General features: G+C 39.0%; 1 protein-coding gene across 1 annotated transcript; it reads right to left on the reverse strand.

Annotated features, from left to right (window-relative positions):
- Positions 1-50,308: 50,308 nt before the first annotated feature.
- Otc (ornithine transcarbamylase) lies at positions 50,309-114,439 on the reverse strand. Its single transcript, XM_021153928.3, has 10 exons — positions 114,213-114,439; positions 101,114-101,252; positions 99,325-99,406; positions 89,535-89,622; positions 70,163-70,316; positions 67,513-67,635; positions 62,089-62,142; positions 61,851-62,000; positions 58,341-58,478; positions 50,309-51,127 (listed from the first exon to the last, which is right to left on the reverse strand). Exons 1-10 carry the CDS (start codon positions 114,287-114,289, stop codon positions 51,068-51,070), a joined length of 1,065 nt encoding a protein of 354 aa, XP_021009587.1. The 5' UTR covers positions 114,290-114,439; the 3' UTR covers positions 50,309-51,067.
- Positions 114,440-144,179: the final 29,740 nt, after the last annotated feature.

Below are 144,179 nucleotides of genomic sequence, written 5' to 3' on the forward strand. Positions count from 1 at the left end.
GTGAAATAGAAATAATCATTCAAAGTCTCTCAACCAAGAAAAGCCCAGGGCCAGATGGTATTAAGGCAGAATCCTATCAGACTTTCAAAGAAGCAATACTGCTTAAATTATTCTACAAAATAAACACCAAAGGAACATTGCGAAATTTGTTTTTATGAGATAACAGATACCCTCATATCCAAACCAAATAAAACCCCAAGAAAGATAATTACATATCAATCTCCATTATGAACACAGGTGCAAAAATTCCCAGTAAAATACTTGAAAACTGAATCCAAGAACATATCAAAAAGATCGTCTACCATGATCAAGTAGGCTTCATCTTGGTGATGCAGGGATGATTCAACATATTCAATACCATATAAAAAATCTGAATGACAAAAGCACATGATCTTCTCATTAGATGCAGAAAAGGCCTTTGACAATATCAAACACCCCTTCATGATATTCCTGGAGAGATTAGGGATTCAAAAGTCATACTTTAACATAATAAAGGCACTTTACAGAAAGTCCATAGCCAACATAAACTTAAATGGAGAGAAACACAAAGCAACTCCACTAAAATAAGGAACACAAAAATGAAGTCTTAACTGGAGCAATATCAAAGAGATAAAAATTGGAAGGAAGAAATCAAAGTATTTTTATTTGAAGATGATATTATAGTATACATAAGTGATCCACGAATTTCCACCAGGAGATCCTACAGCTGATAAATACTTTCAGCAAAGTAGCTGGATATAAGATTAACTATAAAAAAATTAGTAGCATTCCTATATACAAAGGATATATGGACTGATTAAGAAATCAGAGAAACAACACCTTTCAAAATAACCTCAAATAATATAAACTATTTTGGGATAACTAACTATACAAGTAAAAGACTTGTATGATAAAACTTTAAGTCATTGAAGAAGATATCAGAAAATGGAAAGATCTCCCATCCTCATGGACCTGTAGGAGTAATATAGTAAAATTGATTATCCTACTCCAGCAAATTTGCAATCCCCATCAAAATTTCAAGAAAATTCAAAATTGCAATCCCGGTCAAAATATCAAGACAATTCTTCACAGATCTTGAAAAGACAATGTTCATCTTATATAGAAACACAGAAAACCCAGGGTAGCTAAAGCATCCTGAACAATGGAAGAAATGTGGGAGGTATCATTACTCCCAATTTCAAGCTGCACTACAAAACTATAGTAATAAAAACAGCATGGTATTGGAACCAAACATACACTGATCAATGGAATTGAATTGAACACTCAGACATAAATTCACACACCTATAGGCACCATACATACACACATATCCAATAAATGGTGATAGTCAAACTGGATGTCTGCATGTAGAAGAATCCAAATATATCTATACTTATCACCCTGTACCAAATTCCACTCCAAATGGATCAAAAACCTCAATGTAATACCAGATATTTAAATATACAGGACAAAGGAGGAGTAGCCTTGAACACATTGAGACAGGAGAAGACTTCCTGAAGATGACACCATTAGCGCAGATACTAAGATCAACAATTACTAAATGGAACCTGATGAATCTGAAAAGCTTCTACAAGGCAAAGAACACGGTAATTCAAAGTGGCAGCCTACAGAATGGGAAAAGATTTTTACCAACTCCCTGTCTGAAAAAGGGACAATATCCAAAATATACCAAGAACTCAAAATACTAAATAGTAGAAAGAAAAAAAAAAGCCAAGCTCAACATCTCTGGTTATCAGGGAAACACAAATTAAAATCAATTTGTGATTTCATCCTACACCTTTCAGAATGACTAAGATAATACAACAAGTGGCAGCTCATCTGACAAGGATATGGAGTCATCAGAACACTTACTCATTTCTGGTAGGAATGTAAAATTGTACAGTCCCTATGGAAATCAGTGTGGAAGATCCTCAGGAAAGTGTGAATTGATCTACCTCATGATCCAACTATTCTACTCTCAGGCATATTCTCGAAGGTCTCTTCATCCTACCACAGAGACACTTGTTCAGCCATATTCATTGCTGCTCTCTTCATAATAGCCAGAAATTCAAAAGAACCTGTATGTTCCTCAAAAGAAGAATGGATAAAGAAATGTGGTAATTTACACAATGGAGTAAACTATTCAGCTCTTAAAAGTGGGATCATGAGATTAACAGGTAAATGGATAGAATTAGAAAAAAATCATCCTGAGTGAAGTTCCTAGACCCGTAAAGAGAAATGTATAATATATTCACTTACATGTGACTACTAACTATCAATTCAATTGTAACCAACCTACAATATGTAGAATCTGAGAGGTTATATATTGAGGAAGGGACTAGGAGAGACAAATAGGGGAGAGAGATAGATCCTATTAGGAAATGGAAATAGGATAGTTATGGATGGATAAATACAGAGGGCTGGAATGGGAAGATTAAGTAGGAAGAAAGAGAAAAGAGAGGGACAAGGTAGTGAATATGGGAAAGATAGCAGAAGCTTCCAAAATGCATACATATATGAGGGTGAACTAAAGAAAATTGCCAAAACAATAGGGCAGGGCAAAGCCTCAACTGGCCACCTACTGTTCTGAAATGAAGTTTCCAGTACCAGGCTGGGGTTATATCTAACTAAGCTGTTGATGAAAGGATTACCATGGGAATCATCAAATAACCCAGGCTATTGTTGAGACTATAGGCTGTTCTCTACACACTGACAGCAAGGACTATTGCTGATTGCAATACCTATACAACTCATTGAATATGGAGACGTCAAGCTGGTGCCTATATAGAGCCTTGACCCCTACTTTCTAGCATCTTTGGTACGGAAGGTACTGCTTGCTACAGAGACAGAGAGAGAGAGAGAGAGAGAGAGAGAGAGAGAGAGAGAGAGAGAGAGAGAGAGAGAGAGAGAGAGAGAGAGGTGGGAGGAGAGGGAGACAGAGAGAGAGACAGAGAGAGAGAGAGAGAAAGAGAGAGAGAGAGAGAGAGAGAGAGAGAGAGAGAGAGAGAGAGAGAGAGAGAGAGAGAGAGAGAGAGATGTAAACACAGCTACAAATCCTTTGATCAACACTGGTGTCTTACTTTCAAGATATGCTAGTGCAATGGTAGCAAAAAGCTTGAGGGAGTAACCAACCAATATCTGATTTAGTTTAAGGCCTACTACAGGAGTTGCAACCCATCCGGACACTGTTTGGGTGACCAAGAACATGAGACTACATAGCCCAGGGAGCTAGAGTAAAACATGATATTGCTCTAAAAATATCTTAGCAATAATGATCTATAATGACATTCTGCTATGCTCATAGATCAGTGCATTGCTCAGTCATCATCAGTGACACTTCCTCCTTTAACAGATGGGATTTGAAAGCTATCATCCTGAATGAGGTAACCCAATTACAAAAGAACACACATGATATGTACTCACTGATGAGTAGATATTAGCCTAGAAGTTCAAAATACCCAAGATAAAATTCACAAACAACATGAAACTCAAGAATAAGAAAGACCAAAGTGTGGATACTTCGATCCTTCTTTAAAGGGGAACAAAATACCCATGGAAGGAGTTACAGAGACAGAGTGTGGTGCAGAGACTGAAGGAAAGACCATCCAGAGACCGCCCTACCTGGGGATACATTCCATATACAATCACCAAACCCAGACACTATTGTGGATGCCAACAAGAGCTTGCTGACAGGAGCCTGATATGGCTGTCTCCTGAGAGGCTCTGCCAGTGCCTGACAGAAGTGGAGGCTCACAGTCATCCATTGGATTGAGCACATGGTCCAAATGAAGGAGCTAGAGAAAGGACCTAAGGAGCTAAAGGGATTTGCAGTCCCATAGGAGGAAAAACAATATGAACTAACCAGTACCCCCAGAGCTCCTAGGGACTAAACCACCAACCAGTGACTACACATGGTGGGACTCATGGCTCTAGCTGCATATGTAGCAGAGGATAGCCTAATCGGTCATCAATGGGAGAAGAGGCCCTTGGTCCTGTGAAGGCTCTTTGCCCCAGTGTAGGGGAATGCCAGGGCCAGGAAGCAGGAGTGGGTGAGTTGGTGAAAAGGGGGAGTGGGAGGGGGTAGAGGGTTTCTCAGAGGGGAAAGCAAGAAAGAGGATAACATTTGAAATATAGGGAAAATATCTAATTAAAAAAAAAAGAAATGCACTGTAAAAAAAAAAAATAAAACAATCAGATGGGAACAAATACAGACACCCATAGCTAGACATTGTGCAGAGTGAAAAACCCGGGAATACTCAGTCCTAAATGGGTTTGGGAAGCCCACAGAAGAGGAAACCTAAAGAGTATAGGAGCCAGAGGGTATGGAGGAAACCATGTAAATAGGCCATCAACATGATCAAAGCTCGTATGAACTCACAGAGGCTGAGGCAGCATGCGCGGAGCCTTCATTGGTCTGCACCAGGTCCTTTGTGTATATCTTAATGTTTCTAGTTCAGTGATTTTGGGGGGGGACTCCTGAGTGTGTGTGCTAATAGGTCCCTGACTTTTGTACCTTCTCTTGGGCCCTTTCTTTTCATCTAATTCTGATGTGTTAGTTTCTGTTTAATCTTATTATTATTACCCCTTAGAAGCCTGAGCATTTTCTAATGATAAACAGAAGTGGATCAGATGGGCGGGGAGGTGAAGTAGAGATACCTGAGAAGGAATAGAGGAAGCAGAAACCATAATCATGATAAATTATGTGAAAAAATCTAATCTTAATAAGAGGAAAAAAGTAGAACTAACTTATATCTTCTACAGTTGCATCTATTACAGTTTCATAAACATTTTGCATTATATGTTGAGAACAGAGCTCAATATACCTTATCCTCATCTTGATTATTCCTAAAAGAATAGCAAACAAACAAAATGACAACTTCTGGTTAGCCTTCCAAATTAGAGTGAGTACATGCACAAAGTATTGATTGTTTGGGATGAGTACACCTTAGCATCATCCATTAACAGCTCTAATTAGGGGAGCCATCAATGAATGCAAAGCAGGCCTTGGGCTGACAATAGACATGACAGAAAGCAGTCAGGATCTACTAATTACCTAATCATTAATGGACATTTGGAAATTGAAGGGCATTATGACTCCCATAAAAACAGTGAAATTTCAAAGGAAAATACTACATGCTTATTATAATAGAAATTTTAAAAGATAAGTACATATAAACAGAATATAATCATCTCAGCAAATACCCCGACCAACACACACTACTAATATTTTGTTAAATATTTTTCTAGAAAAATTGTCATGTGCTTCGATATGGTTTTTGTGTATGGGTTTAGCCTGTGTTTCTTTGTGTGTGACACATGCATGTCCGATGCCTGCAGAGGTCAGAAGAGGGTATCAAATATCCTGAAACTGCAGTTATAGACACTGTGATCTATTGTGTGGGTGCTCAGAATCGAACACTCCTCCTCTGCAAGAACAAGTCCTCTTAACTGCTGAACTACTTCTCCAGTCCTAGTCAGGCACTTAAAAAATCCCAACTTATCATGGTTTGAGTATACCATATACTTTATATTTCAAGTACTTTTCAGTATTCACAATATTTTTTTCACTTGCTTCCATTTTATAGGTTACAAAAAAAAAAAAATGAGCTACTGTCTAGCTGGAGATACTCACCTGGAGTGATCATCCTCAAAAACACAATGGAGAGAGGTTTGTGGATCCTACTGAAAAGCAGCTAAAAACAATCAGTTACCACTAGTCTTAGGGAACCTCACCAATATTGATGAGGAAGAGCGTATTTCAAGTCATAGTGTAGCATGCTCATTTCACTCTATTGTTAAAGCAGTGGTATGTTCATTTTGGTTTCCTTCTGCATGGCTCTTCTTTGGAGTTGTCTTTGTAGTGTTTCTTCTAATTGCTAAGCAGGACTGCCACCTAGCTTCAGTTGTCTAAGCTTTCAGAATGTTAGATAATGAGTAGTCAAGATGGAGGTGCTGTCACATTCCCTTATCAGTTGCTTTTACCACAGAGTAAGGAATCTCTTTCATTTGGAAAGTTAGGGTTCAGGTTTGGTTATATTATCATTAGAGGCAATAAAGTCACTGTTTCTCCTTGTGTGGTCCAAAGACACGTAATGAACAGAAACCTTGGCAATGAGAAGGATGAAGCAAAGAAGAGTGTGTCATGGTTCTTGGTTAAGGGTAATGAGGGCACGCTGCTTCTTCCAGGAGATTGACTCTAAGTTGTGCACATCGTTCACAATGTCAGATTCCTTGTGATAGAAATAGTTGTTTTAGTGGCCATCAATCAATAGTTCTTAACATGCTTGTACATTAGAATTTTCTGAGAAGCTTTTAAACTACATCAATTACTAGCTCTCATCTCCAGAGATGTTGATCTAATTGTTCCAAGATGCTCTTTGGGCATTGGGTATTTATAAGCTTCTCAGTGATTCCCATGAACACTCACAATCAAAGCACATGTAGGAATAACTAGAAATCAGACGCCTCATTGAAATGTAAATCTATAATTTAAAACATGCAAGATGCCATATTGAACAGAGCTTCAAACTCTGGGAAAGAAGAAATGTAGTGCTTTAGTACTGTTGCCTTACAGCTAGGATGACTATATGGTTGAGCATCCAAATAAGGACACATTATATAGTGAAATGAAGCTATTAGCACTTCATTTAGAACTGTATTCTCTCTAGCTCCTTCATTGGGGACCTTGCGCTAGGTCCAGTGGGTGACTGTGAGCATCCACTTCTGTATTTGTCAGGCACTGGCAGACCCTCTCAGAAGACAGCTATATCAGGGTCCTGTCAGCAAGTTCTTGTTGGCATCCACACTAATGTCTGGGTTTCGTGGTTCTTTATGGAATGGATCCCCAGGTGGGGCAGTCTCTGGATGGTCCTTCCTTCAGTCTCTGCTCTGAACTTTGTCTCTGTAATTCCCTCCTTCTAAGAAGGATTGAAGTATCCACGCTTTGGTTTTCCTTCTTCTTGAGTTTCATGTATTTTGCAAATTGTATCTTGGGTATTCTGAGTTCCTGGGCTAACTTACTTATAAGTGAGTGCATATCATGTGTGTTCTTTTGTGATTGGGTTACCTCACTCAGAATGATATCTTCCAGATCCATTGACTTGTGTAAGAATTTCATAAAGAGTAAGTACCCAAGGAGCTGAAGGGATTTGCAGCCCTATAGGAGGAACAACAGTATGAACTAACCAGTACTCCCAGAGCTCCCTGGGAATAAACAACCAATCAAAGAAAACACATGGAGGGACTCATGGCTCTAGCTGCATATGTAGCAGAGGGTGGCCTAGTTAGTCATCAATCGGAGGGGAAGGCCTTGGTCTTGTGAAGGTTCTACTATAGGGGAATGCCAGGGCCAGAAAGCAGGAGTGGGTGGGTTGGGGATCAGGGGGAGGGGGAAGGGGATAGGGGATTTTCAGAGAAGAAATTAGGAAAGGGGATAACATTTGAAATGTAAATAAAGAAAATATCTAATTAAAAAAAAAAAAGAACTGTGTTCTCCTCTCCTCTTGATCTCAGTAACTGCTCAAAATTAAACTATGATGATTTAATACTTTCCTGATTTGGAAGAGTTTTAAATCTCTTTTAAAAAGCGTATGCTGTCAACCTATCAACTTTGGCAACAATTTTTGGAAGCTTAGTTTTAAGAGTTTAAAAATTCTTTCTCTCAATATTTTAAACGCACTGTTCTTTTACCATTCTCTTCCAATAGATGGGAAATGGAACCTGTGTATATGGACATTAAAATAATTTAACCACTATTGGATACTCCCTAGGACCAGACCTTCAGCCAAAATTTAATGAAAGATAAGTTAGAAACTATTTGTTCTAATTAAGTTTTGAGATTCTATGTAAATTTTACATAGAAACTGGGTCCATTTTCCATTAACAAAGATAATTAAATGTTAATGGGACTTAAGACAATCATGAATTCATAGTCTTAATTAATTACCTTTATTGATCAGCTTTGTTCTTCTGGCTAAGTGAAATCTTAGTGAAGGCTGACCAAAGAAGTAGAAAATGCATTGTAGATAGGAGTCATTGTTATATTACAGAAATTGTAGTTTAAAAGTATTTTTAAAGTATGTTCATGCATACCTGTGTGTGTGTGTGTGTGTGTGTGTGTGTGTGTGTGTGTGTGTGTGTGTTTGGAGATTTGGTTTCTTTTTCACCTTGTGGATGCTAGGGATTGAACTCAGGTTGACAGGCTTGGAGACAAACTCTCATTCTGAGTCATCTCACAGGCTGAAAGTCTCACATAGAAATCTCACCTCACCTCTAAACCACATCTAAATCTCACATCTCACAGTCAAAACTATCAATGCACTTCCAGAAGTTTTCTTCCTAGTTGAGTGAGACTAATATAACCTGCTGTCTACCTGGTACCATGGGATGATTTAATCCAAAGACAATCATTATGATAAGCCTTTATTTCTGCCAATGAAAAATTACATAACTAATGTTGTTTAGTAATATACAATAAAATCATTCCTAAAACTTTTCTAAAAGTTCAAGAAGTCAAGAAAGAAAATATATGGTAGAAATGTAGCTGCTGAGTTAAAGAATATTATAAGCAGAATTTCACTCTCTGTAAATATAATTTTTAAAGATTTATTTATTTTTATGTACATTGATATTTTACCTGCATGCATGTCTGTGAGAGTGTGCTAGATTCTCTGGAACTGGAATTACAGGCAGGTGTGAGCTGCCATGTGGGTGCTGAGAATTGAACCCAGTTCTCTGAAAGAGTAATCAATGCTTTGAACCATTGAGCCATCTCTTCAGGCCCCACATTTACAACTTTTAATAAAGCCAAGTGAAGTGGCTTAAAGGAGAATGGCCTCCCATCAGTTCATATGTTTGCAAACTTACCCCTCAGTTGATGAAATGTTTGGAATGATGAGATGGTATGGCTTTGAGTAGGAGTGCCCTTACTGGAGGTGATATGTCACTGAGAGTGAGCTTTGAGGTTTCCAAAGCCCATGCCTGGTCCAGTCTTTCTCTGCCTGCTGCTTATACATCAAATGAAAGGCTCTTAGCTATTGCTCCTCTGCCATGCCTGTCTACTTTGCACCATGATGGTAATGGATTAACCCTCTAACATTGTAAGCAAGTCCCCCAGTTAAATGCTTTCTTCTATAAGTTGCCTTGGTCATGGTATCTCTTCCCAACAACAGAACAGTAAGGAAGACACCAAGCTAACAGAGTTCACCCCCACTGCCCGGTCAGCTTCTGCTCTTGAGCTGTCCAGGTACTGTTGGAAGCCAAGAGTGGAAAGAGTGAAGCTTAACAGAGCAGTCAAGAAATAGCTGTCTCCAAGACGAAAGAGCTCTCTTTAATTAGGTGTAACAAGGACTATATAAACCTTGGGGAGTTGGTAGGGACATTTTGGATGAGCATATATTATTGGCTGGTGCCGAGGTGGTGGGAATGTTTTATTTACATGAAGAGGAATTCTAGGTGCTTTTTGGACATGTCCTTATATAGAGAGAAGTTAAACCTGTAATTTGGCCACCAGGATGTGCAACTACCTTAAGGGTGGCAGAGGTGGTGGTGGTACAGGCTACCTGCTCGGGGACATTCAGGCCTCCAGCAATGTGGGAAGAATCCTACTCTTACCTGTCTCAGGATGAGATTTTCTGAATTTGTATATGTCTCGACCTCACTTTTGTGTGTGACTGGCTCCCCAAGTTGCACAGCTTCTCAGCCCCATACAAGCCCTCCTGAACATTTCTTCTTATAGACCAATAGTTAATAAATGGACAAATAAATTCAAAAGGTGACCAAATCTTTATTATGAGTAAAAGATGCTAGGTACAAAAGACCACTTTAAAATTCTACTTTTGTAATATTTGAGGAAAAACAGGTCTAATATATAGAAACAGAGAGCAGATTATTTGTTGCCTGTGCCTGAAAGTGGAAAAGACAAACAAAAATGGACTACAAGAAAAACCCTTTGGGCTTTGGAAATACTTTGTATTTATGTAGTGATGTTTCCAAGCATTTTTTATACATCTGTCAAAACAAACCAAAATATGCATTAAAAATAGTTGTCTCTTTGGGGTCAATAAGATGGTATAACATATAGCTGCTTACCACAAAGCTGGATAACATGAGTTCAATACCTAGGTCCCTCAAGTTATGACAAAATTGATTCTTGGAAGATGTCCTCTGACCTACACATATGTACAGTAGTGCATGTCTCCATGCTAGGTCAACACAGAGAAACCCTGTCTCAAAAAATGCATTTAAAAAGAAATAAATATGTCAAAAAATAAGAATAAGATATATATCTGCATTTATAAACAGCATGTAAATCTAGTTCATTTACATGTTTTACTTTCAAACAGGCAGCCATTAATTCTTGAGAATAATGAAGTATCACATTGAAATGGTCCTGTGTGTTATAGACCAGTTGGTCTGCATTATATCTTGGACATGACTCTAGCTCCTGAATTGGTAAATTCTAAAAACGAATGCTACCTCTATGTGTACTCCTTTCTTCAGCTTCTCATCTGACTTAATATTATTTAACCTTTATTTATTTATTTATCTATCTATCTATCTATTTATTTATTTATTTATTTATTTTTGCTATTTTTTAAATGTTTGGATTGTTTCTAGTACAAGGTAAGTAAATGAAATAAACTTCTTTGAGCTTCCTTTTGCTACAGTAAAGGGGATGTGAATTTACCTCAGCACCTTTACACATATTATGGCAGTTTTACACATATACATAAAAATGCTGACCACTAAGAGACTTGGAAATTCAGTGGAACTGATTTCAGAAGGCATTTCATTACTATGGTGAGTAAAATAAATGAATTTTTTTTTATTCTATAACCCTTTTCCTGAAATAAAATTCAGCCAAATACATGTTACCAGTGGATACCTTTTATATGAGAAACCAGACCAAAAATGATTCTAGACAAATATATAGAAAAAGTATACTGTGGATTTAGGTATTGTCTGTCATTGTTATTGATGGAAACTGAGATTATAAAGTCCCCAAATACAGAAGTATTTAGGAATATTCAAAATAAACTTTTCTTTCCTGGAATCAAAACTGTCTCATGATATTGATGAACTATGTTATTCAACAAAGATTTGCCATTGGGAAATGTGCCCAAAGAAATGAAAATAAGTGAAATTATAAATAGGAAGTCAATGAAATCAACCTAGGACAAAACCCTATTAAGTACTTTCACATTTTCTATATGTAGTATTTCAAAAACAGAAATGAGTCCCTGTGATGTTACAATAAGGATGAGAATGCACAACTGAGTTAGGGTGCTGATGGTCTACATGTGGCTATCATGTGACTGTGGACTCACCAACCTGCAAATGAAAGTTAAATTAAGACAGTACCAAGTACAAAACTTGTTCAGAAATTTCAACACTATTATAAAAATACATACAAAGTAGAACAACAATTGTAAATTGTAACCTTTCTACCATTTAGAATATTTTTGCTATAAATTAAATATCCTTTCATTTAAAGTATTTTTCATTACCATAAATATATTTTGTCTAGTAAATTAATTTTCTTTCCTTCATCATGAGTGCTCACAAGGAAATAATATATAAACATATTTTGTAAGCTGAATGAAGTGACAAACTAGGACTAAATTAGAAATATTGTGGATTAGCAGCAAAGCCTGGCTGTCTAGATTATCTCTACCCTTAACTCTTTCTCCTCCAAATATGGCCCACAGATAGACTGGAAGTATAAGCATCACCTATAAACTATACATGCAAATAGATTCCATGCCATGATTTTGGATACAGAATTTGAAAATTCTCAGGATATCTGGGTACAACATGGTTTGAGGAAGTCCATTCTAAATGACTAATCAAACCAGACCTAACTAAACACCAGGTAGACTGCCTACAGAACTTCTTTTCTCTCTGTTTCCCCAGACCCAATTTCCCAGTCTGGTCCCTGTTGCTACAATAGTGCACCATCTGCAGCCAGAAACCTGCTGTGATCCTTTCTTCTCGGAGATTATCTCCCATGTGACCTTCTCTGCCAACTTTCCTTCCCCCAAAGCATCCCAATATCCTAGACTCCAATACCAGCAAGCATTACCTGAGAACACAGCAGCTGAGCAGTCCAGGAAAACAGGCAACACACAGACATCACACTCTCCTAACATCCAGAAGAAACAGAAACCAAGGAGCAAAACACCTATTCAACAAAGACAAATCCAGAAATGAGCACCTAGGCATGTCCAGGAAAACACAAATAGAGTGTAAGAAAATAAATAAAATTGCAATTGACCTGAAATTGAAATAGAATCAATAAAGAAAATCCCAAATGAAGGTATTCTGGAAATGAAAAATTCAGGAATTTGAACGGGAAGTACAGAGGCAAGCTTCATGAACAAAATACCAGAGATGGAGGACAGAATCTCTGGGATTAAAATATGATTGAAGAGTTGGATACATAGGTCAAAGAAAATGGGAAATCTAAAACCCCCGACACAAAACATCCAGGAAATCTGGAAATCAAATGGCAGTTCTGAAAATTGGAAATTGATCAACCTCAAGACCTAGCTATATTACTCTTGGGCATATACCCAAAGGATACTCCATTTTAGCACAAGGAAACTTTCTCAATCTTGTTTATTGTAGCTTTGTTCATAATAGCCAGAAACTGGAAACAACTTAGATGTTCCTCAACAGAAGAATGAATAAAGAAAATGTGGTGCAATTTCACAATGAAATATTACTCAACTGTTAAAAAATCACATTGTTGATTTGTTCCAGTCAGGACCACCCCTGCCATCTTTCTTCTGAGCCCAGCAGAGGCCACTAAGGGCGCTAGAGAGCTCTCCATGCCTCAGGACCTTGGGATCACTGGTGAGTGGAGCGCAACATTAGCTCCAAAGAATTACAGAGGGTCTTGTGCCAGCAGGAACAGGGACAAAGGAACCCTGCCCAACCAGAGGCTAGGATCCATTTAGGTCAGGGCCAGCCCCGCCATCTTCTGCATGAACCCGGCTGAGGGAGTCTAGGGCACCAGAGGACTCTCCATGCCACAGGACCCCTAGCATACCCAGAACCTCCTGATCACCTGAGAGCACGTGGGTGATAGAAGCAACAGAGCTTCTTGGTCAGGGTCGCGTTGGGCATTCATCCTCAGCCAGGAGGCATAGCAGAGACCCAGACCCCTGGGCATATTCCTTGCCAGAGGAGAGTCGGCCTACAGGGAGAGTTCTGACCCCAGAACTCAGGAGGTGGATCAGAGCTCCAGACTGCTGGACACCTGCCCTACAAGAGGAGAGCTTGCCTGCAGAGAGTGCTCTGACCAATGAAACTCAGGAGAAAGTTGGACTCCCAGGAGTGCTAACAGTGGCTAAAAGAATCACAGGAGGATCAAGCTCCAACCAGAGTCAACTTGAACATTAACACCAGAGATTTCCAGATGGTGAAAGGCAAACATAAGAATCTTACTAACAGCAACTTAGAACACTGGGAATCATCAGAACCCAGTATGCCCACCACAACAAGTCCTGGATACCCCAATGCACGTGAAAAGCAAGACATGGATTAAAATCATATCTTATGATGGTGGTAGAAGATCTTAAGAGGGACATTAATAACTCACTTAAAGAAATACAGGAGAACACTGCTAAACAGGTAGAAGCACTTAAAGAGGAAGCACAAAAATCCCTCAAGGAATTACAGGAGAACACTGCTAAAGAAGTAGAAGCTCTTAAAGAGGAAACACAAAAATCCTTCAGAGAAATTATAGGAGAACACTGCTAAACAGGTAGAAGTCCTTAAAGAACTACAGGCAAACACTGCTAAACAGGTAGAAGAAACACAAAAACCCTTAAAGAATTACAGGAAAACACAACCAAACAGGCAATGGAGTTGAACAAAACCATCCAAGATCTAAAAATGGAAGTAGAAACAATGAAGAAAACCCAAAAAGAGACAACTCTGGAGATAGAAACCCTAGGAAAGAAATCTGAAACCATAGATACGAGCATCAGCAACAGAATACAAGAGATGGAAGAAAGAATTTCAGGTGCAGAAGATTCCATAGGGAACATGGACACAACAATCAAAGAAAATGAAAAATGCAAAAAGATCCTAACTCAAAACATCCAGGAAATACAGGACACAATGAGAAGACCAAACCTACGGATAATAGGAGTAGATGAGAATGAAGATTTTCAACTCAAAGGACCAGCAAACATCTTCAACAAATTATTGAAAAAAACTTCTCTAACCTAAAGAAAGAGATGCCCATGAACATACAAGAAGCCTACAGAACTCCAAATAGACTGGACCAGAAAAGAAATCCCTCCCAACACATAATAATCAGAACAACAAATGCACTAAATAAAGATAGAATATTAAAAGAAGTAAGGGAGAAAGGTCAAGTAACATATAAAGGCAGGTCTATCAGAATTACACCAGACTTCACCAGAGACTATGAAAGCCAGAAGATCCTGGACAGATGTTATACAGACGCTAAGAGAACACAAATGCCAGCCCAGGCTACTATACCCAGCAAAACTCTCAATTACCATAGATGGAAAAAACAAAGTATTCCAAGACAAAACCAAATTCACACAAATCTTTCCATGAATCCAGCCCTTCAAAGGATAATAATAGAAAAAATTACAAGGACAGAAACCACGACCTAGAAAAAACAAGAAAGTAATCCTTCAACTAACCATCCAGAGGAAAAAAGACAGCATTTTCAACAAATGGTGCTGGCACAACTGGTAGTCATCATGTAGAAGAATGCTAATTGATCCATTCCTATCTCCTTTTACTAAGGTCAAATCTAAGTGGATCAAGGAACTCCACATAAAACCAGAGACAGTGAAATTTATAGAGGAGAAAGTAGGGAAAAGCCTCGAAGATATGGGCACAGGGGGAAAATTCCTGAATAGAATAGCAATGGCTTGTGCTGTAAGATCAAGAATTGACAAATGGGACCTCATAAAATTGCAAAGCTTCTACAAGGCAAAAGACACCACACCGTCAATAAGACAAATAGGCCACCAACAGATTGGGAAAGTATCTTTACCTATCCTAAATCAGATAGGGGAGTAATATCCAATATATACAAAGAGCTCAAGAAGCTGAACTCCAGAAATTCAAATAACCCCATTAAAAATGGGGTACAGAGCTAAACAAAGAATTCTCAACTGAGTTATACCAAAGACCTGAGAAGCACTTGAAAAAATGTTCAATACCCTTAATCATCAGGGAAACTCAAATAAAAACAACCCTGAGATTCCACCTCACACCAGTCAGAATGGCTAGGATCAAAAATTCAGGTGACAGCAGATGCTGGTGAGGATGGGAGAAAGAGAAACACTCCTCCATTGCTAGTGGGATTGCAAGCTGGTACAACCACTCTGGAAATTAGTCTGGCAGCTCCTCAGCAAACTGAACATAATACTACAGCTAGATCCAGCAATACCTCTCCTGGGCATATACCCAGAAGATGTTCCAACTGGTAATAAGGACACATGCTCCACTATGTTCATAGCAGCCCTATTTATAATAGCCAGAAGCTGGAAACAATCCAGATGTCCCTCAACAGAGGAATGGATACAGAAAATGTGGTTCATTTACACAATGGAGTACTACTCAACTATTAAAAACAATGAATTTTTGAAATTCTTGGGCAAATCGATGTATCTGGAGAATATCATCCTTAGTGAGGTAACCCAATCACAAAAGAAGTCATTAGATATGCAGTCACTGATAAATGGCTATTAGCCCAGAAACCTAGAATACCCAAGATACAACTTCCAAAACACAAGATAATCAAGAAGAAAGACCAATGGGTGGATATTTCATTCCTCCCTAGAATACGGAATAAAATATCCATGGAAGGAATTGCAGAGATAAAGTTTGTAGCTAAGACGAAAGGATTGACCAACCAGAGACTGCCCCACCTTGGGGTCCATCCCATAGTCAGCCACCAAACACAGACACTATTGCATATGCCAGCAATAATTTGCTGAAGGGTCCCTTATATAGCTGTCTCCTCTGAGGCTTTGCCAGTGCCTGGCAAATACAGAAGTGGATGCTCACAGTCATCTATAGGATTGAACACTGGGCCCCCAATATAGGAGCTACAGAAAGTACCCAAGAGCTGAAGGGGTCTGCAACCCTATAGGTGAAACAACAATATGAACTAATCAGTATCCCCAGAGCTCATGTCTCTAGCTGCATACGTAGCAGAAGATGGCCTATTCGGCCATCATTGGCAAGAAAGGCCCCTTGGTCTTGCAAACTTTTTATGCCCCAGTACAGGGGAACACAAGGGCCAAGAAGTGGGAGTGAGTGGGTAGGGGAGCAGGGCAGGGGGAGGGTATAGGAGACTTTTGGGATAGCATTTGAAATGTAAATGAAGAAAATATCTAATTCAAAAATATATGGGAAAAATCACACTTTGAAGCAAGACCCATCCAAACTCACAGAGGCTTGAGCAGCAAGCAGTAGGCCTACACAGGTCTACACCAGCTCCTCTTTGTATATATTGTAGATTGAGCTTAGGGTTTTTAAGGGACTCCTGACTGAGAATGAGTAGATCTCTGACTCTTGTGCCTGCTCTTGGGAGTCTCTTCCTACTGTTGAGTTGCAATGTCCAACTTCAATATGATAGGTTTCACTTCATGTTATTGTATTTTATTTTGTCATGTTTGGTTGTTGTCACTTTGAAGCCTGCTTTTTTTCTAGTGAGAGAAATAAAGGGAGCAAATCCAGAGGGGAGAGAATGTGGGGAGGAACTGAGAAGCGTAGAGGGAATGAAAGCTACAATCAGGTTATAGCGAATGAGAAAAGAATCAATTTTCAATAAAAAATGGATCTTACTGATGCTTTACAAGGAAGCACCTAGGGCAAGGTTCAGCTCCCAAGCTACTTTTCCACATGCTATAAAAGACAAGCAGAGCAAGGCAGTAGCTCAGAACAAAGCACAGCCTTATCTACACAGTGGGAAATGAATTTCTGACAAATGTCTAGTATCTGATTTCTTTTCTTGTATTCTATATTTCTGAACATGAATTTTAAGTACTAAGAGAACAAATGGTGACTAGAGAGATGTCTCAGAGGTGAAAGTCCTGGCTACTCTTGCAGAGGACACAGGTTTGATTCCCAGAACCTACATGGCTGCTCACAGCCATTTCTTGTCAGTTGCATGGGATCTGACACCCTCTTCTGGGCTTCATGGGGACCAGGCACACATGCTCTTCACAGATATACATGTAGACAAAATGCTCATACATATAAAATAAACATTTTTAGTTAAGTACAAGGAAATAGACTGAGAAAAATCACTTAGCTAACCATCTTGTTGGACTCTTGCAGCTCCTTGGAGCTGCCTGAATCAAGAGCACATCACAAAGAATGAGATCCTAAGTGTAGTGTGTAAAGGCTGAAGAATTAGCATACAGAGTTATCAAGTTGGGATAATGAAATGTTGGATGCCACCCCCAAAATACACTTGAAAATGTCTAAAGTTGACCTATAATTCATCTTAACACTAAAATGTCCACCCCTGAGGTGAGACTGAAAATGTTAGTGAGGCTTACAATGTGTGAAGTTGTATGTAAAAGTACATATAATAGAGAATTCACAAGAAAGCCCCTGAAATGCAAATGAGCCTGTAAGCCCACTGGTATAAAAACCTCACCAGTTGCACAGCATGGCCCTTTGAGATATTCAACTCTCTCTTAGCTCCATCTACCTTACCCCCCTGAAGCTTATACTTCCTAAATCAAACATCTGTGCTTCTACTGCTATTGTACATCTCTGCTCAATTTCTTTTTTTTTTTTAAGATTTATTTATTTATTATATGTAAGTACACTGTAGCTGTCTTGAGACACTCCAGAAGAGGGCGCCAGATCTCATTACGGATGGTTGTGAGCCACCATGTGGTTGCTGGGATTTGAACTCTGGACCTTTGGAAGAGCAGTCGGGTGCTCTTACCCACTGAGCCATCTCACCAGCCCCCTCAATTTCTTGTTCTAGACACAAAGACCTGTAATCCTTTGGGAGGGACCTTCTGGGTCCTGATGTCTATTGGTATCACTCCAATGAATGAAAACACAAAAGATCAATCTTGAAAGTCTATGAGTGCCAATGTGCTTTGCCAATAAGTTTTTACCTCTAGGTTAAGGTTCTATTCTTTTTCTTGTTTTTCATTCTGCTATTTTGAGCTATACCTCTGGCCTGTCTCTGATCATCTCAGGGTTACAATACTTCCAAGGAAGGCCACCAGGGATACAGATGTTTGCTCTCATTAGCAGGAAAACAAAGCTCTGTTTGTTCCTCTCGTTACTGTCAGGGGAACTCTGGTTTAATTCCAACACAAGTCTGGGTGTTGATTTCACACAGAGGGATTACCTGGCACGTCTGTGAAATTTCAAAAGCGGTCTCAGAGGAGCCATCTGACTCAACACCGTGTGACTAGGGAAAACCCGAGTATACATAATACACTGGAATTTTCTTTTAGCATGTGATTAGCAAACAGTTGTGAAGGCAAATCAAGTAAATAAAATACCAATGACATCTTCTTATTTATCTGGAATAGAGTATTGGTTCTGAAGTCATCCCTAATAATGCCCCTTGTGTGCATTACTAACCTCCCACTACATGGAAGGTCACTCATGGAAGTGGATGCTGCCAGTGTTCTGTCCATAATTCCAATTCCTTTATCATTTTTATACTTCTTAGTTCCCTGCAGGCTTGTATTCCCAATAGGCTGCATCTGTGTCTCTTAATTGGGTTGTTATTGGTGAAGAGCCAGATGTACAGCTTTTGTGTTGTCACCAATGCTTCTAGGAGTTCCCTTAATGTTTTAGAGATTCCAACTCAGGCAAACCCAAGATGTGTGGCTTGCATCATGAAAGAAAATAATATCAGGATTAGCCAGGACAAAGAAGCATTAGAGATGTACTAAAAATTAATAAAGGGGCTAGAGAGATGTCTCAGCAATCAAGAGTGCTTCCTGCTCTTCCCAAGGACCTGAGTTCAGTTTCCAGGACCCATGCCAGGAGGATCCAAGGGACCTGGTGCCCTCTCCTGACCTCTATGGGCACTTTCACACTTCTCTCTGTGTCTTTGTCTCTCTCTGTGTGTGTCTCTGTATGTCTCAGTGTCTCTCTCTCTCTCTCTGTGTCTCGGTGTCTGTCTGTCTGTCTCTCCTCCCCCTCTCAGCATAAGCATTGGCTTCCCAAGAGAGAGAGAGAGTTGTGATTATGTATCTTAGCATTAGTCGTGCATACCCAGGCCTTTAAGATAAATCTCAAAGGGTTGCTAAGAATCTCTGCATGCCTCCCCACTCAGGAGATGTCTTTGATTTGTGAAATTTCAAAGTGATAAGATAAAATCAGGGACTACTAAGGTTTCACAAGGGGGTTTCAGTGAAATTCCCAGGAAAGAGTAAGCTTCAGTCCTACTGACTAGCATTTATGGTACTGAAAGGTACTGTGCTTACTATTGGAGGAGAAAACTGAGCATCAATATTCTCCAGCTGCAAATCTTGTGTCTACAACAGCAACCTGCTTGCAAATACTAGTACTGTTAGCACAAACATTATTGGAGTAACTAATCACTCTTTGATTGGATTTAAGGTCCATTCCATGAGATAGAACCTGTATTTGACATTACTAAAATAGCCCAAAACTTGAAACTAGATGTGTCATAGGCCCTATGGGAAAATCTAATACTATTAGTCTGCTAAATGAATGTAGCAATAAAATGACTTCCAATGACATATTGCTAGCAATTATAGATCATGCCTCACTCACCATCATCAGAAAAGCTTCTTGTAGCAGATGGCAATTAGTGAAGCGACCCACAACTTGGCTATGTGCAGTGAAAGACCTTAACACACTCAGCGGTACATGGGATGTCATCATCAAACCCATCCCCTTAAGTCCTCATAGATTTATGTGGAAGAGAAAGTGAGAAGATAGTAAAAGCCAGAAATAGTGGACCACACTAAGAAAATAGAATCTTCTAGACACAAAGGGGATGACACACATGCGAACTCACAGCGACAGTGGCATTATGTGACACCTGCACAAATTCAAGGCAGACAAAATTTTAGTATGGAAATGGGAAAGTGGGCACCAAGTCCCACCACTAATCCAGAGGCTGTTTGCAACTGATAGCTGCTAGGAGAGGGAAAATCAGTTTTCTTTAATGGGGTCTATCAACCACACTCTAGGGAAAACCTCATGCTCAGGAGTAGTTGATTGACACAAAACTAACTCCATGGTGTTTTATTGTTGTTGCTGGTGGTGGTAGTGGTGGTGGTGGTGGTGGTGGTGGTGGTGGTGGTGGTGGTGGTGGGGTGTGTGTATGCATTTTTTTGGCCTTTTTTTTTTGGTTGGGTGTTTTTTGTTCGTTTGTTTTTTAGAGATTTTTTTTTAAGAGAAAAAGCACATAAGAAAACCAGGTAGGCTGACTGCAGATCTTCTCTTCTCCCTCTGTTTCCTTACATTCAATCCCCTTGTCGCATCTCCAGCTCTGCAGCAGAACACCTGTGGTAGCCTTCTGGGATGTAGGGCTGTTCTCATCTCCTGTGACTCCCATGGATCTTCTTCGTCTAATCTCCCTCTTCCTACTCATTGTTTTCACCCAGCCCCTCAACCCTAGCACTGGGAATGCAGCAGCTGAGCAGGCCAAGGAAAGCAGGTAAGCCAATTGAAGACCATTAGTACTCCCCTGTCTTCTCCAAATCCAATCCTCTAGTTTCATCCCTATCTCAGCAACAGAATGCCTGCTGCAGCCTTCCTTCTCCCTCTGCCCACATCTCCTGTGGACCGCACAGACTTTCCTCTCGACTGGCTTATTGCTTTATACTGGCCTCCAACTCCAGTAGGCACTCCCCATTAACTCACAGATCACTTCTGCCAAGAAAGCAGGCAGGCTGCCTATAAATCTTCCCTTCTCCCATTTCTCTAGATACAACACTCTCCTCCAGTCTCTTTACCTAGCGCCAAAGCTGGGGTGGCTGGGGTGACCTCTCTTTGCTGTCTCCACGTATTCCAAGGAGGGGAAACAAGCAGGTACCAGTAGAACACTCTGCTCTCCTCCTCCTGAGAACTTGTGGAGACCTCTAGATCATTCCTATTTCTAAATGTCAGCTCCTAATACCCAGAAACACGTTGAAGAAAATATTAAAAAACAAAAAACAAAAAAAAAAACCAAAAAACAAAAACCCTCCTGGTACAAAACATTCAAGAAGTCTGTGACACCATGAAATGAACAAACCTAAGAATAATAGGTATAGAGGAAAGAGAAGCAGCCTAGCTCAAAGGCCTAGAAAATGTTTTCAACAATATCATAGAAGAAAAATGTCCTAACCTAAAGAAAGAGATGCCTATTAAGGTACAAGACCCATACAGAGTATCAAATAGATTGGACCAGAAAACAAAGTCCCCTTGGCATATAATATCAAAACAATAAATATACAGAACAAAGAAACAATATTAAAAGCAACAAGGTAAAAAGACCAAGTATCCAACTCCACATTTGATAGAGAGCTAGTATCCAAAAATGTATAAAGAAGTCAGGAAAATAGGTATTAAAAAAAACACCAAATAATCCAATTAAAAATGGGTTATATATATAAAAGAGGAATCTAAGTGGCTGGGAAATGCAAATCAAAACTGCATTGAGATTCCATCTTACACTTGTCAGAATGGCTAAGGTCTACACAAGTGATAGCTCATATTCTGGGAAGGATGTGAAGCCAGGAGAACACTCTTCCGTTGCTGGTGGGAGTGAAAATTCAGACAACCACTATGGAAATGAATATGACATTTCACCAGAAGGTGGGAATCAATATAGCTCAAAATCCATCTATACCATTCTTCAATATGTAGCAAAGGACTCTTAATCTTACCACAAGGACACTTGATAAATCATGTTCACTGCTGCTCTCTTCATAATAGCCAGAAACTAGAAACAACCTAGATGTCCCTCAACAAAGGAATAGATAAAGAATATGTGATACATTTCCACAATGAAGTATTACTCAGTTGTTTAAAAAAATGACATCATGAAATGTGCATGCAAATGGAGAGAACTAGATAAAATTGCTCCAAGTGAGGTTACTTAGAATCAGAAAGATATAGTATTACTCACTTATTTGCACATGTTTGCTACTGAATAAATAATAACCAACTTACAATTTGTACACCCAGAGAGTTTAGGCATAGAATAAGGGACTAGAGAGGAAACACATGGATTTCCTTGGGAAGGGGAAGTAGAATAGATTTTATGGGTTCACTGGGGGTGGGCGGGAAGGAAGCAGAAGTGTCATGTAAGTATGGAGAGGATAGATGTGATTCAGGAAGGAACTGTGGGAAAGACAACTCCAATTGGGGGTCATTTGAGGAATGATATGTGCAGTGGAAAATACCTAAAATATTTGAAGGCATTCCTAGTGAGGTCTCTAAACAATGGGGTATATTGAGTCGCAGCTGGCTATCTCTTGTCATCAAATGAAGTCTCTGGTACCTGGACTAGGTTACATTCAATTGAGTTATTGACCAAGGGAGTCCTATGGAAATCTCCAAACAACCCAGATTGCTGCCATGATGATAGGTTGTTCTCCATAAACTGGCAATGATGCTCCATTGCTGCAGACATCACCCACACAACCAACTGAACAATAAAAAGTCAAGTTGGTGCCTACATGAAGCCTTCATCCCTACATTCTAATGCTTTGGTGCAGGAAGGTATTCTGCAGGCTACTGAAGGAAAATATGGACAGCATCCCAGTCACAGAACCTTTTACCTACATTTTGTTTCACCTGTAAGATATGCTAGGGAAACGGTGGCACAAAGGTTGTGGGAGTAGGCAACAAGTGTCTGATTCGATTTAAGATGCTCTCCACAAGACAAAACCCATACTTGACAATGCTTGGGTAACCAATAATCTAAGACTAGATAGGTCTAAAAGTTACCAATGAAATGACTCCTCCTGACATTCTTCTATACTTAGAGATGAGTTAGTGCTTTACTCAGCGTCCTCAGAGATGCTTTATCCTACAGCCCATGGGTATAGATACGGAGACCCATAGCCAGACTTTATGCAGAGAAAGATATTGGAACACACTTCTCTAAATGGGATGTCTCCATCAAGTTCCTACCTTCAAAGTTCAGAGAAACCCACAGACAAGGAAGCAGAAAGAGTGTAAGAGCCAGAGAGGATGGAGGACACAAAGAGAACAACATCCTCTGAGTCAACTGAGCAAAGCACATGTGAATTCACAGAGACTGAAGCAACTTGCATGGTCCATGGAAGGGATTACACCAGGTCCTCTGCATATATATTATAGGTGTCAGTTGAGTGTTTTCTCAGGATTCCCAGTTCATTGTGTGAGCATTTGGGTCTCTGTTTCTTGTGCCTCCTCTTGGGTCACTTTTCCTTCTGTGAGGTTGTCTTGTCTAGCCTTGAGGTGCTGATTTTCAATTTATCTCTTCATATTTTATTTTGTCATGCTTGATTATCTCTTAGAAGCTTGCTTTTTATCTAATAAGTAACAGAAAGGGGGTAGATCCAGAAGGAGGAGGGGGTAGGGAGGAACTGGAGATGTAGAGGGAGAGTAAACATAGTCATGTTTTATGGTATGAGAAAATAATCTATGTTCAATAAAAGAAAAATTAAAAAGAGAAAGAACATGAATTTGAGAGAGCAAGAAGGTGGGGTAGGATCCTGGAGAACTTGGGGTAGGAGAAAGAATACAGTTCAAAATATATTGCAAGAAAAATTTCAAAGCAATTTTAAAATGTATTTAAAATGTTAAGTAAATGTCAGTTGGGAACAGTGGCTCATTGTTCATTTTGAAGAACTAGGAAGGCTAAGGTAGAATAACTACAGCAAATTAAAGACCAGTATGGGATATGTAGCTCCAGGTCAACCAAGGCTACACTATAAGACTCCACTTCAAAATAAAAGAAAGAAAAATAGAGGAAAAGAAAGAAAGAAAGCAATACTGAGATACTATACAAGGGCAAAACTTCCAAGGCTTGACAACATACTATTCTGGTGAAGTTTTGTGGAAATAGGCATTTCTAGAGCCATTGAAAGTATAATTTATTTGAAAATTTTCTTTTTATTTGAGAAGTTTCTTTAAAAAATCAAATATACATTTATGGTTTTATGATATAATATTCTTTCATAGGAATTTATCAAAGTTGATGATGGAATTTACCAAATGATACATTTTACTGTTAGAAATAGCTAAGGACTTGTAGTGAGAATTTCAGTTTCTTAAAAAATGCAGAAATATTATTAGAACATGTGTTTTTTGTTTGAGTCCCAGATGTGGGATATGGGGCTGCTTCAGACTGTTCACAGCAGCTATGCTTTATCTTGTGCTTTAGCAGGGTTGTGATGTTGCCAGTTGAGGATAATTTCTGTGAGGATGTGACATTTGGAATTCAGGGCAATTTTCAGGGGTTATATAAATGCTATGGCCCCAATAAGGGATGCTGGCCAGTTGGTGGTTGGATGCTGTTGCTTGCAGTTTTTGAAGCCGTCCTACATAGAAAGACAACAAGAAAAAAATTAGGTATCCTGATGGTGAAGATTAACTTACTCCAAAGAACTTGACTCCCCTAATTGGCAGAAAATAGTCTAACTATATTGTTGTCCCCTTTCCTACCTCTGACTTTATTCAGGGATTTCTTTTTCTCTCTCACTCCTCTATCCTTCTTTTCCTCCTACTTAGTGTTATGGGGTTGAAAGGGTGGAAGAAGAGGGGTGGAGAAGGATGAAAGAACAAAGAACCCACAAAGTAGCAGAAATCTCTCTCTCTCTCTCTCACTCTCTCTCTCTCTCTCTCTCTCTCTCTCTCTCTCTATATATATATATATATATATATATATATATATATATATATATATATATATATGTTATATGTCTACATTTTGCCATAGAACTTCAGCTCGGATAATTTATAAAAAACAAAATAAGAGATACTTGATACCTTTGATAAAAGAAAGGGTTTGGGACAAAGACACACACATGTATTTGTTTTTCCTTTCCAGTAACATACAATAGAGGAAATTAAAATTTTTCATTATTTATAGGAGGCAGGTAGAATTATATTGGAAGGAACAATGAAAGCTAGAATTCTCTGAATCTAGCTTGTTTTATAGCTTTGACTTTGACTCCTTCAGCTATTTTAGACAAAAAATTAGACTAAGAAACAAAACAACCAATGAAATTTAAAACAATGGAAATGACAAATGTAATTATAGTCAGGTTGGTGGAATAAGTTTTAGAGACTTTGAAATGATACTTTGATCTTTCTTAGAAGGGGGAACAAAATACCTATGGAAGGAGTTACTGAGACAAAGTGGAGCAGAGACTGAAGGAATAACCATCTAGAGACTGTCCCACATGGGGATCTATCCCATATGCAATCCCCAAACCCAGACATTATTGTGGATGCCAACAAGTGCTTGTTGACAGGAGCCTGATATAGCAGTCTCCTGAGAGGCTTTGCCAGTGCCTGACTAATACAGAAGTGGAGGCTCACAGCCATCCATTGGACTGAGCACAGGATCTCCAATGAAGGAGCTAGAGAAAGTACCCAAGGAGCTGAAGGGGTTTGCAGCCCCATAGGAGGAACAAAAATATGAACTAACCAGTACCCCTAGAATTCCCAGGGACTAAACCACCAACTAAAAAGTACACATGGTGGGACTCATGGCTCCAGCTGCATATGTAGCAGAGGACAGCCTAGTCGGTCATCAATGGGAGGAGAGGTCCTTCGTCCTGTGAAGGTTCTATGCCCCAGTGTAGGGAAATGCCAGGGCCAGGAAGCAGGTGTGGGTGGGTTGGTGAGCAGGGGGAAAGGGGGACTGGATAGGAGTTTTCAGAGGGAAAACCAGGAAAGGGGATAACATTTGAAATATAAATAAAATATCTAATAAAAAAGAGACTTTGAAAAGTATTCCTTCCAAATCACCTTATATTCTTTGAGACATACAGTCTAAAATCCAAATAAATACATGATCAATATTACAGTATATATAATAGCTTCATTTTAATAGTAGTATTGCTATTTTTGAAACTTGATATCTAAAATAAGACTATATTACATAATACATATGTCATTAGGAATCTTTTAACTTAAGTTTGTCTTGGAACTGTCTGTATATAGTCAAGATTATTTGTAATTTTTAAAATATACAGACTTCCAAATTCTTTTCACTGAAAAAATATAGGATCAATGAAAACCCAGTAGGAATGAGAATCTCCAATGCTCCAATTACAATCTCTAAATAGTAGTTGCCATAAAATGAATCCAGACTTCTCAGAGTATTGTTTGGTTTTAAGATTGGTATTTTAAGTTAAGCCTAATGAGTAAAGTGAATCTGAGGCATTACGTTGTTCTGGAGAGCAAAGAATCTATCAAAGTCTTTCTGGATCATGATGAAATGGCAATAGCATGAAGGGACTACTCTTGGTTGTGTAGGCCAATCTGAGCATCAAAGGAAGTAATAGAGCATTCCAGATACATAAATGTGTATGAATTTGTAAGTTCTGAAATGGAAAGAGCCTCTTTGATGGATTCTGGAGTATCAATACTAATCTGAAAATTGATAAATATAACCAATCAAACATTTATGCTATTTTTTATACAAGCTATGCTTTTGGAAGCTGTATAATTTGTGAACAACATACAGTCAGAATCATCATACATTGTCAAAATCATTAGTCACATCAGACAATAACTTAACCCCGTGTCTTTAGTAAAGTCATGTCATAGAACAAAACAATATGAAATTGTCAAATGAGATAGATGTAAGATCGTTTAATAAAAAGATTGCTTACCAAATAAAATACTAATACTACTTTTCCCATTGCTATGACAAAATACACAGCAGAAACCATGTGAGAAAGGAAGCATTTATTTCAGTGATTTAAGTCTATTATGGTAGAGAAGGCAAATAACGGCTGGAATTGCTCAGTCCGTTTTTGGGAGCATGAGATGACTGGTCATACTGTAATAGACAGAATGCAACAAGACTGAATCAGACAAGTATAACCTTAAAGAACTTAGTAGCTCTTAGTAACTCTCCTCTGACAGCTAGACCCTAGATCTCAAAAGGTCCAAAACTGCACCAGATAGCACCACATACTAGGGAACAAGTATTAGAACATATACATTTGTAGGGGAACATTTCGAATTCAAGGAAAACCTACAAGGAATAATGAAGCATCTTTACATTCTGATGATTTAGTTTCGGTAACTTAAAACCTAAATGATAGAAAGGAAGAGCTAAATTACTAGGACCTAGACAGAGAGAGTTACAACTCTAAGAGGGCACTACCTAATAGGGGCAGTGCCATTTTGTAGAGAAATGTAACCGAGGAAGGACAAAAAGGGAATGAAATGATGCAAAATTGAGTGAGAAGAGAAGCTTGGGAGAGGGAGGGGACCCCGGATATCTGATCTCATTTTTATCTAATAAAATTCAGATAAAATCAGTATCTATCTGATTTTTCTTCTGAGAAAGCCAAGAAGTTTCAGATGTCACTAAAAGGCTCAAATGGATCTTGGAGGCAATAGATGTTTTTCAAAATGCATCTTGTCAAAGACTATATAAATTGGGCTCAAATAATATAATCCTGAAGACAGCTCAATCAAGGATGTCAAAAACATTAAATAAAATGAATTTACCTATGGTCATTATGACATCTAACCCCTGAACCCTCTTATTTCTAACCCTAAACAATGTCCCTCGTAAATCTATTTAACAACTTTGTGTACAAAGAAAAAAATCTTTAACTTAACCTTGTAATCAACTATCCTCTGTGGGCAATAATTGAAGATGTAACTTGAAAACTATCAGAATCCTGTTTATACCCATTGTAAAGACAGTTGGGTACAACTTTATCTTAAATCATGATCAACTAAGTATGCACTGTTTTCTTTTGAGGGTGGCCACCTTTCTTTTTTTAATAAAATCCAAAATCTACATCATATTGGTTTATCCCAAAATTCTTTTCTTCATCAAGACCACGAATCCCAGTTCTGCCTGAATGGAGATTCCCCTAAGGAGAAAGGAACTCCTTAGACTATTGTGGAGGCCAGGCCAACACACAGAGTGGTACTGTGCCTCTGCCTGTATCATAATCAGTGCTAACACAGAATGCAAGCAACTAGAGGGGTAAATGCTCTTTGCTATCTTCCTATTTACTCATATGTACATATCTACCAATGGGCAAGCAGGAGTTATAGCCCATTTAGTTCAAGCCTGCCTGTTTAATAAGCATAAAGGAAAGAAGCTTGGCACTCAATTCTTCCTGCATGTTAAAGACAAATGGGCAGGACTGAAAAAATAGTGCATGGTTGCTGAGCCATCAAACATGTAATTGGAATGTTTAATGTCTGGTGTTCAGTTTCTAACACAAAATGAGAGAAGGAAAGGAAAGACAAGCACTATGAAATAGATTAGTATCCCAATCAAGCCCATCAACATCCTCAAAATGAAGGCTACAGTGACCTAATTTTTGAATCGAATCAACAGCAGGCAGACTGAAATACCTGCAGTGAGATTAAGGAGATGCTGAGAATTCTGAGCTCTAGGGACTCCAGAGAAAGATAAAAACCTCTGAAAAACTCTTTCTTGTTCTCAAACACCCAGGCTTCGTTTCCTTCCCATCATTAATGGTCCCTCATCTTCACCAGCATTCTGCTTTTCCATGTTTCCTAATCGCAAGCCACATTTTAAGGAGCACATCTTTAGATAATACCCACTCCAAGGAAGCTATTGCCATGGTAGTACATGAATTGGTGACTATGAACCTAGTGACGAATCTTAACATAGTGTAGAATGCAGGATGTAGGCTAACACAAAAGCGAGTTCACAGTGTTATGGGATAGATGTGAGTTTGGAGGGAGTACAGTGAAGTTTCCAGGATCTTGTGTCCTAAGACAAATACCATATTGGGGACACAAGTTTGGAAGTAAAATCAGAGATGGTTTTTAAAGGATGGAAAATTATACCTGGGAGTGAGAATGCATAGCGAGCAGGGAAAAGACACGAGTCACAAAGCTCATGACTACATGATATTTATCTATCACTCCTACTTGGACATTGTGGTTTGTTTGCTTGTTTTCTGAATATGCTCTATCTGTTGCACACAGCTTGGCAGAGAGAGATTTCCAGTCTTTCTCTGCAAATTGGTTTCTTTTACATGTCAACTTTGATGTTGCTTTCTCCAGTCCCTGTTCTGATGCCACAATAGAACATGAACCGATTTTCCCCAAACCTCTCCTACTTATCTAGAATGGCATATGCAACCCACACAATGTCAAATGACTTATTTCATGCATGTGGACTATTAGAAAAGATTTTTTTCTTTAATAAAGAAAATATATACTCAAATCAATTTTCTGCTATTTGTTTTGCAAGGTGTTTTGTAAAATTTAAAAAGAAACAAAAAGCTTAGCTTTTTGTTCTGGATTCTAAGCAGAAGTGAAGCCTTTTTACAAAAGCACAGAAATGAATTAAAGGCATGTTCTGACAGCTCTGTGAAGCAGTCAGGTAATGGTAGCAAGATTTGGGGTAAAGGAGGCTTGTGGTCCCCAGTGCTTGGGCAGCAGGCAAAGGAGGATGGTAACTTCAAGGCAGGCCTGAGATACATAGTGAGAACTTGTCTCAACAAAAACTAACCAAGAAAGAAGTAAAAAGAAACTGAAGACAGTTTCTAATTGATATCATCATGAACAAATTTTGATGAATTTTGGAAATCCTCCAACTCAATTACTGCTGAGCTGGGGTTGACCAAGGAGAAACAGAGCCTATTGTTATTCCCATGTCAAATAACATTGTTTTGGGGAAAAAAAGAAAACCATCACTCAATGTAATAAGCAGCCAAAGCACTTAGAAACAAGTTTTAAGCATATCAATATGCAATATGGCAAGCAGCTAGGAGCCAGATCATATTGGGATGGAGCCTAGCTTCTTGAAATTTGACAGTTTCTGGCTACTCCCCTCAAGATTTCCTTTCAAATGGGCTCTCCTATTATTGTCCTCTTTCTGTCCCTCAAGAAGAGACTTCTGAAGACAGATTGCTTTGAGAGCATCAGAAGAAAATTGTGAAATAAAGCATTTGGACAAGAGTCCCACAGAACCATAAATTGTAGTAAGCCAATTGTTGTCATTAAGGCATTTTTGGAAAGGAACACCTGTTGGGACTTGCTTGATTGTAGGATAGAGGTTTATGCGTGAAGAATAAAAAAAATGAAGTTAAAGAGGATTATTCGGGACGACATGTTTTCTTTCATGGACTGAAATTTATCATGCAATTCACCTATTGAAGTTCTAGGAAATGTGTTCCTGGAAAGACAATGCCATGTGATGAATTAACAATAGTTTATTACTTTTTTAAAAACTAGTAATATAAACTAGTGATACTCAGCCTGTCTCTATCAAATTATTCACTGCTTAAAGTATTTTCTACACCAGAGCTTCTACTACATCTTCTTTTAAGAATGATGAAAGATTTGGTGCATCATAGACTAACTCTTTATTTTGGGTCATTGTAACATTGACTCACTTAAAACTTGGATAGTGACATGGTATAAGTTTTACAAATGGCTGAATTTGGTGCTAAAGATTACATGCTTGATATAGGGTCACTTGGTGGAATTGAATCTACAGATTAATTATTTTTTTTATCCCAAACAGAATGACCACAGAATTGTGGTCACTGGAGAAGACAGCTATGGGCACAAAAATGAAGACAGTTCCCAGCAGTGCACTTTTCACCACAAGCCTCTTTATCGCCAAATCCTGCAACCAATACCCGCATGCTTCCCATATGTGTCATGGCATTTAGTCATTTCTGTGCTTTCATGAAAATGCTTCACTTCTGCTTAGACTCCAGATCCAGCCTCAGCTTCTTCCCACATCTGATCCTGAAAAAAATCCATACAGTCAGCTACAAAAAGAACCTGTGTTGTCATCTGGATGGTCTGGGCCACTGAAATACCATAAAGTAAGATTTTTATTCCACTTTTAAAATATGTCTGTGCATGTTTGCATATGTTCACAGATATATGTAGGTGTTTGTATATGTGGGCTCAAAGACAACCTCAGGGATGTCATCCATGTTCACTAGGACAGCATATTGCATTTGCCTTGAGCCCAGCAATTGTGGTAAACTGGCCAGCAGAGTGCCAGAAATTCTCCTGTCTCTGCCTCCCCAGCTCAGCTCTGCCTCACAAGCTCACACTATTACACTCAACATTGTAACATGAATCCTAAGGATCAAATTTTGGTCCTTACAGTTTCAAGGAGAGTACTTTATGGACTGATTTAAACCCATCCTGAAACTACTTAATTGTTTTGAGGTGTAAAAACCCAGAGCAAAATGGGATGGGACAAGGAGAGAATATGAATTTTGCTTGACACTACTTATATTTTATTATGCTCTAAAATCTTGGGATTATTTCTAATAATGTATACATGAATAATTAGGTCAAGGAGGAGCTCTCTGAATTAGTTTTGTCATTAATACAAGAGAAGGGAGTTGCCATCCTCCAAAATCCTCTCCCATGGGGAAGATATCTATTATATATATTAGGTAGCTACTGTGCCCTCTCTTCCAGCAGAACACAATTAATGTCATAGAAAATATTCAAGACTGGCTGGGGAAAGATATATATATATATATATATATATATCAAACTTTTTAAACCCTGAAATGTATGTATTTAATTTTCCCTAGAAATGGTTTATAACCATCTTGCCTTGTTATTGCCTTTTTCAGCATGGAGAAAGTGTGTGCCTTTGTGTTTGCAGTACATTTTACTTTCTATGAGTGACTGATAACACTACAGGCTTAGATGATAGTGGAAGAATTTTTAGTTCTCTAATGTATTCTTTTAATAAGTTAATTTGAAGCAGACTGTTTCACCAGCTTAATTGCTTCTATGACATTTTAAACCAGTGCCAATTGTTTAGACAATAAGGCTGAGTCTGTTGGAAGGGTGACTTCCCTGGTCAAAGTGAAGAGAATTTCTTTTGAGGGGGGAGAGGTAATCTTACTCTCAACATTCGCTCATTTTTTTCAGATGCTGTAGTAAAGTGTTAGGGGGTCTAACAATAGGTATCTGCATTTTGGTCAAGAACTCTTTCATGGTCTCTTTCCAGTTCTTGCAACGCAGCAATGCAAACTTGGCATGCAGCAGATGGGCAATTATCGGTTTTCTCTTTAGTTATAGACATGTAAGTATGTACTGCAATATATGTTGTTTCAGATCCTCTGAGATCGGATTGACTACACGACAGATTAATTTAAAGAAAGCCCCTTGAGGGAAATGGAGGTAGGGGTAGATGGGATTTGAGTGAACCCCTATGAATCATAGACCAGATCTTCCTCCATGGCCAAATTTAGAAAGAGATTAGTGAGATGAATAACAAGCCATGGCACTAGATTGAACTTGGGGCTGCAGTTGCTACCTATTTTCTTCTCAGCTGCTAGTTCTTCCAATTTTCTATCAGCCTGAACCCCCTCATCCATACAGGTCTGACTGGCTTTATCATGTAGTTTGACCTGAGAAGTCTATCACCCTGGAGTGAATGAAGCCTTTGACAATCATCCTCTCTAAGGTTAGTGCCACTATACTTGCCCACTCATAGTTATCATTAGGCAAAGGAGTACTGAGAACCAACCAAGTAGCAATTGATGCAGAAGAATTTAGTCCTAGTATATGAGAACTGGCCACAAGGTGTTCTAAATTTAATGAGGCAAAAAGATACAAATTGCAAAGTTCCATTCAATTCTGACTCACAAAGAAAAATGTAATGTAGGTAACAGCAAGACCAGTGATTGGATCACTGAAATCCAGATCATAAGAAGAAGACTTATACAGTGATTAGTGGTTAGGATAAATATAACTTTAAGCTGAGCTGAGATGTACCTGGTTTAATTCAAGGTGAAGAAAAACAACAACAACAACAACAACAACAAAACCAAAAAAACATTAGGTACATTCCTGGTGCTGACCGTGGCACATCTGGTCATAAACATATACCACTGGCATGTTGTTATTTGTAGTATTCAGTAAAACTATGTAAATGAAACAGAACAGGGATACTCAGAGGTAGTCATAGTGATTAAAACTTAAGATCGCTGCAACCAGGTATAACTAGATACAAAACACAATAGTCACCCATTGCCATTGGATAAAGTCAGCCACTCTCTCTTGCAAATAAGTTTTTTTTAATTAGGTAATTTCCTCAATTACATTTCCAATGCTATCCAAAAAGTCCCCAATACACTCCCCCCCAGTCCCCCACCCACCCACCCCCACCCCTTGGCCCTGGCATTCCCCTGTACTGGGGCATATAAAGTTGGCAAGTCCAATAGGCCTCTCTTTCCAGTGATGGCCTACTAGGCCATCTTTTGATACAAATGCAGCTAGAGACAAGAGCTCTGGGGTACTGGTTAGTTCATAATAATGATCCACCTATGGGGTTGCAGTTCCCTTTAGCTCCTTGGGTACTTTCTCTAGCTCCTCCATTGGGGGCCCTGTGATCCATCCAATAGCTGACTGTGAGCATCCACTTCTGTGTTTGCTAGGCCCCGGCATTGTCTCACAAGAGACAGCTATATCTGGGTCCTTTCAGCAAAATCTTGCTAGTGTATGCAATGGTGTCAGCGTTTGGAAGCTGATTATGGGATGGATAAGTTTTGATCCACAGTTGGTGAACTGTTTGGGAAGAATTATCTTAAAAACCCATGCCTAGTTAGCTCTCTCTCTCTCTCTCTCTCTCTCTCTCTCTCTCTCTCTCTCTCTCTCTCTCTCTCTCATGAATTATATGTAACCTCTTAGCTACCTATTCAGCATCATGCCTTCCTGTCTGTTATCATCACACACCCTGCTGTGAGGATCATAGACTAGCCATCTACAACTGTAAACAACCCCTTCCCCAATTTAATGCCTTTTATCATAAGTTGCTTTGGTCATAGTATTTTGTCACAGCAATAGAAAACTAAGGCAGTAATTGAAGCTTGCTACTTTTATAAAAAATGTCTCAAAAGAACTAAAAGAGTGTGACTATAACTATCAAGGAGTCGCCCATAAGCTGTCTCATAATCTAAGGACCTCCCTCACATTAGTTTCAACATTCCAAGGTTTTTGCTACCTCCCGACATTACCACCTTAAGAATCAAACCTTTAATCACAGTGGACCATAAGTATATACTTAGACCACACACAAAACATAGCACTTGGGCAGCTCTTATTTTACATGGGAATCCTTGCTTATAAACTGGACCTTCCATTATACTTTTGTTTTCTTTAGGTTTTTGCCCTTTTGGGTAAGAATTGGCCAGTTTTAAGTGAGACTAACTGAGCTGTGATTGGTTAGTAGATATGTGCTGGCAGAGCTTCTACAATTCAGATAGTTTGATCCTGCTACAGAACTCAAGCTGTGATGTGGATTCATTTTATTGACTATATATTAAGACATTCTTAGAGTTTTCTAAATGTACAGGACTTGGAAAGGGCCATTGGAAGTGGTCCTGAAACTGAAAGTTAGTTTTCTGGCCAAAGCTGAAGTAATACATGGATAAAAATAGCCATTTCAAGGGCCAAAGTAGTGGTCAGAACTAGAAAATAGAATACATCATGTTTTTATTACCAAGAACAACTTCCCACTCATAGTTTACATATAATTTTCTTCCAGTGGCATTTAGAGGAATATTCATTTAATTATGAAATAAGTTTGGACTTTTGTCAGGTCAATGAAACAGAGATGTTCAAATAAATAATGTAATGTTATTGAGCTTTTACTGATGGAAGGAGGAAGGTAGGGAAGCCACTAGTCAGAATACCAAAAAAGCAATATTTGTTTGATGCATTTAAGTGGAAGTCAAATTTAAGGACAATAAACCTGAACAGACTAGTGTCTTCGTAATCATCTCCTTTAGCTGCTACCAAAATGTCTTGATTTGGCTATCAGGCTCTATTTCTTTTTTTTCCCAATTTTTTTCATTTTCATTTACATTTCAAATGCTATCCCGAAAGTCCCCTATACCCTCCCCCTGCCCTGCTCCTCTATCCACCCATTTCCACTTCTTGGCCCTGGCATTCCCCTGTACTGGGGCATATAGAGTTTGCATGACCAAGGGGCCTCTCTTCCCAGTGATGGCCAACTAGGCCATCCTCTGCTACATATGCAGCTAGAGACACGAGCTCTGGGGGGTACTGGTTAGTTCATAATGTTGTTCCACCTATAGGGTTGCAGACCCCTTCAGCTCCTTGGGAACTTTCTCTAGCTCCTCCATTGGAGGCCCCGTGTTCTATCCAATAGATGACTGTGAGCATCCACTTCTGTATTTGCCAGGCACTGGCATAGCCTCACATGAGATAGCTATATCCAGGGCCCTGTCAGCAAAATCTTGATGGCATATGCAATAATGTCTGGGTTTGGTGGCTGATTATGGGATGGACCCCTGGGTGGGGTAGTCTCTGGATGGTCCATCCTTTTGTCTCAGCTCCAAACTTTGTCTCTGTAACTCCTTCCATGGGTATTTTGTTCCCCATTCTAAGAAGGAACAAAGTATCCACCCTTTGGTCTTCCTTCTTCTTGAGTTTCATGCAATTTGCAAAACACATGAAACTCAAGCTCTATTTCTAATGTCAAAAATAATTTTAAAATGAGCAGACAACTAATAAAAATTGCTTTACTTGTGCTAGAGAAGTAGCATAAAGGATCCTGCATCATGCTTAAGCTCTTTCCATTCCTGGGAAGCAAGAACCCAGGTTCATTCATTTCTTCCTTCATTCCTTCTTTTTTTCTTTTTCTTTTTCTTTTTCTTTTTTATCTTCTCTTTTGGCTTGTCAAAGTTGAGTACATTTCATGGACTAAGTTACACCAGTTAAATGGAAAAGAAATCAATGCAATCATACATGTAGCAGATGTATGAATAATTGCTAGATTTTATAATAGGCAATGACATAATTTTATGACATATTGACTCAGGGTACTACTGATAAACAGGTGCTATTAATGACCTATAATTGCACTGAGAATAAAAACCACACTTCTTCCAATAGCCTCAAAGGTCATCCTGGGGGAAGCCCTACCCAACTTCCCAGAATGTGTCTATGTTCATTTCTTTCTTTGTCACTGCACTTTCACTACCAAGCCCTCTCAGATCCTTGACGACTCAGAGCCCCCTTTCCACCCCACAGCAATCCCATCATTCGTTTTTCCAGCTGGACCTCTCTTCCTCTGCAGTCTGCACTTAATTATATAAGAATCAGATATTAAATACTTTAATTTCTTTTACTGCCCTTAGTTAAAGAAATGTAATTTTTACAATTATTTTTAATGAAAACCCTTAAGGGGAGATAATCTTATTAGCACACGTACTTTTTAGGATTAATTTGAAGTATCATTCTGGTTGTTAACCTTAGCAACACAATGAAGTAAAATTTGCAGAACATTTGGATTCTACTGAACATGTAAAAAGATACTGTGAGAAAGATATTCTGTTAGGGCAAAAGTTTTTAAACATGTACAATCTGTCCCATTTGTTTCTTTAAGTGTCTGCAAGCACATTTAAATCTTTTGCATATTTTAGATATCTGGTCAGATTATTTTTGAGGTTATAATATAATTATATAATTTCTCCCTTCCCTTTACTCCTTCTAAACCCTCCCATATGCCCCCAAGCCCTATTTAAAATTCATGGCCTCCTTTGTATTAACTGTTGTTACTTGAACATACCTACATATATTTGTATATATACATATGTATACACATATGTATTTATATATTTTTTCAAAATACAACCTCCTCCATCGGTATAATGTTAATTTATGCGTGTTTTTAGCCCTGGTCATTTGGTATTGGATCCAATTGGTATGTCTGTCCAATTATAAAGAGATATTCTATGAAAAGTCTTTGAAAATCTTCTATAACTATCTATGCTCTAAACTTATATTTTCTAAAGGAACTTGAAGCTGTTAATTTCTGTAATAAAATAGTTTTGTAATGGGAAATAGAATGCAGAGCTCAGAGCTGCTTTTTTTTTTTTTTTTTTTTACTTATGTTTAATTCCCAGCACCCACATGGCAGCTCAAAACCATCTGTAACTCCAGTTCTAGAGGATCCAATACCCTCTTTTGGCCTTCATGTAAACCAGGCATGCACACATGGCACACAGACATACATTCAGGCAAAACACCCGTACACATAAAATAAAACGATGGAATGGGCTCGCTTAGTGACTGGGTGAACTTGCTAGTGCTACAGATGGGCCTTCACAGAATGGCATCACTGCCAACAAATCTCAGCCAAAGCCAAGGGTCAGCCTGTCTTCCCTATTGAATAAAAAATGAATCCAGACTACCTTTAAGGTCACCTTCTTTGAGAGGTCTGCACTGGGTACTATACTTCAAGTAGGACTTCTAAATTTTTGTCAATCATTTTGTAAAGCCACAGAAGGCCAGACTCCCTCTCCTCTATACTCTTCACTTAGCTCTCTAAGATCTCACCGCCCACTGAAATCTGAGACCTACTGATCCAAATGTGTACTTTTGCTAATATCCCTTCCTTTTTCTATGACATTTGTTTCCCACACAGCTCTCGTCACAACTTCTGTTTACACATGGCTGTCAGTCTCAGCATCTAGGCCAGGCAACATGAAAACCAGGAACAGATCTTTCCTGCCAATTACTTTCATCCCAGACCTCAACACAATGCCTGGCACAAACCTAGGGCAAAAATCTTACACTAGTAAGATTTTCTTTGTAAGAGTGAGTCATACACTTCTGTTATTCAGGAGGATGTTTTTAGAAAACCCAAGCCAGTTGTTATAGCTTAATCAAGAGTGAGCATTCCCGAGCTTTTCTCCTTTGGCTTTTTTTTTTTTTCATCCCTGAGGGCACTATGAAACCATGATTCACAAAAAGTAGTCTCTGGACATGGAATGATAGGAATGGAATGGTGGGTAAAATTCTTGACATTTGGAAAACCAAGAGCTATTGTATTCTTTCTAATCACACAAAGACACTTTGATAAAAAAGCCAGGTTTACTTTAAAAGGTCTTTGATTAAGTGGTAAAAAGTATTAGTATCAAATTTCAATCTGTGAATACACCTCTCTTTTATATTCTCTGTTTTGAAATTTTGAGTGAGCATTAGACCTTGTACTGAATAATAAAATATTATGGTAAACTTATATTTAAAAGGACATTTGTACAGCTCTTTGAATTATGCATTGAGCAAATCATTGTTTTTAAAAAGTGGCATACTCATTTTATTGGAAAATGCTAACTATGGTTATTCAGATCTGGAAATCTGCAAGATATCTTCCTGCTAAAACAAAGGAGGAAGGAAGGCTGCCAGCTCCAAGAAATCAACTGATTACTGTCAAAGACAAAACTTGAGTATTTAAAAGAAGTTTCAAATTCTATAAATTTGTATTAGCTTCCAATACTTAAAGGGGTTGTTTTTCCTGGTGGGCCCATTTGTTACTATCCTACTCAAAATCTTTGTCATGATATATGTGTGTGTTCACAGTTTATAATTCTTTAAAATAACTTAAGTATTAGAAAATTTCAGACAAATAAAAGGTGAATAACATTTACTTAGCATATGTTCTGGACCATATACTAATACACACATTAATTCATTTAATCTTCCTGATAACCCTGTGAAATGAGATGGACATTATTATTTGCGTTTTGTGTATAATAAGAGCATAACGAAAGATGAAACACAGGCCTCAATGATGTCAAAGACTGAGCAATATAAGAGACTTATGCTGTGTCGACCATTTTACATTTGTACTTCATGGCCATGGGGATGAAAACAGCTTCCATAAATGTTCAGATTTACATCAGACCAGTGATCTTCTGAGGGTTGTACCTGGGAATTTTTTAGAAGTGGAATCAGGCTTCACAGGTGCTCCCTGAAACTGAAGCGACAGTCATGGAACCTGCAGGGTTCCTCTGCACATACATTATGGTTGTAGACTTAGTGTTCTTTTATGGGACTGATGACAATGGAAGTTAGGGTGTCAATCTTTTGTCTGCTCTTAGGAGCCCTTTCCTACTACTGAATTTCCTCATCCAGCCTTGATATGAGGTTTTGTGCCTAGACTTATTGTAATTGTTATGCCATGTTCAGTTGATATCCCTGGGGTGGGGGGGGGGCTGCTCTTTTACTGAGGTTAAACAGAGGAGAAGTGAATTTTGAGGAGAGGGGAGATATATTGAGGGAACTGGGAAGAATGGAGGGAAGGGAGGCTGTGTTTGGGATATATGGCACGAGAGAAAAATATACAATAAAAAAGAAGAAACAAAGACTTTCAGGCCTCACTCTAGACTAGTAGAATCAGAGGCTTCAGTATGGCATTCGGTAAAGTATGTTGTCAAGGCCTAGAGGATTCTGCTGCACCGTCAGTTGGAAGAAGTACTAAAGTATGCCAGCATTATCTCATAAAGCCAAAGCAAAGGGCAGAACCACCAAACAGTTGAAAGAATTATGTAGCTATAGAAACATAAATCATCAAGGTAAATACATCACAACTATACTCAATAAAATCCTTGCAAACTGACACCAAGAACACATCAAAACGATCACCCATCATGACCAAGTAGGCTTCATCCCAGGGATGGTTTAATATACAGAAATCCATCAACATAATCCACTATATAAACAAACTCAAAGACAAAAACCACATGATCATCTCGTTAGATGCTGAGAAAGCATTTGACAAAATCCAACACCTATTAATGCTAAAAGTTTTGGAAAGATCAGGAATTCAAGGCCCATACCTAAACATAATAAAAGAAATATACAGCAAACCAGTAGCCAACATCAAAATAAATGGAGAGAAACTCGAAGCAATCCCACTCAAATCAGGGACTAGACAAGGCTGCCCACTTTCTTCCTACCTATTCAATATAGTACTTGAAGTTCTAGCCAGAGCAATTCGACAACAAAAGGACATCAAGGGGATACAAATTGGAAAGGAAGAAGTTAAAATATCACTATTTGCAATGATATGATAGTATATGTAAGTGACCCCAAAAATTCCACCAGAGAACTCCTAAACCTGATAAACAGCTTCAGTGCAGTAGCTGGATATAAAATTAACTCAAATAAATCAATGACCTTTCTCTACACAAAGGATAAATGGGATGAGAAAGAAATTAGGGAAACAACACCTTTCACAATAGTCACAAATAATATAAAATACCTTGGTGTGACTCTAACTAAGGAAGTAAAAGATCTGTATGATAAGAACTTCAAGTCTCTGAAGAAAGAAATTGAAGATCTCAGAAGATGGCAAAGATCTCCCATGCTCAAGGATTGGCAGGATTAATATAGTCAAAATGGCTATCCTGCCGAAAGCAATCTACAGATTCAATGCAATCTACAATTCAATGCAATCAAAATTCCAACTCATTTCTTCACTAAGATAGAAAGGGCAATTTGCAAATTTATCTGGAAAAATAAAAAACCTAGGATAGCAAAAACTATTCTCAACAATAAAAGAACCTCTGGTGGAATCACCATGCCTGACATTAAGTTGTACTACAGAGCAATTGTGATAAAAACTGCATGGTACTGGTACAGTGACAAACAGGTAGATCAATGGAATAGAATTGAAGACCCAGAAATGAATCCACACACCTATGGTCACTTGATCTTTGACAAAGGAGCTAAAGTCATCCAGTGGAAAAAAGACAGCATTTTCAACAAATGGTGCTGGTACAACTGGCAATTATCATGTAGAAAAATGCGAATTGATCCATTCTTATCTCCTTGTACAAACCTCAAGTCTAAGTGAATCAAAGACCTCCACATAAGACCACAGACACTGAAATTAATAGAGGAGAAAGTAGGACAAACCCTCAAAGATATGGGCACAGGGGGGAAATTCCTAAATAGAACAGCAATGGCTTGTGCTGTAAAATCAAGAATTGACAAATGGGACCTCATAAAATTGCAAAGCTTCTGTAAGGCAAATGACACTGTCAACAAGACAAAAAGGCCACCAACAGATTGGGAAAGAATTTTTACCAATCCTAAATCTGATAGGGGACTAATATTCAATATATGCAAAGAGCTCAAGAAGCTGGACTCCAGAAATTCAAATAACCCCATTAAAAATGGGGCTCAGAGCTAAACAAAGAATTCTCACCTGAGGAATACCGAATGGCTGAGAGGCACCTGAAAAAATGTTCAGCATCCTTAATCATCAAGGAAATGCAAATCAAAGCAACCTTGACAGTCCTCCTCACACCAGTCAGAATGGCTAAGACCAAAAATTCAGGTGACAGCAGTGCTGGCAAGGATGTGTAGAAAGAAGAACACTCCTTCATTTCTGGCGGGTTTGCAAGCTTGTACAACCACTCTGGAAGTCAGTCTGGAGGTTCCTCAGAAAATTGGACAAAATACTACTGGAAGATACAGCAATACCTCTCCTGGGCATATACCCAAAAGTTCCAACTGGTAATAAGAACACATGGTCCACTATGTTCATAGCAGCCTTATTTATAATAGCCAGAAGCTGAAAAGAACCCAGATGTCCCTCAACAGAAGAATGGATACAGAAAATGTGGTACATTTACTCAATGGAGTACTACTCAGCTATTAAAAACAATGGATTTATGAAATTCTTGGACAAATGGATATATCTGGAGGATATCATCCTTAGTGAGGTAACCCAATCACAAAAGAAGTCATTAGATATGAACTCACTGATAAATGAATATTAGCCCAGAAACATAGAACACCCAAGATACAATCTGTAAAACACAAGAAAATCAAGAAAAGGGAAGACCAATGGGTCGATACTTCATTCCTCCTTAGCATAGGGAACAAAATACCCATGAAAGGAGTTACAGCAACAAAGTTTGGAGCTAAGACGAAAGGATGGACTATCCAGAGTCTACCCCACCTGGGGATCCATCCCATAATTAGCCACCAAACCCAGACACTATTGCATATGCCAGAAAGATTTTGTTGAAGGGACCCTGTTATAGCTGTCTTGTATGAGGCTATGCCAGTGCCTGGCAAATATAGAAGTGGATGCTCACAGTCATCTATAGGATGGTGCACAGGGCTGCCAATGGAGGAGCTAGAGAAAGCACCCATAGAGCTGAAGGGGTCTGCAACTGTATAGGTAGAACAACAATATGAACTAACCAGTACCCCCAGAGCTTCTGTCTCTAGCTGCATGTGTAGCAGAAGATGGCCTAGTCTGTCATCATTGGAAGGAAAGGCCCCTTGGTATTACAAACTTTATATGCCCCAGTACAGGGGAATGCGAGGGCCAAGAAGCGAGAGTGGGTGGGTAGGGGAGCAGAGTGGAGGGAGGGTATAGTGAACTTTCAGGATAGCATTTGAAATGTATATAAAGAAAATATCTAATAATAAGTAAATATAAAGAAAAAATATATCACAACTACTGTGTCACTTAGCTTATGTCTGCAGCTATGCACTGAAGTAGCCTGGGCTCAGTTCTGTTCCATCTAGGTGATACATTTTCTATTATGAATTTGAACATGTGAGAAGAAAATATTTGGTATTACTAATATTTGGAACACCAATGTATGGTCACTATTCATCTAACTGCCTCTTGTTACTTCTTTGATGCCAGAAGGATGAGTAACATGGTACCTTCCACCTCCCAAAATATCTTACTTAAGGACATCTTTGATCCAATTCCCTGGAAGCAGAGTCCGGGATGGAAATTCTGATGTAAGTCATTTATTGAGGAAGCATTCTCAAAAAAGGGAAACAGATTAGAGCAGTGAGAAGAAGCTAAATATATTGGTTGCAGGATGGCAGTGAATGTGACTTCCTGGCTAAGAGTGTTCTCTGAATACTCATAACAGTATTTTAGAGAAATGGGCAGTGGAGAGCCATTATTAGAAAACCATAATAACTGGGGGTGGGCAAGGTGAGTAGATAAATCCAGACAAAGAAATGCAGATGGAATACCACCAGCAATTACTACATGGATGTTTTTGTGACTCTTCATAGTTTTAGATGCCAGTAACTATCATGGATGGCCTTACGTGGTACTCTCCTCCTATCTAGCCTTTGACCCCACAGAGCCATAACAATAGACCAGCTAGTTTCCTATTCTCAGCCACATCTTTAGATAAATAAAGCCAAATGGCTATATCCTAAACAGTTTATAAAGAAGTGCTTAGTCCAATAATTACCCTTCTCAGTTGGATATATATTAATTTTAGAAACACTGTTGTTATTTCATATTTCCCTGTAAAATGAAGCTATAGACCGAATTATGTTAAATCCTGTTCCATTTTTAAAATTCATTTGCCTAATGGTTTTGTTCAGAAAACAGTTGTTGCATAAAAGCATGGATTAGAAACTAAATCTGGCTTTAGTGACAAAAATCAAGTATTAATAAGCCAGAAACATTTGAGCCAATGACAACAGAAAATGAGGCAAGACATTGAAACGACTATTGAATTATGTCTGTGGGTTTTGTCTTCACGTGAAAAGTGATATTGAAAACTTCCTGATATAAATTACTGATGGCTGATCTACTTGCCAGGGTATACCAGACCTCTATGTGATTCAGAATAAGTCACCTATCCAGGTGTATGGAATACTGGAAAATGTTCCCACTTAGGGGAGAAATTCCAACAACAACAAAGGGCACTTCTGGAGAAAAGACCTGGAAAGGTGAAATGGAAGGATTTGCTCACTGATGTGCTGAGCAGGTCTCAATGTCGACTTGAAGATTTTAGTTGTTATTTTTGCACAGAATCTAGCTTGCACAGCCCCACGTGATCTTTCTGCTTGTAGGATCCCCATCACTGTCACTTGACTGACTTTTCATTCCTCAGGATGATCCCTTTATATTAGTCAAAAGATCCTAATCCTAAAGAACTGCTGAGTCAGGCCATGTTTCAAGGTATGGGTTAAAGAATTCATCAGTGACAACTTCTAAGACAAAAGGGTCCTGAAGGAATGTGGCCTGCATAGTTTGACAATACACATTCACCACTCTTATTTACCATGTAAATAAGACCAGCTAGTTTCCTATTCTATGACACAAGGAATGACACAAGGAATCCCTGGCATGTTAATTAAGGTTCAAGGGTTGTGTTATTATAGTTTGAATATGAAATGTCCCTACATGGGCTCATGTATATGAAAAGTTGGTACCTAATATGTGGCCTGTTTTGGGATAAAGGAGGGGTCACTGGTGATAGGTCTATGAGGATTATAGCCTGCTTGATGCTCCCTGAGACTCCCGTTCCCTAAACTGTCAAGATGTGAACTAACTTAAAACTCTTGACACTGTGACTTAGCTCTGTGCTTTGTCTTCCAGCTTTACCTCCAGGAAGTGAGCCAAAATACACCCTTATTTTAAGTTGTTTTTGCCAGGTATTTTGTCACAGTGATGTAGGAAAGAGCTAAAACACATGCAAGTAGAACATGGTGTCAGTAGTTGATCTTCTGGGAAACTCTTTTTACCCCAGAATTTTATAGTAGCCAAATCATTAGAACTACCAGAGGTTGGATAGCCCAGAGACCTCAGCTAACCAAACCTAATGGGCCAAAAAAAGTCAATGGAATACTACTCAGATATTAAAAACAATTACTTCATGAAATTTGCAGGAAAATGGATGGATCGAGAAAATATCAGCCTTAGTGAGGTAACTCAGTCACAAAAGAACACACATGGTACGTATTCACTGATAAGTGGATATTAGGCAAAGAACGTGGTATACCCACAATACAACTCACAGACCACATGAAGCTCAAGAGGAAGGAAGACCAAAGAGTGGATGCTTCAGTCCTACTTAGAAGGGAGAACAAAATAATCAAGAGAAGTAGAGGGTGAGAGGGACTTGGGAGGAAGAGAGAGGGGAGGGGAAATAGAAGGGAAAAATCAGGTATGGGAAAAGATGGAGATGTCCGAGGGTCAGGAAATTGAACAGACGTGTGTATCAATGGGGAACTGAGGGTAGCAACCAGAAAGTCCCAGTTGCCAGGAAAGCAAGAGCCTCCCAAGACCCCACGGGGATGACATTAGCTGAAATACCACACAAAGGGGAAGGAGAACCTATGTGCCCCTGTTGAGGGATGGGGCCACCCACCTATCTCTAAAATTTTAAGCCAGAATTGCTCCTGTCTAAAGGAAATACATCGACAAAGAGTTGAGCAGAGACTGAAGGAATGACCATCCAGAGACTGCCCCACCTGGGGATCCATCCCATATACAATCACCAAACCCAGATACTATTGCAGATTCCAAGAAGTGCTTGATGACAGGAGCCTGATATGGCTGTCTCCTGAGAGACTCTGCCAGCTCCTGATCAATATAGATGCAGATGCTTGCAGCCAACTATCAGACTGAGCACAGGGACCCCAATGGAGGAGTTAGGAGAAAGACTTAAGGAGCTAAAGGGACCTCATCTGGCATAAATGGGAGGGAGATCTTAGGTCCTGTGAAGGCTTGATGCTCTAATGTAAAGGAATGCTAAGGCAGTGAGGTAGGAGTAGGTAGGTGGGTGTGGGAGCACCCTCATAGAAGCAGGGGAAGGGGGAAAGGGATAGGAGGTTTGCAGGGGGGAATCCAGGAAAGGGGATAACATTTGAAATGTAAATAAATAAAACATCCAATTAAATTTTAAAAAGTCAATGATTACTAATGCTATTTGTCTTAGTTAGGGTTTTATTGCTGGGAACAGACAACATGACAAAGGCAACTCATAAGAACATTTTATTGGAGCCGGCTAACAGGTTCAGAGGTTCCTTCCATTATCATCAAGGCAGAGCACCGCAGTGTTCAGGCTGATATGGTGCAGGAGGAGCTAAGAGTTCTACATCTTATTCCAAAGGCAAAAAGGAGAAGACTGCCTCCCATGTGATTAGGAGGATGGTCTCCTTGCCCACCCCCACAGTGACACACTTCCTTCAACAAGATTATACCTACTCCAACAAGGCCACACCTCAAATAGTGTCGCTCCCTGGGCTAAGCATAGTAGAACCATCACAATATTCTGCTATCTTCATTGGGTGGAGCCTAGCCCAGTGGTCATCAGAGAGATTTCATCCAGCAACTGATGGGAGCAGATGCATAGATCCACAACCAAACATTAGGTGGATCTCAGGGAACTATACAGAAGGAGAGGAAGGGGTGTAGGAGCCAGAGGGGTTGAGGACACCACAAGAATACAGCCCACCAAAAAACCCTAAAAAAACAAACAACAACAACAACAAAGCCGGGCAGTGGTGGCATACACCTTTAATCCCAGCACTTGGGAGGCAGAGGCAGGTGGATTTCTGAGTTCAAGGCCATCCTGGTCTACAGAGTGAGTTCCAGGACAGCCAAGGCTACACAGAGAAACCCTGTTTCGAAAAACAAACAAACACCCCCCAAAATAAAAACAAACAAACAAACAAAAAACCCAAAAGAATACAGCCCACAGAATGAACTAAGCAGGGCTCCTAGAGCCTTACAGAGACTGAAGTGGCAATCACAGACCCTGTATGGATCTGTGCTAGGTCCTCTGCATATATGGTATGGCCGTGTAGCTTGGTGTACTTGTGGTACTCCTAACAGTGGGAGTCCCCAAAAGAGTCTGACTCTTTTGCCTGCCTTTGGGACCCTTTTACTCCTAGTGGGTAGCCTCGTCCAGCCTGGATATATGTTCCTAATCTCATTGTAACTTGTTATGCCATGTTCCATTGATACCCCTCGGAAGCCTGCTCTTTTCTGAAGGGCAACAGATGATGAGTGGATCTGGGAGAGAGAGGAAGAGGGGAGGAGACTGATTGGAGTAGAGAGAGGTTAAACTATGGTGAGGATGTAAAGCATGAGATAACATGTATATGAAATATCTGACATTAAATTGTTTTTCTGGGAGTTACTAAAATTTAATCACCAAAAAATCCAAAATCCTACTGAGGATTCTTTCTCAATATAGAAATCATTGCAGCACAATTATGTGTGGTTTTCTATTCCCAATGCCACAGTGGAAAGAGCCTAGAAGAAATAATTCTTTGGCTAGTTTTATTAATTAAATGGATAGGATTTCTTATATATGTCAGGACCCAAGGGTCACTGTTCAAGTTTTGTTAATCTTTGGAGTTGAAGTAGTTATATAAAGGGGAAGACAAGGAGGAAAATGTAAAAAGAAGATAAAAATAGAATTGATAAAATTTAATGTTGAACTGTCTTCCTTCACTGTTTTATTTTAAACTTTTAAAGAAAAATGTTAGTTTTCTTTAAAAGTTTTCAGATCTAACAATTTCCTTCCAGTTTTGTTTGAAATGGAAATTAAATCATGTGGAACAGAAAGTTAGATAATTTTGAAGAAAAACTGACTACATTTTTAACTAAAAACATTTACAAGTTATATCTGGTTGAGGAAGAATCCTAAACCATAAATTTGGTTCAGAAAAAGTATATTATCCCATCACCATTGGAGATCATGTGGTACTTGGATTAATATGACTTTGTGTATATGCTCATGTGTGGGTATGAAATCCAAATGTCAACATCTGATTTCTTCCTCAGTTATTCTCTACATTATGTTTTAGGATTAGTGGACATACTAAACCTGGTGCTCCCCCACTGGCTAGACTGACTGTCCAATGAACTCTGGGTATCAGCCTATTTCCATGCCCCATGCCACATTAGGGTTACAGGTACAAACCACACCTAGCTTTTCAAACATGGAACCTTGGGATCAGAACTTTGTGTGTAAGGCACTTTACCAACTTAGCAATTAGCCTGGCCCCACTACTTTTAAAATAGTAGTGTGAAGGTGAGCTTTCATAGACCATATAGCACCTGCTGGTTGAATTGTTCCAATATTCCTTGCTAAAAGAAGATATTCCAGTAAACTTCATCCCCTTTGTCTCTTAAGTGCTTCCAATAAACTTCAATTGATATGAAGGCCACTTTTGACATTTATAGGAAGGTCTGATGTTTTTCATGATATTACAGAATATTGTTTTATTGTATCTTCATTGTATATCTTTTTTATTTATTTATTTATTTATTTATTTATTTATTTTTTAATTAGGTATTTTCTTCATTTATATTTCCAATGCTATCCCAAAAGCCCCTATACCCTCCCCACCCCCACTCCCCTACACACCCACTCCCACTTCTTGACCCTGGCGTTCCCCTGTACTGAGGCATATAAAGTTTGCAAGACCAATGGGTCTCTCTTTCCAGTGATGGCCGACTAGGCCATCTTCTGATACATATGCAGCTAGAGACACGAGCTCTGGGAGGTACTGGTTAGTTCATATTGTTGTTCCACCTATAGGGTTGCAGACCCCTTTAGCTCCTTGGGTACTTTCTCTAGCTCCTCCATTGGGGGCCCTGTGATCCATCCAATAGCTGACTGTGAGCATCCACTTCTGTGTTTGCTAGGCCCCTGCATAGCCTCACAAGAGACAGGTATATCTGGGTCCTTTCAGCAAAGTCTTGCTGGTATATGAAATGGTGTCAGCGTTTGGAGGCTGATTATGGGATGGATTCCTGGGTGCAGCAGTCTCTAGATGGTCCATCCTTTCGTCTCAGCTTCAAACTTTGTCTCTGTAACTCTTTCATGGGTGTTTTGTTCCCAATTCTAAGAAGGGGCAAGGTGCCCACATTTTGGTCTTCATTTTTCTTGAGTTTCATGTGTTTTGCAGATTGTATCTTGCATCTTGGGTATTCTCAGTTTCTGGGCTAATATCCACTTATCAGTGAATACATATCATGTGAGTTCTTTTGTGATTGGGTTACCTCACTCAGGATGATGCCCTCCAGGTCCATCCATTTGCCTAGGAATTTCATAAATTCATTCTTTTTAATAGCTAAGTAGTACTCCATTGTGTAAATGTACCACATTTTCTGTATCCATTCCTCTGCTGAGGGACATCTGGGTTCTATCTATCTTCCTAGGGTTTCTATCTCCAGCGTTGCATCACTTTGGGTTTTCTTTATTGTGTTTACTTCCCTTTTTTAGGTCTAGTATGGTTTTGTTCATTTCTATCACCTGTTTGGATGTGTTTTCCTGTTTTTCTTTAAGGACTTCTACCTGTTTGGTTGTGTTTTCCTGTTTTTCTTTAAGGACTTGTAACTCTTTAGCAGTGTTCTCCTGTATTTCTTTAACTGAGTGATTAAAGTCATTCTTGATGTCCTCTACCATCATTATGAGATATGCTTTTAAATCTGGGTCTAGCATTTTAGGTGTGTTGGAGTGCCCAGGACTGGGCAAGGTGGGAGTGCTGCATTCTGATGATGGTGAGTGGTCTTGGTTTCTGTCAGTAAGATTCTTAAGTTTGCCTTTTGCCATCTGGTAATCTCTGGAGTTAGTTGTTATAGTTGTCTCTGGTTAGAGCTTGTTCCTCTCATGATTCTGTTAGCCTCTATTGGCAGACCTGGGAGACTAGCTCTCCCCTCTGAGTTTTCGTAGTCAGAGCACTCTCTGCAGGCAGGGTTTCCTCTTACAGGGTAGGTGCACAGATATCTGGCGTTCAGACCTGCCTCCTGGCAGAAGATGAAGGCCCGAAACAGGACCTATCCCACAAGCTGTGTCACTTCGGCCCGTCACACAGCTGTTAGGTTCTGTAGTCCACACTCTCACCTGAGCAGACTAGTCTCAGAGGGATCTGGGAACCAAGATGCCTCCCCCAGGTGCTCTGGCAAAGCTCTCCCGGGCAGGGCGGACACCTCTCCTCTGGCAGGGAAGGTGCCAGTATGTCTGGAGCCTGAAATGGGGTCTGCCACAGAAGCTGTCCTCTACGGACTTTGAGGGTGTCCACAGACTCTGCGCCCAGGTGACCCGGTGCTGGTGCCGACCTGAAGGGATTAGGATCCTGGTCAGGCTGGGTTTTCTGCTTCCTTAGTGCTGTCCCAGGTCCCGTGAGATTGGATTGGAACAGAAGTTGTGTTCCACTCACCGGTGGTCCAAAGATCACGTGGAGAGTCCTCTAGGGGACCTTGGGGGTGTCCGCTAACTCCGTGCCCATGGTGACCAGGTACTGGCGCTGACTGGAAGGGCTATATCTATTTTTTTATTCATCGCCTGCTTACTCATTTAAGTCATCAATGTCTGTTAAAGAATATCAGTCAACCAGACTGAAAACATTTTTCTTAAATAGGGGTGGAACATGAAGTAAATTACATTATTTGGTCCAGATAAAATGTGTTATTTTAAGAACAACCTCCTATATTATTTAAATTATCAACTAAAAATATTTATAATTATTTTATAGTCATTTGACGATTTGATCACCCACAAAGGAGATCTATTCAAATTGTGATGAAAAAAAAAGGCAAGTGAAATGTTGGCAAATAGTAGATTTATGGAAATAGTCCATCATGAGTATATTTGTGATAAGCACAGATGTGAGAAATTAAATTGTTCCTAATGGAAAAATTGTAATTATGAACTATGTGAGTCTGTAATGGACCCACATTCTTGGATGGGTACCCCACAGCTCTACCATATCATATGCTTACCAACCTTTCCAGTTACAACATGGACTAGTGGATACATAGATATATTCACTTGACAGACTCCAATCTTTCCATAAATGATAAGAAAAATACTTCAGTATGGGCAATTTTTTTTTTCATTTGATTTCTCCATTGGTCTTAAGGCCCATGAACTTACCAGCAGTTGACTGCCTGGCAAATGTTTATTTATAAATGAGCATGAATGATCCCTTATTAAGGTAATAAGCATAGATTACATTTAATGACTTAGACATTGTAAGCAAAGTGTTTAATGTTTAGTGGAAGGAAATGTGTATGATAATTAATATGATACCCAAATGTCATTCAGAAGTTGTGAATTGAAGAGAGTGTTTAAACCAAGTCAAGCAGGATAATGAAATGCCAGGCACTTAAACTAAAAGCTTTAAGAAATTCTCATAATAGCAAAGCAATTACATAATCATACCATGCACTAGGGATGTGTTTACAATTTTAAATTCTTCTCTTTCACACATAAACTGACTTATTCTGTTGCTAAAGAACAGAGGGGTTTTTGTTGTTGTTGTTGTTTTGTTTTGTTTTCTGTTTTTGTCCTTTTGACAGGCATCAAAACTTTGGCTTCTGGAGCACAGGTGAGTAGTCTGTCAGCAGGGATACCATGACAGCCTGGGATGACAAAAGAAAGAAAAACAAATGGATAAACATTAGCAACAGTCTGCCTTGGAAACTAAACCAAGAAAATTAGATTTCAGCTTTTCAGGCTTGGAATTTAAAATGTGTTTTCCCAAGGAAAGGATAAGGAAACAGGTCACAACTAATACTTATTTTTGTTTAAATGAAGGAAGAGGGATTAGTCACACCCAAATATTTGCATGAACATCATGCTTATTTAAGACTCATTACAGGTCAGAGACTTAAAGTGTGATATCATGATGCTTACAATGAGTGGGTTTTCCAGTCAGTAGTTGGAACATGGGTACTAGCTGCTTTTAGAGCAATATAATGCCCCCTAGCTCAGTTCCCCTCGTTTACTCTGTGCTTTTGCCATTTGGAACCTAGAGAAGTTTGAAAGAAGCCATATGTCAGTAATATATGTAAACTATTTAAGCTAATGAATGCCTCCTCTCTGAATTTTTGTCCCCTGGAAAAGAGGATTAGCTTTACAGACAAGAGTATAATTTGGTCTTGGGCTGTCAACCACCATTATTGTCATTTTTACTTTTCCCAATATCCATGCTAGGGACAGTAGAAATGTTACCAGAAACAATCACAATTATATATTTTAGTGAATATATTATATATAATATGTATTTATATTATTTTATTATATTAAATATATAACAAACTTTAATATAATATATGAATATATTATATGCTATATGTATAATAGTACATGTATTATATATGCTAGATATTACACACATATATCTATGACATATATTATAATGTACAATATATGCATTATATAGATAATATACATAAAGAATACATATACACATAATACATGTATAATATATATGTTTTATAATATATATATATATATATATATATATATATATATATATATATATATACCAAAAATGAGTGCTCATTTTGGTACTTGTCAGTATACTAAATACCATATTATGTGTCAGTCAAAAATATTTGCCCACCACTAGACTAAATAATTGGATAGTTAAAAATGAACTTCCATGCATTTTCATATTTAATGAAATGACCTGCTAATTCCTTCATTATTACTTAGAGAAATCAAAAGGCAGATAGTGCAGAAATGGGTTTAAACCTAAATTCTCTTAAGAAGCAGTTTTATTGCCTCTGAGGCAATTCTCTTGCAGTTTAAGCAAGTATCCTGTATAAGTGTCCACAGGCTACAGCAGAAATGTAGTGTTGCACTGTGGGCCTGTGTGCCAGAGGCTTTCCACAGAGAACTCAGCCTGGTGCGAGCGTTCCCGCAAAGGGAAGTGAGTATGGGCAGGGAGAGGAAGTCGTCTCTGCCACTTCTGTTGCTGCAGTTGGTTCCACCTCTGTCTCTCTGTGCCTTCCCTGTTTGGTTACTCTACACTACCCAGCATGCCCAGCACTCAGTTGGGTTGGGAGCGGAGCTTCAGGCAGTGTTTTGGGGGAGCAGACCTCTTCACAAGTGTTACTGCTCTTAGGACAGAAGGCTCAGATGACGGAGTAGTTCTCTCACACCTTTAATCCTTCTGGATAGGATTCTTATATACAGTTTTGGGGTGTGGGTCAGTGTCTGACAACAGGTACTTCTCATTGGCTTGGTCCAAGAGCTTTGGGGAAACCTTATTTACATGTGGGAAGGCTTGGTCCTGCTCCTATGTGACTGATGGCCACACACCTCTGGGGGTGGGGGGCTGTGGGAGGCTGTAGCTGTGACAGGAGCCAGGGGCCCAGGGGGCATGGCTGAACTCCTACTGTCCCAGGAAGGTGGAAGTCACTGCCCACCAAGTCTCTGGGGTTCAAGACCTGTGCTCTATTGGGGACCAGGCTGTCTGTGCACAGTTCACATCCCCATATTACATTTCAAAGAATATACTTTAAAAATTATTGTATTGCAATTTTTGTCTATCTGTAAGCATCAGTGTATGGGTACATGCTCGTGATTATAGTTATGTGCCAGTGCTCACAAAGACCAGATGAGAGCTCTGGATTCCCTGAGGTGAAGTCAGCAGGCAGTAGCTTTGTTGTAGATGCTGGCATCTGAACTCATGTCCTCTTTTTATATGCAGTATGCATTACTAATTGAGGCAGTCTCTCTCCAACCCTGTGAATGTACTTTTAAACAGCTAGCTTGTTCTGAGTGGTTTCTGTACATCACACCACTTCAAAACATTGTATATTGTATGAAGGGGCAAGCAATACAAAACTGTAAATAGTAAAGATGAGGTGCAATTCTTCTGACTGCGGGATGGTAAACAGTGGATCAGGACTTGCTTGTCCTGGGAATCTGACCTCTGTGCTCAGCTGACTCTTACTTCCTCAGGACCATTTTGAATTTGTTTCTGTTTTAGCCTCAGTTTTTTTTTTTTTCACATGACTAGATTTAGCTAAATAAAATTAAGGTATTTTTTTCCAAGATTGGGGACCAATTTTTTGTTGTTGTTGTTTTTGTTTGTTTGTTTTTTGAGACAGGGTTTCTCTGAATAGCCCTGGCTGTCCTGGAACTCACTCTGTAGACCAGGCTGGCCTCAAACTCAGAAATCCACCTGCCTCTGCCTCCCAAGTGCTGGGATTAAAGGCGTGTGCCACCACGCCCGGCTCAGGGGACCAAATTTAAACCCTCTTTTTCAAAGCCTACATTCTCAAACCAGTATCAAATAAATATGCCTTCAGAGTGAAAACAAATGTATTGACTACATATCCAGGCTCTGTTGCCAGCACTCTCCTCCCAGGCAAAATGGCGAATATCACCAGACACTTAGTTGCTTTTAGGAGTGATCATTTTCTTTCATTTCAGTGTGAGAACAATGAATAGACAGAGAAACAAAATTACAAGGTGTTACTTTTAGACAAAAACAAAACAAAACAAAACAAAACAAAAACGTTTATAGTGGTTAGAAGGATGCTGGAGATTGGGCAGCCCAAGGAGACCTTGGTAAGGAAGGACACCGTTAAAAAGGACCCCAGGAGGACATTTCAGTGGTGTGGGGGAACCATGTAACAGGTAAAACTGTTCAATCTGTTTTAGCAGTTTACACATCCGCATCTCACGTTTTCCTTTATTGCTCAGAGTCATACAACATGTCAAGCTTAGTTTCACAAACATAAGACAAACAAACAAACAAAATACTAGGAATGGGAGGTTTTTCCAGAAATTACATCTAAAATTACATCTAAACAATAGTCTTTTTTGCTGCAAGTGTGTTCTAAATAGTATGTGGAGCATACTTATAGAAAACTTAGGTTTTTATCTGACATTGCCATTTGACTGGGCATACTGTATTTTAGATGGCAGTCTTAGCTTGGAGAATAATTTTGAGTACTGTGAATTGTATTTGCAAAGGTGTTACATACTTAAGGACCACCCAGATAACTGTGCATTTAAGAGTCTCTTTAGGTTACTTTAGTACTATGAGTTAAAAAGATGTATACAGATGGGAAAAACATACCAGTAGTTTTATAAGTATTGTTTTCTCACTAATCACAGAAAAATACAAAAACAAATGTTCTGGGGAGGAATGTGTGTGCTTTATGTTTCTGTTTTTAAAGAAGATGTGTGCACTATGGAGTGAATATTGTGTTTGGAGTAGATTTGTTGGAAAGTACTCAATGTGGAGGCCTTATAAAGGAACTCTAACAGCACAGTTTTGCTTTCATGATCTTACACAGATTAGGGACAGGCTTTCTCTGTATTCTTGGAGTGATGGACCTTACAATAATCATTGTATGTATCTCAGATGTGGAGGCCAGGTAGTCTCTTTTCTTCTTGCTTTCATCCTGATTTTAAATGAAGTTATATAGTAGAAAATCATTCCCTAGAGGAGTGCTGTTCACTAAAACTGTCAGCATTGGTGAAAATGACCTGCTTGTACTATCTAATACAGTAGCCACTAGCTACAGACAATATTGAACACTTAATGTGAGGTTTGAGGTTAGTTTGACCGAGGAATTAAATCTTTAATTTTTTAAAGTTTAATATAAATTTAAATAGCTATGTGTACCCAGTGGCTCCTGGATTGATAGAACAATTGTAGAATATTGTCCATTTAGAGCATCCTCCAAAAACAAATTATCACAGCAGTGCTGAATCTAAAGGCCATTCTGAACAAGCAGAGAATATGTTTATTGCTTTTAAAACGGGAATGCAGTCCAGATGACCTCCAAGGTCATCCTGCTCGAAAATGCTCTGCACTTAGAAATTCTAACAGGCTGTGTGAGGGCTGCATATTATTCTTTTGTATTTTCATTTCAAATCCCACAGTGCCGGCCAGAGAATCTGGCAAAGTTTAGAAGCTCAAATCACATGGCTGAAATGAAATGAACTCCAAGGGACCTCCAAATCCTCCAGCACCGGCCCAAGGACACAGCTGTCAGCCGTTGACTGCCACCTTCTCAGCATTCATGTCAAGAATGTTAATTAATCAGTTATGCCTCTCTTTCTGTTCTACATCACAGACACAAGATTCCCCTCCACATAGGACTCAAAGTAGCCTATTGATGACATTAGTGACCTAAATAAAATTATCCCTCATTTGTAATCTCTGTGACTCAGTGGGCTCATTTTATGGGTGAGCCCACTGAAGGTTGAGACAATTTATCTAATATGACACAGATGGTTTGTTTTAAAGCTGGTTGGTAGAAGGGCTTTCTTGACAGCCAGTGCAGCATTATTAGACTCTCTGCATTCACTTTAGCATAGCCCTCCCTTTGGAATTTCATTAAGCTAAGTCTTCTTATAATAATAGTGATCCAAGGCAAGGGGCATGGTGAGATCTCAGTGAGACCTAGATGGATAAAGAGGGCTGTAAAAGTTCCCTGTGTGAATATATGTTCTTGTAAACATGTTAACCACATTAACTCATTATAGATTTAACTTTTGGAAGTAAACTTAATTTAATCATGTATAACATGCTTTAATATTTCAGAAATATAGACTATCTGTCTCCACAGTTGAGATTTCAGCATTTGTAAGCAGTTCCCCTAGTATATACATGACCACCCTTAACAGATTTATTTGAATCATCTTTAGAACTTCAATTGTCCTCTGGTAAAATATAGAGTTTGAAGGAAAATTTTACTATGTCTTTTCCTAAGGTGAATGTTGGAGAACTTCCACTTTTTATTTTATATCATCTAGATCTTTAATACTCAAAATGTGGTCCATAAGACCACACATGAATTATCTAGTTTCTCATTAGAAATACCAACTTTCAAGCTCCATCTCAGAACTACTAAATCCAAAATCTCTCTTAACAAAATACTGAAATGAACACTAAATCTTCAGAGACTAGCCTACATGGCAGAGTAGCTAAACCTCCCATTAGCAGCTTTAGCTAAAATTAGGGTCCTGCTGTTAACTGCATCAGATCAACCCTGAAGAAAATAATTATGATGCTAATTATGATATTTATGCCGCATTAGGCAATATACTAAAATTCTCATGTATTATTTAATGACCACAATGATCCTAAAAGGAATTAACAGATAGTCCTTTCCAACTTCCTTTACCATATTATGGTGATTAGAAGCTAACACTACATTTTCCAGACTTCCTTGAAGCTTTAGTAAAAGAATGGTAGTAAGTTACATCTAGTGAAGACTTGGATATACAAGTGAACAATATTCAATAGAAGCCATTGTCTAAAAGATTGAGTCTTCTGTTCCATGTGCATGTTATAAGTATATGTTTCAGCTAGTGCATCTGACTTTAGTGGCTCTAGATACCAGGCTGTGGGTGGTTGCATTTGTAGTTGTTCAGGCTATAAAACATCTACAGTGATTTGATGTATATTTTTTTGGCCTGTGATGTCCTTGCTATGTGGTACTCCATAGTGATTCACTGTATCCCTCCTCCCAAGGGTTTTTAATGTCTATTAACCTCTTTCCAGTATCCACCTAGGATGGAGTCTGTTGTTTGCAATTAAGACTTGCTAGTACAGTAATTGAGATCAGCTAAATCCCTTAAAAATGGAGGCACTAACTTATAGCATGTGTATATTCAGTTTCCCATGGACATTTTCCAGTGAATATGGCAAAGCAATATCATAGTAATATTTCTTAGCATACTAGTGGTAAAGATGACCAATGGCTTCATCTCAAAGGGATGCCATGAATTTTAGAAATGTTCCATACTTATAAACAAATTAATCTCTATGATCAAACTCAAGAGAACTACAGTTCTTTGGTTAATGTAGAAGAAAAGAATGAAAAAGGAGAAGAGTCAAAGAAAGAAATGATATTTTTGAATGCCAATTTTGTACTAGGCACTGAACTAGCAGCTCCAACAAACACAGACATATTAATAATAGTTATTCAGGCCAAATACAGAAGTGGATGCACACAGCCATCCATCAGATGGAGCACAGGGTCCTCAATGAAGGAGCTAGAGAAAGTACCCAAGGAGCTGAGGGGGTTTGTAGCCTCATAGGAGGAACAACAATATGAACTAACCAGTACCTCCAGAGCTCCCAGGGACTAAACCACCAACCAAAGAAAACACACGGTGGGACTCGTGGCTCTAGCTGCATATGTAGCAGAGGATGGCCTAGTCAGTCATCAATGGGAGGAGAGGCCCTTGGTCCTGTGAAGGTTCTATGCCCCAGTATAGGGGACTGCAAGGGCCAGGAAGCAGGAGTGGTTGGGTTGGTGAGCAGGGGGCAGGGGAAAGAATAAGGGGGTTTTCGGAGGGGAAACTAGTAAAGGCGATAACATTTGAAATGTCAATAAAGAAAATATCTAATAAAAAATAGTTACTCATGACAATAAGGGTTTTGATTAAAATTGAAGAATTTGGCAGGGGATCAGTTTTACTTCATTCAACTATGATATGCAGGCTAATAAATACTGGCTTGTGATCTTCCTGAACAAAAATAGAGACCAGGTTGGCAAATGGCTCAGCAGGTAAAGACAACATGCTGCCAATTCTGAAGACCTGTGTTTGAGTCCCAGGACCCACACAGGAAAAGCAAAGAACTGACTCATGTGGAAAAACCTAATCTTACACTCTTTGTTAAGTGTGTGCCACCCCGTGCACACTCAAAACTAATTAAATAGAATACAATTTAAAAATGTAGAAGAGATGCCAGAGGAGCAATCAGTATAATTGGATAACCTTGGATGCTTATTCTTTACCCCAAAGCATGAATTGTCAAGTTGAAAGCCCACTTAGAGTCTCTTACCCTTCCATTGCCCCCTTCTTCCTTACCATGATTGTCCACTTTCTATTCTCTGCCTCTGGGAACACTAATGACCGTGGAGAATAAAACACTTCATCATCCACTTCTTCTGGCTTTCTAGGCAAGCAGTGTAAAAATGTCCAGTCAGACGCAGCCACTTTGGCAGTCTAAAGAGGTGGAGATAAGATCACAAGTATGAACTCTTACACATGGTAGTCATATACAGCTTCTTCGGCATGTAATAACACATCTGTACTGGCATGATATATCACTACAAAGCAAAGGGGCACAGTAAAGGTTTTAGTTGAAGACACCCAGGATAATGCATTAATCCCTCTGACCCATGGCATCTTGTAGTCACTCTTTTAAATTTGGGAGATCGTCACTCCAAGTTAAATCAGTCAATTCACTTTTCTGATATTCTGCCTGGCATTTTAGTAATGAACCTGGCTAATATGTAGCTGATAGCAAAAGTTGCCAATATAGTAAGAAGTTACTTGGATGCAATGGCATTATATTTTGAGCTGTTTTTCAAATGAGGAGTTTTGGCATTTGAAGTGTGCCTTGTCACAAATTAAAATGGTTTTGAAGAAAGCAGTGAGGTAGGAGTGCATTAAAGAGGATTCTGAGCACTCTGCACTGCTTACTTTCTTCAGATGCAAATGTGCTAGCACTCTCAATTTTCACCCACAGTTAATTCCCCAAAGTAACACCCCCCATCCATTTCGGTTTTTCACTTACACATTTAAAACTACATTGCCTCATACATTCTTACCTCAAAATTACTGCCTTTGTACTGAAATTTTATTTCACTTCTAAGTTGAGAATAATTGAGCTTCTAAAGTACTGGCAAATGAGATGGAAAGGAAGTAGCATTTATACCTGTCATATGTCAGGAAAATTATTATTCTTCCAGCTAACAGTACCGGCACCACAAAATTGCCCAAGCCAAGCATGAGGCAAAGTATAGGTAAGTTAAAATAGCTCCACCAAATATTTGAAACATATATGACAAAAGATTAACCATGGTGTATATATATATATATATATATATATATATATATATAAAACTCATACAACCAGTGATAAAGGGGAGCAGATAGAAAGTAAAGATATGACAGAGTTATAAAGACATAGAAACGGAATGACCAATCAATATGAAAAATGCTAAGCATAATCAAAAATAAGGCAAATTTTTGAAATCACAAGATGCCATTTTCTCTTCAATTTACAAGGTGTAAAATGTAAATAACAAAGAATGGGGTGTGTAGAGAAAGAACTGTAATTTACAACTGAAAGTGTTTCAACTATTTATCCTGTTTGAATGAACATCACTGGTAATTTTTCAAGTATATAGGACATCAAAGAAAAATTCTTTCTTCAGGAACTTATTGTCTAGTAAAACTTCACAAAGAAATATGAATAAGGTTGTTCTTTCTAGAATTTTTCAAAATTAAGATTTTAAAGGAGCTAGAGAAAGTACCCAAGGAGATAAAGGGGTCTGCAACCCTAGAGGAGGAACAATGCTATGAAGTAACCAGTACCCCCGAGCTCATGTTGCTAGCTACATATGTAGCTAGCTACATATGTAGCAGAAGATGGCCTAGTAGGGTATCAATGGGAGGAGAGGCTTTTGGTCTTGTGAAGAGTAAAAGGGAATGCCAGGTCCAGGAAGCAGGAGTGGGTGGGTTGGGGAGCAGGGTGGGGGGAGGGTATAGGGAACTTTCATAGAGGAAACTAGGCAAGGGGATAGCACTTGAAATGTAAATGAAGAAAATATCTAATAAAAATGAATTTAAAAAGATTTTAAATATAGTAATAAGAACCATTGTGGGCAGATTCACATGTACTTTAGAATTCTAGGTGCAATACTGCAAAGAATAAAATACCTAATAGAGTTATCCTCTGGAATTGAGTTGTGATTGGAAGCAGGTGTCAGGGATAGTGGTGACGCTTCTCCATCTACATGCTAAGAGTAAGTTCACTTTGTGGAAATGGGATCATCATGGTTTGTGCTTTTTTGTTTACATTCATGCCATTCCTTAATAAAACTTTCTAAAACTTCTTTCAAAACTGTCCTGGAACTGGAGAGATGGGACAGCAGTTTAAAGCACTCACTGTTCTGCCAGAGGAGCTGGGTTTGGTTTCCAGCACCCACATGGTGGTTCACAGCTGTCTATAACTCCAGCTCAAGAGCATCCAATGCTCTCTTCTGGCTTCTATGGGCACTGCATGCTAGCAATGCACAGACATTCATGAAGGCAAAATACCCATACACATAAAATAAAAATGAAAGTAAAACATTTTTACAAACTGTAAATATCTCAATGAATTGAAAAGAAAATCTCATTTTTGTCAAGTGGAAGAATCAAGTGAATAATAGACTAATAAAGTACCATGTAACAAATATCAAACCGATATTTATATGTAAATGGTCAAACTATATGTAAATGGACAAATGATTCTGAAAAAAAAACCATATTATAATGTTAAATAGTAGCTATCTACAGAAATAGTCACAGAGGAAATATTCACAGAGAGGGGGAAAAAGAAAATATACATGTTGGCTTTATATCCTGTTAAAAGGGGGAACCATTTTTCAAACTTTGATATGTAATAAAAAGAAAATGATTTCTATTCCTTTGCTCATAATTTTTGTGTGTTTTTGTATAATCACTGTCGCCAACCCAATGCTCCTGTCATTCAGGATATGCTTTCAACAGAGATTCTCAAAGTGTGGCCCTCAAGTAGTAGAAATGTATTACCTGGGAATCATATAGAATGCAAATTCCTACATGCACGACCCACTGAATCAGAGCCTCTGGGGTTGGGACCATCCAGCTGAGTATAACTATACAAAATGGTCTTCTGATGATTGTTCAAGACTGATCATAATGTGTGCAGAGGAAGGTATCGTTCAATGGTAGAGCTCTTTATACCTAACTTGCTCTAGGCCCTGGGCTCCATGCAGATGCCCAGCACTGCAGACAACAAATGAGGTAAGAGAAGAAAGGGGGGTAAGCAGAAAGGAAAGATTGGCATGCACCTTTTCTGATCCTCCAGGAAGGCATTAGATTGGAAGGGTGTCCCTTGGCTATCCCTGGGGACAGTTAGCAAACTACCATGGATTTAAGAAACATTAGAAAATAAAAATAAAAGCAAGAAGTAATATTGCAAGCAGTTATGGGGCTTTTCTTAAGGAAGAAATCTTAAGAAATCGTATACACCTGAAGTTACCCAATGTCTCTGAACTTATGCAGAGTAAAGCATTTTGGAACTTCTGTTGTTAGAGAGGGAATAGCTTGTTTTTCTACAGGCCAGGTTTCAGATTTGTCTAGCATAACTGTTTTGTTTTGTTTTGTTTTGTTTTTCTATAGAATATCGCTAGTCTTTGGGAGGAGAGAGATCTTGTTGGGTTGCAGTGAGTCCTTAATATGGTATGAAACATCAGTTGACTGTGCCTAAAGTGAACAAATGGTGAGGTAGCTCTAATTTCACGAATGCAATTAATGAACCTGCAGAGAAGCATCAATCTGTACCTTCATCGTAACCTGGTAACCTTGGAAAGCTTGAAGACGCTTTTTCTTCTCATCCTCTTGTCCCATGCTTATCCAAGTATCTGTAATTAATACATTGCCTCCACGTGCTGCTTCCAGTGGATCATTTGTCATTGACAACTTGGTACCATTCTAGCACAAAGAAGTTTGCTGGTTAAAAACACAAAAACTTGATGGAACAGAGAAAGACAATTAGAAGATTACAAATAAAAAAGCATACCTCCTTGGCATACTGCTCTGCTAGCTTGACTATATTAGGATCTGGCTCATAACCCTGAAAGAGGAAAGATTAGCTGTTATTTAGGTGATTAGTTAGTTTAATTATACATGACAGTATTTCATAGCTCTTATATGTAACAACTATCTAGTATGTCTTAAAACAAAACAAAATAAAGCCTAAGAATAGGCTCTCTCTTCTCTTTCAAATGATGTAGCTTATCCAGATTCAGTGGGACACATTGAAGCTCTTGTGGTGTCCTTTGGATTATCTCTGTCTTCCGCAGTCGTAAAGACAAAGAGAGCAGGGCACTTTCTACCATGACAGACCTCTCCTTGACCTTTAAATGGCACGAGAAAGCTATATACAGAATTGCATAGCCTAGAGCATTTTTATCTCTGCTTTTGTACGCATGGCTCTCTCTTTTTTATTTGTCTAACATGCCTTTCTTTACTCTTCCCATGGACAAGTTTTGAAATCTCGACTTTAATGACTACTCCACAGAAAAGCCCACTGTGGCCACTCCAGTTAAATACAAATGGGCTCCTGCCTTATTCTTTTCCCAGAGAGTGGAACTTGCTTTAAAATGTCATTTATTACATACATTTGGAATAGTTTGGAGAGATAAGCAAGGGGACTATGGAGAGGTACTTATTCTTAGGGTGAAATGATGGGGCACCCTAGGAGTCTTGCTTTCTCGTCCTAGTCCCAGATCTAATGGACATTCTGCAGGCAGCTACAGTGGCTAAAGCTATTGCCATGCTGCCATGAACAGTCTCTCCACACCTTCCTGTCTGTGTAAATTGTTTGGTACTTGCCTCTTATGTCAAAGCTGATTAAGAGCCTCAAACCTCTCTGCCTACATTCCTTGCTTCCATCTCCTTTAATTGTTCTCAATATACTGCCACAGGAAACCTAACCATCTTCTTGTCCCTTTACACATTTTGCCCTTTTCTACAATCTCAGCCTTTTCCCCCGTGAGTATCTTCTCCTGAGTGTCTTTATCATAACATGTCAACTCATGAGTTCATATGGAATTCATGTCAGTTCAAACCCCACAGTCATACCCAACCTCCTTCATCTTTCTAATGTTTTGAATTCATAGCACCTATTATGAATCAATTTTGTACATTTTTAAGTATGGGTTTCTGCTGAATGTTGTGATATCCCTTTCACACCTCCACTATGAATAATCATGATAAAAGGACTTACTTCTTTAAGTTGCTATGGTGATGCCAGAAGGTGGCTTTCATCTGTCCGCCCCCTTTGGACACTGCCTCATTTATAGAAGGTCACCTCACTCAAGCAAGCACACTCTTCTAGGGCCTTATGTATTCAAAGAGTGATTAATAGGAAGATATTAAAACCAGATCCTTTCCACCCAAGCCCAGACAGATCCAAATGACCATTCCACATCCAAATGCTCCATAGGTCATCTAAGACTGTGGTTAGACCCACATCATGCTCAACCTCTCCTTCTGAACACTCCTATTTCTTTACCCTGCCCCTTTCCCTACAGTCATTGATTTCAAAGACATACTGCCATGGGCATGTTATACATCGTACATGCTAAACTCTCAGATTCTGCTTTCTGAGAAGCTCAGCTTATGACAGGCATGCTCAGGTCTGTTCATCTGAAATCTGGCTTCTTTACACATACTTGTCTCCCATAGTCCTTTTCTCCTTACCAAATTCTGGAGGAAAGAAACTGCCAAGATATTGATTAGGATAGCTGTGGGTATTTTAAAGCAAGCTTTTTTGTGTTCAAACTGCCATGAGCTTTTGGAGTATGGTATATGGGGCTTGGGGAGGGTGGAGGCAATTAATAAAGGTTTGTGAATTTGGAAACTAATGCTGTGAACACTCATATAGGGAAACATACATAAAAAGCCACGGGTATTACACCAGGCACCTACTGCTCTGAAAATGTAGTCTTGCCTTCAGAGAGGAGGAATTGGACTCTCCACGTATAATCATTCTTAGAGAAGGAATCAATAAGTACTTAGAGAACTGAGAGAGAGGCTTGGAAATTAGAAAGTCAGCCAACCTTGCCTACCCTGAACTGTGACTTACAAGGCAGAGAGAAATTCTTCGCGCACATCTCAGTTTTCAATACTAAATCACCTATTGGCTTTTACATAAATCCGAAAACCAGATGAAGAAGGTGATTAAGAAACCAGACTAAATAGTCACTTAAAACAAGGGCAAAATCATCACCATCCATGGCTTATGGAACACTGTCGAAAACCAGGGACAGAATAATGGTTTTTTGGAACATGTAAGTTATTCTTGGTTGGGGCATAAGGAAATGGATTACTTATGATTTTGTAAACTCTTCAGCTTTTCTTAAATTTATAATAAATCTAGCTTTATCTTTAAGGCAAATAGTTATACTAACAAGAGAAGACTTACAAAGTGATGGACCAACTTCTGCACTATCAGACTCTGCAGCAGTATTTTAAAAACAAAAACAAAAACCTCGCTCTCACCAAGATTGAAGTGGATTTTGCTACATTTTAACATTTAAACGAGTTTCCATATAGGAACATTACTGAAATTACTCTGTAATATTGGAAAGTTTCTTTTAATGTTAATAAAACATTTTTGACATGTAATACAATGTTAAAACTGTGTATTTCTTTAAGAAAATAGAGTCATTCCAAAATCTCCATATAGCAGGGAATAATTATTTTCAATGCACATTTTCTCTGTAAAAGTAAATGCACTCACATTTTGTCTTAATATGGGGCCTTTCTGCAGACTAGCGTTCTAGTGAGAGTGTGCCCAGACATGTCACAATTGAGCATCTTTCCCGGTGCATGCTAAATGAAAGGAGGAGGAGGATTTGATGGAAGGGCCATCTCTTTGAGTCACTAAAATTTGCTGTACTAGGTGAGCCTCCAGAGCATGCTATTATTGCATGTGCTTGCCATTTGTTCTATAGCATGGCAGGAGCATCTGGTCAAACAATGTCCTTGGATAAGTCCCACTCTAGAGGTAGGGCATAACTCAGTGGTAAAGTACTTAGGTAAAATATATGAGGCCCTGGCTTTGATGCCATGACATCACACACACACACACACACACACACACACACACACACACACACACAGCCCAATGGGAACCTCAAGATGTATATTTCTTTGGAAATACGGTATTTGCATATATAGGCATTTAAGCTGAGGCCATGGTGATTGGTAGTAGGTCTATATTTAATAGGCCATTATTTTGAAGAACAGAGACACGTGCACATAGAGATCTATGGATACAGAATGAAGGTGGTAGAAGAAAGGCTTGGAGTAATTCAGGAAAAAAACAGCTAACAAATGTAGCACGGCTAGACTATGCCAGCGCCTAGATCTCAGGCAACATGTTATAGTGCTTTCTGAGCCAACCAATGTGTCCTAATTTATTCCAGCCTGAGAAACTAAGAGAGAAGGATGTGTTGACCCAAACTGACAGCTAGAACAGGAGAGAAAATGATTTTATTTACTTATTTGGAATAAAACAGGCCACACAAGTGTGCTATCAACATAAAACTTATAGCTTTTTTTTTTCTTTTTCATAAGGCTACTCCCTGGCTACCAGGCTGCTCTTCTCATTGTAGGTGCCAGAGAGCTTGCCACTCCACTTTGCCTGTTGTCCCTCAGCAGTAACTGGTCCAGAAGGATGAAAACCTGCTCTCTGGACTCCAGATTGGGACAATGCTGAAGCATACCTAACATTCTGGAGCTTATTTGTTGCATCATGTTAAGATTCGTTATGTTGGGTTGAACATGCCATAGCACTAGGGTGACCAAATCCTCCTGATTTTCTAAATCCTCCTGAAATTTTATCACTGAATGTTTCTCATCTCTGGAAATAACCCAGGTCCAGGGAAACCAAGATGTTTGATCCCTATAAATAGTACACTTCCTCGATTTTCCCTTTCCCTGATCTCTTCCTATCACTTCCCTGTGAGTCTCTTAGGCATGGATATGTTAGTAGGAAACTCGACTGAAGAACTGGACAGAGGTGGGGTGGGTGAAACATTCATGAGATACTCAAGGACTGGGTGATCACTATTGGAGAAATTCCGAGAGTCATCTTTACACTATGTTCCTGGTAGTTGGTAAATAAATATCTCAAATCCAAGAAGGAGAAGCATGGAGAAAAAGATTGAAGTCCCTCTATATTCATCCCACAATGAGCCTCTTGAAGAACATCAAATACGTGCTTGGCGAGTGACACTGACAGGACATGTGATCATGGTGGCCAGTTGTGTTCTAATGTGAAGGTCAATTCTCTGACTGTAAATCAACACTTAGTTTCTGAAATTGTTTCTACTTGGGAAAATTTCCCTTTTAAAAGACTCCTGAGAGCACATCAGAAGGTAAAAAAAAGAAACATAATGGAAAGAAGGGAACACCTCAGCAGATCCTTTAGCGTTGACTTGTGCTTGATTTCCTTGTAGGAATAATTCCTACCTTTACCAAGTCCTGTTTATTCTACACAGAACCAGGATGTCATAATGTAAGACTACTTCTAGAGGGTGCACATGTTTTTATTTTAGTGACTTTATCTATGCATGTATGTTATTATACAGATCAAACATCTCTGTGTTAATAAATCCAAACCACATAAAAAGACATATGGACAAGGAGGAGGAGAAGGAGGAGGATGAAGAGTAGGAGGAGGAAGAGGAGAAAGAAAAGGAAGAAGGAGGAGGAGCAGGATGAGGAGGAGGACGAGAAACTCTCTTCTACCTCTATCCTTTAACCTTCTAGTTTTATATAGAGGCAACAACTATTACCATTTCCTTAAATAACAAGAGTTCAGATATGAAAGAGCGTGCTTCCCATACATTCTGTGAGAGTGTATAATTAGGATTTTTTTTAAAAAAATAATGTAGTGGTAGTTTTTGTAGGCACATGAGACTCAGATTTAAAACTCCAAAGAGACCCTGGTGATGAGGTTTGAAATCTAAATCTGGATGGTAGCAATGGGTCCTTCACATAGGATTGATATTTTTCTTCCTTTAATTTTTTTAAAGCAAATTGCTGCATTGGAGAGACTACAGCACCATTTCCATGTCCTGAAGATTTTACATTGTCTGGTTTTCACTCCTTTCTTCTGCCTGCTTTCTTCTGTGTGGTGATTATGCACAAAGATATCAATCATCATAATGACCAGTATCAGGGCATCCAAAGGCAGAATTCAGATGTGCTGCTATCACAGACTCATGGAATAAAAGGCATCAGCCAAGACTAGTTTCCACTGTAAAAATGGAAAATTGCACTCTTAAGAAGCTAGATTCAACAGAAGAGTTGGTAATATGGCTAAACTACAAGGCTTCAGCTATGCTCTCCTTCATCAGGAGCTTTGTTTACACTGGGTAATAGCCTCTGATCAACAGAGACTTTTTTTCAGGCCAGACAGTGTTCCTACCTTTGGAGTAGCTGCTTGAAGGTGCATCCCGAATTTTGCAGCACTCATCATGATAGAGTGCAAGATATTGTTCCCATCCCCTATCCAGCTGAGGGTAAGACCTTTGAGAGAGCCATAATGTTCCTACAAAACAAGAGGTAAAGGGATTAGATATGGGGAGGGAACCCACTTCCATGAAACAGTTACTAGAGCTAAGATAAATGGAAAAAATTACCTCCAAATAAATGCCCTATTGGAAGGAATAGACTACATTTGTGATTATATATTCATTAACATGAATATACAATCACAAAATGGTAGAGCTAAAAGGTTCTAATATCTTAAGCCAAGACATGGTCATGAGGCTTCCATCTTCATGAATTTTGACTCTGTATTATCATTTATTTAATTAGCACTGTCAATGTCCAGATACCAGCCTTGCTTCTGATGATGAAACAAAGAAAAGAGGCAGAAAGTCACTTCTTCCATGTAACTTGCAATTGCTATTGTAAAGAAGTGGCTGCTATCATACATAAGAAACAGTACAGCATAGTGACTCTGAGAGCCTTGCCACCATCAATGGTCAAAAAATGCTAACCATTATGTTGTTTATGGACACAGTTATGTGTAAAGTATAAAGGCATTCCTGGGTGGTTATGAATACAAATATCATGGTAATGATGTCTTTGTAGGGTGGGAGTAAAAGAAAAGGCATAGTATGTTTCAACTCTATTATTTCATTTTAAAGCAATAAATAAACCTAAATTAATTGCTTCAATGCTTTAGAAATGGACAAAACTGCTCTAATGGTGGGGCTCACTACTAAAAAGCTTTCCAGGTTTGCATGAGGCCCAGGGTTCCATCCCTAGCACCACAAAAGAAAAAAAATGATAAAGCAGTATAATATATACATAAAATTTGTTTTTATTTTTTAAGTATAAAAAGTAGTTAATTTCTGGAGGGATGGCAAGTACATGCTACAGCATGTATGTGGGAGTCATAGGACAACTTCCAGGCACCATCCTTGCATCCCTCCATCCCTCCATCCTTCCATCCTTCCATCCCTCCATCCCCCCATCCTTCCATCCTTGCATCCTGTGTTTTCCCAGAACTAGTGACAAGTGCCTTTATGCACTGAGCTCTGCCAACAGCCCATTTTATTTGTCTTGAAATGTCTGTAGGCTTAATACATTTAAAGTTAAATTCTTGTGAAGATCAAAGAAGGAGAGAGGCTGAGTCATTTGGAGATCACGGAACTAGTAGGTGGCTGAGCTAGGATGTGAAGGCAGGTTCACCTCACTTAGACCTTGTAATCTTCATCACCTGTTCTTCAGTCACTGAAATCATATCTTGATGTTGCCTTGGTCAAACATTGCACAGGGGTCAGCAGAGACCCTATGATGAATAGAACAGCTCATGCCCCCTCAGTAAGTTCATGATTTAGTAATGATAAAGTGCCAGAGGGAAACATGAAGCCATCTCGTGTCTACATAAGGTTTTCCTCAAAAACAGCAACTTTCTGTCTGACACTGTTTATTCTTCTCTGTGAGGATCTTGTCTGCACCTCTGAACAGTATTTCTTTGTGTTTGACCTCTCATTTAAATGTTCACAGCTCATTCAAATGAGAAGAAAGGTGTACCTATATCCAGTTTGCCTTTTCTCTTCAAGATCATCTAGAGACAGGGAAACCCTGATTGTTAAGATTCTGGGTGGCAAGAATATATAGTTTTATCTGTGTCAACCCAAATAAATAATGTAAATCTTAAAAGTTATTCAAGTGTCTGATTTGGGCACACATGGCCAAATTAGACCCTTAATACTATAAAGTCTACATGTTCTTTATTCTATTTTTAATTAATTTATAAAATGGCAGAGAATGCCCCTCTTTCTATTATTAAACAGTAATATACCATCTTGAGCATTTAAACTAAATTCCTCTGCTTTTCATTTCCAAGTTACAGAGTCTGGTGTCTGTAGGATCACTATATTAGTTCCTTTCCAGGGTGCTGGGATGAAATACCTGACAAAGCAACTAAAGGAAGGAGTGAATAGGCTATGTGGGGCTCAGAGATTCAACGATGCTGTCTATCACTGTGGGGGAGTCGGAGTAGCCAGAGGTTGAGAAAACTGGTCACATCGCATCCATAATCAGGAAGCAGAGAGAAAGGGGAGTCCCAGTGTTAGATTACTTTCTCCTTGTCCTTCACTTTAGGACCCCAGATCATGCATTCTTCCTACCTCCACCGACCAATTGTATGCAGCGACCCAAAGACATATTTAGAGGCTTGTCATTTATGTGATTCTAGATCCTAACAAGCTGACAATGCTAACCACACAGTCACATAAGTAATGTTGATCCTACATGCAATTTTATTCCTTTTTCATTCATTGTTAAATTGAGCAACAGAAAGCAAAGTGATTGAAAAAAAACAAGATGAAAGAGGGGCTAGAAGGGGTTTGGAAACAGGATTGGGAAGAAAAGGTCATACAGTCTTTTTAGAGCAATGTTCTGTTTTCTAGACCTGTAGTATTCACACATACACATACTTTTAAAGATAGAAGTTATGAATAATAAAAACTAAACATCATTTACACAAATGGCTCCACTTGATGGTAGTTAGGAATTATTTGGTAACTTTTCTGTTTTGTAAAGCAAAGAAATACACCAACCTGGAGTGTAAGGTAATCAGCCAGGATCTGGATAGGATGATACAAGTCTGACAATCCATTGACAATTGGGATGGATGCTTCTTTAGCCAGGGTGTCCAGATCTGATTGTTTATACACTCGAGCTAGCACTGCATCTGTCATGCTAGATAAGACACTATGGCAAACCAAGAAGAGACATTCTTAACAATTGTTCTCAATAACTCTTCTTTAATACAAGCTCCTTAAAGACATGAATGAGTGCCAATAAATGAAAATGTGTGTATTGCAATATACCTAGGAATGTGACAGATTTGAAAAGCTAACATTAAATATATAGTCATTATAGAGGACAGATGTTGTTCCACCCCCATCTTATTAAGTGACCATGTTACATTTTTGTGGAGCTAAGAAATCAGTTGTGAACCCAACAGACATGATAATAAAGTATGACTGATAAATGCCACTTTTTCAGTTTACCTAGGTTTAAAGGGACAAAACCAAACAGCAAGACATCCAAAGAGCATTCATGACTTGGTATATGGATAATTTTCTTTTATATTAGCCCACAGGGAACTTTGTTTCACTGTTTTCATACTATATAAAGCATTTCATGTAGCAGCTATGGAAGCACACACAGAACCCTACAAGGGAGAACCTTCTGTACACAAAACCATTCACTGACAGGCTCTGGATGTACTGTCTGTATCTGTAGTTTCAAGATCAAGGTCACCTTCTCCTCAGGCTATTCCCATCCAGTGACTTGGCTCAGCGGAGGACAATGGAGCGGGAGCATTAAGTCTTTCCTCTGGAGCACCCCACAACCCAGTCTTCTTTTCCAAATGACAGTGCCACTTAGTTCTCTCCAACCCATATCTTCTTCCTTACTTTCTGATGTACATGGGCTTGTCCTGCATGCTCACATGAAGACTCTATCCCAATCCTTGCTTCATGTTTTCTATCTCATTTGTCTTCCGTGGGTGTTTCCCCTAATAGATGTCTTGCATCTTGGAGTCTGCTTTATAGTGGGCCTGTACTGACAGCTCAAAATTAACTCTGGTACATATAAAATTCAAGCATGCCACAAAGACTCATAACTTACAGGATCAAGGATTGAAAACAATATTCACATATTAACATTTCCTAGACATTCTGATTCTTTCAAATGTTTGTAGACTGCTCATCGCTATGATTCTTAGATTTCTATATTTTATTTTGAATCAGCAAAGTTCCCCCAAACATCTAGATATCTACATAATATCTCTAACTCTCTGACTAGCAACTTAAGGGTGCATAAAATAAACAAGTAGGTATAATATATTGTTACTCTTTTCTAATAAAGGGGAAATACTTTAACACAAAAATTTAACATTTGTAAATTGAGCTACTTTATTATTTTAGTTCTTTTTTGTTTTGTAACTGATTGGAGCTTTTCCATGATAGGGCATCAGTAGAAGAATCCAGATAAACTATTACTATAAACTATTTTAAGTACATTGTGTATTATAGCATGAGACAGGTGAATAAAAAAATACTTTATAGTTTAAGTGATATCACTCCCCAAGGCTCAGAGAACACTGCAAAAGAAAAGGTTGGAAAGATCGCAAGGAGTAAGAAAGTTGGAGACTACCTCACGAAAGTGTCTTCTGGATGTGACAGGACCACTTCACTCATGAACTCACAGTGGCCTGTATAAGACCTAACCATTATCAAGGCAGTCACCATTCTAGCAAGGAGTAGGAAGGGCGTTATCAGCCCTTACTGCTAACTGAGGAGCTATGGACAGGTGATGGCTTCAGAGGGATAAAGGGTTAGTTTTTGTTAGTAGTGTGGTTCCTGGTAGCAAAACCAGGATACTGGATAGCCTTATACTGAGGGGTATATGGGTAGTAGAAAATGGATTCCATGGGTTATTTAAAACCAAAAGGAAGTCAAAAGCTGGGTGTTTTAGTGGAGAGGGAGGGTAGATTGGGGAGGATTGCAAGGACTAATGGAGAGAATATGATCAAAACATTGTATTAAATTCTTCAGGAATTAATAAAATATTTTTAGAAAATACATGGTGTCAGTTATCTTTTGGTGGTGTCTCAAGCATCACCAAAGACAAGGGGTTTCAAACCTTGCTCCACAGGAAAATCATTCAGAATGTTTTTGAAATCTTTGATATTCACTCCATATTGTTTATTTTATACAAGAAAAATCAGACTCTCTAGGGAATGGTACTTAAGGATTGGTGTTTTTATTTGCTTGTTTTGCTTTGTTTTTTAATTTCCAAGGAGACGCCAATTTTCCGCTAACTCTGAAAACCCAAAAATAGCACATTGCTTTTCAGATCAATATTGGCAGCACCTGGGACCTAAGCAGCTGCTCTGTATCTCAAACTCCACCCAGTTTTACTGCCACACTCTATTGTGACTGGATCTCCAAGTGGCAAACTTGCACACTAAAATTGGAGGTTCTTACTAAAGAAGGAACCAAAGCTGTTTTATTTAAAAAATACCATTGACTCTTTTCCTAGAATCTTAGCTTCTGAGGTCTAATCCTATAATGGATGGCAAGGAATACTTTCTGGGTCACTTAAAAGGAAAAAAAAATCCCAAATCCTCTGAGCCATAGAATGATACACCTATCAATATTCCCCAGTAAAGCCTCCTGCATTAGAACAATCAGCTCCCTATCTGTCTGATGACCTGGGGACAATGGTACTTTGTTGAGTCTTCTGTTACTACACAGAAACCTGGTTCCCAAATATACAGGATGACTTATGAATTCCCAAGTGTTTCAGATACCCTCCCAAAATGTAAGAACCACTCTTCTGCGGGAAGTGGGTGTGGCCGCAGGCCCCATGAAACCCACTTGTTTATTGCCTTGCCCAAGCATGCACAGTGAGGCTGCATGCGTGGGCTGCCTGCCAGGCTGGACTGTTCCTCGTGATCAGGACCTGTCAGCCTATCTGTGAATGACCTCAGCTCATGCCTGGAACGTATGTGAATTCTGATTGGATGAGGTGGGGTGGAGCTAGAAGGAGGTAAGTCGGGATGAGTAGTGAAGAGAGTAGTTTTAGCCCTTGCTGTGAGTAGAAGTAGTAGAAGAGAAGCTGCTGTAATAGGAGTTGTTTTAGCCCTTGCCCTAGGTAGAAGCCAGTAGTAGAATAGGAGTAGTTTTAGCCCTTGCCGTGAGTAGAAGTAGAGTAAGAGAAGCTGTTGTAATAGGAGTAGTTTAGCCCTTGCCCTAAGAAGAAGCTGCTGGGGAAGAGAGCTGTAAAAGAAAAAGCCCGAAGTAAAGTTGCTGCATGAACCCGACTTGGTGTCCGAGTCATTCTTGTTGCCGTGGGCCAGGGACTACGGAGACCGGAGACCAGGACACTTCCAAGGCACCAATAACAGTGCTTAAATAATTTCATATCTACTTGGGCTTTCTGAGAATCATAATAAGCATCTTCTTCCTAGAAAGATGGAAGTTTCTAACTCTATTGTAGAAAAGTTATTCAATGGAACTGGGCAACTTAGTAAGGCCTAGATGATAAACAACTAATAAGTCCATATTTAGGGAGAATTAATTTTGCAATGTCTACAAAAACATAAGAGGTGCAGAAGTATACTTCACTTTATATGGCAGTCATACTTTAAACTTCTTACAGTGTACACAGATACCTCCAAACCCAGTGGCTTCGCCTTGGTCCCACCTCTTATATTTTCATCACCTCCCAATATCCCAGAAACTTATGATTTATCAAAGAATATGCTAATCCATTGATGATGCCAGAGCACATATGATCCAATCCCTTCCCCAAAACCCCACCTCTGAACATTTCTGCTGAACTAAGCATTAATCACACATGAACCTGCGGGGAACATGTTCAGTCCAAACTGGAAGAAGACCCAGGCACAGGGAGAAAGCATATCTGATTTGGAGTCTTATGTACTTGAAGGTGAGAAGAAGATAGCCCTGGACATGGTCCTGGATTTGGAGCAGACAAGTACTGTGTAATGTACATTGAGAGGGGACAAATGTATCATGAGAGGATTATACTCTAGCAAATTCTGTACACTGTACTATCACAAAGATCCTGGAAGTGAAATCTTGTACTTACACTATGAATCATTGTTCAGAAAGCAAACTCAATGTGTGCAGAATTCCAGCTCCTCAGCCATTCTGGAGAGGTATGAATGAACTCATGAAATGTCTGTTAACATGTGCTCTACAACTTTGCTGTCACAATAAAGGAATGGCAAGATAAAAATGCCAGCAGATGGGACTGAAGGTGTAAGTCAATAGAGTACTTATCTAACATGCACTGGGCTTTAGTTCTACCACCAGCACCAAAAGGAAAAAGTCAGGCATGGGAGTGCACAGTTGTATTTACAGTACTCTGATGGTTGAGGTAGGAGGATCACCAGCTCAAGGCCAGCCTCGGTTTCATAGTAAGACACCCCCTCACCCACACATCACACACCAAGTAGAAATAAATCTACATTCTATCTCCTTATGCAGGATACAAAGGAAACTATAATTTGGGATAACTTCTTGTATGATTATGCAGATCCCATAGTCAGAATAGAAGTTTGTAATGACAAAAATGTTATACTATCCTTCAAGAATGAACACTTCTCACTATCAATCTGTTACTATTCAAATCCCTGAATCCTTGCATTCCAATAAAGTTTATCTTGTGATGAGAGAGAGAGAGAGAGAGAGAGAGAGAGAGAGAGAGAGAGAGAGAGAGAGAGAGAATATGGGATAACAACTTGGTGAGTTATACTGGGTAGATTAAGATTTTAGACACACATCAAGTATTTTCCTTTCATCTCAGTCAATTACCAAGAGAGAAAATACAGAAGATGTTGTTTTTAACCCCCTAGATTCCTGCAAGCACCCTTAGAACAAAGAATTTGGTCCATCACAATATTCTATTAAATATATATATGGAAAAGGAACTATTATAGGATATTCAATTCAGCGTCCTTGGCAGGATAAAATCAGAATAAATCTGTAACATCACATTGTTGCCAGGAAGCAACAGAGGCCGTTAAGTGGCAAGGGCACTGCTAATGAGGAGGAAGTCATCTTAAAGAAGCTTTCATTTGCAAGCTATAATTATTTATAGCAGTAAAATTTATTTTTCATGAAACAGGGCCTTTTACTTGTCAGAGGCCTTGATGAATTAATATAAAGAGAATATGCAAATAAAGAAGAGAATTATGAAAAAATGAGCGTTACCTCTACATTTAAATTTATTTAAACAAGTGGGAACACATACATACATAGGTATGTACATATATATGCATTTTCAAATAGATATCTTATGGGTATTTTTGTTAACTTTATTTTCTGAATGTTTATATATATATATATATATACATATATATATAATTTTCAATCTGCTTAATACATAATGAAGTAAGCTAATTTATCAGCCATCTGGTTCTTGAAACAATAGAAACTGTTCCATAAATAGACTCCTATGTAGGTCTTCTACATAGGAGAAGTAGCAGAGATTCCAGCATTTAACTAGCACCAGTTGTCATGTGATTTCCAATGCGATTGAACTGTTCTTCTAAAATAAGGACTTAGTTAACTGTCAATCTAAAGTTCCACATTCACTTTCTTGTTTCTCTGAAAGGGAAATCTTTTCATGATTTAACCAATTCTAACACAATGCCAACAAATAAGGTCCATACTGTAACACATTGAGAGAGGACAAATGTCTTTTATGTCAAAGCTGTAGTAATGGGTCATGTGCAGTCAAAAATTAAAGACAACAAATGGAACCAAAATAAAACCTCATCTTCAAAATTTCTTAAAATCCAAGAATGAATATGAAAGATAACAATAAGGATCCTGTAGTAAACAGAAGAGTGGTTCACAAAGATGCCCATATTCTAATCCTCAAAATCTTTATAAAATGAAGTGTGTGTTTATAATCAAAGCAAGGGCTTGAATAGAGGATGATTCCCCTGGGTTGAATTCCATATAATCTGTATACCTTTCTAAGAGAAAATAACAGATGAGAAATGGGAGATGATGCAGTGGTGAGAGGTTTGGGGTGAGCTATAGAGTATGGACAACCTCTGGGAGCTGGAAAAGTCAAGGACTCAAATCTTCCCCAGAACCTCCAGAAGGAGGCACCTCTTCTAAATTTCATACCCCCAACACAGGAAGTTCACTCTTTAATTGCATAAGTCATGACATTTGGGATAGTATGTTAAAGAAACAACAAGAACCAAATATAGCTCCACGACAAAACTGAAAACTATTTTGATAAGATACACAGCCAGGTAGACAACAGCTGGAATTCCTCTCACCTTGGTCTTAGCTACCAGTTCTCACTAACCAGAATCAAGTGCTTAACAATCCATTTAAATTGCATCCCTGTCTTCCTAAGATGTTTTTTTTTTTCTTTCCATCCTGGTCAAATAACAAAAACCTTGAAAGGATGTAAAGGCATCTACATCCCAGCGATGTTTTAATTCTGGGACTGTGAAAGGATTTTTAAAAAGGAGGTATAAAGATAAATAAAAATAATACCAATGAAAGCAGTAAGAACATTATAGCCTGTTTTATCATCAAAATATCAATTGACTCTGCAGTCAATATTTTGTGATTAAGTATTGAAAGCATTTGATTAAGTTAGCAATCAATATGCTAACTTAGAGTTGCTCAACTAAGAGTTGAGCTTTGTTCACATCTTACACATTTGACTGAATATGCAATATGGGTCTTTTTGCTTTTTGTAGTGTACCCAGGACCTCATTCATGCTACAAGTACACTACCACTGAGCTATACAGTCAGCCCTTACATGCAAATTGGTAAAGAAATGCAAACTCTCAATGCACAGCAGAGTCACTAGGGGGGCTTGCAAAGCATCATCAGCTAGATGCTTCATTCAGAAGGTCTGGTTTGACAGTGAAGAGTTCTCATTTCTAACAAGCACCCAAGGGGTGCTTATGTTTTTGCTTTGGTAACCACGTTTTGAGAATAAGTGATTTAGAAGAATGCATTCTGAATTATATTTAAAGGAATGGTAAATATTTGATAAATTAATATGGTTAATAGATGCCTATAAGCAAATGACAGTGTAAAGAATACTGCTGCTGTATTCACAAATAGTTCCTTGGACATTCACGCACCATAAAAAAGGAAGCACGTCAAACTTTATCAAAAGCACCACCCTGCCCTCCTTTAGTCATAAAAGCTGCAAGGGAGGTGGCAACCAGTGATATAGCTATGATTTGGGCCAACTGGGAGAAGCAGTTCCCAGGATGCTTTTTGCATTAGAAACACTTGGGGGGAGGGTGACAAAGATATTAAAGATGCTTTATGTGATTAGTGCATATTATTTTCTGTAGCATTGGTTCCTTCATGCTTAAAATTTTTAGACAAAGAGAATTCATTCTTTTTATGCTTTTAGGCTAGTAAAGATCATTTTAAAATATAAACAAGCCCTCTCATTGGAAACAATTACAAGCTTGCAGCTAGAGCTGGAGGCTTCCTGCAGCTCATCATTTAAACCCCCAGCTTTAAACATCTTAAGAGCTTGATTATACTCGTTACAAAGGAAAGGCTGACAAGTTAAAAATACTTCCTGGCTCTGGAAAGATTTGTCATTTTGGTCTCTTTTCATTTCTATTGAATAGAAATGGAATTCTGCTTGGTTTTCAGTAGATTCCTGCAAGTTCTCCGATGCTCTTCGGCCTCCACCAACAATTATAGCAAAACAGCCTTGGTACAATCTGTATTTCCTGTATTTAAAATGTCCTGCAAACAACAGTGTGCCACAGGTATTTAATAGCTAATGTTGGAATTTTTCAAAAAATATAGACAGATTGAAACATGGGCAATCTTCCCCATATAAATTGATCAATACTGTCTAACTGAGTATGATCCAGGACAGAAAATATCTCAGCCCTCCAGCATATCTAACCAGATTAAAATAACCATGGCCTGATTGCACTGTATTAATAATAAAACTTGATAAACAAACAAAAAGTATAACTTTAAGAAATCGAATTGCAATCTTATTTAATGGGTTGGTGTTGAAGAATTAGGGGTGAATTCAACTGCTACATTCATTTCGTTATGAAATTACCTCTAATGACCTGCTTATTTTGGCCTAGATGTTAGATTCTGAGTTTGAGGATCCCAGAGAAAACCCTTTATGGTATAATGGTATTTAGAATGCCCTCCTCCTAAGGTCCCTTAGTAATTATAGAGTTGGAGTCTGTGAAAGCTGTCTAGTGAACCAAAGAAGTGGCTAGAGCTGAGTCATAAGAGTGACCTGAGATTGAATTAAACTATGACTCGTTTCAATCAACATCATAAGAACTCCTTTTGTACCCATGTCTGTTACAACATGAACTTATTTCCTTTAATGAAACCCATGAAATAGTATTGTCTCTATTTTACAACTCAGGAAACTGCGAATCAGAAATAATTAACCCAACCCACAAGTGCTGCTATGTGGGAAAGCTTTAAATTGAACTCAAACTGCCCCTGCTTCAAAGTCCTTGCTCTTTACCATATACTGTGGTTCCTTTAAGAGAACATAGCATGATTCAGGCTTAAAGAAACTAATTTTGGTGACCATTTAACCAAGGCTATACAGCTGTTCCGGACACATCATAGCAGTCATAGCAATTTTGTTAGTATCTAGTTAGGCTCATATTTCTTGTTAGGTACAACTTTGAAAATGTTTTACAAAAGGGCTAAAATATTTTACCTTTCTGATGTTAGTATCACTAACATGACTACTTTTACATTAACATTTCATCTTTTTGCAGCATTCCTTTCAATAAGATGATTGATTCCTCTCTTAGTTGTTTCCCGTGCTCAAATCCCTCCCCAAAGTTCACTGTTTGAAATATCAGCATGGCACGGATAAGAAATTCTTCCATGATGCACAAGGATAAGTGTGTACATGGCCAGAGCAGCTTGACTGATGTTCCATCAATGCAGCTGGCAATTCAGAAACTCAGAATGAGACCTTGCTTGGAAGTAGATTCTTTGCTCAGTGTGAGAGGATGTGCCCAGGCCTGCAGTGACTTGAGATACCAGGGTGGATTGGTACCCAGGGGTGAGCTGCCCTCTTCTCAGAAGAGAAGAGGAGGGGAGCATGTGGGAAGAGGCTGTGAGGGGGGACAGGGAGGAGGAAGGCTGCAATCAGGATTTAAAGTGAATAAATGAATTGTTTAATGGGAAAAAATCAAAACAAGAAGAAAGTAGCATCTTTGGAGACTGTTAGTTAAGATGAAGTGATACTAAAGTAGGAGAACTCCTAAAACCAAGGGCTGCTGCTCCTGTTGAGGGGAGGAGATACATAGACACACAGAGAGACAAAAAGCTGAGGTGAAAATGGAAGTTAACTTTGTTGATGCAGCTACAAGTCAAGAAATACGGAGAACTGCTGGGAGACACCCGAAAGGGAACCAGGATGCTGGTGACAAATGGATCTGGGTTTTGTATCCTCTAGAATTCTGACAGAGTAAAAAATGTCCTGGTCTGAGTGTATGTCAATTCCTTATGGTATCTCCAGAAAATGAATACGGTGGTTTCTGCTGGCTTTCTTAATGTCTCACCAGCAGCCCACTCTAACAATCACCACCATAAGTAAATTACACCTGGAGTGAAACTAATTAGAGTTGAACAATGTTACACTATTTGGGTTTTATATGGAGCCTCTCGTACATTTGGCTCCTGAAGCCATATTACTAAGTACTGTATTAAAGTGAAAATGACTGTGAAGCCATTATGCACCTTTCAGCACATTAGCCATGAGCAGCTGTCATTATGGAAGAAACACGAAGCCTAGAACTGGAGAGATAATGCCCACCACTGTTGCTTAGTTCCATCTGATTTTAAAATTCCAAAGAATCGCTTGGTGATTTGAGTTCGAGGTGGGTGTCACTCCTGGTGTGACACCTAAAAGTACAATTTTAGAGCAAGGGAAAAAATAGACTATCCAACTCTTAACCCCAGTAGGGCACTGGAGAATCTGAAAATACCTTCAAATCTGAAGCACATTTCAGAGGATGTGCAAGGACATGTTTTGTATTTTCTGATACTTTAGGGCTTGGGAGAGAGTTGCTAAGAAAGATTTTAAAGAAATGGAAGCATGCAGCAGCGCTGATCTTATTCTCTGGGGTCCCAGAATTTCAATGGTCCATGCTCCCTTAAGGAAACGACTAAAAATTTAAGGCTGCCCTTGCACGTATAGGATATATTCCAGTTCTCTGACCAGTTTTTTAAATTGGGTTTCACTGTTACTGAGAACCCACCCCTTTTTCAGTGAACAATAAAGTGAGAGAGAGAGACTGTATATCCTCCAGAGCCTTAGGCTGCGTTGAACAAAAAAATAAAATATGGAGCATTTGTTTAGAAGGATTACAAAGCTCTCAATGAAGTCATTGTGTACAACCAAACTTCCTCTTACTGCTTCCTGAGCAGCAAGGTTGTAAGCTTAGTTATGCAGGGAAGAGCTAATGTCTTCAAACAGCTGTCCTTCGGTGGCCTGCTCACAGGGGTGGCCTTGGGCTGCTATGTGAAAATGTAGAGTCTAGGAGAATTTTCCTGAACTGGTAAGAATACAAATGCTCCTCCTTCCTACTAGGAGGCTGGAATGTAGATTTGTGCTAGGCAGAGTGCTGAAGTAGCCAGTCCCCAATAAAAACCCTGGGATCTATTTTTCTGGAGGAGTAATTAAGAATGCTTCTGTTACAGCCTCCAATAAAAACCTTGCAAACTGTTTTGCTGAGTGATTTAAGTACACCCTGTGTGATTTCTACTAGTGGAAACTTAAAGAAGCTTAGGTCTAGTTTGGTCCACATTTCGTCCCATATGTCTTTTCCCTTTTGTAATCCCCCCCCTCCCCAGCCTCCCACGCAGTGTTGGGGATGAAATTCAAGGCCTTGTGCATACTAGGCAAATGCAGGGTCACTGATTTGTACGCTCAGCCCTCCTTTTGTAATCTTCACTGGAAGATTTTAGCTGCCAGGCATCTTGGCCATGGAGCCTACTAAAGAATCATTGAAGCTGTATGTGATATTGAGAATCGTCAGCATACCGGCTTCCCCCAAATTCCATTGGACAGCTTCGTCCAATTGTCTTCATTGACCCACCTTCAGACTAGACGGTATTCAACTCAGGCTTAGTTAAAGGGGATTTATCCTCAATATCTTGTGTAATAATACAATATTAAATATCTTGTATAATATAAACAGGTTTATATTATTACAAATCAAGAAGAAAAGAAGTAGGATATTTTTCATTAATTGTAAAAATCTTCCTTGGGGTACTTTTCTATTATGGGCTAATCTTTAAGATCTTGCTTGACCCTAAATATGATTTTTTAAATGTGGAAAACATATGTAACGGGAGAGCTGAATGAGAAAATCATTCAGAAGAACAAAAAGATAATCTGCAAAAAAGAGGAAAAAGTGTTCAGAAGGCATGTATCCAAGTATGGGGGTCAAAATGCTAACTATTTAAGGAAATCTTACAACTCAGTAACAAAACAAATCCCAATTTTCAAAATGGATACCTGTGTGAACATTTCTGCAAAGAAGTTACACGCTGGTTGACATGTCTTACAAAGCATGTCCAGCAGTGATCCTAAGGGAAATGCAAATCAAAACCACCCCGAGCGATCATGTCACACCTGTTAGAGTGTATGGCAACAAAAAGACAAAAGATAAGTGGAGCTGAAGGTGGGAACTACAGAAAAGTCTTGTGCCCTGGGTGGGAATGTAAATAGGTATAGGAATAAGGTGAGTTCTCAGAATATTAAAAAAAGATGCTTATCATAGGCTGTGCAACTGACAATTCTGGCTACTTATTCAAAAGAATTGAAATTAGGAATGAAAAGACATTTGTATTTTCCCGTTCCTGGCAACAGTAGCCATAAGAATTGAGATGGGGAAGCCACCAGTGGGTGGACAATGAAAATGTAGATGCACGCAATGAAGTGTCAGTCAGCCTTCAGCATGAGGAAATCCTCCCATTTGCAGAAGCATACCTACCTATGCCTGGAAGACATTATGGCCAATGAACGAGGCCAGCCACAGAAGGCCACATGGTGCAATCCCCACTCAGGTACATATTTGAAAGAGGCAACCTCACAGCAGTAATGAGTAGAATGGTGCTTTCTAGGGCGCTGAGGAAGTAATGACATGGAAGAAAATCAGAGTTGCTGTTCAATAGGCCTAGACAGCCTGATGTTATACCAAACGGATGAATATGTTTCAGGGACATGCCATATGATGTACCTTGTGATGTTTAGATAGTTAATGTTCAGTTTTTCCATTCCCTTATTGATCTTAGTTTTGTTTTGATTTTCTGAGGCAGTCTTTCTGGGTAGCCCAGACAGACTGTACAAAGGATTCACCTGCTTTAGCATCCAAGTGCAGAGATTATAGGCACACAGTATACACAGGGCTTCATTTCATTTTCCTCCCTTTAGAAAGTAAGATCGAGAACACACATATTTATATGTACGTCTATATTTATATATGTACTTTTTAGATTTAAAACATATTTCTCTGCTAATTTTAGGACATTTCGGGCTTTCCTTCCGGTTTTAAATAACAAATATGCTGCTGCCCTAGGCCTTTCTCCAGAAGTTCATTCTCTGTGATGCTCTTCCTATAGTTCTTTATATCTGGCTCTCTCTTTTAATTGAGCTCTTGGCTTGACTCACGTGTAGACCTGACCATCTCATGCAAGGCAGCATCTCCATCAATGGCAGGTCACCCTGCCTTGTCTCCATCCTAGCATATCTTTCAATCTACTCTTATGTACTTATTTAACAAAGTAATAGCATATATAAGTCCACCCCATGGAAGATCTTGTTTGACATAATCAGCATTTCATTCTCAATGCTAAAACTATGACTGATTTTTTTTAAAAAACCTGGCATGCAATAAACGTTCTTGAATAATTAAATCATTTAAAAGAATACGTGATATTCTGGAAACTGCATGTAAGAGTTACGAAGAGAAGGGCCAGTTTTGCCTTTATCCCCCATCATTCAGTGGCTACATATATTGAATCCCCACTTCAGTTTCATCTTCCACCAACACACAGGCACTTTTTATTGTCCCAGGTCCCCAAAGCAGCCAGACAGGTAGATTGGAAATGCAGTTGCCATCAATCAGTGTCAGCTGTGCACTGTTCTCTCGACTAGAAAAGGCGAGTACTGTCATTCAAACACCACACAATGCCATTGCATCTTCCAAAGTTAACGTCTACAAAAGGCAAAGCATCCAATTGCTAAGGGCTGCTCAGTGCACACTGCAGGGGAGATGCCATTAAGATGCACTTCCCTCCTCCTCCAGCTCAATCTCTTCTCTGCAAGGTGGTGGGTTTCTTTTGTCTTTTTCAATTTGGGTTTATTGAATTTCTGAATCTCACAATACCTTGTTTGTCAGATAGTTTGGCAGATTAAGCAGTCATAGGCTACACAGAAGAAAGTCACATGTCTACAATAACTGCTACTCTTTACCGGCAGCCCCATCTCCCGGCCCAGCTTCTTCTTATATTTGAACACATGTATTCTCTTTTTACCCTAATTGCATCTGCCCTTGAGGTATGGCCTTCCACAATTCTCTCACAGGGAGCCTGTGGAGTTCCTGTTTTAAACCACTGAGTGAATACATACTTCTCCAACTCTCAATGTCACCTAAGGTGCTTATCTCCATTGGCATATAAATATTTGTACTTTGAGCTTCCACTTTTAATGCAATATGCCCAATAGCTAACGTATTCCTTTCCCCCAAGAGCAGAAAAACACACACACACACACACAAACCATCTGGAATAATTTAACCACCATTATGTGTCACCTTTTACCATCAGCAGTTGTCATGACACTATGTGAATCTCTTATTCTCCGTCTCTTTATTTATCAAGGTTTCATTAGTCTATATCACTGCACAACAGCCTAGATTTCCCATACCTCTTCATGGCCCCCGCTCTCTCTCCTGTGTATGTGATGTGTACACATTTTCAGTGTGTGTGTGTGTGTGTGTGTGTGTCTGTGTTTAAGTCAAACATTGCCACTGGCATGGGTATCTTAACTTGCTTGCTCTTCACCTCATTTCTTTGATATAGGTCCTCTCACTAAAACTGAAGCTTATTGATTCAGCTAGGCTGGCTGGCTGGCTAATCAGTGACAGGGATCCACCTCTCTTCATTCCACACCAGCACTGGGATTACAGTTTCCTGCCACTGAGTCTTGCTTATCTGTAGATCCTGGGGATCAAAACGTGGGTCCTTATACTTGCACATCCGGCACTTTGCTGAACAGGCCGTCTCCCCAGACATTGTCTCTCAAAATTACCCCAGTTACTCTTCAAACATCATTGGAACTCTCTAAACCATCATAAATTTAACTGGAGAACTGCAACTTCTAAGGATCGGGTGAGAATTTTACATTTTAACAAACTTAACAACTCCCACATCAGGTTTGAAAACTCCTGGCATTAACCTCCTTACCTTCCATTTCTACTGGGATCCAGATTACCCTGTAAGCGAAGGGGCTCTAGCAAGCCAAAACGTAGCAAACACGGCTCTGGCAGGCCTTGTACTTCTCCCCCATTCCCTCTGCCATATGCTCCACTATGTTCATAGCAGCCTTATTTATAATAACCAGAAGCTGGAAAGAACCCAGATGCCCCTCAACAGAGGAATGGATACAAAAAATGTGGTACATTTACACAATGGAGTACTACTCAGCTATTAAAAAGAATGAATTTATGAAATTCCTAGGCAAATGGTTGGACCTGGAGGGCATTATCCTGAGTGAGGTAACCCAATCACAAAAGAACTCACATGATATGTACTCACTGATAAGTGGATATTAGCCCAGAAACTTAGAATACCCAAGATATAAGTTACAATTTGCAAAACACATGAAACTCAAGAAGAACGAAGACCAAAGTGTGGACACTTTGCCCCTTCATAGAATTGGAAACAAAGCACCCATGGAAAGAGTTACAGAGATAAAGTTTGGAGCTGAAACAAAAGGATGGACCATCTAGAAACTGCCATATCCAGGGATCCATCCCATAATCAGCCTCCAAACGCTGACACCATTGCATACACTAGCAAGATTGTGATGATAGGACCCTGATATAGCAGTTTCTACTGAGACTACGCAGGGGCCTAGCAAACACATAAGTGGAAGCTCACAGTCAGCTATTGGATGGATCACAGGGCCCCCAATGGAGGAGCTAGAGAAAGTACCCAAGGAGCTAAAGGGATCTGCAACCCTATAGGTGGAACAACATTATGAACTAACCAGTACCCTGGAGCTCTTGACTCTAGCTGCATATGTATCAAAAGATGGCCTAGTAGGCCATCACTGGAAAGAGAGGCCCATTGGACATGCAAACTTTATATGTCTCAGTACAGGGGAAGCCAGGGCCAAAAAGTGGGAGTGGGTGGGTAGGGGGGTGGGAGGGAGGGTATGAGGGACTTTTGGGATAGCATTGGAAATGTAAATGAGGAAAATACCTAATAAAAAATGAAAAAAAAACCCATTAGATTACATTTCAAAAGCTAGCCGCCAAGGTCTATTTGCTTCTTTGACCACTTCCTCCTCCTGATGCTGACTACCAAGGTCCAGCTATCAAAGTATTGAAGTCCAGCCCCCTTTGCACTCTCTCTCTCTGTGTGTGTCTCTCTCTCTGTCTCTCTCTCTCTGTCTCTCTGTCTGTCTCTCCGTCTCTCTGTCTCTCTGTCTCTCTCTCTCTCTCTGTCTCTCTGTCTCTCTCTGTCTCTGTCTCTCTCTCTCTCTCTCTCTCTCTCTCTCTCACACACACACACACACACACACACACACACACATACACACAGCTGGCCACTCACAAATAAAAGAAACAGATGACATCATCTCTCTCACTCCCCAAAAAGTGGACCTGAAAGATTGGAAGTCCTTCATTTAACAGAGGAAACAATGTCATAAAACGTTTAATTAACAAAGCAAAACAACCTATTACCCTTTAAAAGATCTGAACTAAGGCTGGTTCTTGAAGTAACATCTGGGAACTTCATTTGGAGGAATTTCCACTATTCCCAGGCACCGAGACACTGTGCCTAAAACACTCTTTTAAACCACCTGACTTGAAGTAAACACGTGCTTTCTGTTGGGGGCAAGGGGCAGGAATTTGGTTACATGCCAGGTGGGGTGAGGTAAAGCGAAAAATGAGAGGTGAGTCTACTGTAGGCCTCTTTTTGTCAATGTTTCACATTCTGTGTCACAAGGCGTTGCTCAAGGAATGAAGTGTATCCTGTATGGCTCCAAAAGAACAGGTTTGGAAGCTTGTGCCCAGTTTCTCCTGAACTCTCCTGCATGTATCGGTCTCATTGGTGATTGTAGTTGATATTTTATTGTTCAGATCTCTCATAAGTGCAGGTATGACTGTGTTGAGTCCTATGAGGGCTAACATAGCATATCCGCAGAGACCGAACCTCAGCATGGTGTCAGGGAGCTCCAAGTCAGAAGTTCCTATAACATTTCTTTCTGTGGATAGAAGTAGAATCCATGGGTAATCAAATCATGCAAATGCTGACCTAGCAGCCAAGTTTCATTACTTCTGTGTGCCATGGCTTCTTTGTCTAATAAAAAAAAACTGGCCAATACTGTTTATTTTGCAAAAGTTTACCACAAGAGCTCTGTGGTAAACATCCTTGAAGACATATTGTTGAAGAAGTTTTACTATTTCTATTTAACCTTTTAGGTTGGGTTTAGTGATCAGAAAGAATTATATGGACCCAGTTGTATCCGTATTCTACCATGCACAACAATAGAAGTAATTACAAGATCTCAAAAGGTCATGGCTCTGTTAGAGCTAGTGAATAGATTGCTTTGCTCAGGATATGTGTGGAGCTTCTCTAAAGCCTCATGGGCTGCGGGGACTACTTGGAGGGCAGGCAAAGAAAAGCACATGTATTCATTCCCTGCTCTCAACTGTGGTTAGATCTTTGACTCTTGCTTTGAGCATCCTTAACAGTCCACTCATTCCAGGACCCGAATCTTGTTCTAGCTGCCAGTCTGTACTGCTTTCCCTTTTCCTGGATGCTGGCTCAACTGGGTACTGCTGCAACCATTAGTTCACACAGGATTTATTCACCGCTGCTCACCTGGTGCTTTCTGGAACTACTCCATCAAAACCGCTCTCCTAAATGTAGCTTTGTCTTTTTCCTCTCATTTGCTTTGGTTATTTGATTATGAATTAATTCTGCTTTAGTTTTGTGGAATCAGAATTACTGGGCAAATAATAATCTCAGATAGTAGCAGTTTACTTGAAAATATGTTCTAATATATGTTCAGTTCTTCTCTGCGTCCCTGCTGTCTAGAGGACAATGACATCATGTTTTAGTAATCTTAATGCTTTATATGAAATAATGTAACATCTTCAAATATAAAAGGCTTGAAGATGAGTTGTTGAATATCTTTAGCAAGTCAACTAAGGCAAATACTCTAGCATATACTGAAAGAGCTGCCGTAAAAAGCAGAGATTATCTGGAAAGAGCCGCTTTGTGTCAGAAGTTGTTTAGGGAAAAAGATATGCTTCTCTATTGTTACAAACCATTTAACAAAGACATTTTCTTTGGATTTATGAGTAAAAGGTGTTAGAGTCCTGAGATTATTACACAGGAAGTCAGAAGACCTATGGTTTAACATTTCAACATTATATCGGGAGCTAGAGTCACTTTATTTATTTATTTTTTTTTTTTTTGAGACAGGGTTTCTCTGTATAGCCCTGGCTGTCCTGGAACTCACTCTGTAGACCAGGCTGTCCTCGAACTCAGTAATCCGCCTGCCTCTGCCTCTAGAGTCACTTTATTAATTATGGCAGTTTTATTAATTTATGGCAGTTTACATATTTTCAAGTAAACTGCTACTAACTGAGATTATTATTTGCCCAGTAATTCTGATTCCACAAAACTAAAGCAGAATTAATTCATAATTAATTGCTCCAACTTTCCTCTAGCTGAGTATGACTTACTAGTATTGGCCACTGTAGTGTTGCTTCTATTAATTGTGGTCCTTCTCTGGAAGGCGGGTTAGAAATAAATACAGCTTTCTCCCCCTAGGTTTTGGCTGCAGATTAGTATACATGGTGACCTTGAAGAGTACATAGTGAATGGAATAGAGCCATTCTGTGCTAGTTTCTCAGTGAATATGTATTTTAATGGTCTGTCATTCTCTTTTAGCAATCTGCTATATTAATACCTCGGACTTTGAGACTCTGTGCTGTCACAGCAAGTATGTGTGTTCCTGATTATGTTGTCTCACTTTCATATGTCAATCTGTTTGGATTGTTACTAGGGTTAAATAAGTTAGGTTAATACTTGGCCATAGTTAGTGTCCAATAAGTTGTTAGCTGTTCATAGTATTGATACAGATGAGCTTTGACTTACTGAACATGACAGTTTCCTTATACTCCCACTTTCTTGATGGTTAAATGTAAGAGTCATCTTGATAAGATTTTTATCTTATCAAGATATTAAATTTGAAATTTTATAATAATCATCTATAAAATTGCTAAAAGGGAGGGGCAGATGATTCCATGGATAGGTGCACTGCTTGTTTTTCCAGAGGACCTAGGTTCAGTTCCCTCTCAAATGACAGCTCACAGACCTCTTAAATGCCAATCCTGGGGCATCTAATGCTTACTTCTGGTCTCTAGGAACAGCAGTCATTTGTGTTGTGCACAGACATGCAAACAAGAAGGCCGTATATACACATAAAATTAAAAATAAATTGCTAAGAAATAAAACTTCAACATTGTCCTTGTTATTTTTTTTTTCTTATCAACTTGATAGAAGCTAGAGTCTAATAGGAAGAGGAACCTCAACTGAGAAAATGCTTCCACCGGATTGCCTGCAGGGACATTTTCTTGATTGCCAATCACTAGAAGAGGGCCCCACTCAGTGTGAGTGATGCTTCTCCTGGGCAGGTGGTCCTGAACGGTTTAAGAAGGCAGGTTGAGCAAGCCATTAAACACCATTCTTCTATGGCCTCTGCTTTAGTTCCTGCATCCTGGTTTCTGTCTTGAGTTCTTGCCCTGGCTTTCTTTCTTTGGTAAGGAAAAGGTTTATTTCATCTTAAAATGGATTTATGTGGACTTTAAGATGAAATAACCCTTTTCTGCCCAAATTGCTTTTACCTTGGCCTTTATCATAACAATGGGAACAAACTAAGATACTCGTAGAAAGGGTCTACAGAATGAAAGAGAGGTGTTTCAAACATTAAATACAGAGCCGCGTAAAGGGGAGAAGGTACAAAAGACACCGAAAGGGGGAAACCATTATTTAAGGAGAAGCATCATCTTCCTTTTTAAACTAACCCATCAGAGTTTGAAATAAACTTTGGAAGGAAGAAGTTTTACAAACCGAGCTGTGTCCGTGAGACTTTCATTCACACCCAAGTGAATGTCTTGTGTGGTAAGAAAGGAAGGGTGTCCTCCCAGCAGAGCAAAGCCTAGAACAAAAGAAAAAGACAGTGAATGTATTGAGAGGGGGGGGGGAAAGAACTAAAATGTTAACCAAAATTGTGAGGTATCAGCACTCGCACCAGCTATGTCAATGGAGAAAATCGTCACCTCAAAGCTCTTCATCGTCTCTGCTAGGAAATTCCCAAGCATAGCCAAATTAACTAACTTTTCAGTGTATGCTTTTATCTCTTGCCAATTTTTTCAAGAGGTGGTAATAATGGGACATTGCTCTCTTTGGGGAGCTATGCCTATTTTTTAACTCTTCAAATTATAAAAAGACATCCTTCTAGGAAGACAGAGAAATAAACTGAAGCTATGTGGGATATCCTGGATTATAATGGAGTATTAATCAATAATAAAAAAGAACGAACCTTCAGAAACATTATGCTAAATGAAAGAGTAAATATTTAGTGTTGGAAAATGTCTAGGAATAAGTATCAGAAATAGAAGGAATTAAAATAGCTGTTGCTGCAGCATGGGAGGATATTATTTGAAATACTTTACATCTTCAGAGAGCTTCCAGGTTATACAGACATAAGCATTTGTCAACATTGAAGGGCACATTTAATAGCTTCATTTTTGTATGCATAAATAATACTTTATGTTTTTAAACTATGCAAAAACTAAAAATATAAAGCAAGTGCTGAGACGGTAGTTTAAAGTCACAAAGAAATAAAGGGTTACTGGTTTTCATCTTCTAATGAAGACAAAGCTAAGTACCAACTAAAACATTATCTCCCTGCTTCCCCACTGTCTTCACATGTTTAGTGTATTATATATGCCTGAGCACAGGAACCTGGCTCCTACACTCTACTCATCACACATTCTATTGATAGGGTGAAGAGAACTAGACACATAGGAGTCTGCCTCAAGCCACAGTTAAACTCTGTGAGGACAAATGGCAGAGGCTTTTGACATAGGATCTGAGGCAAATTTGTGGGAGCTGTTGACAGTTGACCAGAACTTTATTATGTCATCTGAGATAGAGTTCATGTACAGAATTGCTCCAGAATATAAAGGAAAGGCAAAGAAGCATAATTTGAAGATAAATACTTGTCTGGAATATTTTGCAAATATACTTTGCCCTTTATGTTGTAACGTGTAAAATTAATGTCCTTGAAAATATATAACTGTCATAACTTGCTAATTCTATCTGGAGGATTTCTTTTGTGAGGAAGAAATCATTAATTGCCCATTGAATTGGGTGAGGAATTCTGGACCTACAAATGGAACTTTGCCTTAAAAAAAATGAAAGTTTGACTCAAAATTTCCTGACACTCTTCACTGTTGTATTAATACAATTTGAATAACAATATTTCAATATAGACTATTTCCTGGCTATAGGTTTTTTTTTTATCTGTTTGACACAAACTGGGGTCATCTGGGAAGAAGGAACTTCAATTGAGAAAATGCCTCCATAAGATTGGGTTTTAGGCAGGCCTGTAGGGCATTTTTTTTTTTTTGATTAGTGATTGATACAGGAGAGCCCAGCCCACTGTGGGTGGTGCCATCCCTGGGATACTGATCCTAAGTTCTATAAGAAAACAGGCTGGACAAGCCAGAAGGAGGAAGTCAGTAAGCAACACCCCTCCATGCCTCTGCACTAGCTCCTGCCTCTGGGTTCCTGCCTTGAGTGCCTGCCCTGAATTCCTTTCTTGATGAATTTTGACCTGACAATTCTAATTAATATGAAATAAGCCATAAACATCTTCCCAAAGATGTTTTCTATATAGTGTTTGTACAACAGTAGAAACCAAAACCAGGACAGAGTGTTATGAAATATTGTTAAGGAATCATTTTGTTAATGATATTGTAGCTACTGAAGAAAATATTCTGTATGTTTTAATAATAATAGGGAATGTTTGGGGGCATAAAATGTCATAGTTTTAATTTCACTAAAAATACTTCAGCAGTGAGAGGAAGTAGACAAACTAAGGCAAAAAATATGCTAACCACTTGTTAAGATTAAGTATTGTGTGTTCCTTATGCTAATCTTTCTACTTTGTATTTATTCTAAAACATATATTATTAAAAAATAAGCATTAAAGCTACAATCACCATCCTTTATGTTGCTCTGTCTGTCACCGTACTAGAAATTAGTGTGTCCTGAATCTTACAACACAAATTAAGAGCACTCGCTGGCACTTTATACACCTATCTCCATTGATTTCCCCCTGAGAAATAGTCTAGTAGGTGCTATTGTAGAAATTCTATAAAATATAACTCTTTGCTTTCATGTAACATATTCTAGCTGTGAAAGACTGACTATAAAGAGAGTGAGTAGACTGAATGTATTATAGGTTAATTTGAGTAAGAAAGTGTGGCAGGAAATATAAGACCAGAATGGCCATTTTAAGGGCCATGGTCACTGAAGCCATACTGAGTGAGGGGTATTTGTGTGAAGGTTGAGGAATACGTGAGTGTGAATTATGAGAAACATATGGTATAAGGGAAGAGTATTTATCTGTCTTGTGCAATGGTCATAATGGGCTGATACAAGAGATAGCAAGAAGGTGGGCATGGAAAATATAGAGTGTGTGAGAAGTAGAAGGTATGAAGAAAAAGCAAAAACTGTGAGTTTTGCCTGAGGAAAAAAAATGGAAATCTACTGAAGGTTGGACCAGATGAGTAACAAAATCAGTCTTTGGTTTTAGTGGGATATATAAATAAATGGTCAGCATCAAAGAGACTAGTTAGGAAAGGCATTTGTAAAATTTGGATGAAAATTCAGAACTCAGACCAGAATGAAAGCAGCTAAAGTAGTAAGAAAGTAGTTTTATGACTGATATGTAAGCATTTTGAAAATAGCCTCACTATTCAACTCTTGGGCTTATTTCTTACCTCAGTGAGCATATCACAGCTATCAGAGAACATCCAACAACTGTATCCACTATCCTGTTGCCAACAACTGTATCCACATATCCTGTTTTATTTATCACTAAGCACAGATGAACTTCTCATCACTTGCATTCCCATGTCTCTTCCTACTGTCTTATTGACATGTCCATTTCACCCACATTCTTTAGATATTTACTCAAAGTAATTAACAATCTATGTGTCATCTTTGTCTCATGATTCTATTCATAGACAAGCTCTTTTGAGTGTTCATGGACATTATCAATTCTTGATCTCTTGTACCTTAACCTCTAAGAACTATACTCAATAGTTAATAAAAACATTTTCCTTGGTACCACATTCACTTTGAAGAATAACTTCAATTCTTTGCTCCTCTCTAATCAGCCCCTTTCTCTCTTCTCATTTCCATCAAATTCAGCTCTATAAAGCTTTGCTAGTTATCACTGAAGTGAAACTCTTCTCATTAACATGATCATGACCTCCATGTTGTTCCATCTTTTTACCCCTCTTTTTTTTTCCCTCAATCTCTTCAACAAAGTTGTGTACCAGTCTCTTCTGAATAACTATTCATTGTATAAACCCCAGAATATCATACCTTCTTGGTTTGATATTTACATTGGTAATTTTCCTTCTTGGTCTTGATACTTGAAAGTGAATGTAGTGCCTTATTTGAACATCCTTGATTTCTGGTTTCTACTATTTTTCATAAACCTTGGAGCATTCCAGGGTTAATTCTTGGTCCTCTTCCCTCCATCTACAGTCACTATATCAAGTTCCATGGCTTCTAGTGCTATCTCTATGATGTTGACCCTTAAACACCTGTATTCTGGGTCTTACTTGAAAACTCCAGACTTACATTCAAGTTCTTTTTACAACATCTTCCTTTGTATGTCTAACAGAGATCTCAGTCTCAATGCAAGCAGCGAGTGTCTGTTTATTCCCTTTTCAGCACATTTCACCTGCAGCTTTCAGCATTGCTCAGGTGGAGATCTAGAAGTCATCATTAACACCTATCTTCTGCCAAGTAAATTCAACCTCTTTGGATGTCCTTTCAAACACATTTAGAGCCTGTCCTTCCTAGCTTGCTGATTACTACCACACTGGTTCTAGCATGCCACCCCCCAACCCGCCATCCAGCTCTCACCACACGGATGTACTTCACTGTATTTGTCTTGTTTCTATACCCCTTATACCCACAGTCTAATTTCAATAGAATAGTCTGGTTACTTTAAAAAGTGCCACTTAGACTGTGATTCACCTTTCCCCAGAAATCCCAGGTGATTTTTTTCTACTTCATCCAGGGTAAAAGCACCAATTCTATTAATGGGGCAAACCTTTCTGCCTCATCATTAGACCCCTTCTCTGTGCTGAAGGTATGTATTTTGATTCAACATACTCTATTGTTTGCATAGTTATTATGTCTATTGTTTGTTATCTCTTTACTTACTAGAAAGTAAGTTCCATGAGGGCAGAGGGTTTCCCATGCTTTGTTTACTGTTAATTAAGTCACAAACATTTAATATAAAGACATCAAATTTTAAGTGTTTCAGGAATATTTGTTGAATGCATTGATGGCTGAAGGAAGGACATTGACTCTGGAAAGAGGGCCCATTCCCCAAACTGATAGCTCTTGCTTTTTTCATCTCCATCAAACTTCTCCATAGTGTTGATGGAAAGAACAGAAACTTCAAATGCATGAAGTCAACTCCTTGAGTGAAGTCAGTGATGGTTGTAAATGATGACAATTCCTGAGCACTCCATTTATATATAAACATGCAAAGCTAACCTAAACACAGTTGAATAGTTAATACTCATCAAGAAAAATTTTATTGTGCACCTCTACCATATGCCAGGCCAAATGATAGGCACTACTGAGGGTTGTGACTGTAAAGAAAGAGGGCAAAGGAAATCTAATGATTCTTAAAGGAGAGCTCATTCGGTAAGCTGCTTGCCAAGTGAGCAGGAAAACCTCAGTATGATGGCCAGAACCCATGTAAAAATACCGGACACAGTGCTATCTGTTATAAGCCCAGTGCCGGGCAGGTGAGACAGGCAGATGCTCAAGGCTTACTGGCCAGTGAGCCTAGCCTATCTTTCGAGGTCCAGGTCAGTGAGATGATTGGTCTCATAAGATAAACAAATAAAAAAGGTAGATAGTGGGTGAGAAATGAGACCATAAGTTGTCCTGTTCCCTGCACAAGCATGTACATATATGCACCCATTCACACACAAACATCTGAGCATATAGGAAGTATACACATATCCACACAAAAGAAAGTTTAAGACCACTTGTCATGTCTGACCCATATTATAGCTCATACGGAAGAAGTCATTCTGTGGCAGAAACTTGGGACTATTATGATACCTTTATACTTCCCTCATCATACAACAAAGTAGATTCATATCTAGCATGAACATGAGTGACAGAAATTGGAAGAATGGGTCAGAAAAAGCAATTTTAAGAAGGCTTTAGTTCATGACAAAGACCAAAGGTGTGGGGCTTGCCTTAGTTAGGGTTTCTGTTGCTGTGATAAATCAAATGGCCATAAACAATTTGGGGAGTTAATGGTTTGTTTCATCTCTGACCTATCAGGTGATTTTCCATCGCTAAGGGTAATCAGTGGAGAAACTCAAAGAGGGCAGAAACCTGGAGGCAGGAGCTGACGCAGAGGCCCTGGAGAAGTGCTGCTTACTGGCTTGCTCTTCAGGGCTTACTCAGGCTGTTTTCTTATAGCACCCAGGACCACCAGCCCAGAGATTGCACCAATCCCACTGGGCTGAACCCTCTCACATCAATCACTAATCAAGAAAATGCCCTATAGCATAGCCTACAGGAAAATATTATGGAGGCATTTTCTCCATTAAAAATCCCTTCATCCCAAATGATTCTGTGTCAAGCTTGATGTAAAGTGCTAAAGGTTGGATAGCAATCACTTCTGAAAAGGGATTTCTCCTTTTTTAAAAAAGTGGTCAGAAAGAAACTCAGACACCTATCCAAAGGCTCAAGACAACTATTTGCTAAGTTCCCAGGCCTGAGTCATGATTATTCAAAGGATGTTAAAGGATCTGAAAAGCAGCTGAGCAGCTACGGTGGAGGAAAGGTCAGAAGGATGGCTCTCCACTCTCCTGCCACCCTTCATACAGATGAATTCTTCTACCTCTTACATTTGCTCCTGCTTTCAGAAGCAGCTATTTTTATTCAATGGTTCTTCTCCTGTTAATTTCTCAATTTCAGTTTGAGAAAGTGCAGTAAATATTACATTGCTCTTTGTTTACTTTGCATATTCCTGTGGGCTTTGGAACACCAGATGAAAATAAGAATTCATTCAGTATAAATAGGAGGGGTCTGATGACTCTTGTTGGTAGAACTGAAGCCATCCTTAGCCTGTCTATGATTTGCCATCATAGCTTCAGAATAGCATCCCATTTTTTATATTTGTATCTATGTAAAAATGATGAAGTTGAAACAGCTGCTGCAATACCAACTTCAATTTCACCTTGAAAGTGACATGTCTATGTTAAATAATGGGAAGAATTATTTAATTCCCTGTGCATTTTTCTATCAGCTACTGCATTTACTAAGATTAAAAAGTATCTGTCTATCAACCCAATTAATTTGCAATGAACGAATACAATTGCCAGTAGATACACAGGAGAGTTGCCTGGTTTGCCAGGGAGGCATACATAGAGGGATGTGGAATGAATGTTCTAAAACTACACACAGAGGCAGAGACATTATCTTACGAACATAATGCAGAGCAAAGAGGCCAGACACAAAAGAGCACATGCTGAGTGGGTCTTTCACTATAAAGGTTGAAAAGGGCAGAACTCATCTGTGGTAGTAGAAACCTAGATGATGGTTGCACTTGGATGGATGCATAGAAGCTTGAAGAAAAAGCAGGGTTGATGCAAAGGGCTTCTGAGTGATGTTAACTTTCTCCTTTCTTGGGTATTTGTAATGTATTTATTGTAAGAATCTACTGAGCTATATCATATACTTATTGATATGTGCAGTTCCTGTTAGATGTTAATATACATGTTCCATACATAATTAATGTGAGTAGATAACCATGCCCTGTCTCCTGAAATAAGTAGAAACGTTTCTGGATTCCTGGATCTCAGGCATAAGATGGAATCCTCAAGGACTAGAGTATAAGAATCCCCATCCCAGGGAATAGTAAAATTCTGTCCAAGTAATAGATGGTTAGATACAATGTATTTTCATTCTAAATACCAAGGACATATGTTGCATCTGTTGAAAAAGTCTACCAAAGAACCACCATTACTATGCACATAGGAAAGTGGGGGTGCAGTGCTGTGAGAAGATGCACAAGCAAGCTCCCCATATGTATCTCCCAGTGATTCATATTTACATAGAAGACCAGTTTCTTCATGGCTTCCATTGGGCTTTGTCTTTTTTGTAAGTGTTTAAGGCAGCTTCTCCCTCTGATTGGTCTGTTACTGAGTTTAGCTGGCAGCATTCCATGTCCAATTAGATCCACAAGGATTTACTGAGGAGAGTGACAACTACTCTGTGAAGCATACATTTTAAAGGGCAAATAGTCCTGTCCCTGTGCATTTGTTAATAGAGTTTGCAATTTTGTTTTAGAGTGTTTCTTTATAGACAATTGTCATCTAACAAAATGCTTAGTGCCATTTGTGGCAACAGTTTCACTAGAATTAACTGGGACTATCTCATGCTTCGACTGAACTAGCTATTTTTAAAACTACATTTAATAATAGCATCCAATCACATGCCTGCCATATGTTAGCTCTCTGTACTTGGACCATTTCCTAAACCTGGTTCAACGCGCTTTCCTCCTTCTTACTTTCCTAGCATTGTAGTGAGGGTGGAGTGAGGTGAACCATATAATTAATATGGCACACTTGTCACAGTCTTTATCAAAAATTGTGTTATAGCCTCATTCTTGCCATTACTGGTAGGTTTAATACATCATTATGGAGGAAAATGTTCACGTATATTTTAATATCAAGCATAATATTTAAACAGATAGTTGTAGAACAACTAAGACATATTCATTTAAAAATTAAAAATTGAAAACTTCCTATGTATTAATTATTTCAGTAGCTTGGAAAAGGACTATCTCTCTTAAAGTAACAATGATTACATTTTTTTAAAGATGAAATTCTGCTAGATTCATGGAAGATCAGTGTTGGAAGTGTTTAAGAATTACAGACAGGTCTCTTCATTTCTCCCCACCATCGATCAGATGCCAAAGAGACGTCTTGCAGGAGCCAGATTTAAAGAGAAAAATAGAACCATCTGTTTCCTTCCTAGAACTTCTAAGATCAGGTGACATCTTATATATTTCTCCTCTTCCTGTTTCCTTTTCTCAAAGGGCAATAAGAACAGTGGTCTTGAGCTTCAAACCTTGGTGTTGTTTTACTGAGTGAACTTAGAGGTCGCTTAATCCTTGTGAAATCCACTGTTTGGTTTTATTTTGGCTATCTGTTTGATGAACTTCATTATTAGTTGCTATCAGACCAAATCACAAGTAATAGAGTAGTAGTTAACATCTAAGCCTGAGAAAGTGCTCTCTGATGCTTTTAAGGCAGGGTGAGGCATCTGAGGACTGAAGAATCTGCCAATGTTTTTGTGTCATTTCTTTCTCAACTCATTTGGGTGACATTGTTGACTCAATGGAGGTCTGGTGAAAGAGAAATACAGGGAAAAAGAAGAGAGGTAATTCCTGGCTTGGAAGTTTCAAAAATCAACTCTTTGAGACTCATTGTGGAGACAATCACTTTAGAAAATGACAACCGCTTGCGTTTTGCCTGCCTTGAATCTAGGCACAAGTAGTAGGAATGGATTTGGAAGTCAGAGCAGGTTTTCTTTCAGTTAATCTTTTCCTCGCATGATCTCTAATACTTGAACCTGGAATGGAAATGAAAAGAGCCCAAGAAAAGAGGTAACAGCAGTAGAACTCGGTGGACCACTGTCACTGTGCATGCTCTGTGTGCCCCAGACCAACATCCAAGGGATGGGGAACATGGCACCCTCATAGGACTTTGAGGAACTCCAGTACTGAGAACATCTCTTCTGCTTTGAAGAAAGAGCTCTGATAGGCAATAATGTTCTAGAGTTTTCTTGCACTGTACTTGGGAAAGGAACACTTAGGTAAAGATAACCTTCTGGCATCTCCATGCCAGTGAAGTGTGGAATGCTATCAGGAGCTGAAACAAGAGAATCTCAACAAGGTCTTACAATCAGAGTGCAACAAAGCTTGCATCAAACTGCAGACCCAATAGAAATGCAGACTTCCCAGGAGGCCCCAGGGTAAACATTCAGTGGTGGTGCCCTGAGCAAACACATCAGCTGATTCCTAGCTACTGAGACATTTTAATATCTACCAGAGCTTAGGTGTTACTGGTAAGAGGGAAAGGAGGCCTGATAGCTACAACGTAAACCCCGAATCACATAAGGCTGCCGAACGCCGAAGAGGTTCAGTTCCTACCATCTAATAGTATTGGCACAGAGGGAAAATTCATGAGTAAAAGTAGGTACATTTCCCCCATGAGTTTAGGGCCTCAGGATTCGTGTCCACTTACATTTTGCCATCAATGTGAAGCAATGTCTGAAGTTTCTAGTCAAGTCTTCACAGGCTTCCTACAGATGAAGCTGATTTTTCTGCATATAGTTTTTTTTTTTTTACATGAATTGAAAGACACTTCTGTACTGCTGCTTCCAGCAAAACACTTGCTCTCTGTGGTTGCTAAAGCAACACACAAAACTCCCTACCAAGTTAAGCCTTCCAAGTCTCCATCCTCTGGCCAGCTCTTCAACACAAGTGTGAGCTTGTCAGTAGACTCACCTGTTTCCGTGGACAGTCTTGTTCGAGTACTTCTTTTCTCAAAAATCATTCCTAAGGATTTCCCTTGCAATAAAGGTAAGTACTGAAAACCAAAGACAAAAATAGGATTAAAATGCAAGGTACACTATCCAACATCAAGCATTATATTTCAAAATGCTAATAAAAATACAAATCAATTAACTACTACTTATGAATAAGGAGTGACAATATTGTTTAAAACTAATTTAAAGGTGCTTCAAATTCACTATACACAGATTATTAGCATGAAATTAGAAATTAATATTAGTTTTGGAGACAGGTTTCTCATGTAGCCCAGGCTAGCCTTGAACTTCCTGTGTAGCAGAGGCAGGCTTTGAACTCCTAAACATCTTATCTCCACCTCTGAAGGTCTAGGGTTACATATGAGTGTCACTATGCTTGAGATACAGCATTACTGGTTAGTGGCATCAATTTGGGAGCTTGTTCGAAAGCATAAGACTTCACACTGGAGCCATTATCTTACTTCACTCTATTGAAATCCTCATTAAATTTTCAGTGATGAAGATTTTTGATTCAGAAGGACTTTCTCAACTAGTAAGATCCTACTTTGTCCTACATGGGACACTATGAGTCCTACTTAGGACTCTGATGAGCCTCAGTTTTTAGCTTCATGTGTCTTAGTCTCCCTCATGAAAGAACATAAAGGCTTTGTTCCTGAGAGTCATTTGAAATCTCTCTGGGGGGTTGAGTGTTGGGTGAAGCTCTTCCTCCATCTTCATGTATTATCGGACTTCTGCCTACGATGTATTATTTTCTTCTGATCTCCAGGCAGCAAAGCATTAAAGGGCAATGGTCTGTGATCTAAGAGTGCCTTTTCCTCCATTTCAGGTATTCTACAAGAACATCAGCCCATAGAAATTGGAGCATCTCCTGGTCTCTTTGGTACTTGGAGAGCTAGCCAACTAGATAAGAAAGTCAGAGTCATACCAAACTTCCTCAGCCTGTGACCAAATCTTAAAAACAAACAAACAAACAAACATTTTGAGCCATGCAAAGTGACACATCCCGGCACTGGAGAGGCAGAGACAGATTGATCTCTGTGAGTTTGAGGCCAGCCTGATTTACATAGAGAGTTCCAGGTCAGCCAAAGCTACGGAGTGAGACCCAGTCTCATAAACAAACAAACAAAGAAACAAGCAACATTTGAACAAATTTGGAATACAAATCTGCTTTCACAATTAAGCATTCTAAATGAAGCCACTGCATTAGCATTTTGAAACATAAATTGCTCAAAATGCAGAACAGTGCCCATGGCTATGCACTGCATTTAATTTCTCTCCCTATTTGACTAGAATTTACTTGTCTCTTTATAATTGGAATGTTTTTTAAACATAATTTCATCATTATGAATATCATCCTAATGATGAGCATACCTGATATAAATCCAGAACACAGGTGCATTGCTAAAACAATAACATTATCTTTAAGTTTTAGCTGATAGAAAACACAGAGAGAAAAGGGACATATAAGAATAAAATATTTCTAGACAAATGATATCTCAGTTTCAGATCCAGTTACTAATGCATATAAGCATTAGGCTGAAAGAAAAATTACAAGGACTTGTCATTGAATAACTGCTTTTTATGCTTGTTTATATGCCTGGACACTCAGTGCTAAGCAATTACCTTGCCAGTGAGGTTTCATTACTTAGCTACAATTCGGGAATTTTAATCTGCTCTCTTTTTCCTCTGCCTCCAAAAGGGCCCTTGGTTTGTAATGGAAGAGAAGAAAAGGCAAATATCTCGCATACTTCTCCTTTCTGCTTGATCCTGAATTTCAGATCTGCAGAGAGCCATAGCATGTACTGAATCTCCTCTCCTGTGAAGTTCTTCAAGGTGAGGAGGTCACGGCCTTTCAGCTGTACTTGACTCTGGACTGGCTTCCCACACCTACAAAAGAAGGGGGAAGTAAGAAGAGGACAGTAGGTATAAAACAAGAACAATGCTGTGGGGTAGTCCATTGGCCTAGTCTTGGAATCAAACAAAGCAAATCACATAGTGCAGCATGCCTCTTTGCAAAGCATTAATAAAACTAGTATAGTTCTGGTTTCCATTTTATATATGTAATGATTGTTAAGTTTGAGAGGGGAAAAAAAGGCTTTGTGGAAAGAATTCGAATTCTGACACACTTGAGTTAGCTGGCTGGACAACTTTGCCACTGACTAAATCATGCAGCCTTAAGCTTGTTACCCAACCTCTCTGTGTAGCTGTTTCTCATCAACAAAAAGAGTATAGTTTTTTAAATATTGGTGTAGGTGTTTGAGTGTCTGTTTATGTTGTATGGGAATCCTTTAGAGAGACTCTCTCAGAACAGTTTTTGTTGGAGATAAAACCATTTCCTAGGATACTCAAGGTTTTATAGTGTCATTGTGAAAATATACTTATTTACATCATGTGAAACAGTGCTCAGCATAATATGCATTATGTAGAGCTTACGTACTGTTTTTGAAATCGGTGCAAGCAAGCTTTATAATGCACAACAGAAAAGTGTGTCGTTTACCCCTATTCCTGTCATATCTCTTTGTGAAGACTTCTACTCCTTTTGTCAGTGGGTGAAAACACAGCCAGCCCTGTAGATTTTCCAGTGTCATGCAGAAAGATGTTTTAAAGTTCTATGGTTATTTTTTTGTATCCCAAGAATGAGAGTAAAATAATAAACTGTAATAATGTAACAATGGTAGTGATTTCTTAAGCTTGGCAAATTCGTTGCAAGTTGATACCTTTTGCCTTCAGCTCATATCTGATTCCGACTGATCTCCTTTATTGGGGGAAGACAATCCAGGACCTGTTGGCTCTGTTTCCTTTACTTCAGTTCCTCAAAGTGAGGTCAATTCAAGAGCAAATCTAACTGTTTTCTAGTTTTTTAGTATTGGTGTAGGTGTTTGAGGGTCTGTTTATGTTGTATGGGAATCCTTTAGAGAGACTCTCCCAGAACAGTTTTTGATGGAGATAAAATAATTTCCTAGGATACTAAAGGTTTATCTTTATCCAGCCTCCACCACCCCAGTAAGATCTTTTCCCCTATCCAGGACATCACTTGCCATGGTCAGAAACAATGCCATGATACCAGTTCCTTTTCTTTTTCCACCCTGGCCCATGAGAAATGTTCATAATGCTTCACCTGACAAGAGTAAGGTCCATTCTATTAAAGACTCCTCTTTTAATTTGCCTTTAAAACAGTAAACTAGTTAGCACCTATTATTTTATTCTTCCTGCCTAACTTAGTACCCTTTGACTAACATCTCTCACTCTTCCATCTCACCTTAATAATCACTGTTCTACTTTCCGTTTCTAAGTTCAAGTTTTTCACATTTCATACACAAGTCAGATGCTGAGGGATGTGTCTCTCCTGTTCATGGCTTATTTCACTTACTATATAGTATTCGAGGTTAATCTGTGTTGTCCCAAAGACAAGAATTTCCTGCATTTCAGTGTGTGTATATGTGTGTATATGTTGCACATCTCCATCAATCCATCTGTTGATGTACACTTAGGTTGTTTCCTTATCCTGCCTTTGGTGACTAATGTCTGTCAAGATGGCTGGATTCACATATTAAAAAAAAAAAAAACAAAAAAAAAAAAACAAAAAAAACCTCCCTGTTAATCGTCACCCCTTGGCTTGGTTTCTGTAACCCATTTTATAATATGTAAGTGATAATGTATATATTATTTAACTGATTCTTATTTTCTTTTTATAGAACTTATTCTTGTCTATCTGCTTTGCAAGTCTGTTTTGGGGATTCTGACTCCTAGCTTGAATCACTGAGAGCAATGTCAGTACTGGCTTGGCCTGGGTACAAACCAAGACAGGAAGAGAACGTCTTAGCCTTCTGTCACATTTGTAATACCTGTTACTTGAGGTAATCACTGTATGAAATGTATGAAATGAACAGCTTTTATTAAATTGTTCCCAGTGTCATGGTGTTATCTATATTTAATAATAACTGATGCGTATCACACTAGGGGAGATGAATACTAATTAGAAAGACTGAGAAACCATAGGAAAATTGATTTAGCATATCTATTAAACATTAAATTTTACAAGGATCATACTAACTGCTACAAAATGATCATACTTGAATTCAATCATACAAAACTAATTTGGGTATATATTCCATTGAGATTTATGTAAACATTTTTGCAATATGACATGGTCATAGGTATGAAAATCACAAATTTACTCAAGTTGTTAATTCTACTTCATAATCTATGATAACTTGGACAAATTTCACTAAATAACTGTCTAGCAGAGTTGACTTGTTTGTCTAAGTTCAATAAGTGAGTATATATTTTATTCAGATCACATGATAGAATTGAGAGTTGGCTAATGATCTGGCTGTATTAATATGAGATACAAATGATATATTTCACTGCATATAGAAAGAAATTCATCTTTTCAATTTTTGTGTGGAACAAAATTTAGAGATGTAAGACTGTCTTCAACTTTAAGAAATACATGAATAATACACTCTACAGAAGAGAATTTCTTTAAAGCAGCCATCTTCAAAGTTTTAGGTAACTTTCAGTGTGGACCTAGAGAGGTGACTGAGTGGTTATTAGTGTTCAGTGTTTTTGTAGAGGACTCAGGGTTGGTTCCCAGTATACATATGATAACTCATAATGCCTGTAACTCCAGTTCCAGTGAATCTGATGTCCTGACCTCTACAAGCTTCTGAATGTATGTGGTATGCACTCAGGCACCACAAGAACACCAAGCTACACAACCATAACATATATACAATGAACCTAGGTCAGACCCATACAGGCTCTCTGATCTCTGTGAGCCCACTTGAGTCCTGTCAGTTGTCTGTGGGTTGTGTTTTTGTGGTGTACCTGAACTCTCTGGCTCCTCTAATCCTTCCTTCTTTTCCTCTGCAGGACTCCAAAAGCCCTGCCTCTGCAGGACTCTGAAGGCCAGGCCATGGGACTCAGCACCTGCTCCCATCAGTTGCTGAATAAAGTCTCTCTGATGATGATTTGTGTTAGGTTCCAGTCCCAGTTCACTCTGCAGGTTGGACAAGGTGTGGGTCAGAGGTTTTGTGGCTGGATTGGTGTCCAACCAAGTATAACAAAATTAAAATGTAAAAAATATTATTAATTATCATTATTATTTATTTATTTGTATTATTTTATATTGTTATAAAAATGTAACCATTGTTACTTTAAGAGAGACAGTCTTTTTCCAAGCTAACAAAATAATTAGTATATAGGAAGTTTTCAATTTTTAATTTTTAAATGAATATGTCTTGGTTGTTCTACAATTATTTCTGCTTAAATATTATGCTTGATATTGAAATATATTATTGAGGCCTTGTTTAGGTACAGAGGATGGCCAGTTTGGTTCTGATAATACTAATTAATGGTCACATTTAAAAACACTTGGCATATATATGCACTGGTGCTGTTGAAAAGTCTTTGACTAATTGTGCATTTCCAAGGTCAACTGCAGCTTTCATATGGGGCTCTGTAAAATAAATGTTCTAAATCTGTCTTTGAATAGAGGTGTGGCAGCCTAATCTTTGCCACTTCACAGTTAGGGAAGTTTTGAAAATACATTTTCTCCTGAAATATAATCTGAACAATGTATGACTGCAGGTGATAAACTCTTTAGACTCCATGTGTTATGATAACACATTACCATTATATGGCTTGAGACTTCCTCCAACATTATTTTAAAGGAAGAAATATTAGGTTGGAAAACTCCACTCCCTGTATTTCAGGGAATATAGGAAATATCACTATAGCTGCTAGATTCACATTCATCAGCAACAGGAAAACTAACTCATGGGCTCATTTTAAGGCCTTCATTTTGGCCTGGTGTTCAAACTCAGGATTCTTGTTATTTTTGGAATCCACAAAAGCTGGGTTTTCAAAGCTGTATCCTTAAAGGATTCACTACCCTTGCTCTTCCTACCATCCCCGGAAGGATTCTCCAACCTCTGCACATTCACAGAAGTTACAGTTTCACTAAACCAGACAACAACAAAGCCGGAGAGCGGACTGCAGTGGTGGCTCAGCTGGATGGGCATCCAGAAGAAACAGATTCAATCCCAAACATCTGTAACCCCAGTTTCAGGGCATCCGGCACCCTCTTCTAGCCTCTGGGATCATCATCATCATCATCATCATCATCATCATTATAACAATAATAATATAACCATAGACCTTTGAATTGTATTGTTCTGGTTGAGTTTCACAAAATGAAAAGGATAGTTTTTTTTCAAAGACCTTACATTTTTATTCCTAATTTTTATGACAACCCTGCCCTGCAAAAAACAAAAACAAAAAACAAAACCTTGAGTACCAATGCCTTTTAGTGACTTAAAACTTCTAACTTCTACATCTTATTACTCCTTTTTTTTTTTTTTTTTTTTTTTTTTGGTTTTTCGAGACAGGGTTTCTCTGTATAGCTCTGGCTGTCCTGGAACTCACTTTGTAGACCAGGCTGGCCTCGAACTCAGAAATCCGCCTGCCTCTGCCTCCCGAGTGCTGGGATTAAAGGCGTGCGCCACCACGCCCGGCTTATTACTCCTTTTTAAATAAGAAAGAAAAAAAAGAAAGAAAGAAAGAGAGAGAGAGAGAAGAAAGAAAGAAAGAAAGAAAGAAAGAAAGAAAGAAAGAAAGAAAGAAAGAAAGAAAGAAAGAAAGAAAGAAAGAAAGAAAGGAAGGAAGGAAGAAAGGAAGAAAGAGATGTAGGTTGGAGGTCCTCCAGCTCTTCCTCATATTTGTTCTTGTATATATCAAAAGTCAAAAGCTCATATTAAGGCTTGTGGTCAGTGTCCTGCCACTGAGATTCATTCTAAGATGCTGATATTGATATTTCTCCACGGACAGAAGATTTGAGTACAAAGGTACAAGGGCAGACAAACATCATGTTTGACTATCTTTTGGTCAAAACCTTTAATGTTTAATTTATATACAACAGAAACTCTTAATTCTTCCCTTGGAGTGTGAGGGACAGCAGATTCTCTCTACAACACATGCTAGATTCTCAACAGCAGCAGTTGATAATGTTGCCCTGACTCATTGCCCAAAGAATGTACTAGCAACAACCAGGAGCTGATACACTTTCCCCACTGAAGGCTCCTTGTGTTGTTGTTGTTTGGCTTTGTTTTGCAGTAAGAAAATCTAGTCTCTACAAATGTTGAAGTGGAAAATATCATCTTAGTAATTACAACTCCTGCACCATACAGAATGCTCAGAACTTGTTTGTGTGCCATGACTAAAACATCATATTCATAATCTTCAGCCTCTCATTACCATGGTTACGGTCTCTGATTCACCAAGCAGGCACAATCTCAGATGTGATGGGTATGTGAAATGATGGAGTACCTGTCCTTCTGTGGCTGGCTGATTTAACTCAGTGTAAGATTCTCCTAAGCTTTATAAGACATCAAAGGGCATTTTCGGCCTCATCATGGTAGTGTTAGCTTAGAAATAACCGTTAAGTCTGAAACAAGACAAAACTAACCTTAATAATTAGTAGAAAAATCACTATTATGCTGTAGTGTCTAAAAAAAAAATCATTGCCAAAGCATTAAAAGCTCTCTTATTTTCCACTATAGATGTGTAGAGAATCCCAAAAGCACAACAGCAGATGTATCTTTAGTGTGTGTGTGTGTGTGTGTGTGTAATGCTTTGATTCTTCATAACATCTACCAAGAGTAGTTTACACTGTGTTTGGTTTTTTACCATTCATCTTTCAACACAGAGCAAGCCTCTTTTCTATTATTTGGTGAATTCTCATGTTCTTTACTAAGACCGGATTAACTTCTAATGGTTTGTCCTCTGCACATTCAAGGCTGTATACTGTCTCTCAGAACTCCCTTAACATCAAGTATGTAGTCAGGACCACTTCCTCATAGGCAAGTTTGCTCTTTCCTTTCAACTGTTTTCTGCATTTCTAGCGATGCATTATTCTTCACTGAGTTGCTCCAGCTGTATAATTAGTGTCTTTCACACAGAGGCTCAATCACCAATCCCATTGGCAATTGTTTATTCTACAGTTTCAAGTAGATTCAACTCAAAGACTTGTGAGGCATGCAGAATAATTAATTATGGCCTAGGGTATTGCTAAAGCTGAACCCCACCCCTAGGACTCAGCTACTCTGTGACAGCATTTGTTCTACTGAGAACAATGAATGGGCATGTATTCAGAAATGAGAGCACTATAATTGTACATCCTACACATACCTCTTCAACTGCCTAGACCTAGGAAAAACTTATGGGAAAAACAGATGGGATCCATGTATGGCCATAGCACCAAGATGGCTGAATTTTAAGCATGGTAATAGCAGCCCACGTGCCCCTTCAAAAAAATAAGTTGCCCCAAACTTTGTCTCTGTAACTCCTTCCATGGGCAATTGTTCCCAATTCTAAGAAGGGGCAAAGTGTCCACATTTTGGTCTTCGTTCTTCTTCAGTTTCATGTGTTTTGCAAATTGTATCTTATATCTCGGGTATACTAAGTTTCTGAGCTAATATCCACTTATCAGTGAGTACATATCATTTGAGTTCTTTTGTGATTGTGTTACCTCACTCAGGATGATGCCCTCCAGGTCCAACCATTTGCCTAGGAATTTCATAAATTCGTTCCTTTTAATAGCTGAGCTGAGACAAAAGGATGGACCATCTAGAGACTAGGGATCCATCCCATAATCAGCCTCCAAATGATGACACCATTGCATACACTAGCAAGAGTTTGCTGAAAGAACCCTGATATAGCTGTCTCTTGTGAGACTGGGCCGGGGCCTAGCAAACACATAAGTGGATGCTCACAGTCAACTATTGGATGGATCACAGGGCCCCCAATGGAGGAGCTAGAGTAAATACCCAAGGAGCTAAAGAGATCTGCAACCCTGTAGGTGCAACAACATTATGAACTAACCAGTACCCCTGAGCTCTTGACTCTAGCTGCATATGTATCAAAAGATGGCTTAGTTGGCCATCACTGGAAAGAGAGGCCCATTGGACTTGCAAACTTTATATGCCTCAGTACAGGGGCATTCCAGGGCCAAAAAGTGGGAATGGGTGGGTAGGAGAGTGGGGGGAGGGTATGGGGGACTTTTGGGATAGCATTGGAAATGTAATTGAGGAAAATATGTAATAAAAAATATTAAAAAAATAAGTTGCCATGGTTCTCGAGGCCAAAAAGGGTAGATAAATAGACATGTTACATTTTAAGACACGAATATATGAGGGCTTGACTTATTGACTAGAAAAGAGATTAAATGTAGTCAACTGGCAAAGAGAGTCCACTGTTTATGCCATTCAAAATCCATTAGAGTAATCATTACGCTTCTTAATTCTATCTAGGAGGTGGGGCAGGAAATGTTAGCTTGGGAAAAAGTTGTTTTTCATAGATATCAAGAACTAACCAGGAAAATGTATCATTAGAAGGAAAGCAAACACAATGGCCTCAGTTTAACTCCTATCCTGTTTATTATCAACTCATAGAACTTGCCTTGGCTACAAAATGAAATTGCCACACCCCTTTCCTAAGCTCATAAAAATTACAGCAAACTACAAGAGCTCCACAACCGGGCCATATTAAGATAGCTCTGACACAAACCTCTTTTCTCCCGGTCCTTATTAAACATTGTCCTGTTTGGGGTAATAAACCCCCATTCATATTAGCCAGTTAAAAATGCTGGCATAAAGTTACTAAGTTCCATTTCCAATCAGACCCAGCCTACTTTAGCTCATGGAAACCAAACCAAGGCACAAATCACTCTTTTTAAAAGGTAATTTATTTTATTTTTGTTTGTGTGGATGATGGAGAGGTATATGTGCATGGTAGTGCAGCTGCCTGCTTGGACTAGGGGCCCTGGAGCCCCCTGAAGCTGGAGTTACACAAGTTTGTAAACTGACAGATGTGGGTGCTAGGATCCAAGATCAAGACCTTCTCCAAGAGCAGTACAGGCTCTTAAGCATTGAGCCATTCTCCAGCCCCACACAAACCACTTTTTATTTTCCTCATGAAGCATTTACCTTGCTTGTACTAGGTTATATAAGGAAGAAACTAAAATTAAACAAGAACTCACCTCTCAAATCAGACCCGAGCTACCTTATTATTCCCTCTTTTGTAGAAATACATTTTATTTTATTTTTTCTTACTGAAATACTGGGGACCCCAGGGTTTTTCATATGCCAGGAAGCCCCCTACCAGTGAGTCACCTCTACAGTTACATACTATTACTCTTCTGTTAACATATAGCAGAGAGAATACAATCCTGGGGCCAATGCGAATCATGTACAGGTCTCCCATTAATGATATCAAGGTGATGTGTGTACTAATTACCTAGAGTTGGGATTTACTCAACATATCCATGAATTTAGAGATATTGTACCATGTAAATATATACAAATAGCATGTGCCAAATTCAAAGCAAAAATCAAATAAGATTTAAAAGCCAATTTTCAGTCTAATTAGAGCCACAGCAAAACACAATTAGTTCCTTACATTACATCATGTGAGAAAATAAATGTAGAGGCTTCTTACTCCCATATCACTAAATACTAAGATGCCGAGTGAAGAGTCACAGGTTAGTTTTACTTAAATATCTAATAAGTGGGAGAGCATGGGCTACTGGCACAGTAGAGCCTTTCATCACTACAGTCTGCATTCTCCACTTCTGATAAGCTATTTAGGAGGTGGGGGAAGACTTGGATGTGAGCTCTGATATCATCATATTTCATTGGAAGAGAAACTGCATGATTTGAGTAAAACGTGTGCTGTCAGAAACCGACTTTTCCAGAGCAGGAAAAACTTGAGTGGTAAACGACCCCCTGGTGCCTACAGAGAATTGGCGATAAAGACTTTAGCATCTGCCGACCTTAAAGAGAGCCAATGGGTCTTATGGCTAAGATCCCGGTGCTTCTTTATGTTGCAGTAATGTGAAAGTTATGGTGGATTTCCTTATTTTGTTTCTACTTACATATTTTGGCTCTATCTACAAAAGGTATAAGACTTTCATAGCTTGGCCACCCTCATCAATTTGGAAGGATCAAAGGGCCAAAGTAGGAAAACTACTTTTTTTTTTTTAAACTGAATTGCAGTTCCAGCTTTGCCCAAACTCAGTAATAAACCATGACCTTGAGAAGGTCATTTGCCAGCTCTGACCTCACATTCTTATCTGAAAAGCTGAACCAGGGAACTAAGCCAATGGTCCTTTATGCTTTTGTCTTCCAAAATGTCCATGAAGCTAATAGGAATGAGAATTTGCAATATCTACTTTAAATACCTTTCATTTTCTTTAAAAGGCACATAGAAAGAAGTCAAGGGACTTTATTTTCACAAAACCCTTGAATGGATTCCATTGGTGTGAACAGAAATCCTCAAGTCCTTTTCCAATTTACAAACATTTATTTTTTTACTAGCAGTTATAATATTTTTAAACAAAAAATATTTGAAACTTTCCCTATTGGTGCTATATACCATATGTACTAAAAATTATTGTTGATAACTCAGTATTATTTCTGAAACATTTTAGAACATCAATATGCCAAATTGTGGAAAGTCTTTGAGAACTGAAGGATGTAGACCAGGACTAGCTTTGTGTTAACTCTTATTAAAAGCCTCAAGACTTTTCTTAACTAAAACACAAGAGTGCTGAAAATATATGGCTTCCATTATTTTAGTTAAATTAGTAAATGGTAGGTTGGGGAAAAAATACACTGTTTGCCCAAAGAGATCCAGTATCTCCATTCCAGTCTTGTCCCATGCCTTGTATGGTTTTCTGAGGTCAGACTAGGAAAAACGTTTTAGGCATTTTAAATTTTTTTGATATTAAAACGTAAAGATCATTCAGTCTTGTTTCTCTATGGGCATTCTGTAATCATTTCACCTGAGTGTCCATGTGTGTGTGGGGGATGTGGGTGGGGGGGATGAAGGAAGTATAATGAGTTATGTGAGCCTTTATGGAGGTCTGGAATGAAATACCTGAGAACCAGTCACCTCCGGCTCCAATCTATAACCTCCACAGAATTGGCTGGCTTAGTTCAATATTCTCTGAAGAAATTTCTATTTGGAAGATGAAATTGAAGTGAACTTATAAATTGGTCTTCTCTGACAAAGAAAGAGATTTTTAGTGGTTTCTTTAAAAGCTATAAGTGGTTTTCCTAACAGGCAACAAATCACAGAACGCTATTATCCCAACCCAGCCAAGCTCCACAACCGCATGCCTGAGATGGCGTGCCTGCCGATTCAGTTTTCACCATCCCTGATGTCTGATCTTATTGATTTTGTATAAAAAGAAAAAGAGGAGAAAGAAAATAATAGACTAAAACTGATTGATCCAAGTGTCTGTGTGGATGGCTTCGGCCTCACCTCAGCTGTTATTTTATTATGCACATTACGACACATGGCTATTCACTTCAAAAACTCTTCAATCTCAGTGCTTGTGGCAGTGCCAAATCCTAACCACAGATTTCCTGTCCAGCTCTAAATGGTGTGTTTTGTGGCAGGGATCCTCCAGTTTCCTCCAGAGATGGAAAAGAGAGAAAAGCCAAATTTGGGTGAAGCAAAAGTGTAACGGGGTTGACAAGGAGCTTTTCTCTGTCATGAAGGAGCCTTGTCAGAGTCTGAGGGTCATGATGGAGACCAGCAGTTTGTAGAAAATCTATATGGCAGACAATATGCCTAAATAATGCAGTAGGGATGCCAAATACACACACTACATGAGAAGACCCTATAAAAACCTTTGCAGTGTCTAGTCATAACTTCTGCATCATTGCAATGAAATTAAACAAGATAAACAATTTAAGAGAGAAAGTCATTTTCTTTGGACTTTCAGAAATTTCAGTTCATTCTTTTGGAAAAGATGTGGCAAACAAGAGTAGCTCACATCATGGTGGCCAGAAAGCAGAGAGAACTGGCAAAGGTTCCCAATGAGTTAATTCTGACGCGTCTTGATCTGTGCTTTAGTAACAGCTGGTGCTCAACTCCCTCAAGTTAAAGAGATAAACAATTGAATTGTGTTAGCATTAATGGGACAAATACTATTGAGTTTCTCAAAACTCTAGGTGGCTTTCATATTTTCAAAAACGCTAAATACAGATTTGGGCTAGTGAAGCTGGATTTTGCTCCAGATCCCATTTAGATTTAGAAATAGCTAACTAGGGTTTTTAGAAATGCAATCTGGCTAGCAGATATCAAGAAGAAAATATCAGTGCTGAAACTGGTACAAACCAAGAATATTAGTACTGATCAAAGATGGCAACTATTTGACAGAGGTTTTACTTATAAAATTTAATGTGCTATGATTACAAAAAAATAAAATAGATTATATATATATTTATATGCTAAAAGAGATATATGGCTAAGCTTTAAATTTGATTATTCACTGTAGTATCTTCAATTTAGTGATTTTTCTGTGTTAAAAGCTATGGAGTAAATTGGAATGACCCTTTTATCTGATGCTACTCAGTGAGGTGGAATGCAAAACAGGGAGCACTCATCTGTTATTTTTCAGGTTTTGCACAAATCATCTCATTGATTATCACTGGAGTGTGACTTCATGTGGCTGGAGAAATGAAGTATCTTATGTCCTAGTTAGGGTTTCTATTGCTGTGATGAAACACCATGGCCAAAGCAACTTGGATAAGGCAGGCTTTATTTGGCTCATGCTTCCACATTGCTGTTCATCATTGAAAGAAGTCAGGGCTGGAACTCAAACATTGCAGGAACCTGGAGGCCGGAGCTTATATAAAGGCCATGGAAGAGTGCTACTTACTGGCTTGTTCCCAATGACTTGTTCAATCTGTTTTCTCATAATACCCAGGACAACAAGTCCAGGGATGGCACCACCCACAGTCCCCATCAATCACTAATTAAGAAAATGCCCTACAGGCTTGCCTATAGCCCAATTTTCTGGCGACATTTTCTCAATTGATACTCCCTCCTCTCAAGGACTCTACCTTGTTTCATATTGATATAAAACTACCCAGTGTGCCTTATCTACCATTGCATTTTAACATAATGTGTAGTGAATGAAACAAAATAGGTACTTGATAAATATTTGTTGAATATATGATTGAATCGCCCTATATTAGACCCCTATCCATTGTGTAGGTGAAGAAACATTGCAGAAACATTTAGTGACTTGCTCAAGGTCCCGCAGCAAATCAGTAATGCTAAGCCGGGAGCCCAGGTCTGTAGATTCCAAAACCTCAGGGTGAGACTATAACTTAAGAATCATTTCTATAGTTTCTTAAAGCCTGAGTTATGTTTTTTCCAGGTGATCTTTAAAGTTTATGTACACAATGTGCCTGGCACTAATGGATAGACCCTGTAGTCTCTCTGGGCTCTAGTTATCCTACCTACAAAACAAGAAAATGCATGATTAGATGACTTGAGTTCTCAGCTGAGTCTGATAACATGGGATTAATTTACAATATCATGAATAATACTATGCTTGCCTCTGAGAACGTTATACTCACCAAAGAAGGCATTGTTAAAGACTCCATCTAGGTCCAGTGAACTTAGGTCTAACAGGTAGTTGAGAGCAAGAAAGCCCAGGACCACCATCACAAATATATTGCTTAAAAGTGAGAAGCTTCCCTTAGTGATCCAGGGAGGTTGTTTTACAGATCAGTTTCAGCCAGTAGACATTTAGAATGTACACAAATGGAAGACGGCAAGAGCATTTAGTCTGTTGTACCTGCCTTGATTAGCATGGTAAAATTCAACTACAGAATGAATGAGAGATGCAAACCTAGCTAGAATTAGAGACAGCTGCCTCATGCAAACTGTTAACTGTGGTGCTACACTTATTTTGCTGAAAGGGACATTCCCCTGCGGAACAGAATTCCAACTTTTACTCCTGATCAGATCCCAGTCTCTGTCACTTACCAAAAATTTCGAACCACGGAAGTGTGACCCTTTCTAAGAGCTGCATTGTTGAGCAGGATCCTCAAATTAGACAGCATCTTCCTTTTGCTAGAGTGAAGGAGGAATCTGTGGTCTAGAGAGCTGCACAGGCAGGCAGGCAGGCAGTGGGGCCACTGGCAAGCTAAGAATGCTTTCAGTTGCAGAGAGGGAGCAAAGGTCTTAGCACCCTTCCACTACCTTATCAGATCAGCCTTGTTAGAGATAGAGTAGGGCAGGGTGCAGGGGCACTTGAACTTTAAGCCTAACTCCAGGGTTGTTTTTGAAAGAAAGAATCCTAACTCTTTCAGAGCCCAGCCTCTTCGTTTTTCATAATGTATTTATGCTGTCACTTGCTTGGATAAAAATCAGTTGACAAGTACCCATTGAGCATGTAATATATGCAAGGCACTGCCGTGCTGGGGCTGCTGTGAAGGTACACTGAAATAACTCATTCAGAAAATGGAAATTGACAGTACAAAACCCCAGATGGAGCTATGACAGCCCTGTGTATTCCTGTTGATTTCACTTTCCTACTTAGCACTCCCATCCATTCCATAAAAAATAAAAAATAAAAATAAAATGGGATGGATTCAAAGTTGGGTTTCCATGGCAGCAAGCTAGAGAGGTGTAGAGGTATAATAAAAAGATCTCAGTCCTGGGGCTCCCTTTTTGTCTAGCACATAATAGGTGTTTAGTAAGTCGGTAGGCACTTACTGATTCTGGTGTGAGTTTCCATTAAGTACCAGTGAAAGCCCACCACCACCATCTCAGCAACTCCTCAGGTCACCAAGGGCCACTGTTTCACATTTGTTCATTTAGCCACAGCTTGAACTGGACTGGCTTTAAATTCTCATCTGTGTCAGACATCAGGGGAGACTAGAATTTCAAAAGAGGAAATGATCTCATCTATGCAGAGCTTAAGATTTCAACAAGGGTGATCACAATTGTAAATAATATTCCTAGTCCAAGCCCATATGAAAGGTCCAGATAAGGATGTCCTGCATAACACAGAGGAGGGAAACCTTTAAGCCAAGAAGGGTGGAAGACAGGGGAGGAGGTAGAGAGGAGGCAGGTGCCTCCTCTTGTCAATTCATATGTCTTAGCAAACCCTGATGAGTACTTGCTAGAAGTTTATAGAATACCACTAGTAACTGTCATTGGAAAGTCAGCTATGGCTGCTTTAGGAGCAGAGACGGTTATGAGATCATCATTGATATTGCCAGGGAAATAAATCTTGACAAACTTGCCTTCTACTTATGGAGAATGATTTTGGATGAATGGAAAGAAAATCGAATTTCCAAACTTCTGCTAAATCTGATGTTCTAGAGAGAGCACTCCAGGCAGAAGCAATTGTTTGTAAAATCCACAAGAAGGGAGATAGAGGGGGAGTGTGCCGAGTAGAAGAATAGCTAGCTACTTGTTGGAAAGAAGAGTAAAGCTCCTTTGAAGTGGAAAGGCGGGCCAGCTGGACAGGTCTCAGGAACTGAAACTATTCTTATACTGCAAGGAGGGAAAATGTTTGCTTTTAAGGAGTCTGGAGAGCACACACTAAGAGAAAGCTCCCAGCTTCACCACCATATTGTTAGTCATTTGTACTTACCAAGCAATACAGGGGAGCAATGTTAGGGCAAAAGGGCATGCTTTGTCTGTGTAGTTTTATGCTAGATAATGTGGGCATCACTCTACAAAGTAACTCACCAGCCCTTCTACTTTTAATGAAGTAGAAGCCCAACATCAGAGGGGAGCTAAGAGACTGAAGCTAGCACAGAGACTGGAATAGAGGAACTGTGCCGCACTTGGGAGGGTGCACATGGCGATTTTGCTGAATCTCAAAAGGTAAGCTATTTCAGTGCAATGGAGAAGTAGATCTCAAGTAGCCCACTTCTGCTGATACAACCCTACATGGAGCTCTTTACCTTGCAGGCTTTTGTGTTTGTATTAGTTACTTGTCTCCCTGTTGCCAGGAAACACCAAGAAAGGGCAATTTAAGGAATAAAAGGATTACTTTCTCTTACAATTTGATAGAGAAACTTCATTATGGTGAAAATAGCATATGGACTGGAAAGAGCACTCCAGGCAGAAGCAATTGTTTGTAAAAGCCACAAGAAATGAGGTAGAGGGTGAATGTACCAAGTAGGAGAGCCTGAAGTAGCTGGTCCCATTGTATCCACAGTTGGAAAGCAGAGAGAGATGAAGGCTAGTGCTTAGTTCATCTTCTTCTTCTCATTTAGTCTAAGACTCAAGTCCTTGGGATGGTATTGCTCATATGTAGGATGGGTTTTCTGTCTCAAATCACCTAATTTAGACAGGGCATCTGACAGACCCAGACATTTGTTCCCAAGGTGTTTCAGAATCCCATCCAGTTGATAATCAAGATTTGCCATCACAGTGTTCGTCCTCAGAACTCATCCATGTGCTCTGATTGACCCCTCCATTTCTCTGATTTAGCATAAGCTGCCTTCTTTGGCTCCTAACCTTAATTACTCTGACACTCATCCATTTGTCACCACTACTACTACTACTACTACTACTACTACTACACACACACACACACACGGGGAGAGAGAGACAGAGACAGAGAGACAGAGATGCTAAATCCCTGTTCTGGGTGGGCTCCGAGGGAAGATGAGTCATTGTTTATGTAATCTTAATGATTTGTAATGACCTAAGAACAGTAGTTTCTGCCTCTGGACATCTACCCTAACTGAGCCCAGGTTGCTTGTCACTTATTCTTTCATTTCAGGGCACATGAGATACCCACTTCCCTAGCTTGGCCTGACTACGATATGGTATTAGGTGGGTTTCCTAAAGGAGCTATTGGTCTTTGGTGAGCTACAAGAACTGGGGGCTTCCCAGAACTGCAGAGAACTAGAGACAATCTTACAGGAAATCAAAGGCATTCAGTGCAGACTCAAAAGGAAGAAAGAGGTAGCGCATGAAAGGTAACCCCAAATGCCCACACCAGGACGGGTGAACAGATGTATGTGTCCTGTTTTCCCTGGTGCCCCCCTTCACCATACTCACCAATATGCCCCACTTTATAATTCAAACGTTCTACTTGAGATTCAATTTCCCACTTTTACCTCCATGCCCCTTGTATGAACAGCTATAAAGTATGCACAACACATACCTCTTAACAGCCTTCACTGGAATCCATCTAATTTCTTTCACAGTGCTTGTAAGTTGTCTATCAATATACCCAGTATCATGCCTTTCCTGGCTCACTCCTTTTTATCCTGCTTCTGCTTTCAAAGATCATGTGCTGGCTAGATTTATGGGAACCCATGATCTAAACTAAAGATCTAAGAGGGAGAAACCTCGCTTTAAAAATTACCTCCAGAAGATCAGGCTGTAGGCAAGCTTGTGGAGCAGTGACCCTCAACCTGTGAATTGCAACTCCTTTGCAAGCCTCTAACTGCTAAAATATTTACCTTACAATTTATAACAGTAGTAAACTTATCATTATGAAGTAGAAATGAAAATGGTTTTATGGTTGGGGGTCACCACCACATGAGGAACTCGTATTAAAGGACAACAGCATTACGAAGGTTTAGAACCACGGATATAGAGTAATTCTAAATTAGTTTTTGAAGGGGGAGAGCCCAGCCCATTGTGGGCAGTACCACCCTGGTAGTTATGTGTTCTATAAGAAAGCAGGCTGAGCAAGCCATGGGAAGGAAGCAAGCCAGTAAGCAGCACCCTGCCATGACTTTTGTATCCCCTCCAGATTCCTACATGAGTTCCTGTCCTGACTTCTTCAATGATGAACAGTGATATGGTAGTGCAAACCAAGCAATCCCCAACCCCTGCAACTTGCTTTTGGTCATGATGTTTCATGACAGAAATAGAAACGCAAACTAAGACCAATCGCTGTCTTGGTGTCTGCTTTTTGAGGAATTCAACTTTATCCCAAATCTACATTTCCAACATGAAGACACCCTGGTTCTATTGTTTTCCTTTAAAGTTCAGAGTTTAAAGCATCCTATCATTGACTTTGAGGATAGCAGTGACAGCATCTTAGTCTCCCATACCTACCACATTCATTTTCATATTTAATATAAGTTGGCTTGCAACCACTGGGAAATGCTTAATAATGAGTTATTTAAAAATAAGAAGTTCGGCCTGATGGTGGTGGCACACAACTTTAATCCCAGCACTTGAGAGGCAGAGGTAGGCAGATTTCTGAGTTCGAGGCCAGCCTGGTCTAGAGTGAGTTCCAGGACAGCCAGGGCTATACAGAGAAACCCTGTCTTGAAAAACAAAACAAAACAAAACAAAACAAAAAGTTCTAATTCATACCACTTTCTTATCTGGGTCCCATTCCTAAAACAACCAACTTGAAACTATGATGTGACTTCGATAATTACAGAGTTTGGAAAAATGAAGCAAAAAAGAATTCCTGCAAGCTGCTTTGATCAGGCACCAGCAGCACACTGCTGCCTCCAACCCAATCCTATCCAAGTTTCAAGGCATGGAAGGTATTACTGAAGCCACACTGTCCAGGGCCTTGAAAACCAGGTGAGGGAGTTTATGATTAAATCTATAGTTAAGAAATGATGGTTGAGGTTTTAAAGCCAGGTAGACAAGGGGACATACATCACCTTCATTGTGTCTTGAATCTGATATTGTCTTTTGAGACATGCAGTAATGAAGAAAAGTGGAGGCAAAAAGAGAGAGAATATCGTGGGGTAAGAAGGAGCTGAACATAAGGAGAGGCTGTAAAAGAAATAGAAAACAAAGAGGATTGGTGGGACATAGATTTAGAGAATATAACTCATCTTTGAGGAAAACCTATCAGCTATAAAGGGAAGGCATATTGAGAAGTTCATAAGATGCCAGGTTTTCAAATTGCACTATGATGTTTGAGTCTAAAATTTTAAATAACCAAATATTAATGCCAGGTGTCTCACTTTGCTGGTATTTTTATCTTATGAGCCTTAGGTATGAACCTGAAGTATTTCTGTGAAATTGCCATCATGTTTCCCTGGTTAAATCCAGACACTGAAAAGAGAACCAATGTGATTTTTAAAAAAATGAAGAAAATGATGTTGAAAATAAAATGTGACCTCTATCTGACTTACCGGGGAAGTTGAGTTTGGCCCAGTCACATGAAACTCTCAGAGTCCGAATCTAAAGTTCTCGTTCTCTCTCTCTCTCTCTCTCTCTCTCTCTCTCTCTCTCTCTCTCTCTCTCTCTCTCTCCCTCTCCCTCCCTCTCTGCCTTTCTCTCCCTCCCTCCCCTCTCCCTTTCTTTCCCTCCCCTCCCCTCTCCCTCCCTCCCTCCCCTCCCCTCTCCCTCCCTCCCTACCCTCCCCTCTCCCTCCCTCCCTACCCTCCCCTCTCCCTCCCTCTCTCTCTCTCCCTTTCTCTCCCTCCCTCCCCTGTCCCTCCTCCTCCCTTCCCCTTCCCATCTCCCTCCCCCTTCCTCTCCCTCCTCCTTTCCCCCTCCCTCTCCCTCCTCCTCTCTACTCCCTCTCCCTCCTCCTCCCCTCTCCCTTTCTCCCTCTCCCTTCCCCCTCTCTCCCTCTCCCTTTCTCTCCCTCTCCATCCCCCACCCTCTCTCCCTCTCCCTCCCTCTCTCCCTCTCCTCCCTCCACTCTCTCCCTCTCCCTCCCCCTCCCTCTCTAGCTCACTCTCCCTCCCTCTCCTTCCCCTCTCTCCTCCCTTTCTTCATCCCCTTTTCCTCCCCTTTCTTTCTCCCCCTCCCTCTCTCACTCCCTCCCCCTCCTCCCCCACCCCTTGTGTGTGTGTGACCAGTTATAATGCTTTAGGAAGGTTTAGCACACTAGCTATGCATAAAACAATATCTAATAAGTTGGTACAGCTAAAAAGGAGGGTGATTGTAGCAGAGAGTTTTTGCTACATCATTTTGGCTCCTGGTGAATCGCACATTTGCACCTGCCCAGGAGCTATTTTTAGATCCCAAATGAAAGACAAATACATTAGCTTATTTTTAACATGCCTTACTAGCTCAGTGGTTAAGCACTTATAAGCCTCCCTCAGTTAGCATGCCCCTCCCACAAGTACTTCTGGCTCAACACCTCCTAAATCTACTTTTAACTTTGCTGCTCTTATATATATACACCTTATATGAAGCCCATTGATTTTTGCTGTCCAAGACACTTCTGGGTAGCGCTTCCAGGAGCTGATGTTTTCCTTTTCCTCCTCCATTTCAGATGCTCTCCCCTCTGCAGCTCTACCTCTGTTCTGTCTGTCTCTCCCAGGTCATGGTGATTCTCTCCCTTCTTCCTCCTGCATCTTAGCCCTTGCAACACTAAGGGCCCCACCCTGTCTCCTTTGGCCCAGCCATTGGCTACATGGCAATTCTTTATTGGCAATCAAATCCAGCTGGGGGCAGGCTTCCTTTACCCTGTGTACAGGACGCTGCAAGCAGGCTTATTGGGTAACACAATTACCAAGAGAACACCATTTTCTTCCCTTTGACCACTACAAAGGTCCTTTCTTTCCAATATACATTGAACATAAATGTAACAGGCATGTAAACTATGAGGCATGATATACACTAAAAGCATCCAGTCCATCAATTTCATCAATGTAGATAAAGTATTCTACCATCATTCCTAACTAAAAGAGTTTACAATTCTATACCTGCATTATGTTTTGATTTGTAACATCATCTTAACCATATTTTTAATTGTATATCATATCTTTTACTGTTAAACAACTTAAGTTTGCTAATGGGACTATACTCTTCAACCCTGTCAGAAATCTGAGAACGAATTACATATTACCTAAGTATATAGGAAGCACCAAACATATCTTCTAAAACGCCAACAATTGTAGAGACAGCTGACTACCTGGACAGTCTCCTAAGTTCTTATAAAGTTGGAATGTCTGTCTTCATCCTTTTGGCCCAGAGCCATCTGGCAGATCCAACAATGAAGTAGGAATATAAAGGACTAGATTATCCTGACTTGGAAGAGTTTACTAGTTGACTATCCCACATCTGTTTGTCCTTTGGACCAATATTTTGTCTGCAGATGAACTAGGCAATTTCTGCCCCATGGTTACCTTGCCACAATAAGCAACCTCACCTAGAGGTAAAGATGCTCAATAGCTTCTTTGAACTGTGAAGGTGGTACTGTGAGGAGCAGTCATATCTCTAGTCAAAATTTATAATAATAATAATAATAATGGAATGATTAAATGTCATATTCTGTGGACTTGTGATGTTTTTGAAGACTATGTAAATTATATCTGAACTGTTAAACCTTAGCTACTCTTAGCCATTTCTATTTGAGTAAATTTATTATAAGTAAATTAGAATCTAACCTTACCATGAGTTTACTATCTGGCCCTTAACTTTTGTTACCTAATCATTCTGAAACAGTTTGTAATAGCAGCTATAGAAAGCCTTGTCTTCTTAAATGCACAATGCCTAAAAGTAACAATATTAATTTCAAATTTTGTATCAACACACAGATTTATACCAATGAAAATCTTAATTTTATATCAATATATAAATTATGTACCAATTTAAGAAATTATAACTTCAATTTTAAATCAATTACAAAGATTTCTACCAATGTAAGATTATGGCTATACAATGTTTTGTTCAAGAACAAATTTAGTACTTCATGCCATCTATTTCCTCCCTGTTCAAAATTATGACCATTCCTAAATTATCCCTTAAAATGACAACCTATCTATGATTTGTAAAATAACCATAACCAGACACCCAAACCCAAGGAATCAGGCTGACTCTTTATGGCTTCTCCCTGCTGAATAGGGGCAATGAGAAATTCTTTCAAGGGGTGAGGAGGGGTAGGGAAATTAGAAGATTGGTTAGACTTAAGAAAGCTAGCTTTAGCATCTGTTATCCAGTATCTGTATGCTTAGAAGGCTCAGGACTTGACTGAAGTTCTGAATGGATCTGGAGGGTTGGATGAGGCAAGATCATCTGAAATCAGTAGCAATTCCTGAAGCGGTTCTGGAAGCAAGTCTCTGGACAGCATCAGAAAGCAGGATACTGGAAAAACAGGTCAGTTCAGCATCTCTGAGGATGAATCTTGTCAAAGCTTACATTCTGTAGTATATGAAGCTCACAACCAAAATTTTAGTACCATTAAGATATTCGTATGGATTATGCAGGGTTCACAGATCAGTTAAGGATGAAGTGACACTCCTTCTTTGAGCAGGTGAAAGACAACTGTATTTTTTATGAGTTAATTTTATAAGTGACCAATTGTAATAAATCTTCATTCATGCCACATGAAGAAGGCATGAAGAATCTTAAATATTCCACAACCAACAAGATTTATTGTCTCATTTTAGCTTAAGTTTTGTCTAGAGACATTTTTATGTCTAAGCCAGATACTGGGCTGTTCCCATGCCGAGGAATCAGCAGATCAGTTTACCTGTCTTGTTTGATTCTCTCGAACTTTTTGAGATCCTCAGGAGGTCTTCCACTGTCATAACTAATCCATATCATCACTCTGGAAGGGGTCCAGAGCCTTTTTCCCTTCCCTGTCACAAATACAGAGCATCTGTCCCAAAATAACATACCCTTGACCCAGTAACCAGACATCATTAAAGCTATAGCTTGACCTCTCTCCCAGAGGAATTTTAATATAACCACTAAACTCATAACCACAAGTATTTTGATAATTAAAACAATAAAAGGCAATTAAAGCAATTCAAAGAAATATTAACTGTTGAGACAGTGCTTCTCCACCACCTCCTGCTTTTCGGCCCATAATTTAAGATCAAAAGCCTCAATATTTTTTACATCTATTTATACTTAAGTCCTCCATAATGAGGAGATTAATATCTCTGTGGGTACATATTGTAGTATGCCCCTTTCTCTTTATTTAATTCCCAGGGAATCAGCTTTTACTGTCTGAGATATGTTAGGCTTTCTATCCCCTGCTTTCAATGTAATTTTAAAGATCGAATGCCTCAATATTTTATACATTTGTATAATTAACTTTAATTAAATTCCCTTCTACTTACTGTATAAACCTAATTCTAGGCTCTAATATTTGTCATGCCAGGCATACAATCCCAGAAATCCCATGTAGACCACATTCAAAGATCCCGAGAATTTGCCCTTGCAAGACTTTTAAGTATTTGTTCATTCATTCTCCCTACCTTCTCCCTTCTGTGGAGCTTAGTATCTGCTGCTAATGTGTTTGTGTCTTTCATTTGTGGATCCAAAATTAGGTCCTGAGTGGGTACACGTGTGAGACCTGCCAGGCATCTCTAAAGGCATCACCTATATTGGTGAGTTTTTGCTACATCACTTTGGCTCCTGGTGGATCTCACATGTGTACCCACTCAGGAGCTAATTTTGCTCTTACAGAGAACCCAGGTTCAGTTCCCATCACCCACATGATTGCTGACAACCGTCTATAACTACAATTCCTGGGGAACTAATGACCTCTTCTGATATCCAAGGGCACTAGGCAGGCACATGCTACACAGATGTCCATAGAGGCAAAACACTCATACACATTAAAATTAAATTAAATTAAATAAATAATTTTGAAATATTACAAATTTTAGCTCTGTACAAATAAGTTAAATTAGTTCTGTGATAGGTTTTGATTTACTACATAGAATTACTAATAGCATAAATCATTTTTAAAGGTTTTTTTTTTATCTACTATGTATACAGTATTCTGCTTACATGTATGCCTGCACACCAAAAGAGGGCACCAGATCTCATTATAGATGGTTATGAGCTACCATATTGTTTCTGGGAATTGAACCCAGAACCTCTGAAAGAGTAGCTAGTGCGCTTAACTGCTACGCCATCTCTCCAACTCCTGCATGAATAATTTTATAGCTTGGTCCCTGTAATCTTCATAACTTTTAGAAATGAGGACCAGACAGATGGCTCAGTGATTAGGAACATTCCCTGTTCTTCCAGAGCACCCAATATCAGTTTCCAGAACTTGCTTTGAGTGGAGCTGCCTTTAAGTTCAGCTTCAGGAAATCCAAATGCTTCTGGCATCTGCAGGAACACACACACACACATACACACACCTTCTGACATACCTATATAACAATAGAGTTTTAAAGAGCCTTAGAAAACATAGCATTTGAATGTAGTATATACTTGGATCTTAAAAGTTTTCAGAAATTGATGAGGGTGTTATACCTTAAGCTGGAATTGAACAAGAAAGGCTTGTTTTATTGTCAGAGAGGATGTACACACATCATGTGAGCAGGAACGGAAAGCAACCTTAGAATGAGGCTGTGATTAGCAGTCTTAGAAGAAGGCATGAATCTCACTTATTCATGACCTTATTAAATTTCAACATCAGCTAGCCTCACAATCTTTCCTATCACCCCTTGCAATGTAAAATAATAAATGGCTTTACTATTTAAAATAATCCTGAAGTTAGATGTTTTAAAAAGTTGTGCACTGGTAGCCAAATACCAACAACACAAAGTTATCTAAGGGTTTAAACGTTTCTTTCTCCTACAACAAAATAGAAATAGCAAAATCTTTCCAAGATGTGTGGATTCTGGTTCAGATTCATATTTATTGGTTAAAATGGCCTTGGACAAATAAAGTTACCTCATTTGCAAGTGGAAAACAACACATATACATTTTTATTTTTGGTTAAATGAATTTATTTGATCTTTAAAGACTCATTTAATTTTTAATTATGTATTAGTATATGTATGTGGCAGAGAAACTCGTGTGTGTGTGTGTGTGTGTGTGTTTAGGAATACAGGCACTAATGAAGGGTACAAGGTAGCATTACATCTTCTGGAGCTGGAGGTACAGAATGTGAACCTACTGGTGTTGGTTCTAGAAACCAAATTTGGGTACCTTTTAAGAGTAGTATGTACTCTTAACCATTGAACCGTCTCTCTTGTCTGGTGTGTTTTATTATTGTTTAAAAGGTGTAAATTAGTTTATCATAAATGTAACTTTGTTCTGTGTTTTAAGACCTACCTAAATTTGAGAGTAGATTATTGAAGCACCCCACTATTATTGAGTGCATTGTACAGATTGGGTAATCACCACTACAACTGGGCACAGAACAGTTCTACAAAGAGAAAACTACCTTTTTAAATGAACGTGTAATCATATGCAACAGATTATAATCACATTCTCTTCTATCATAAGCCATGAAATACTACTCATTTCTCTCTTCCCTATACTTTTGCTTTTTTCCCATGACATAATGCAAACAGAACTATACAGTATATAATCTTTTAAGACTGGCTTCTTTCAGTCAGCATAACATCTTAGAGATTTATCATTGTACTGTCACTACTGTGTTCCTTTTTATTGTTAAGTAGTAGTGTGTGGATATATCAATTTATTTTCCAGTTTCTTACATTAAGGAACATATCATTTATCTCTTGTTTAAGGAGCCTATCAGCATATATTCTGCAATCATCTATATATAGATTTTGCAAACAATATAAATATTATTTGTTTAAAGTAAATACTTATCAAAGAACGACTTCATCAAACAGTATATATAGGCTGAACTTTTGAAGAAACTGTCAGTGATTTCTAGGATGACTGCATGATTTTGTAGTATCATAAGGAGTATAACAAAGGTCTAGTTGCTACACATCCTTATAGCAATACACAACATATAGTAATGTCATTAGTTTTTCATGGTTGTCATTCTAATTGGTAATATTTTGCATTTCTCTAAAAACCAATAATGTCAAGAAAAATTTCCTGTGATTAGTTGTTATCTATTATATATCCTTTTGTGAAATATAGGTTAAATATTTTGCCTGCTGTCAAAAATTGATTTGTTTGTTTTCTTAGCACACATATCTACTGCTTGTGTGCATGTGTGCACTTGCACCTTTTTGTGCATGTGCTAGTGTGTATGTGAGTTTTCTTGGTACAAGACGTTTATTGGATGTAGCTTTTTTAAATTCTCAGGAGAGGTCATAAATCATAAATAAATAAGTAAATAAATAAATAAATAAATATAATTTGTTCAAATTCTGTGTCCTAGGTCAAAACCACATGCTGGAGAATCTAGTACTTCTTAGTATCTTGGCAGTGCTTCATAAGCTGTAATGTAGCTTGAATGTTCATGAGAACTGGCAATAGGAAATGAAATTGAATCAAGATAGTGAAAAACCAAATTACCTATCATCTGGCAATATTTTCTTTTCATGTATAAATATGTTATCCAAGTAGCTCATGATTTATAGAAAATCTTAAAATTACTGTTCAATTAACAGATGGTAATGGGACTTTAACTAAAAATATTGACTCAGGGATGTTTTCTTTCTACGTCATTGCTAAATATTTATTTAAATAGGCAAGCCTTAGGGAAAACTGTGAAATCAGTAAAGATTTTTTCCACCCCCTTTCTCACCATATGCTTTCAACTGAAACATTGGAAGACCAAAATTCTGAACAATGTGAAATGCTGATCAAGGGATTTAATTCTAATATTTCTCGTAGAGCACATTACCACTGAAGTCAATCTCCCTTGATCACTTACCCTGTAGGTTCTTGATTTTGAGCATAGCTATGAATTTTTCTGTGTTTAGAAAGCGGTAGAAAAATCTCAACTGTTTCCAGATGCTTTTTATTTTGTGATCTGGTAAAGCAGACAAGATTATGAAATGCACAGCACAATTAATGAGATTGGAAAAAATAAGTATGGTCAGTGATCCAAGTTTGTATCTGAGGCAGGCGAGATGAAAAGGGCCAATTCTCTTCCAGGATACCTTTTGTTTGTTCATGATCCCACTGAGAATTCTAGAGCCATCTCCTTTCCCATAGGCTGGTTCCTATCCCACCCCTTAGAAGTTCAGAGGTCAACCTGTGCATAAAGGAGATTTATTAGCACACCAAAGGCTATCAGGCATTAAGCAAACAAGGAAATCACAAAGGTTTAAAGTTCATCTAACAGCTAAGCGACTAACAGACACTTCCATGGCCAGCAGATTGGAGGCCCTGTGAGAACTTTGGCGTTGTCTCCTGTTGACAAGTGCTTAGTATAAAAGCACTGTCTGTATAAGAATTTCACTCCTGGAGGGCAAGCAGGTCACACGTCCTTGAACACCCTCAAAGGCCATTGCTTGGTGAATGACCCCTTTCCCAATTCTAGTTCTTGACAATTCTGTAGTCATCTTTCTGGTTGACACTAACACCTACTTGTGAACTCTTCTTCCTCTGCTCTGGGTTGTCTTGGATCAATATGTGCCACACAAACAAAGGTGTTGCCTTGCTTTAAGCTATTGGTTTGGTGCATCTTTTCTTAAGGTTGTTCCACTGCTAACTACTGTGCTGTATGTGAAATGGGACCTAGACATAGCTTGAAGATAGATTTTATGAAAACTTTTTTTATCCAATATGAAAGTTTGCATAGAACTTGGTCAAGGCTTGCTTATTGGATTTAGATATTCACCATCACTGATTTTAATCCTTCACAGTTCTTCAGTGGAGTTCGGCTGGAAAATTTCTTCTAGGGAATCAAGTAGTTCATGGATATTTAGTCACCCTGGATTTTTACCCAGCGTACTGCCATAAAGGAACATTCAGGTCAGGTCACGTGGGAATCACTATAAAGAGAACTGACTCAAAGGTGTTGGAGCCAGTTATAGGTTGGCGAGAGTCTTACTGTGTATGAATTATTCAGTCTCTCTAAAGTCTCAATTTCTTCCCTAAATTGGTCACTTTTAAATCAAATTACCATCCTCTAAACTAATGAAAAATGAAAATGAAACAAATTCAACATTTCTCAGTGAGAAGTGATGTCTTCTCAGCATTCCTTTTTTCATAAATGATATGAAAACAAAGAATGTTGTTCCCACTCAGTACATCAACTCCCTAACATTCCAAGTTTCTAATCTCTTATTGTTCTAACATAACCCTGTCATGCTAATCAACCTATCTCATTTGAGATAGAAAGGAGATAATGTACTTAATGATTGTGAAGTGCTTCAAAAACTACAAAGCATTGTGTAATGCCTAGTACATTGTTTTCTCGCCTTCCAGTGTAAAGTAGAAGTATATTAAACATGGGTCACAAAATTGCTTCACTAGTATGCCCATAACCCTATTTTTCCAGTTAAAATTTGCAATTAAAGCCTGCTTATTCAAAGCAATAAAAAAAAACATGAAAACATTTCAGTCCTTTTCTAAGGTCATTTTCTAAAGTAGGCTTCCCCCAATCAAAATCAGAAGACAGTAATTTATTAAGATCACCTTCAAGTTCTGATAATGTCACTGAATCACCTAACCTGGAGTGGAGTGCTTTTCTGTAATTAATGAAGGTGCTGTTTACATCTCTTTTGCATGTATTGGTCAGTTATCAAATGCTCCTCATCTATAATGGGGTTATGTCCATATAAACTTATGCATCCAATATACCTACTATGCAGAAACTCGTAGCTTAGCAACATAGCACAGTGAACTGTTAGTTGTCTCCCTTTGTGATCATGCAGTTGAGTGGGCTCTAAGGCTTGATCTTAATGTCTAACACAGGAGCTTATCAGGCTTATGATATTAGAATGAAAAGGGGTTTTTAAATTAGATTGCATGTTCATTTTCTGTTAAATGCGTATTATTTCATATCACTGTGAAGTTATAAATCACAAGCTAAGACAGATCTCACTACCATGTATTTTTTTTCCTTATATGAACCCTGGACAGATGGGATAACTAATCCATGCAATCTTGGTTTAGGAAGGGGACAAAAGGGTAAGGGCAATATTTAGTTAAAATGAAAGCATATGATATACTTGAGCGGAAACTATTTGCTAGTTGTCCTGCTTTCATTTAAAGTGTATCATAGCATGAAAGGATGAAAAAGAGAAAAAAAAAAACTTGTGTTTTCACTGAAGGGCTTGAACATGTCCTTCACTCCTATTTTAGGGCTACTCTGGAAGCAAATTGATGTAAAAGTATTTCACAATTTTTTTTCATATCTCTCTCTCTCTCTCTCTCTCTCTCTTTCTCTCTCTCTCTCTCTCTCTCTCTCTCTCTCTCTCTCTCTCTCTCTCTCTCTTGTATTTCACAATTTGGAAACTAACCAAATCCTCGGCTCTTTTCTTGTCTCCATCCTGCGACTGCCTTTGTTTTGCTAAAGTGAAGTTGGCACCTGACATTGTTCCTTAACTCTACTAAGTAAGTATAATTAAAAGTTATTTGTGTTCAATTATTTGCTTATCTGCTTGTCTGATTGTGCTCTGTCTTTTCGTCAATACCAATTTTACCTTTAGTTAATCAAAGCGGGGAAATAATTAGATAGATAAGAGATTTAAAGTAAAACTGATTCCTCAACCTTGATAAGACCTTAAGGCCTCCTGAAATGCCAATTTCCTTTATTGTTGACCTCCATTAAATTCACCTTGATTTGTATATGCATGATATATGGATAGGGAGGATAGGATAGTAAGGAAACTACTAAAATCAATAAGAAAGTGTTAAGAAGCAAGTAAAGAAAAATGCTTCTTATTTAATATTATAGAGAAATTCAATAAATACATAGAATCTAGCATGTATAAAAGTCTCATATTCAAAGAGGAGCTGTCTTAACATGATCCTTTAAGACAATCCATTGTATAAAGAAGGGAAATCTTACATGGTGTATTTCTTATATTCTTAATAATGAGCATAGAACCTTCCAAAGTGCAGCCAGGAGCTGCCTGCAATCATAGTGTGTCCATTGATGGACCCTGGATATCTTACTCCAATTCTACTTTCCAGAAACACTAGAAAAGTACAGTGGCATTCTCCAAAGTAGGAAAGATGGGGAGAAAGTGAACAATCAAAACTGACTTTGGGGTTCCTAATAAAAGCTCTTCCACCATGGACTGGGCGAAGAGGAGTTTTTAATATGTAGCAGCAGACCCTCATACCCAGGTCCCATCCTGGGACTTACTGTATAATCTTCATGCTTCTCTATACCCCAGAGGGGGACAAAGCCAAGTTGTATAATACAGAGGACCCAGTGAATGCTCCCACCTCGGACTCTGAAACTTGGATCATTGAAAAAAATTGTACTGTTGAGATGAGATGTAGTATTGTAAACAACGAGAAGCGCTGATTTTGTCAAGTTCTCAGCCTGGTCTTGGCAAGCAAGACCAAGGTTCCTATAGACTACACTAAGGCATCAATTGTATTCAGACCTGCTCTTCTCTTCCCATTCGTTGCCTTTCCTTCCCTGTTTACTGCTCTCACTCAGTCACTTCTCTTCAGAATTTCTGTTAATTTTCCTTTACCTTATGTTTTCTTACTAAATCTTTTTTCTTTCAAGAACTCTGATTCAGAAATTGCTATCAATAACTAAGCTGCAGAAAACCTTGATAAAAATCAGAATTGGTTGACAGGCACTAACAGGAACATAGCTACAAACTAGCTTATCAGTTGCCAATAGTCTCCTGCAATGCCCACCCTGTATCCAATTCAGATAGAATAGTATGAAGGGCCTGAGGAATTCAGTGACAGCTAATGAGGTAGCTGTTCTTTATAATAAATAGCTTTAAAGTATAAAAAACTCATTTGCCTCGGTTGAACTGAGATGGCCAAATAGAAATTCAGACTTTGATCCAGTGTGCTGATGAATTATAATATTGGTGACATTTCCAGTCCTGACAGATTTTAGAGGTGCATATTGGGGTATTATCTGATTTAATTTGAAAGCTGAGGCATTGACACAGAAATATATGAAAGGATTTTAGTAGGCCCTGTGAAGCCTGAATCCTTAATTCTCATCCAATCTCCCTTGCCAGATTAAGAAAGCTCTCCTACCTTGCCTGATGAAACTGTTGTTACCTTGCTTGAAGCTGGTATTTCACATGGGAGTTGCCCTGCCATGTGAAGTGGGATCGCTTCCCCACCTCACTTCCCTACCAGCTGTCAGATTTAACATGCCCCAGACGGGAAGAGGTACTAACAAAGTCAAAAGCCGAGGAAAGCCAACACATTTCTAGATTTCTATTTTATTTTGAAAAAAAAATCTCGAAAGTGTACATGGGAAATTATGTGCACAGAGAAGTGTGTATTCTGAGAAGTACACATGGAGATTATGAGGATGCTTAGTCAAGGCTGAGAAACGCAATCTTAGATCAGTGTGGATCGAACACACCTCGAAATTCCCTGTAGATTGGGCAGCTATCCCCAATCCAGGTGTACAGAAGGTGAGAGATCCAGTGAGCAAAGCTTCTCACGGGGTATTTCCCTTAGAGGGAGAGAAGGGCTGAGCCACTTATCCATGCATCTTCATTTGTAGTGGTTAATGGTTCCAGAGAGGTGGGGATAGGGGAATACATTTAAGGATTGGTGGCAAAAAGGTTTTCAGAAGGATGTAAACAGACTTTCCTAAATTAAGACTGTTGATGGTCCTGTGAAGGTTCATTGGAAGACATACCACATGGAGGAATCTTAAGTCTGCCTTATCTATTACTCTATATTTCTAAAATAAACTACTATGACTCTTACAAATGTCACATTGCATTTTAAGTATGCAAACGTTTTATAAATGTCTCATGTGTAAATTGTGGCTAAAACAAAAAAAAAAGCCCTAAGATTATATTGAAAGTCATGTTCATTGAAGTTTAGAAAGCAGCACTCCCAAGAGCTGAGTAAGCTTGCATATGTATTTCAACTGCACACATTTTGAACTCTTAACCTAGATGTAACTTAGCCCTCCCTGCCTTATTGTATAAAGATCTAGAACGATAAAGGTGGAAGGGGCATTCTTGAGCACAGGAAATGGAGGAAGGAAGGAAATGAGAGAGATGATGTAAAATTGCAAATACAAACCCCAGCCCACTGCATTCTCAATTGTCTTGCTGCCATAGATTGATAAAGACTTCAGAGGTCATTTACTAGTGACAGCTTCTTTTTAAAGAAGGCACAGAACATTCTTTCTGAATTGTGTTTATTTACTGAGGCTTGAACCCAGCACCCATATATACCTAAGAAGTGCTTTTCCACTGAGTTGTAGCCCCATCCCTGAACTCGTTTTTTTTTTTAATATCTAGAAATCTCCAGTTATATGAGCTTTTAAAAATATGAATATTTAAAGAAGAAAGCACATGGGTTTCCACTAAGGCACTCTGTGGTGATTGATACTACCTCTCTATTCCTCAGCAAAGATGAAGGCAGGGTGACTGACCTCACCCAAATGGATATTCTCACTCAGGATTTTGCTCTTGAGCAAAAGGTAACTGGACAGTGACAGTAACAGTATGTTGAAAGCAATTGCTGCACCTGGCACTGGTGTCCTATCCAGTTTGACCCTGCTACATTGCTATTCTAGATCCCTGTCCTTTCTTTTTCTGAGCCTGGCCTTCTCATTTAATCTGGGTACATACAGTACCTGTGAAACTCATGCACATGCCATAGATCAGTGACTTTCAATGCCTTCCAGCTTCTGGTTGGGGTTGGCCACTGGAGGAGTCAGAGAAGGAGAATGGAGGGATAGAGTGGAGTGGAGCTATACATTCTAACTGTTTCTTCCACTCTTAGGTTGACACCTTGGTTTGGCCTATTCTTAATACAGATGCACTGTTTTCTTCAAGGTTGCCCCACCTTGGATCTCTCCTTTTGGGTTCCAACCAATGCTCTCTTCCTTCATTGCTCTGGGCTACATGGCAGTAACAGCCCCACTGATATTAGTCTGAGTCCTAGCACCATTGCTTTCTGTTTGTTCTAACCACCTTCAAAAGGAATTATTTCTAAGTAATTTTTTTCTAAAATTATCTAAAATTGCTCATGTGAGTACATTCTTTCTTGGCTAATATTGCCATAAAGAAACACGACAGACTTAGCATCCTAGGAAGAGGACCAAGAAGGAACAAAACCTCAGAATTGACATGAAAGGTGAAATTTCAAGTACATGGTTATAAATGAAAGTGAATGTATCTGAGGGACCCTTTTGGGCAAAAGCCATCAGTGGCCAAGAGGAGAGGAAGGGAAGCAGAGAGAGTAATGAGGCATCAATATGGTCAAAGTATATCATGTACTTGGATGAAAGCATCATTTATGAAACCTGTCATTTCACTAAATATATGTTAATAAAATCATCCCTCAAAAACATAGTTGAAAATAGTTCAATTGACACTTAGAAGCTTTAAAAGCCTGATTTCCAGTCATAAATGACAATGACTAATAGCTAATACAAGAGGAGGTTTGTGTTCACAAACATACAGTTGGTCAACAGTTGGGACATTTATTTCAAAAAGTCTGACAGTCATTAGGTTCCCCCTCCCTGATCCTATGGTGCTGCTTAAAGCACACATAGGTTTTTCCAGATGTCTCCTCTCCAGTGTTCTTTGCTGTCAAAAAGAAAAGCTGTGCTGTATTTGGAATGATGTAGCATGAGAAAGCTATTAATCTGGCTCCATCTAGATGTGCCAAGTTTAACTGCAGGGCTGCCTCCATTTGATTATGAAAGCTTGTACGTACAAGCCATGCGATTTTAGAAAACCAGGCCATGAGACTCAAGTAATGGGAATGAAAGACATGCAGCAAGGTAAGTAATATGTAAAGAGCTTGCTGAAAGCCAGGCACTGTATGAGATTTGTTCACACCCTTTCATTTGAAAGCACACAATCTTACAAGTTAGAAGTTTGGATCCAGATTAAACAGATGAAGAATAAGAATTAGTGAAGAAACAACTCAGCTGGGATACTAAGGCTGAAAAAAAAAAAAAAGAACAAAACATGAATGGAAAGCTTGGCTTCTATCAGACTTGTTCTCTTATATGAGCATTGCAGGGAGGGACGACTCCACTGGGAGGTGTTCAAGTCAGTCTACATTGCTTGAAGAAAGCAAATAATAGAACATTTAGCTATGCCTACTTACTGTCCTAGTTTTCTGTCCATTACTGTGATAAACACCATATGCAAAACCAATGTGGGGAGGAGCGGATTGATTTGGCTAACTGATCCTGATAACACTTCATCACCCAGGGAAGTCAGGGCAAGAACTTGGAGGCAGGAATTGAAGGAGAGACCATAGAGAAACTATGTTTACTGGCTTGCTCCCCCTGGCTTGCTTGCTCAACTTGCTTTTTATATATATATATATATATATATACTCGGGACTACCTGCCCAGGAGTGGTGCCCCCCATAATAGAATAGGGCCTCCCATATCAATTACTAATCAAGAAAATGTCCCAACAAGCTTGCCTGTAGTCTGATCTGACAGATGTATTTTCCTAGCTGTGATTCCTCCTCCTTGGATGATCCAAGCTGTGTCAAGTTGAAAAACAAAAGAAAACAAAACAAAACACCTAGCCAGAACCACAACAATTCTTTGTTTCTTCATGACAGTGTTTTAAGTGTCCATCAGCTTCACCTTCAGCTTCAAATTATTCTTCAAAGTACCTTGTTTTCTAAACTTTAAATAAAGTAATTCTATTTTCAAAACAGTGTTTAAATGGGAAGACTATTTCCTACCCCAGTAGTTCTCAGCCTTCCTGACGCTGTGACCCTTTAACACAGTTCCTCATGTTGTAGTGACCCCCAACCATAAGTTAATTTTATTGTTGTTACTGTTATGAATTTCAATGTAAATATCTGTGTTTTCCAATCCTCTTAGGTGACCCCTGTGAAAGGGTTATTTGGCACCCCGTCCTCAGAGAGTCACAACCCACAGGCTGAGAACTACTGCTATATACCTACAGCTTTTTGTAATGTATCAGAACGTATCTCATGTTCCAGCACCCGTTTAAAATGAAGAGTCAAAAAAATTCTTAGCAATCAGAGCACTGCTATGCTGTGTGACCTACTAAAAGACAGTTAATGTCTCATTTGGATGCATAAGTTATGCCTATAAGAAAATAATGCTCCAGGTACTGCAAAAATTGCACCGTTTTATTAGAGCATGGTGTAATGGAAGGGGTTCAGTCATCCATGTCTAATAAAACTAGGACTGAATCATGGGCCAATATTTTCTAATAGAATCACTTACAGATCACTAACCTCTAGAAAGTGATTTAATAGTTCCTAGGACATATTTATTAAGTCACGCCAGGTGGTGCAAGCCTGTAATCTCAGTTACTTGGGAGGCTGACGTAGGAAGATTGCAAATTCAAGGCTTACTTGGCTGACCTGCTTAGACATTGCCTCCCTCACCACACCCCCCATGAACGGGAAAATGAAGGCTGCGGAGCAGCTCAGACACAGAGCACTTTCCTAGTCCGTTCCAGGACCCAGCCTTCATTCTGGGGACCACAACCCCTACTACAAAAAAGGGAAGAAAGAAAGAGAGAAAAAGAAAGAAGGGGAGGGGAGGGGAGGGGAGGGGAGGGGAGGGGAGGGGAGGGGAGGGGAGGGGAGGGGAGGGGAGGGGAGGGGAGGGGAGGGGAGGGGAGAGGAGAGGAGAGGAGAGGAGAGGAGAGGAGAGGAGAGGAGAGGAGAGGAGAGGAGAGGAGAGGAGAGGAGAGGAACTTGAACTATTTTGGTTTAGATATCTGTAATTTTTTTCTACCAACAATATACTTTTAAATACATATTATTAAAAAGATTATTTGCTAACAAAGACATTTTGTTTAAAAAAATTGTTGTCTCTCCATCCCATGATCTTCTTTCCCATCCTCTTTGTGTCACCTGTGCCTAGCAGCGTCCTTTCTACTTTCTTGTCTCCTGTGACCTTTTACACCCTTGTCCCTAATTCTAGACACTTGTTGCCCCTGCTTGGTCTATTTAGTTTCAGATACTGTGCCATTCTCACTGCTCCTTATTTAAAGACATGCACATATTAGAAGTCAACATCTCCATCTGAGAAAATGTGAGCCACATGTCATCGTGACATTGGATCACCTCACATATCATAATATTTATAATTAGATTAATTTACCTGAAAATGTCATAATTTTGTTTTCTTGACAGCTGAGAGGGAGTTATGCTAAAGAAGTAATTATGTTCAGTACACATTATAAAGATTTTTTAAAAACTATAATTTTATTGTCAAATTTTGTTTTGGAAAGGTCAGAAAAGTTAGATTCACTGGCCCTAATCCTGATGCAGAGAACCATTTCTCTTCTCTTGTTTTTTAAGACAGGATCTCACTGTGTAGCCCTGGCTGGCCTGGAACTCATTATGTAGGCTAGGCTGCCCTTGAAACCACAGAGATCCACTTGCCCTTGTCTCCCTAGTGCTGGAATTAAGGGCATGTATTGCTATACCTAGTTTGCCAACTTAAAAGGTAACCCCCAGGCGGGCGTGGTGGTGCATGCCTTTAATCCCAGCACTCGGGAGGCAGAGGCAGGCGGATTTCTGAGTTCGAGGCCAGCCTGGTCTACAAAGTGAGTTCCAGGACAGCCAGGGCTATACAGAGAAACCCTATCTCGAAAAACAAAAAACAAAAAACAAACAAAAAAAAAAGGTAACCCCCTTCCTCTCCAATCCCCCCCCCCAAAAAAAAAACAATCACCTTCATTGTTTGGTTTGTTTGCTTGTTTTGTTTTTGAGACAAGGTTTCTCTGCATAACCCTGGCTGTTTTGGAACTCTCTCTGTATCTGTAGATCGGGCTGGCCTCCACCTCGCAGATCCACCTACTGATGCCTCCCTAGTGCTAAGACTGGCCTTGAGCCATGCTGGGCTGCATTGGGTTACATTTTTGTTGTTGCTCCCTTGCTGAGATTTATTGCCGATTTGCAACTGAGCAAATAAGCATTCAAGAAAAGTACAAGGCTAGGAAACGTGTAACAAAATAGACTCCTCAGTGTACATCCAGAGGCACAGTAGTGATGCAGTTTATTTGAAATAGAATTAAATCTTGGGTATGTGAATACAAAAGAAAGGTGTTTAGAACTTTTTAAAATATGAAATGGGAGACTCTTAAAGACTGTTAGGCAGGGAAATACATGACTTAGTTTCTATCTTAAAAAATCAGTCTGGCTTCTCTGTAATCATAAAAGAATATGAATTTGGAAAAAAAGTTTTTTAAAAGGTACTACAATAATCCAGATTCTACCTTACCATTTATCGATTTTTTTATTTATATAGATATTTTTATATTATTATTTTTGTTGTTATTCACTTCACATCCTGCTCACTGCCTCCTCCTGGTTACTCCCTCCCACATTCCTTCTCACCTTCTCCCTTCTCCTCTGAGCAGGTGTGGAGGGCCCCTGGGTATCTCTCCACCCTGGCACTTCAAGTCTCTGTGAGGCTAGGTGCTTTCTCTCTCACTGAGGGCAGACAAGGCAGCCCAGCTAGAACGTATCCCATGTATAGGCAACAACTTTTGGGATAATCCCCATTCCAGTTGTTCAGGACCCACATGAAGACCAAGCTGCACATCTGCTACATATATGGGAGCTGGGAGGGAGGCTTCTGTGACACCACCAAAATTGGACCCTCACTGGGACTCCCCTGAGTCATTCTGTTGCTGCACAGTGTCATGGAGAGTCTGCAGCTTTGGATCTGTAGCACTGGCCCTTTCAAGCACCCTAACATTTTGCAGATGATATTAATTTCAGGGTGAGCCAACTCAGATCCCTGGATTTCGGCCTGGGTGGCCGTAGAGCTGGTCAGCCTTTGGGATCTCCCTTATTTGCAGCACCACGGGGAGCTCTCCAACACTCCTCTGGCTAGGCCATCCAATGCCTTCATCAGCAGGAGGCAGAGTAATCTCTGCTCTCCTGCTCTCCTGCTCTCCAGGTCCTCCACATCCACACCTCTAGAGCAAGCTCCACTGTGCTGACCAGTCAAGGTGCAGTGTCTACTTGCCCAAGTACTGCAGCCTGTGAGGGGCAGGGCTAGCTCTTCTGCTCTCACATCCTTGGGGGTGGCTCGGCTGCACCTTTGCCAACAGAGCCACTGTTTTGAGGTGTAAGGCCTGCTTTCCTGATTGCTACAGCCAGTGAGTAGGCAGGGCCAGCTCTTCTGTCCCCTCACATAGTAAAACATTTCAGATGCATATTAAAATATAGAGAATAACACATAGCCTTCTTTTTAATTAAAAAGTTAATAACATCTCACCATATTTGTTTTAGATCTCTCATCTTCAATTATAGATATGCATCAAGTTTCACTGCTCAGTCTTCTTCTTGCCTTCTTATTCCAGAATGAATCACATGAATGATTACTTCAGGTGGTGTGTGTGTGTGTGTGTGTGTGTGTGTGTGTGCATGCACATTCTCATAACTTAGATTTTGAGTTCATTTTTAAGACATATTTCTTTTTTTAATCTTTGTTTTAATTAGGTATTTTCTTCATTTACATTTCCAATGCTATCCCAAAAGTCCCCCATACCCTCCCCCCCACTCTCCCCCACTCCCACTTCTTGGCTCTGGCGTTCCCCTGTCCTGAGGCATATAAAGTTGGCAAGACCAATGGGCCTCTCTTTCCACTGATGGCCGACTAGGACATCTTCTGCTACATATGCAGCTAGAGACACAAGCTCTGGGGGGTACTGGTTAGTTCATATTGTTGTTCCACCTATAGGGTTGCAGATCCCTTTAGCTCCTTGGGTACTTTCTCTAGCTCCTCCATTGGGGGCCCTGTGATCCATCCAATAGCTGACTGTGAGCATCCACTTCTGTGTTTGCTAGGCCCAGGCATAGCCTCCCAAGAGACAGCTATATCTGGGTCCTTTAGACAAAATCTTGTATTTTATGTGTATGAGTATTTTCCTGTATGTATGTATGTATGTATGTATGTATGTATGTATGTATGTATAGGTATGTTTGTATGGTGTGCAAGCCTGGTGCTCAGAGAGGTTAGAAAAGGGTGCTGGCCTTCCTGAAGTTGAATTACAAATAACAATAAGTTGCTTTGTGGGTGCTGAGAACTGAACTTTGTTCTGTTCTAAAACTAAAGCTGGATAGTTTTAAATCAACTTGATACTAGCTAGAGTCCTCTGAGAGGAGGGGGCTTCAGTTGAGAAAATGCTTCTGTCAGATTTGGCTATAGGCAACACTGTAAGGCATTTTTAAAATTAGTGATTAATGTGGGAGGGCTCAGCCCATCCTGGGTGGTGCCATCTCTACACTGGTGGTCCTGGGTTCTATAAGAAAACAGACAGAGCAAGCCATAGGAAGCAAGCCAGTAAGCAGCACCCCCCCATCCATCCCCATGGCCTCTGCATCAGCTCCTGCCTACAGGTTCCTGCCCTGTTTGAGCTCCCACCCTGAATTCCTTCAGTGATGAACAACAATGTGGAAAGGAAGTGTAAGTCAAATAAATCCTTTCCTCCGCAATTTGCTCTGGCTATGGTGTTTTCTCACAGCTGGAGTAACCCTAACTAAGATAATTCTGGTCCTCTAAAAAAGCAACAAGAAAGAGTTACCTTCCTATTCATTTAGATGATTTTTACATATCATAATGCACATCATTTTGTAATTTGTTTTTTATTAACATTACATTTTTTTGCAATTCTTCCTGCTCTTTCCTGAAGCTTTCTTGGTGAGCTGGGGTTTTTTTTGTTTGTTTGTTTTAATTTTAAGTACTATCTAATATTCTGCTATGTAAATAAAGTCTATCTATATGCCTCTACTGATGCATAAATTGTTACATGTTTAGTCAATTTTCTGTTACTGTGTCAAAATCTCTGAGCTAAGAAGCTTGTATGGAAGAAATGGTTTCACTTACTGTTTCAGAGAGCTCAGTCTATGTCTGGTTGACTATTGCATGTGAACCTGTGGCAAGGCATGGTGCTCCCTACCATCAAAAGCAGAAGCATGTGGCAGAGAAAACTGCTCCAGAGAATGACAAGAAGAAACTAAGAACCCGCCCCCCCCAAAAAAAAAAACTTTCAATGACACATTCCAAATAAACTAGCTTCATGCTACTAAGCCTTAACTTCTAAAGTTTCCACGACCTCCTGTTAGTACTTAAAGATGACATCCAAGTCTTAACACAACAGCCTTTGGAAGACACTTATCTCAACCTAACCTGTTGTTTCCACATTTTTACTAGGACAAATACCATGATGAGGATCTTCATTTATGTCTCTTTGGATACACATTATCTTTGCAATTTTTCTTGGTTGTGTGAATTATTTTTCCAATGTGGTTATACTAACTTCATCATTAATCCCCTGCAAAGATTACTACCTATATGAGTTCTCAAAAGCACATAAAATTATTTGTATTGTTATGTTATATTCAATGCCAACTTTCAGAATTTATCATTTTATCTTGTTATTATTTATTTGCATTTCTCTTATTTCAAGTAGAGTTAAACATCCTTTCACCATGTTGTTATTTGGATTTTTTACCTCTGTCAAAGCAGTATCTTTTACCCATTTTAAAATTTCCTACCGTTTGGCCTTTTTCTAATAGGTCTTTGATGTTCAATATATATTCTTCTTCATACTACATCCTTCCTCTGTTTAGGTATACAATCAATTTGTCAAACAGTTTTTACAGTCTTTTCTTTTCTGGCTTCTACAAACTAGTTCATATGTTTTTCCATGGAGAATGCTAAGTATGCTCTTTGAACCAGGAGCAATCCTGGGACTTCTTGAACTCCCAGGTAAATTGAACCTACTTTAGATGTGTGGAATCAGAATCTGCATTGAAAAATCACTAAATGGTTTGTATTCAAATTAAAGATAAATAGTATATCAAATACAAAAGAAATAAAACTACAAGATTTCCCCTCTGGGGTAGTAGTTCACTAAATCATAGATGCCTTCTCTTTCTTTCTTTTTTAAAAATGATTTCATTTATTTTTGAAATTATAATATAATTACATGATTTTCCCTTTCCCTATCCAAACCCTCCTGTATACCTCTCCTTGCTTTCTGGCACATTCATAGCGTCTCTTTTTCAGTAATTGTTGTTATATACACTTGTGTTATGTGTATACCTATATATCCCTCAACATAACCTGCTCAGTTTGTCTAATGTTACTTATATGTATGTTTTCAGGGCTGCGCCTTTGATAGTGGATAATTAATGGGTGGGCTCTTCTTTGGGGAAGACTATTTCTTCTGTTCTAAGCACTCTTTCATTGCCTGTATGTCTTTATTTAGGGTTGAGGCCTCCTGAGCTTTCTCCTATCTATGTTGGCATATCTCTTTTTCTCCTTGTTCAACTCATGGCTCATGCTGGTAAGAGTTTATGTGTGTAGCTTCTGAAATGTCTAGGTGACACTGTCTCCCAGCAACTCCTCTGTTCTTTGGGTCTTTACAATCTTTCTACTCTCTCTTTTGCACTATTTCCTGAGCCTCAGGTACAAGTGTTGTTTTGTAGTTGTCATTTGGGCTGGGCTTCACAGCTTCACACTTTGATTGGTTGTGGTTTTCTGCAGTTTTCTCATCTGTTGCAAAGAGAAGCTTCCTTGGTGAGGTAGAAGTTAGGTCTGGTTTTTCCTCTCAGCCCTATGCTCCAAGAAATAAGACTCCGACTCAAAATATATTTACAAATACCTTGGGTATATAGCTAGGCTCTTCTTTTAACCTACATTCTGCCATGTGGCTGGTTACCTGTGCTCAGCTACCATGTGTCTGTCTCATCACATCTTCCTGGGTGAAGCTCTTCCATCTGGCTCTATCCCAGAATTCTTTCTGCTTGCCAGATGTCCCACATTTTATTCTACCCTTTCTTGTAGGCCATAGGCTTTGTAATTGACCATTGATACATCCATGCAATTTGGTATATATACCAAATTGGTATTAATATTAATTTGGTATTAATAACCTGTTGACTGTACGTTTTTCTCCAAGTTTCATGATGTCACTAGCCCTGGGTAGTTGGCTAGGTTTCTAGTACCAAGTATGATTTCCTTATTGTTGAGCAATCCAATTAGATACCTGGTAGTTCCAGCCAAGGTACATGTGAAGCCCATATGTCAGCTCCCAATACCTAGAAATATATTTGACCCAGAATGTTCAGTGCCCACATAGCCACTGCACTTCCCTAAGAACCAGAAAGGGCAACAAAAATCAAGGAACAAAACACTCACCCAACAAAGACAAAAGCTGGTGTAGCATCTTTCCAATCCCAGATGCCAGAGTAGAAACAAAATCAATAACAGACAGAATAATATGACTCCTGTAGCGATTAGCATCCCTACTGTAGTAGGCTTAGAGTATTACAACATAGCTGATGCACAAAAATAAGACCTTAAAATAGCCTTTAGAATTGATAGTTGTTATTAAAGACGACATAAATAAATTCCTTGAAGAAATCTATGAAAACACAGAGGGGGAAATGAATAAAACTGTTTAAGACCTGAAAGTGGAAATAGAATCAATAAAGAAAGCCCAAATAGAAGGAAACCTGGAAATGAAACCTTTAGAAACTCAAACAGGTATCTCAGAGGCAAGCCTTACTAACAGAATATAAGAGAATCTCAGACATTTAAGACATAATAGAAGAAATGAATACCTTGGTCAAAGAAAATGTTAAATCTAAAAAGCACCTGGCTTAAAATGTCCAGGATATCTGGGACACTATAAAAAGATCAAATCTAAGAATAATAGGAATAGATATAGGGGAAGAAATCCGTGTCAAAATTACAAAACTTGGTTTCAACAAAATCATAGAATAAAATTTCCCTCACCTAAAGAAAGAGATGCCTATAAAGGTATAAGAAGCACACAGAGCACCAAATAGATTGGACCAGAAAAGAAAGTCCTTTTGCCACATAATAATCAAAACACTAAGCATACAGATACAAAGAAAGAATATTAAAAGCTGCAAGGGAAAAGGCCCAAGTGAAATATAATCAGACCTATTAGAATAACACCCAAATTCTCAACAAGGATTCTCTAATAAAAGTCAAAAGGTCCTGGGAAGATGTTCTATAGACTCCAAGGGACCACAGATGCGACCCCAGACTATTATGCCTAGCAAAAGTTTCAATCATAAAAGATGGTGAAAAAAATGACATTCAACAACAAAAAAACAGATCGAAGCACTATCTGTCTACAAATCCAGCCTTACAAAAGGTGTTCTAAGGAAAACTCTAATCCAAAGAGAGCTTAAGTATACCCAAGAAAGCACAAGTATTAAATAATTCCAGATTAACAAACCAAAAGAGGGGAAGAACGTGTGTGTGCGCGCAAGCACACACACACACCCAAAACAAAAACACCATTAACAGCAAAATAACAGGAATCAACAAACACAAGAGGAGATAACAACAAGTTGATATATCTCAAAACCATTAGTCTTAATTCTCCACTGAAAAAACAAAGAGTTACAGTATGAATGAGAAAACAAGATCCATCCTTCTGTTGCATTTAAGAAATACAATTTAACAGCAAGGATAGACATCACCTCAGGGTAAGAGAATAGAAAAAGATATTTCAAGCAAATGTACCTAAAAAAAAAAAAGCTGGTAAAGCCATTTTAATATCTGACAAAATAGACTTTAACCCAAAACTGGTCAAAGAGACAGGAAAGGACACTACATATGCATCAAAGAAAAAAATCCACCAAGAGGGCAAAGGCATACAAGTTTATAAAAGAAACACTACTACAGCTTAAATCACAAATTGACTCTTACATAGTGATAGTGGGAGACTTCAATGTCCCACTCTCATTAATAGATAGATTATCCAAACAAAAACTACACAGAGAAATGCTAGAACTAACTGATGTTTTAAATCAAATGGACCTAACAGATACCTATAGAAAATTTCACCCAAACACAAAAGAATATACCTCTCAGCAACGTACAGAATCTTCTTCAAAACTGACCACATTTTCAGACACAAAGCAAATCTGAAGACATAGAAGAAAATTGAAATAACTCCTTGTGCCCTATCAGACCAACACTGATTAAAGCTACATGTCAACAACAGAAAGCTTACTAACTCATGGAAATTAAACAACTCTCTACTGAATGAAAAATGGGTCAAGACAGAAATTAAGAAAGAAATAAAATACTTCATAGAATTGAATGAAAATGAATATGCAACACCCCTATATTTTTGTAACACAGTGGGTTTGGTTCATAGCACTAAGTCCCTACATAAAAATCTGGAGAGACCTTGTACAAATAACTTAACAGCACACCTGAAAATCCTAGAGCCAAAGGGAAAAAAATTCACCCAAAAGGAGTAGATG

The sequence above is a fragment of the Mus caroli genome, unplaced genomic scaffold (assembly GCF_978045245.1).
Source record: "Mus caroli unplaced genomic scaffold, Mus_caroli_1 scaffold_5, whole genome shotgun sequence".
Classification (NCBI taxonomy): Eukaryota; Metazoa; Chordata; class Mammalia; order Rodentia; family Muridae; genus Mus; species Mus caroli.

Excerpts from the sequence above, each read along its gene's own strand:
- Otc (XM_021153928.3), bottom strand. The coding sequence starts at position 114,289 with ATGCTGTCTAATTTGAGGATCCTGCTCAACAATGCAGCTCTTAGAAAG. Across the intron at positions 67,636-70,162 it reads CTGATTACCTTACACTCCAG|GAACATTATGGCTCTCTCAA; the intron begins GTTGGTGTATTT and ends CTTGTTTTGTAG. Across the intron at positions 58,479-61,850 it reads GTTACCAGGTTACGATGAAG|ACTGCCAAAGTGGCTGCGTC; the intron begins GTACAGATTGAT and ends CCACCTCTTTAG.